The 142,261-nt window shown below is 45.1% G+C and overlaps 4 protein-coding genes across 6 annotated transcripts; all 4 read left to right on the top strand.

The window, feature by feature from the left end:
* Positions 1-1,803: 1,803 nt before the first annotated feature.
* On the top strand, positions 1,804-31,974 carry SPSB1 (splA/ryanodine receptor domain and SOCS box containing 1). The gene is made up of 3 exons (XM_068415195.1): positions 1,804-2,016; positions 25,320-26,148; positions 29,831-31,974. Exons 2-3 carry the CDS (start codon positions 25,455-25,457, stop codon positions 29,956-29,958), a joined length of 822 nt encoding a protein of 273 aa, XP_068271296.1. The 5' UTR covers positions 1,804-2,016; positions 25,320-25,454; the 3' UTR covers positions 29,959-31,974.
* Positions 31,975-71,976: 40,002 nt separating this feature from the next.
* On the top strand, positions 71,977-89,322 carry SLC25A33 (solute carrier family 25 member 33). The gene is made up of 7 exons (XM_068414753.1): positions 71,977-72,105; positions 79,811-79,990; positions 83,579-83,656; positions 85,184-85,284; positions 86,383-86,449; positions 87,785-88,065; positions 88,744-89,322. Exons 1-7 carry the CDS (start codon positions 72,056-72,058, stop codon positions 88,944-88,946), a joined length of 960 nt encoding a protein of 319 aa, XP_068270854.1. The 5' UTR covers positions 71,977-72,055; the 3' UTR covers positions 88,947-89,322.
* A 4,026-nt stretch (positions 89,323-93,348) lies between these two features.
* TMEM201 (transmembrane protein 201) lies at positions 93,349-117,577 on the top strand. Of its 3 annotated transcripts, none has more exons than XM_068414472.1 (11): positions 93,349-93,563; positions 99,391-99,511; positions 99,843-100,037; positions 101,178-101,354; positions 101,747-102,138; positions 102,622-102,825; positions 111,344-111,561; positions 112,112-112,183; positions 113,049-113,339; positions 113,837-113,968; positions 114,417-117,577. In XM_068414472.1, the coding sequence occupies exons 1-11, from the start codon at positions 93,430-93,432 to the stop codon at positions 114,512-114,514; spliced, it is 2,034 nt and encodes a 677-aa protein (XP_068270573.1). In that variant the 5' UTR covers positions 93,349-93,429; the 3' UTR covers positions 114,515-117,577. The 3 variants fall into 3 exon arrangements, with proteins under 3 accessions (XP_068270573.1, XP_068270575.1, XP_068270574.1); XM_068414474.1 differs by having other exon boundaries at positions 93,471-93,696; XM_068414473.1 differs by having other exon boundaries at positions 93,471-93,707.
* A 2,172-nt stretch (positions 117,578-119,749) lies between these two features.
* On the top strand, positions 119,750-120,457 carry LOC137671498 (forkhead box protein L2-like). The gene has a single exon (XM_068415094.1). The coding sequence runs from the start codon at positions 119,750-119,752 to the stop codon at positions 120,455-120,457; it is 708 nt and encodes a 235-aa protein (XP_068271195.1).
* The last annotated feature ends 21,804 nt before the right edge of the window (positions 120,458-142,261 follow it).

Genomic DNA, 142,261 nt, shown 5'->3' with positions numbered 1-142,261 from the left:
TTGTGCTGTATCTACAAACTCCCTGGTGTTTCTGGTCAGCTAATGTAATAAATTTAATCTAATGTGAATGTGTTTTTTTAATGAACCACAATGGCTGGCATAGAGCAACAATTCCCCACAGACTTCAAAATACGCTTAACAAATCAGTGCCGCAGTCCTGCAAAGATACGAATGCACGTATGAACCACTTCACATGCATGCGTTGTCCCATGGAGTTCAACAGAGTTTCTTTCCCTGCATTGGCTGAAATCCTCTTTTGGGATTTTTTTGGACTGCACGGCCTGAAAGGGGTGAGGAGGAGAGGAGCATTCAGCAGGGTAGATACCCCACCTTGGCCTTTGCATTACATTCATTTTTTCTGACTTCTTCTGACAGTTCAGTGGGTTCAGCACTGGACCCTGCCCCACTGTACGTCACTGGATGTCCTGCTGTGACCACCCCACTGAAGGAATAACCTAGCAGCAGGGAGCTTATGGCCCCTGGGGAGCACACAATTTCATTTCGTCCCATGTGCAGCTGCAGGATTTTTTTCCTTGTAAGCACTTGGTATAACTAAGTTGTACATTAATGCATGGCCCACGAAACGTGACAAAAAGCCTGTCCAGCTCTCAGCAGAGTGTACCTCCTTCCGCCAGCCTCCCCAGACATCCAGCACACGTATGCACCCAGGAATCACCTTCCTCACTACTCACCTCCCCACTCCCTAAGAGGAGCACAGCCAGGAGAAAAATGGCTGAGTATCCTGTCTAATTAAAAGGTAGGTAAGGAGAACGCACCTGCACATTTATGGTTGAACCTTGTTTGAATTAAGGCCCTGTGCTGGAAATGAAGTTCAGCCAAGATGAAAGCAAAGTCCTCTGGAAGTAGGGACATAAAAATGAGGACACACAAATTAACCCTGCTCTTTTTGCACGTGTGCCTCAAGACCATTAGCGATGAGAACTGGTCAAAGCCCAATGTTAATGTCTAACCCCAAGAAACAATACGTTCAGCAGCACGCAGGGGCATTTGTTCCACACTGACTCAGATGGCAGGCTGCCACCTCCTGAATCATTCATACCACTTCCTGCAGCTCTTAGGTGGTCCTTGGAGGTATCCCCTGCAATACGGCTTGCTTAATTTATGACAATCCACTGGTTTATAGCTCCAAGCACTATTGCTATGGACGGACTCTTTTTCTCTGGGAACACTGAAAAATGAATCATCTCAAAGAGACGTCACTGCATCAAATTTGTCCAAAAAGTTGCTTTTTTAAAAAACACTGAAATGAACAGGATTGTACTTCCCCGATTTATTTTGGTAAACAAATCAGTGTTAAAAAAGCAAACACGTTCCCTGGAGCGTTTGCAAACAAACATTGCAACATTGTGTCGATGGATAAGGGCACTGAGGATGCAGTTCATTGAAAAGTGACTAGATTCTCCACAAAGAAACAGAAGCCTGAAACTCGCTGCTAGTTTTAGCCACTCTCAGAGCAAGCAGGGTGGTAAAGACTTCAACAAGCCCCATTTCCCCAGAAATACCGCCGGGTGCTGAGCGTTTATCTCCGCCTGGGCGAGACGCGGCTCTGCCCGGGCCAGACGCCGCCGGTCTTCCTCCTCCCCATGAACCACTTTCCCCGCTGCCGGCTGCGCCTCCAGGCCCCGGGGGCCGGGGCCGCTCCGCCGGGCCGGCCCCGCCGCTTCCTCCGCGCCCCCGCCCCGCCCCGCGTCCCGCCCCCTTCCCGAGCGCGGCGGGCTGCCCGCGGCGGGGCGGGCCCGGGCGGAGCGGGCCGCGCCCCGGGCCAGGCCGGGGGCGGAGCGGGGCCGCGGCCGGGCGCTATTTGGGCCATGTGACGGGCCGGGCCCCGCTTGCCGCGCCTGGCGCCGGGAGGAGCTGGGGTGCTGCGGCTCCAGCCTCCCCGCTGCGGCGGAGGAGCGGCGGGCGCTGCGCTCCGCTGCGCACCGCACCGCGGCCCGGGAGCAGCCTCTGGCGGGGCTCGGCCGCTGCCATGGTCCGGCCGGCAGCCTGGGAACGGTAGGAGCCGGCGGGGGCGGGCGCGGTGCGGGGCGGGTGCCCGCGGGCCCGGGTGGCTCCGGGGCGGTGGCGGCGACCGGCCCGTGTCCCCGCCTGGGGCTCCGCGCTGCCGCGGTCTCCGCCTCCCTCTCTCCCTGCCGCCGTTCCCGGCGGGCGCGGAGCGGGTCTCTCCTCTTCCCTGCTCCCTCGCAGCCCGTGCAAGCCGCCCGGAATCGGTGCCAACTTAAAAACCAAGGAGCGCCAGGCTGGGCTGAGGCCAAGAGTCCTGACCCGCCTGAGCAGCTCGAAGGCACTCGCAAGCCCCGGGTGGCTCGGGCACAGTCGCGTTTGCTGCGGGGCCGCACATGAGCGCGGAAGGCCCCGTGCCCGGGGAGCGCTGGTGTCCGCGGGGCACGGTGCGGGGGCTAACGGGGCACCCGCTGCTGAAGCATCAGGGCCTGAAGGACTCCCCGCGTTCGCGGGGCTGCGGCCGGGATGCCGTGAGATGGGTGGCTGCCAGAGGCCAGCTGGCGTAGCCGTGTGTGGATTTGAAAAGCAAACACTGATAATGTCAGCTCGGAGATCTTCAACTCATTAAGGAAGTCGGGTTGTTTGTTCAGTGTCTGTGGTTACAGCGGTGGTCTCTGGAGCACACCTTACAAGGCCTAATTAATATGTCTGTTTTTTTACTATATAAACCTATGCTAATGCAACGGGAGCTTATAGAATCCTATATCTGAAGTACCTAGACTGGTGGGGAAGAGACTAATCTTTTTGTAGCCTTGTGCTGAAGTATGCCAGTTGTTCTGTGTTACCCGACTGAGATGTGGGCAGTCAGTGTGGCTGATGAGTGGTGGTGGCCATGCCTGGTTAGAAACGTATGAATTGTCTGAGCCGTTGCTCAAGATAAGGAAGTTTACAAAAGGATTGTAAAAATGGGAGTTGCTGCCTTGGAGAAAGATCAGCTTTTTTTTTTTCCTGATAGCAATGAAGGATGAATTTATGAACCTTTTGTTCTAGAAAGCAATCTTTGCTTTTTCTGCCCCTCTAATGTCTGATTTCTACACCAGATTCTGCATTGCAAAGCACAGTAGTATAGGCAGCTTAGTCTCGCTGGGTGCAAGTTGACTGCTAAATTACCAGGACCAAACTATGTGGCATTTCCAGTGGCTTGCAGTAAAAGAGATCTGGCTATAGGATGGATGGGGTCAAAGTGGCTATCCCAGCCTAGGAAGAAGGATATTTCTGTGGTGAGCTGATAAGGGAACTACTGGGAATGTGATGGAGCAGTGCTACTGTTTACAAAGTGAATGGTGATGCCGAGAAGCACACAGCTGGCTTGTGGAGGATCATCTTCCCTGGCCATCTAGTGGCTACTGTGCCTGTCTCCTCCCTGCTCTGTCAGTATGCCTGGCCACTGGCCCTGTCGTGGCTCTTGGTAGTTGTGATGATGGATGCATAAAGCAGCAATTTATTCTTCTCCTGAGTTCTTACCAAGACGGATGAACTTCAGCAGTGTATTCCTCTGGGGGGCATCGTATTGTTGCAGTACATCAACAACAGGCTTTTGCAGCCTCTCCCCTCTGCTTTAGAGGTTACTGAAGTGCACTACAATGTGGTTGGAGTTTGTAAACCTCTATTAGATACTTTTGAGATGTGGGTTTGTGTTCCAGGAACTGGCTAGCCGATGTGTGCTGTATTTGTGTGGAGTCAGTTCACTGCTGCTAGATCCTGGATGTGGAAAACGTGCTCTGCTCATTGCTCTCCTGTGTCTTTTTTTCCCTGGGCCCCTACATTTCCTTTCCTCAGAAAAAGTGAAAGCAGTCTGCAAGGGCTGCTTGTCTTGTCAAGTCTGTCTTGCAAGGGCTAATTAAGGATTCAGGAAATTACTGGAATTAAAAAATCTGTAGCAGCGAGCCAGTCAGGACCCTGTGTATGCCAGGCTTTGTGAATGAGTGCTGACAGTTAATCTTCCAAGTCACAATGTAGGTTTTGAAGAATGCAAGATGTGGGAGTATGTGCTGTGGCTGTCTGAGGTTTGTGTCTCAGACAAATTTTGTGGCTGGTGTCACTGAATACACTGGAATTGGCACCTGACAGGCTAGCTCTGAGAGGCCAATGCAAGTTGTGCTTACAGTTTTGGGCTGTAGTATACAGGTAGTGACTGAGTCTGGAGTCACTGAGGGCTTGTGTTGACAAGGAGAGTGAGGATTAACTGGTGTTGGCAGGGAGTATCAATGAGATGACCTCAGCTGGGCTGTGCTTATCTTCATGTCCTGTGCAAGGAGGCTTCTACTTGTAGTAACTAGTAGAGGGATGTAGCATTATAGTAGTGGAAAAACAGCTTACTAGACCTGCATGGCTTATACTAACAAGCTCTATTTTGCTATGAGTTTCCCTAACCTTGACTCTGTGTGGCTGGCTGTGAATTTGCTGCCCTGCTCCTTTATATTTGTAGGTATGTGATGCGACTTGGCAAGTTAAGTTGCTGGTACAAGATACAAGTTAGACACTAGCTGCTTCCAGACAAAACTGTGTAATGCCTGCAGAATAAAAGTGAGTAAGTGTCTGAGAACCAAGGTTACCAAACTGCAGTCACTGGACAGCTTTGCTGGTGGCCATTGCAGAATGGGGTTGATGTCAAGGTGTTGACTCACTTCCAGTTACTACACTGCTCTGAGCAATAAAAAAAAAAACAACTTCCCTTGAGTTACTTCCATGTGAGTAACTACTGCAGCTGCCACTGTTTCAATAAATAATTGCTGGGGGTGGGGATCAGTGCAGTTGTCCTTAGCAAAGATGGGATACAGGAGATGGCCAAACACTCTACTGAGTGTGAGTGGGAGGAAACCTAGCTTAAAAGTACTAGTTTCCAAGCAAACAGTGGGGGAAAAGTACCACGTTAGTTGTGTTTCCCCAGGGACTACTAAAGCAATGTCACCTTTTTAAAAGAGGTAGGGTAGGGGGGATGTTCATTGATTCCCTTTCAACTCTGTACTGCTCTGCCCTCAGAGGTAATGCTTTGGAAGCTCCTGGGCTTGAGTAAATTGGTCTGTTGCATTGATTAGGAAATTCTCTTCCAGGTGATCACACTTTGGGTGAAGTAGTATCAAGCCTAGAAAGAATATATAATGGATCTGTCTTGGAAAGATCCAGCAGTCTTGTTGGGCCACTGAATATGATAGGAGACTGAAGGAAACTTGCTCTTGTGCATGGAAGGATGCCTTCCTGGAGGAATTAGCGAGTTGTAGAAATTAAATGAAATGTATAAATTTAGTGATGAGTGTTACTGAGATGCAGCTTTATCTTCCAGAGTTGCCCATCTAGAAACAGCATGTGTCTAAGGAGTGTTTTTATACAGTGAATGTGATTTAAATCTTCATTCTGGATGTTAATTGGGTACAGGAGCTGCTTTCTTCTGTAGCTGTACTGGCTAGTGAGATGGGTGCTTGGTGCTGTCTCATGACTGCGGGGGACAGTTCTTTTTGTCACATGTTGGCATGCTTGGGATTGGGCTTAAGGTCCAGAATTTTCCAGGCCAGCTGGTGCTTGTGGCAATCTGACAATATTGTGTGTGCCCCAGGGCGTGTGGTTTAGAGGGATGAGTGTAGGGCTGCAAGCCAGGGACAGCTGTGGGCTAATCTCTTCTATACATCTGACTTGATGTGTGGCCTTGCTTCAATCACTCACCATTTTGCTTTAGGGTTTTTAGGAAGGGAGAAAATAAAGCTATCTCTTGTCTTATCTGAACACCTTTGGCGGGGATGGATACTAGTACCAGGTTTTATTTGATGGGCTCTACCCTGTGGCTCATCAAAGTAGTTGGGACAGAAAAGACTTATGATGCAGGGATTTCTGGCAGTGGGGTGGGAAATGTTTTTTCTGTCCACAGTGTGGAAGTGCCACAGCTAGGAGGTGGGGGGCTTAGCTTGTCATCGGCTTCCTAGTGTTTCATTCATGTGGTAGAGGCTTTGCCATCCTTCCTTCTGTTTTTGTGTTGTGCTTACGCAGCATTGAACTTTGCTTCAAAGATTTTTGGATTAACATCTTTTTCTGGTCTTAATAGAGAAACAGCCACCTGCCCTTGCCTTATCTTTTTTCCTTAACCCTGGAGAGCCTTGTCCACTAACATTTTCTTGTCTTACGGCTCTGCCAGTTTTTCCTCTGCTAGAACATGGGAAGACAGACTTCAAAGTGAAGCAGTGCTGCTACTGTATAATAGTAAGGCTTTTAACCTGCAAAACTTTCCCTGGGAGGAGAAAGCTTTTTACTTAAAAAACAACAAACCAAAACAACTCCACCACCATCTGCCTGATTTCAAAGTGAGAGCAACAACTTTTGACTTGAGAGCTTTGGGGCAGAAGGTGGTAATGTCTGAATGGAGTTACCAAACATGGGCTTTTTCGTATAGCCTGGGAGGGGAATTTGATGAAGCTTGTAAGTTGGAGCAGCTGTGTAGATGTTAGTTTCAAACTGCTTTCTTTGGATAGCTGGTATGTTATCAAGTCAGGAATCTGTCCTGAGGAGATCCCAGATGGGGCCTTGACACCATAAATGTACAAAGGCACTCGGTTGCACAAAAACTGCAGAAACAACTTAGTTCTAAAGAACGTGAGCCACAGATGGTAAACAGCCAAGAAAAGCAAGCAAGGGGTAAGGCCAAGCTGTTCTCTACATGAGAAGGCTACATTGGTATCAGATGTTTAGAAATTCTTAGTTAAAACTTTTGAGAACTTCACTGTGGATAACTTCTCGTTTTAATGGCTTTTGGAAGTTAAACTCTACATTAGAGATGTGAAAAATGCCTGGATTCCAACTACAGCGTGTGGAGGCTTGAAGGAAGTACCAGAGTTTGCCAAGGTGCAGTTCTTACCTGGATCCCCTAATTCATTGTCATGTGATGCGTCAGGATCCCTGGGTCTGTAGTGGTGTAGCCTAGTGAGCTGTGCTGTAGGGAAGGAAGCATTGCTTCTCAGTGAGAAGAATGACCCTTGAAATGCTTCCAAACAGTAGTCTTTGGTCCATACTATGGAGGAATTGGGACACTGGGTGTGTGGAATGGACGGGGTTGGTGCTGTGTTGTCAGCAGTTCTACATGGGGCCTATCTCTAATAGACATGCCATTTGAAGGCTAAACTGATCATGTTATTGAACGTGGACAATGAGGGAGGGATTGCTTTGTTCCATACTAAGCCCAGGGCACTAGTACATCTGGGACTTGAAGTTCCAAGTGGTGCCTATGTAAAGAAATAACTAAAACTGTGGACCAGCTGGTAAGGGGTAATCTGAACTGTGAGAATTGGCATTTATGTCCTAGTGCCTATGAACTGTTGAACAGCTGCAGAAGAAACCTATTGACACTTGCTGAAAAGAGGTTTGGGGCCTCTGTGAATCCAGAAAGTACCTGGCTTGACTCCTGTGGGCAGGAAATGTTGCTTGGACTTTCTGTTCTGGGGTTACATGATAGGCATGAGCTGCTGCAGGCTCCGTTGTGTTGTTACCTACAGCTTGCTGTCATGGTTCTGCACTACTGGCTTGAACACTTGGCTTCCTTGCCTGATGTCCCACACAGTTTCACTATTAATGTTCTGGGGTTTTCCATATGGCATGAAGTGCAGTTCCAGCTGGAACAACACAGAGCTGGGAGTGGGAGTGAATCAATCTAATGAACGCGTTTCATTTTTTTTGCGTTGCTTTCCTCCCTGTTATCTCACAGCTTTTTTAGAGTGCTGTGTGTTCCTCTTGCAACAAGGATCAGACAGGCAGTTATAAGTGGTTTCAGCCTCAGACTTGACTCTGGTATTGATTCAGGCACATGCATCTCTTGGATCTTGCTAGCATAGCTTAGTTTGCAGCCTAAGAGGAAAAGGGCAGAAGGGCTGCACACATGGCACTGCTTCCAGCAGGATATTGCTGTAAGGTTAGGTATGTGGCACACGGTCTTGCCAATGTACAGCTGCTGTGTAGAAGCTAAAAAGGGACAGCTAATCTGCTGTGAAGTGGCTGTGAGCTTGGGTACTGGTGGAAATCCAGGGAGTGAAGGCAGATAAGCATGGCAATATGCTACTGATATTCCAAGTTGTGGGTTTGACTTGTATGTTGGGATGGGGAGAAGAAGAAAGAGCAAAGTGTGTATCTTATGTTTATTAATATGGGTCCATTTCAGTGGCTGAGGTTCATCCTGGAATTTGGATACTGCAGTTTGCTCTTGCTGTCTGCCTTAGTTAATTGAGTTTGATATGATCTACTCAAGCTGCTAAACAGTTTAACTTTCTTAACTCAGTGTTTGTAAGAAGCAGCTTTTGAAGGAACCGAGAGCTTTCCTGGAGGGTTCACTCTACATGTTCCGCAGCTGCATCTTTCCTGTTTTGTTGAGATACTGGTGTTCCTTGTGTGCTTCTGATCATCTCAGTATGATGCAGGCCAAGCAGCTGTTAGGTGTTGCTTTCCAGTGAGATTGTTGAAGGGGCAGATCATATGTGCCCACACAGGCCCAAACCTGCACTTTTGGCATGAATAATATTAAAACCTGAGGCTTTATCTGAGTAATCAGATAAAGCCTGGTGTGTGGACACTGAACTGGATTTGCAAGAGGCACAGCTTTGTGTGTCAACACTCTAGGTGGGAGGGGACACCTGACTGGAGAGCCTGGAAGGAGCAATAACGCACATCTGCAGGCAGGCTGTGATTGTGCAACTGCCCTCCTGCTTGCTCCATAGCCAGAGGAGTGCACTGTTTTACTAGGGGAAACTTGCCAAGTATGCAGTGTCACTCCAGGATGGCAGATATGTCCAGATGTTTGCCTACAAGGAACTCCAGTGAATCTGCTGCTTCACTGAGCTTATTAGTTTTGGAAGAGGAGAATCTTTGCTGCTAGGTGTGCTTGCCTACATACTTGGTGGTATTTTTCTATAAGGACTTTCTGCTGTACACTTTTTCTCCAAAAAGCAATTTGGCTGTGACTCATGAAGTGCCTTCAATCTTTGTCCCTTGATGTAGGGTTGTGGTTGTAAGTGTATGCTGGCATTCCCTTCCCAGGCAGATCCCTCTAGGTAGAACAGCTCAGCTTGCTGCTGTGGGCACAACCATGTGGCAGCACATTAACAGTGGGGGTAAATATAATTTCCCTTGACTTCACACTGCTGACAGGACACGTGCAGTGTCTCTTGACTAAGCTTAGTAGGTAGAAGCAGGTTTGAGCTTTAGGCCAGATGGGAGGCATGGCTTTTGGTATGCATCTAGGAACGTACAAGAGCAAGGTAAGATATATGGCGTATCCTCAGCTGGACTGTGTTTTTATGGGATAAGTGTAGCAACACTTTTCTGTGAAGATGGAGGATGCCTGTTGTTGGTTTTGCTATTTCTGGTAAGAAGAATTGAATGGCTCTTAGAGCTTTAAGTGGGAAGAGATTTCTTCATGCAGATGAGGCAGTGGGCACTGGGGAGCAGTGTGCCGTAGACTATATATTAAGACTGATGACACATCCCCCTGTGTATTTTGAGATGGGAAAATGGTTTTCAAGCTTACGGTCATAAGGTGAAGAGAAAGGGTGGGGTGTTATAACTAGTAGTTGTTTGGAGGCATGTGCTCCGTCTTATCTTATTTGGATTAGGCTGTTTTCAAACCTTCCAAAAATGCCAGTCAATCCCCAGTCTAGACTGTTCTCGAAAGAACACTTTGCCTCATGGGAATATCCATTTCAAGGTGCAAAACACTACAGCAGAAGGCTCATCAGTGATTTTACTGTTGAGATGGCTTTTGTGCTAAAGCAGTTCTCTATATACTCTTAAATCTTCTTTTGGCATGTCTAAGACCCCCACAAAACAAGTTTGTCATGGAAATCGTGTCTGACCCAGGGCTGTGGTGCTGAATAGGTGAAGTCCTGTCCTTGGGCCTGAGTGGACAAAGCAGGTGGCCCAGCAGGTGGCAGGCTGGCAGCAGTGACAGCGATGGCTTTGCCAGCTGCTGAATGTCACCCTCTTTGCTTGCATGTCTGATAGAAAAGCTGGGCAGTCCAATTAACACATGCCTAGGTGCATTTATCCAGGGTGAATATCTCTGTAGCCAGCTTTTTCAAGTCCTCGTATGGTATCACCAAAGCACTGGGATTATCTGTAGGAGATGAGTGTGTAGGGTAACTTCAGCTTATACTTTCGTTGAGTATTAGAAGGAGTAGTGTAATGAATTGACTGTTGAAATAAAACTGCAAGGTAAGTTGTTTTTTTTTCTGGTGTGAGGTTTTTAAGCGAGGAAAATACTATTGGATGTGGTTTGATATTCCAGACAGTTTACATCTATTTCATGTTTGGGAGGTTGCGGTGCACTGAATGGTGGGTGGCAGTGGTCTTCTCATTACTTTCAAATTGATGCTTGTGTGCAGCAAATCTTGGCAAAGCCATCCAGCCTCCTCAAAAGGAGCAGTAAGGACTTCAGCAGCAGCTGAAAAACAGTTGAACATACTTTGGTTGAGACTGACCAGCCTTAGAAAAGACAAATTAGATACTGAAGGGAGCAGCTACCGTAACTGTGCTTATTTCTCTACAATTGTTATTCACCAAACTCTGAAAAAGCAAGGCAGCTTATCTTTTCTGCATGTTCTCAAGTATATTAGTGCATCTTTCATAAGAAACAGATATTTTGACTGTTTCTAAAAGGTTTCTTCCTCTCTCTATTTCTTAAGTTCTACTAATGTGTTTCAAACTTGGTTTCCTAATTGGAAACTTTCCGTTGATGTCATGGGAGCTTTCTGTGGCCCACATCAAATAGCTTGGTTCACCAGGAATTAAGTGACTGTACAAATGTTTAGATTAAACACTTATTTAGAAGGCATGTTGACTTATGAGGACCCGTGATGACTGTGGTACATTGGGAGGATAGGTTGACTGTACAGCTTTTTTCTTGCCTTTGAACTGTAAAAGTACTGGCAGCTGTTTAATGCCTAGATAAGACAACTCAGGTTTGCTTACATCTAATGAACTTGTCCCATCACTGACTATTGCGCTGTTCCTTGTCTCTTGCATTGGAGAGGTTTTTGAATGGGTAACCTTAATGGAAAGGACTCAGATGGCAATGGCTGGAATAGTCACAGCAGAAAGCTGTTGGCTTAATTACAGGTACTGGGATTTTGCTGTTTTAGAGAGGAAACCCACAGTTTAGTCTGCTGAGAAGCCCTAGGGAGGGAAGGAAGAGACACTGAACATGTGTGTTCTTCAAACTCTGCTTGATCAGGCTTCTGTCGTGGTGTCAGGGCATTTGGAAAGTGGAAACGGAAGGAATAAAAACTATCTTAGTATCCCCTCTTGTCAGTCTGGACGATTAAGCTAAAGTGGCCCAGAATAAAATTTTCTGTGCTTTCAGATGCTATCTGAAAAGGTGACTCTTAAAGCTGTTTACCATCAAAAAGCCTGTACAAATCTCTCTTGAGCAATATATCCCCTCTGCATGGTTCCAAGCATGACTATCTCCTAACCACTTGTTCTGCTTGCATGTCCTGAAGCAACTGACGTGAACTGTTACTTCATACTAGTTTTTCTCCCAATGGAGTGGTACTACCACTATGTAAATTAGCAGTGTTAGACCTTATCATACAGATTTGTTGTGTTGCTCAGACTAAATGATTGAGGTGCAGCTTAATGTTGACACACAGGAGGTGATGAGGAAGACACTTAAAGTATCACTTCATTTACAGAGCTTAGGCCAGTGAAACTGTTGCTTCGCAATGCATTTCTGAGTGTGTCCCAGCAAGACTAAGGGACAAATTCAACTCCTTGCCACTTGAACCAGCAGCTCTCAACACTAACCAGTAATGAAGCAACTGTGAACAGTGCTGTAGGTGCATGTCTTGGTCGTGCTTTTTGGTAAAAACATTTGTTCTGTATTACCACAACTGTTATTTCCAGGAAAAAGTTGCTCTTGGATATCTGGCCACCTTACAGTGCAGATGTCCTGAAGGCAGCATGTGTATTCCTGCAGCCACAGTTTGTATAATGTGCTTTAATCCATTACAGTTTGGCGCACTCTGCACTTTCAAATCTGATTTGTATAGTTGTGCTTGTATGGGGATAAAATGTCAAGCAGGCTAGAAAAGTTTTCTAAAATTCTTCTATGTTATGTGAAGCCTTTTGCTGGATGATGTCAGAACCCAGCTGAAGCTTTTGGTCACCCTGCCTATCTCAAACAACCGTAGCAATTTCCAAGGACCCTTTCAGGTAATGGTGAAAGCAAAACATTGCATCATGCTGAGTCTCTGCCCAGCTGTAGGCTTCATTGAGATGTACCACGTCTCTCTTCCTAATTATGGTATGTCCCAGGTCAATTACATTTAAACACAGAGTCCAACCATGTCATTAAAGGTTTTTGGCTAATGACAAGTCAGAAAACTAGTGAGGCATCATCCCAGAATGCTCTGCTTTGGGGAGTTGCTGTGTATGTTCCAGTAAAGCTGGCAGTGTGAGTTGTCTCTTGTGTAATCCGTCTGCCAGGAATATCCTCTTAGTTCAGCACTTTATTGAGAGCTGCTGTGAGATGGCTTGTTGCTTGTGTGTATTCCTGGATGTGGAGGCCTTACCTCGCTAACCATACTGATGGAGTGGTTTGAATGTTGATAAATGTCTCAGCACTAGTCTGTTGCATGTTTATCTGGCTCTTTGGGATTTTGCTCATTTAACCAATGTTTGAGTTACACAGCTTCTGGGAGCTGCTTCAGAAATGAAGTGAATACATCTTTCTAGAGGCTGGCAATGGGTTGGGTCAGGTCTAGCAGATGGCGGGGCGGGGGTGGTGAAAGCATGAGGAAAGGGCAGAAAACAGTCCTTCTCCACCCAAAACCTCAGGATGGCAGATCAAGGTGACCCTCAGTAAAGCTAATGAGTCTGCATAGTAAAGATATTTAGAGGGACTTGTCTCAGAGGTACTGGGGTGGGGGGCAGACAAGAGCAAGGTGCTTGTATTCTTCTTCGTGGTTAGATGGTGTGAGTGGCATTGGAGAACATAAATTTTCTGTTTGGTTTGTTTCCAGTGGAAGCCCACTGTACACCACAGCATGGCTACTTTTCCTAATATTTTCAGTGCTGTAAAAGCTACAATCTCTTACCCTCATGTGTGAAGTAAATCCACTTAGAGCACAGTTGACCTACCTTTGATACACTTCTGTGACAAACTTCAGTGCCTCTGTTACAGGACTGGACTTGAGTATGTCTAAACTTGTGTTATATAACAAACCCACGATGATCCTGACTTGCCTTTCTGCAAAGAACAGACCATACTAGGCAGGCAAGAAATGCCAAGGCTTTTTTCTTTTCCCTACTGGCTGGATTGCAAGCCATTTATGCCCAGACATTCTGGAGGTGTTCTGCTCTGCTTCCTTTTTGCTAAGGGAGATCCCTAGGAAACTGCTTTCTCTCTAGAGTATTGGAGGGGAAGAGGCATTTGGAAGCTGAAGGGGGGATATCATGGACTTGAGCAAGCCAAGGTGCTCGATTACACGGGGAGAGCACATTTGGATTTGTCTGGACTCTTCACCTCAGCTGGCTGTTGCAGCAATTGGAGAAGAGAGATTGCGTCTTCCAGCTATGTTGTTGGATTCGGAAAGGGTTTTTCCACAGCTTTTGTTATGTTTTAAGGGTGGTTGTTGTTCCCAGATCAAACTTGAATAGAAAACATAAGGTTACTGCCAGCTTTCTGTTACAGACACCTTTTATCTTGCATTCATCTGTTCCAAGCAGATGCTGCTTTCATTTCTTCTACTTTTTTTGCTACAAGACTAAAATTAACAACCCTTTGATGCAGGGGAAGAAACTGTATTTCAAAGCAAAGTACCTAGTTAATTTTGATAATAAAACTGTTGTTTTTATCTTGAAGATAATTGTGTGTTCCTTTGAAACAAATCTGAGGGTTGGAAGCACCTGAACCCTGCTTGCTCTAAGCTAACATGCAGATCCCTCCTTGCCTGGGAACATCAGTGGCTGTTCTTTTTGGGTGGGAGGTATAGATGAGGCTGAGCTGCTCAAGGTGAGGCTGTATGTGGGGAAGAGGGTGGCAGACATTGATGTTGATGCACAGTGTTCCTGCGGATTGTTCTTCCTTTCAGCTGATTATAAGCTGCAGCGCGTGTCTAATGCTATCACAAGAGTGCCAACCACATAGCTCAAGGTGGAGCATGGAAGGGGGAAGGAGCTGAGGAGAACACAAGTCTTCAGATGCTTCATTCTGGTAGTGAAGCAATCTGTATCCTCTAGCCAGACAGTGTTTTTCCCAGTTCACCCTGCCCTCCCTAGCCTTCCTGCCTTCAAAGACTTGTACCAAGCATGAGGTTTGTGTGAACATCCAGCTTCTGGCTTTCATCTTTTCCACTTAAAAAGATGAGCCCTGTTCCTGCAAGGTGCATTGCTTCATAAAGAGTGATGTGGCTAAGCTGCATGCACTGGGAGGATTGTTTCCAAGGGGGATGCTGAAGCATGCTTGTCCTCACATCCTCTTGGCTGTGGTGGGATTGCTGTGACAGTAGAGGTCAACACAGTGACTAAATGCAGACTGTAAAAGGGAAGATGAAAGGGATGAACTTGGAAGTGGAGCATGATTGTTGAATGTGAGGAAAAGGATGCCAACTGAGTTGCTGAGGATGCAAATGTAAATAAATTGTAGAACTGGAGAAAGAAAAGCTAATTTTTGCTTCCTTAAATGTCAGGGACAAAGCAGTGCTTTGTGAGGAGGATCTGAATACTGTCTGGCTGGGTATTAAGTGTGCAGGGCCTTGGAATTTCCTCCTCAGTAGCAGGGAGGTTGTGGGCCATCCTCTTTGGTCCTCTTGTGCCCCAATTCTCTCCCTGGGATGCAATGAGAAGTGTGCAACGCTTTCATTGACCTTGTCCTCATACGAAAAGTGTTTTTCTCCTACCCTACATGGTAGGTTGGTAGTGGTATTGCTGCCCATCTAAATGGGGGAAATGCAGATCCAAAGAAGTGATGTGCTGAAGCTTCCCAAGCTGAGTGGCAATGAAGCAGGGCTGGAACATAACTTCAGTTCTGCACCCCAGGGCTCTGATTTTGCTCTGAGTGAATGTGCTGCTCTGCCCTCTTTCGCAGAGAACAGTATTCTGTTTGTGGTGCTGTAAGAATCTAACGCTCTGCTTGGAGGGAGCAGAGAGACACTGTTGTAATGGACCAAGTATTATTTGTTTTTAGTACATGGCCCAGATTGCAACTATGCTTTTTCCGTAGTGCTGATGAGTGGTACTAGACACTTGCACAACTTCCCTTCTGGCATAGATGTATTTGATGTAGATACATGTACTGAAGCTTCAGACAATAAACCTATTTGAGGGCAACAGGCTGAGTAATCTGGTGTTTGGCAGCTGCTCTGTTGTGGGGATTTTTGCTTTACTGTTAGCAGTGCTTGTGACATCTTTAAATGAAAAGAGGAAGGTGGAGGCAGTAGCTGAGCAACCTTAATATTAAAATAGCTCAAACTGCAAATGGTTTTCCTGAGAGAAGGAATCCTGCTGGATTCTATATGTCTCCTGACAGAGTATACTGTATTGCTTTTAGGAGCAGGGATTGAAATCCTCACAACCTGCTGTGTACCTTACACTTTCAAGCCATCTGAGAACATGCTGCTTTTCAGGTCTGTAATACCCAGATCTGTGTGACTCTAATACAGCAAGGGCTCAGTTCCTGTTCTCCTGCAGGTATTAGTACTTGGTGTGTACTAGGTGACTTCATTCAACCCTTGATGGGCGCTCTTTGTTTCTGGAGGTGTTGCACATTGCCATATTCTGCCCACTGAAAGCAACACAGCAGCTACCCTGGAAAAAACTAGGACTTAAAAACTAGCACTTCCAGCAAGTGGGATACCATAGTTTTACTCTGAAGCCCGACCATGTTGCTCCCCTCATTCTTTCAAACACATAGCAAATGAGAAAGGCTTGCTAAAGATCCTTCTAGGCAAAGGATCGCTCAAATAGGAGGCTGACCTCCCATGAACTGGGAGAGGATCGCACAAGATGCAGCTGTATGAGTGTCTCTGCTCTGCCCTGCTGTTACCTAGGAAGGAGAGAGCAGGGGAGTTTTGGTAGGTGACTGCTGAGAACTTGTAACAGGGCTTTCTTTTAATGCAGCTGCTGCTAGCATTAAACCACAGGGATTCACTGTTAACTGTTTCAAGGGGAAAGCAGCGCTTTGTTACCAAAACCTTTGTCCCGATGGCTTGTTTTGTTGGCCAATCTTGCAGTCATAGCAAAAAACCGCTTTTGATATAGGAATGGAAACTCTGGACAGAGGTAGAAACATCAAGCTTTATTCTTTATACCCACTGCTCACCTCCCCATCTACTGATTATCAGACAAAACTAATGAATAAAGATACTTAAATGGACGTGAGGGATGGACAGTGGGCTGTGTAGGCTGCAAATTAGTAAGTGGGGAAATAGCTAAACGCAGAGAGTTCTTGTGCAAGAGGGTGGCTTATTATGGATTATGTGGGCTTCTTTAATGTAAATAGCTCTGAACATAAACATCTACTATTTAAAGTTTATGGTGGCTTAATTGTGGAGGAAATGCCTTTTTAAATACAGCCTATCTTGGGATGTTATGGCTCCAGTGCTGGAGGGAAGGAGGGAGAAACATTAGGCAGGCATGGCAACTTGGCCAGGTGCTGGCTTCATTTGTCAAACACCAATGCTGAACAGTTTACTGTTCCACCTGTTGAATGGCTTCTGGAGGGTAATGGCTGTCAAAATAATTGCTGCTTGCTTCTGCTCCTCTTGTGAGCTGGGACAAATGTCTGTAGTACAGGGCAGTGAAACAGCTTGGGGAACAATATCATCCTGGATTGGTTCCTCAATTCAGTCATCAGTGTGATTGCACTGATGCTTCCGTTGGTACAGCAGCGTGAGGGAGTGGGATGGGAAGGGCTGGAGGAAGAGAAAACAGTGACTAATAGACTGTTGGACTGTGGATTTCATTGCACTGGAACAAGACCTGATCTGATGATCATCCTCTGGTCCAGCCGATAACTACAGTGAAAGGGTACACTGTCCTGCTTCCGCTGCTTCTCCCCGCTTCCAGATCAGTTTTCAACAAAAGCTGCTGAGCAGCTGACCAACCTAGTCACTGTGTTTGAAATACTTTTGAATGGGAAGATAAAGCAGACCAGTGTTGTGGTTTAACTTTGTCAGGGCAGGTACCTCTTCAGTCCTTTGCAAAACAATCTGTTTTGTGGCACCAAGCATGATTCAGGTGCCGAATTCTACCTGGAACCCAAGTTCATCAAGTCAGCCTTCTAAGTTTGTAACACTGCCTGTAAATACTTGCTAGAATAGAGTTTAAAGTTGCTTCTGGAAAATAGCACTTTACCAGTTGGCTACAAACAAATATCCTAGACCAGCAGGAAGTTAGAGAGGAGCAAAGGGGAGAGGTGTAAGGAAGGTCAGGGCTGCAGCTGCACATGTGGGACATGGGAAGGGACTCTGGCTAAATTTCTCAGTGCTTAGCTAAGATGTAGAGCTGTCAGTTCAATGTGGGATGGTAAACTCAGGGCTTCATCCTGCCTTATGGGGGAAGAGCTTAGTTGCTGGCTTTCTGGCCTCTTCAGTCAGCCCCTACTCACTGTGCATACTTTACCATGGCTTCTCAGGCCCCATGGTCAACTTACAACCCTTCTTATGCCATATAATGCTGCTTACTCTGCAGCACAGGCACTTGTATGCCTGTGTGGCAGTGGTCTGCAATGTTAGGGGTAGGTGTAAATTTCTGTTGTACAACTAGCACGCTGGGAAACCAGAGCAAATCACTTAAATCCTTTTAACATCTGTATGTTACACTAGCAATAAATGAACTATTTCTAGCCAGAGTCTCATTGTCCTGACTTGAACACAGTTTTTGCTCTGTAAAGGCCACAGACCATGAGTACAGGTGGAAAGGAAATGGACACACCAGACAAGGAGACAAGGAGAAACTGTGCTGTTGGTAATGCAGAGGTCTGAAGCCAGCAGTAGTAATTGTTTAATTTCAAATGCTGCTGTTGTCAGAATACCAAGAACAAAGCATCTTCAAGGTTGTTTTGGAAAATGTACAAAAGAATTGCTTTAGAGTACTGGTCTAAGTAGACTGACCATAGGAAGATGGACTAACAGTGCCTCATGCCAAGAACATAATGGCTTGTAGTGAGTCTTCTAAAAAGCTGATTTCAGCTGCTTTATGGGTGCAGATTTCTAGCACTCAGGCTGGCCTCCTCTGCTTCTCAAGGGAGGCAAGGAAGCAGAGGTCTTGATGAGATACTTTACTACAATTTGTCCTTTAAGTAAGGAAAGTCTCCAGCCCAACATCTGTTACGAAATATGTTCTGCAATACACTACAGAGTATGCTCAGGCATGTGGGATGGATGAGAGGTCAGGGATTGTTCTGGTGGACAGAGCCATTATGTCAGCATGGCATGCTGATCTTGGTGCTGTGCCTGTGAGTACCTGTTAGTCATGAGTGGGAGAGGCTGTGGAAGAATATATGTTCCACTGTGGCTCTGAAGGCTTATTAGGGAAGAGATTCTGTCACTAAGTACAGGGTTCAAGTGAAAAGGAGGACTTAACTCCAAATATTTGACCACTTTAAGACTTGATGCACACCAAAGATGGCATTGCCAGAGCAGGCAAATGGCTGGACTCTGCCTCTGAGAAGCTATTTTAAAGAACCTGGTCTTTAACATGCAGTTGGCATTCATAAGGTACCTGGGAGCTACCTTATACAGAGCTGTAGAGTCTAATGACCTTTCTGAAACATCCGCTAAACTTCCTCTGTGAGGAAAGCCAGACTGAGTTCACTTTTTTTTTCATTTAAAGAAATGTCTTAATTTCTCTGCAACTAAAATTGCTGTTTGTAACTAGCCTTTAGTAGGAGGGAAGGTCTCTGGCAGGAACTTGTGGAACTCCTTTTGTCTGAGGTGCTTCCATCATTACAAATACTTTGCAAAGTAACCTCTCTTCTGTGGCTTAGTAGTATTTTCTGCTAGATTATGCAGTACTGCAGTTAACAGAAACGGGCTGGGTAAGTGGACAGTGGGAACTTGCTTAAGTTGGTTTCTAATAAGCGGCCTAGTTGAGGATGGGTGGTGGTTGTTACTTCAGGTTTTAGTTTACTCAGATGTGCTGCTCTGAGTAACTTCAGTGCTTTGCTTTGGAGAACCAGACACTCCACACATGGTGTAAGAGGGCATGCTGCCTTTATCCCACTGCCTTTCAACATTGCAAAAAGCTAAAAACTTCTGCAGAAACTGAACCATCCCAAGGAGAGGAATGTTGGAGTGCTGCGTTCATACAGACAAGCTGATTCTTAGTGGTTACAAGTCTTAGCAGCATTGTATGATGACATGCTCTTGGCTTCCTTGGACAGAAGCCTTTTCCTGGTATGTGTCAGGGTGGGCATGCTTATGCTGGCGCTGCCTCGTGCACAGAAGAGCGGAGCTCTTGGTGTCTGCTTGGTAGATGAATGAGGCTGTTTGCTTAGCAAGGGGGCTTGTGAACTTTATAGTCTATGTAAATGAAGCATTGCAAAATACTAAGTGTCTTGTCCTCCCCATCCCTGGCATCTCTTGAGCTTATTTACTTGTCAGAGTCCTCTTACTCTGCTGGAGGATTTTCCTTTTTGCTGTTTGCTGGGACACGTGCCGTCTTAATTCTGTCTTGCCCCACACCTTATGATCTCAGAGTGACTGCAGTTTCACTTTCTGTGGAGGCCACAAAGCCCTGCCAACAGCTAAACCTGCTGAGCCAAACAACTTCTGCTCTTCAGTAGGTGGGGCTGAGGAAATTGCCCCTGTGGCAACCTTCTCTGTGTAGAGCAAGATAGTGAGGCTGACAGAGCTGCCAAAACGATGCTATGCAATGAGGGTTGCCTGCCCAGCCCTGACCTAAGCAAAATTGCAACACTCCGAAACCAGCTCTAACCATGTTGTTAGTGCAGTTGCTCCTGTCATCTGTTCTGTAGCTGCTTAGTCTCTGCTAACACAGCACTGGAAAACTTCAACAGCACAGGTGAGCTTACTTTTTCCCCAAGGTTTGATCAATATTTAGTGGGGTGGGAAGGGTGCTAAACCCAGAATGCTGGTGAAGTGATTGCATCAGTGCTGGATGAGGTGTCACAGCCTTCCTGTGGCCAGTTTCTGCAGTAGGCAGAAATACACAGTGCATTTTTTGATGCTAAGAATTAATGCAGGGAAAATTGAGTGTCCTGGTTCTTTGGAGCTAAAGTTTGAATGTTATTTGAGGCATGAGAGTTCTTCTCTCTCCACCCCATATAGGATGTTTTGTAGCACTGCTGATCCATCTTGGCTTTTAGCTTGGTTTTACAGAAGGTTTATGTGATCAAGGGATCTGTTCTCAGCACCACCAAGGGAAGAAGGGGAAAACCTCTGGTGTTGAAGCAGCTTCTAGAGATGATGTTAAAGAAGGGCTAGCACTGTGAAAGGTTTTTGTGGGGAATTTCTGACATACTAGTTGTGCACATATCTGAAGTATGTGAAAGGTGACCCCAGGGAAGCTGCTGCCATCAGGTTAGTCAGCAAACTAGGAGTAGTGTAGCTCCTTTGTCTATTGGCTTGTGGGATGAACATTCAACCCAAGAAAATGGACCAAGTTTACTTAATGTTTTTCTAGTAAAATAATGGAAACCTGAGCAAAACTACAGTGGGTTTTTTTACTCTCATGTATTAGTACTGTCTGGGATCCTTTAGTTCAGCTTTCTAAAGCTGTAAACAAGTAAATGACTATGTGCAGAATATATATTCTTCCCTTCTCCTGAGGTGTTTTCCAGGTTGGAAGTCTTTAGGGTAGGGCTCTGATTCTCTGTCTGTAGAGCACCCAGAGTATGCTAGGTGTTTAAAGGTCTGGCCTCTTACCTGTAGAAGTACACTCAGTAAATATTAGGGGGAGTGGGAAATAGAGCCACAGTAAACTGACTTGAAGAAATAGACTTAAAGTCAGACTGGATCAGGAATCAAGGAATTTCAGAGCCTTCATGTAATCTTGTAAATTGATGTTCCAGACAGGTATCCTATAGGTGTTGAGCTGCAGAGCAAGGGGGGGCCTATGAGGACCCATGGGTTTTCTGAACTAAAGTTATTGAATTTTTTGTAATGGTCTGAAATGTTTCTGATCCTTCTTTCTGGTAAAGTTTGTAACTGAAGGAGAATGGTTTGCCAGTATTCAACCTCAAGAGAACAGATGTTTTCAGTGGCTGAGTGCTTCACAGGTGCTTAAACAACTGCAGGCATCTTCCAGTAAGTTGTTGGGTTTTTTGCTTCCCCGTGTTTTGGGGAGGGTGTTTCTAGAACTCTTTATGCTCTGGGTTTTTCAGTTGTGAACCACTGATGCTATACTACACCTCTGGCAGCACTTTGGCAGCTCAGGAGTTGAGTTGGTTCATGGAACCAGCAGTGACAGTGACTTCTGAATGGTTAGCACTAGTACTTAGCCTTGTGTGCAAGGCAAGCCTTTGAGGGCTCTTGCCACTGTGCAAATTGCTTCCAAATGGCACTGAAAATCTGCACAGCAGCCTGTTAAAATTCTTACGTCACCTTGAGATGTAGCTACCTGAAATAACCTCCCACTGTGTGACAAAACTTGCATGGGAACAGCCTTTTGCCTTCATAAAACAATGAGGGCATCTTGGGTGAGTATTCTTTGGCTTGAGTTCACTGTATTGATAGCTTGGATTGCATTTCTAGTGTGTGTTCAGATGAGGTGAATGGGTTTGAATTGCCAGCATAGGTAGGAATAAGGTGAGTTGTCTGGGAGAGATAAGGAGCTTTGTTTTAAATGTGGATGACTTTTTTTTTTAATCTAGCTGTGTGAATTGTTTAGGGGGCACAGTTTACCCTCACATTTGCAAGCTGTTCCTCTAGATTTTGGGGGACACGAGGGAAGTACTTGAAATCAAGATTTAGTTAGCTGATTAATGCTGGGGGACAAAATATTCTGCTGTTGATAGTTGAGACTGCTACCTGCATGTCATCTGCTTGGCTGGGTTCTTGGCTGTATTTTTTGAGGTTCACCGCCAGATGAAGTGGGTAAATGTGGCCATGGGCACAGAATATGGCTCTACTCTGTTGTACATGGCATTTTGGTGAACTAAATCAAGATGACTGCCTGAGCTGGAGAGGTCTGTCTGTGGTAGGCAGTTATTTTGCGTGGTTCATGTCAATGCCTAAACAGAAGTTGTTGAGCACCAACTCTGCTCTGCCATATACATTCTTTCCTTTGCAGAACTGTGTTCTCCCCATTCTGCAGCGGAGACTTTGACACCTTCCACTGAAATGTCTTTGCTGTCTCCTGCCTTGATCAATTTGCAGCAAGCAGTTGTTTAGAAACCTGGCATTTCTTTCTAGTATGGCAAATTGCCTGCTTGCTCTGAACAGCTAAACTGAGGGGAGATGTAATTCTCACTGAGAACAGCAGTGAACATTTCTTTCTAAGGCACCCTTATAATTTTGTTCCAAAGCTTTTAAACCTAGAAGGTTAACAATAAAATTGAAAATAGCATGGGAGCAGAACAGAGCGTCATGGAGATAAGCTTATGTTTATAAAGCAGAGCAAAATTGCAGCAAGCCTGCGCTGTTGATATGATAGATAAAAGCCCTTTCAGTGCTTATGTTGGTACTTAAATGTGTAACAGCTCAAAGGTTTTGAAGTAGCTAATTCCCTACCATATATTTTCATTTACGGCTGGCTGTGTCTCACATCAAGCTGCCCAGGGCATGAATCCATTAATTTAAGAGAGTAATCTTTTCTGTATCTGTCCTGCTGAGGGAAAGTGCATGTATTGTCTTGTGCATGAAGAGGCTTTTCCTTTTAATAAATGAGAGCATATTTGTGCTTCCTGACTGTAGGGTAAGGTGCCACGCTGCAGTTCTAGACTAGGCTAGTGCCAGGAACAGGGGAGCCAGCTCTGAGAAGGAATTGTTGCCTTGCTCTAATAAGGAGCCGTGTTGCACTTAAATCTTGGCATATGGTGCTCGGTATCTGACCTGCTCTCACTCTAATCGACCCCTTTTTCCAATCTTTTTACTGTCTTTCCTCCTTGCTCTTCTTTATTATGGCCATTGTCCTTCACCTAGTGTTAGTCTGCCTGGGAAAAGGGTCATAACTAATGCAAGTGATGAGTGGTGCTTGTGTTCAGGAAAGGCTGCTTTCTCTTTGGAGTAGTCAGTGAGATGGTATCCTGTCCCATCTTCAGATGTGCTTCAGAAGTCCCTGTTGTCTTTCACTGTGGTGATTCCCCTTCTGGTGCAGCAGCTTTGAGAGAAATATGATGAAGCTGATGTTGGCAAAAGGCAAAAAGTCATCCTGAACGAGGCATTGTTTTGCTAATGAAGAGCACAGGATTGTATTCTCTTTACTTCTCTCAAGCATTTTGTGCTTCAAAGCAGCCTGCACCAATACTCCTACAGTCTGGCAGTCTGCTTTGTTTTGGTTCTTGCTTCCTCTGCAGTGTTCTCACATGTTCTGTACAGCTCTCAGGAAATCTCTGCCTCTCCTTCTGCCAATGTTTTGTTCCTTTATCCTAATCAAAGTTCCAACAGCTGAATTTGCCTGTAGACTTCCAAGTGTGCTTTAGCCAGTGCCTTGTTGACAGCCTTTGTCCATGTGCCATTCCTTTGTTGCCATTCCTTTGTCTCTGGAAGGTAGTTAAAGCCGTGTACTTGAACTTGTACACCAGCAGCTCAGCTCACGTCTGTATCTGCTTGTTCTTGGGATCCCTTGGTTTGAGATATTGCTGTTCCTTAGGCTTACAGAGCAAGGGAGCCCGTGCCCTTAGAGGCTGGGAGTGCCTGTGTGTCATGGAAATACTTGGGCCCAAGCACCCGAGCTGTGGGGCAGAACAACTAAAAATGTGTTGGGGAGGGGTGATGCAGTGGCATCCAGTGACTGGGATCCTTCAACTGGTTTTGCTGTTACTAGCTCATTTTCAGCTGTTGACCAGCTGGCTTACATAATTTGGGATTTGTTTTGATGTTGTAGATGGTACTTATTTAACTTGCAGGATGTCTCAATTATCTTAGCAGCTGATAAGGTGACTGGACCTTATTTAAATGGCAGAAGTTTAACAAGCCATCTTCTGTCTGTCAGTGCCATACATCTGAGGACCCTGAATAGTTTGAAATAGCTATATTGCTGCCTAGTAATGTGCAGTGGGATGTGACTTTTAAAGAACCTCAGGCATTTTCCTCTCCATACTTGGAAAAAAAGGAGGGAAGGAAAGGAAAAGTAGTCTTGTCTCTTTTTACTTAAGAACTACGAGGTTTGTTCCAATGGCATACCCTGGACTAGTAGTAAAAACCTGTTGGGAAGCTGGTGAGTTGATCCCTAACCCAGAGCATACATGAGCCTTCCCTGTCACCTTCTAGCTGAAGCCTTGCTGCTTGTGTCCAGTAACCTTATTTTTAAACCAGATCTGATTCATGCTTTATCTTTCTATGCCAGATGAGGTCCTTGGTTGTGAGTAAGTGTTGTGACTGTAGCTGGCAGGAGCCCTGCATGATTGCCTCACTTCAGGAAATGTTAAAATAACACTTTTTTTTTTTCTTAGAAAGCTAGTTCACTCCCCTCCCACTTCTAATGCTCCTAATAGCTGCCCCTAGTTTGGCAGCTGGCTTATAGAGGGTTGTTTGTGTTGCTGAGTGAGAGCAGAGACACTTCAGTGGATGCAGTGCTGGAGGAGAGGTACGCAAAGTGAGCTAGTATCTATAGCCAAGCTGGCTTAAACTTCAGAGGTTGCTCTGAAATTTGGAAGGAAAACTGCTAAACTGTGAGAAGAATCTTGCTCCTCCCACCTGGACTCTGTGTCTGAAGCTGGGGATTCTTTTCTGTTGGAGAAGAGAAGCTGCCCCAACTGAAGCTGCTCACTTGAGACAAACCATACAGCAGGTTTATCTGCTCTCCTGACTACAGTAATTCAGTGGAGCCAACAGTACCAATAGCTGCTGGAATGAGTGTCCCCTGAGGCTGGACCCAGCAGGTTTTGTCTGCTATTTTGGACTTGCAGTCAGGCCTCCAAGGTACTTAACAAAGCTTTAGTGGGGTTGAAGAGAATTATCTCCTCAAACCAGTATCAATGGCTGCTAGCTGCTTTGCCAGCTGGTCTGTGGAAGCTTTGTAACTCTCCAGATGGAGACGCTTTTGTTTTTATTGCCTGGCTCCTCCTTTGTTTCGTCACTGCTGGTGGAAAGGAAGAACAAGTTGTCATGATAAACAGATTAAAACTGTGATCTGTAAATGTTGCATACAGGGCTGTATGTGCTAATGTTTAACTCGTCTCTTGTTTTTCTTTCCATCCATAGGCAATACTGACTGGTGCACATCTTGACAAGGTCTCCTAGCAACCTTTTCTGTAGGGCTGAATGGCAGCAGGAGTGGCGGGGTAAATCGATGAGCTTGCCTTGGAAGCCTCTAAATAGGCAAAATTGGAACACACAATGGGTCAGAAGGTCACAGGTGGGATAAAGACTGTGGATATGCGGGACCCTGTATACAGGCCATTGAAACAGGAACTCCAAGGACTCGACTATAGCAAACCCACACGTCTGGACTTGCTGCTGGACATGCCTCCGGTATCGTATGAAGTCCAGCTACTGCATTCATGGAACAATGATGATCGCTCGCTGAATGTGTTTGTGAAAGAGGATGACAAACTCATATTTCACCGGCATCCGGTGGCTCAGAGTACAGATGCCATCAGAGGCAAAGTGGGATATACACGAGGACTGCATGTGTGGCAGATCACGTGGGCAATGAGGCAGCGAGGCACGCATGCTGTGGTAGGGGTGGCAACAGCGGATGCCCCTTTGCATTCAGTAGGGTACACGACGCTTGTGGGAAATAACCATGAATCTTGGGGGTGGGACCTTGGGCGCAACAGGCTGTACCACGATGGCAAGAACCAGCCAAGTAAAACCTATCCTGCCTTCTTAGAACCAGATGAAACTTTCATTGTGCCGGACTCCTTCCTGGTGGTTCTGGACATGGATGATGGGACACTGAGCTTCATTGTAGATGGGCAATACATGGGTGTTGCATTTCGGGGACTCAAAGGGAAAAAGCTATATCCAGTGGTAAGCGCAGTGTGGGGACACTGTGAAATACGGATGCGCTACTTGAATGGACTTGACCGTGAGTATAACTCCCTGTATTTGTTCTAGCAGCGCAGATTTGTGTGGTACTTAACTGCAGGCTTACTAGACCATGCTGGGGAAGGTTTTAATTTTGCTAGAGAGGTGAGGATTTCCCATCAGCAGTAGGGTTGCTGGATACAGCTCTGAATCCTTAATGGCTAATGCAAAAAGCTTGTCTGGCTGTACATGTGTGCTGTTACCAAGGCACTGCAGGGAGCAAGCAAGGGGTGGGGAGGTAGTATGGTGGGAGAAGGTGATGCGAGTTGTCTATCCACAGATGACAAACCTTTCTGTATTGCTACTAAAGTATCAGCAGGAATGTCCTTCTGACAGTCACGTTATTGGCAATGTAATCCTGGTGTCTCTTTACTGGAAACAGTCTCTGAGGGACAGTCACCCTCCTTGAATGTCTAGTGAAGGGACTTCTGAAATCCGTTGCAGGCAAGAGTGGGAAGAAGTCCTTATCTAAGGAAATGGGAATGTCTCATCTTTCAAAGAAGTAGCTCACTTCTCTGCTTCTTTCAGGGCAGGGTGTGCTCGTTTCTAGCATAGGGCTGGAGATTGTAGCCAGCCCAACTTGCATGCCAGGCCTTTTACTAATAGGGACATCAATCTCTAGCTAAGCTTGGTAATAAATTTGGCTGTCCAAATGTGCTAAAGTCTGTTATCTCTCATAGTCACAAGTTCCCATTGGGCCAGACTGTGACTCAGTCCTCTGGGTAGGGTGGAGGAGAGAGGTGAAGGAAGTGGATTAAAATCTGGATTTATGTTGTTAGTGAAATAAATTTGGCAGTATTGATATGAAAAGAATAGTGTTTCCCCTGCATTCCAGAACAGTGTCTGCCCAAAGGCTGTAGCATACTGGGCTCTTATTTGTGCTTAGAATGTGTTCTAATGCTGGGCCAGCAATGGCAAACCCCTGGCATTGGTGATATGAGGTATAACAAAGCTGACACTGGGCACCAGAAAAACTGAGCTGTCGGGATAACCAGGAAAGCCTTGCAAAGGGAATAGGAGCAAAATCCACAAGTTCTTTGAGAAATATGCTGCAACTCAGCAGGACCAAATAGAGAGCTCTTGGCAGAGCACCTTCTCACCAAAAGAAAGAAACCTAGCTCACTCTGCCACAACAGCTTACAGAATGGCAGCAGCTCCAGTAACCAGGTTTTTCTGAAGAGTCAAAGCCAAAATCTGCAGCTCTGCTCAAAGCCAGCAAGTCTGTGGAGTTGTTGGCACAGAACAGCACTTAGCAAGGAAACGGCCACCTCCAGTATTGGATTTGGTTGTAATGTGCTCTCAGCATAGGAGTGAATTGTGGGCATAAGGCCAGGAATGACGGGACGCTATTTTGGCACAGAGAGAAAGAAGGTGTCTGGCTCTAACCACTTCTGAGCATTCAATAGAAACACTGTCCAGTGACTGTAGTTCTTGTGAATGGAAGGAGGTCAGATATGTGTGTGCTTTCTCTTTTGGTCTCAAGATCTACTCTCAGACTGGGTTACCAGTATAAAGTACATGAGGACAAAGTTCTTGTTCTTAATCTCTGTGGGAAGAAGATGCTCTCCTTGAAGGTCATTAAACTGGAATGTATTTGTTATGTTAATGTCTATAGGCTTTGAAGGTCAGGGCCCCTTGTCCTCTGGGATGCTGGCTAGACAATGCCTCTGTCCCAGCTATCTCCATACAGAGCAGGAGGAGTGGGGACAGACTTTGAATACCCCAGTGGTTTAAGAATAAGCTATGTTGGGAAGTGCATAAGGAGTGCTGCCAGTAACAGGCTTCTCTGTTCTTCATGTCACAGCCAGAGCTGAGACATGCAGTCCAGCTGTAGAGACCTGTCCCTGCAGCAGAGGCAGCACGGATCCTGGGGTAGATCATGAGCAGGCAAGACCAGCAGTACCTTGGGCTGAATGCAGCCCCGTTTTCACTTGTGGCACAGAACATGTATGACAAATGGTGGGGCTTGGAAAGCAACAGCACTGCCCTGACAGATCTGTTTGCTTTCCACTCAGCTATCAGTGCAAAAGAGGTGTGCATATAGAGGTATGATTCCTCAGGAATAATTAATACTTGAAGCACTTGGAGAACTGCTAGAAAAAACATTCCACTGCAGCTTCCCCTGGAGCAGGTAATAGCTTGTGATCCATAGCAGGGAAGGAGAGGGGGGGAAGTAGGGCATTAGTTCAGCTCTGGCTGCTAACTAGAGGAGGAGGCAGACCAATTCAGGCGTGCATTTCCTGACTTTGTTACCAAGTCTCTCAGTTAACAAACTCTCCTTCTGACAGACTTTTTGCCAAAAATTACATAAATTAATTACATTAGCTTTCTCCACTTTTCATTGGAAGTGTTTTCTACATGGAGCAGTATGACTGTTTACTTTTTCCAAAGTAGAATCAGGAGTGGCCTGATCAGAGGCTACTGACAACACTCTTCTTTTGAGCTTTGCAGTGTTAGCTGTTATCTTTGAACCTGGAAGGAAGGGACTTGTATCCACCTTATTGATGGAATTAATTCTGGTAAAAAATGCAGTGACATGCCCATGCTCAGAAAAACCAAGCTTTTCCTGTCTCTCAGCTGTTCAAAACAGCTGTATGAACAGTCAGATTAATTTGGCTTGTAGTAGTGGAAGCTAGAGCTGTTGGCATCTATCAAGGTTCCTGAAAACTGCAGCTTCTCAGCCAAACTTTTCCATTCCTGTGGATGTTTTTAGGTGTCTGTGTTCAGCCCAAGACGTGTGTAAAGGAAGCTTTCTAATGATGCACACGGAGTCCTCAGGCTGTTAGAAGGCTGTCCAGTTATCTGCTAAATTTAGGATGTCTTTGTGTTTGCCCTCTCTTGGTGGAGGAGAGACCCCTTAGGCTTGAGCAGCAAATTGTGTAAAGGTGAGCTTTGACAGACGTAGCAACAGGAGCTGTGAGAAACTAATCTGTATCTTCCTCCCTGCTGCTGTGATGTGTGAACTCTGGCTTTGACCTCAGTCCCCTGTATGTTGTGAATGACTCTTCAGCATCAAAGTGCCCCATATGCTATTCCTGAAAAATGAGTATTATCTTGTTCAGTGTTTATAGGTACGGGATGCAAAAATGATAGCCAAAGGCCTGTACCTTTCCCAGCCTTATGATATAGGAGGGAATCATCTAATGGAAAAATATCACAATACAAGTAGTGACATGAAGCTTTGGATGTCTTTGTTTTTCATGGGAAGTATGTAGTACAAATGAAGGGACTGACAGCTGTTACATCCTACTATATGAGAAACAAATCATGATACTTTCTGGGTACACATACCACATGATGCTATCACACTGTTTGCTGAAGTCTTTTACTTCAGTGAATGTTTTACAAAGGTTTTTGGCTACTGCAATAAGATGCATAGGCTAGAAGATGTGTTCTGACTTGAATGAATGGTATTGCAGAGGGGGAACTTCCATTAGGGGATTCTGGTTTTTTTGTTCACATACCTGTATGGTTTAAATAACCTCTACAGAAACATCATGCTCTGCCTGTGTATTTGATGAGCTGAAGTTGCTGATACGTGAATGCTGAATGGCTTTGGTCCTGAAAACATGCCAGGCATTTGTTTTTCTTGCTCAGTCTTTTCTGGGGGATTTTTAGAACTAGCAAAATGAATGTGTAACTTGTGGGTTGGGATGTTAATGTCTTGGGTCTTTTGTTTCCAGCTGAACCACTGCCTTTGATGGACTTGTGTCGGCGAGCTGTGAGGCTTGCTCTGGGCAAGGAAAGACTGAATGAGATCCCTACACTGCCACTGCCAGCCTCTCTCAAGAGTTACCTGCTCTACCAATGACCTTCGTGTTCAAGGATAGAGAGTTGGAACCAAGGCAAAATACCTGGAGCTGACCCACTGGGCAATGGGTTCTCCACCCTCATGTCATCGCTACTGTTGGAACTCCTTGGTCACAATATTCCTGCCACTGCTTAAGTCTCCATGTGCCCTTACTGGCAAGCTCTCAAGTAATCCTTGTTCCACAACTGAGTGTTTTGTTCTTTGGAAGTCACTTCCCCAGCACACTTACAAAAAGAACATTTACAGAAGCTCTGTGCTTCCCTGCTTCTCCTGAGAAAAGGCTGTACTGCATGCTTTGGGTTGTAGAGCCTGGGAGTGAATGATTTTTCTGTACCAGCTAGAGGGAAGAACATAATTTGGGGGAAGGGAAGGCATTAGGAGTAGAAATGTTAAGACCAGGTCCTAAGAATGGAAAGGCATGGGATGGCCAGCACAGTTGGGAAGAGTCTGGAATACCAAGAAGAATTAATTGCTGAGTTTTTAAAAACAAAACAAAAAAAAACCACCCCACCCCCAAACCCTGAAACACCAAAACCAAGAACCTTTCCACCAGAACACTTCTTAATTTGGAGAAGGTGGTTATGTTGCTGATGTCTGTATCTCTGCCAGGACTTCTCACCATGTTCTAATGTTATTTCATAGGCAGTGAATCCTGCTTTCTTGTTTATCACCATTGCTTTCTCGGTTCTACTGCTCCATTCTCTGTTCTGCCTCTTAGTGGGTTTGACTCAGCTGATTGAGCAGTCATACCATGTCTTCACCTGCCCTCTTCCTGACTTAAACCTGCAGGTTTTAGTCCAGGATCAGGGGTTCCTTGCTGATGTGGGGACAGGGAGGGGACAAACTTCTCCTGCAATAGGGTGAGACAAGCTGAGCTGAGATTTGTTACACAGCTATAGGTCCTGCCATCTTAGGTCTACTTTCTGTATAGCCTGTTTCATGTTAAGGCTTTAGAGAAACATATTAATGTGTTTCTCTAATGGCTCTGCCATGGAATTCTCTTCTTAAATCAGCTGCTTAAAGTCATCCAAATGAGGCTTTGTTCTGTCATAGACCATTGGCATAATCTCCACTTAACTATGCAGCAGGAATAGCACACTCTGTTTCTTCCTTGGGGGTGGGAAGTTGTCCCAGCGAAGGTGGTAGCAGTGTGTCTGCAGAAGTACCATCAGCAGATGAGAAATCCAGGTGGCGATTGCTGCGGAATATAACTTGTGAGACTTTAACAGAGGCCAGTGGGGTGATCTTCAGGCACAGCAAGAAGAAACTGAACCTCTCCAGAGCTGGGGGTGGGGGGCAGGAGAGAACTGCAATAAACAGGACAAGCAATTCAGGCAAAATCAGCACATCCCAAATAAATTCTCACCTCAGTAGCCAAGTAAAGAGGATGATACTCCTTTACTAGCAGGAGCTGCTCTCTTGACCTCTCCACAGGTTACTATGCTGCCTTTCTGGGGTTATTTTGCACATTTCTTTGTCTTGAAAAATGTTTGTGTGGTTGGTTTTTTGCTCTTGAGTTATCCCTTCAGTTCTGTGTAGGTACAAATGAGTTTAGTTGTTGAAAATGTTAATATATATATTTGTGGTGTATGTATAAGAACATGTTTTAAACAGCTGCTGTAGGGTACCTTTTTTTAAAATAAACTACTTGCATAGTATTTTTTTAAAGCACAGAATTGGTGCCAAGACTGGGTGGGGTGTGATGTGCCCCTTTTTTAATCTAATATTATATGATTTTTTTAACGTAGGGGTTTGTATTAGTTTCTGTCACAGGGTGCGACGCAAGAAAATTCAGTGTGTATGGAGCCCTACTAGGTTGCCTTCAACTTGAACCAGTGTCTTCCAGAACTCCAGGGAAGCAGCTGTGTTCTCCCTACTTCTAATGTTCGTTGTGCTCCCTTGTTTCCATCTCTTCTCACTTCACCAGTACGTTGCTTTGTACAGTTTTAAATTCTGACTTTCTATTTTATGACTGTAGATAATACTCAATAACCTAATAAACTTTATTAAATATTACTTGATGTTGGGTTTTATTTGCATGAAATTATCAGAATTCTTTATATCTAGCTTCTACATGAATGGTGAGTTTACTCCCAAGAAGCAACAGGTGTTGTGGCCTTGTCTGTCCTTGGAAGAATACAAATTTAAAGTGGCATCTAAGAGGTGTGTACAGGTGGAGGGCAAGCTGCAGCTATTGGTACGGGGTAGAAGGGTGGGGTAACCTGAGATTTTGTAGAGCTGCCCTTAGTGCCTAAAAATGGTTACTCCAGATAGAGTTGAATAAAATCTGTGATGAGCCAGCAGCCTTAGTTTCCTAATTTAACTTGGTTTACAACTGACTTATTACATCATACTCCTTTTTCTTCAAATAGATTCAAGCAGATTCAATAGACAGGGCTCTGGTTATCTTGCCAAACTTGATGCATTGTGATGGTTTGCAAATTTCACTCCTAGATTACAGTAGACAACTTTTCTTTTTCTTCCAGAAAAGCAGCTCATATGAAAACAAGTCACTGATCTACTACTTTATGTTGATACCTGACTGTCCTTTTTCTTAGGAAGGGAGATGGTGGATAGAAGAAAGCAAAATAAAATGGTGAGGGCTAAAGGGATCCCTAGCCAGTAGAACAACACAGTTAATTACAGAAGGTGCTGTGGCAGGTTGAGCTGAGTGTTGGGAGAGTCATTCCTGGTGTGCTTGAAAAATGGCTGATTTCAATGTCTCTGGGTTAACTTCTTCAGGTCATGAACTTGATTTAGGTCAAATAACTCTCAGTCATTCCCTACCCATTGCTATAAGTTGCTGTGTTTTCATGTATTTTGAGATCTGTTTGCACAAGAGGCTTCGTTCCTGGCCTGTGAGGAGATACGGATTATATTTTTTGTGGAGTATAAACTGTTTGTTGCTTGCTGGTTGTGCCTTCAGTCTCTTCCACTTCCAACCTGGGCAATACAGAAATGCACTTGAATTGTATCAGCCGCTAGGTTAAGCCTCTCCAAACTTACTGTCAGTGAGATGACTTGATACTCTTGTCAATTATGACAAAGGCTTTAATTCTCCTTCCTGTCCACACACTTTTCTGTCTTCCCTGCAGCTACCAACTTTTGTGTGAAAACCACATGATATAATCAGTTCACACAAACACACTACAATATGTGAGGCTCAACTGAAGCTCAGAGGTATGCTTATGAACTGCCTTATAAGGGTGCTGGCTGAGGAGAGCTTAAAAGGAGGAAAAAAAAAAAAAAAGGCAAGTGGTTTCTTGTCTTTGTCTCCAGTCAGGGTAAGTTTTTTTTTTTTGTATTTTGGATATCTTAATTGTCTTTGTTTTTCCCACATGTAAAAGCCAACTGTTTGTAGATCCTAAGCCTAAATATCCAGCATATTCAATAATTGTAACTTTTGTTTTGTGGAAGGTAGTGAAGGACTTCAGTGAAATACTTAATTTTCTGCCTGCACGTGACCAAGGCTGGTGTCCCCTTACCTTTCATGGAGGGCTGCCTCTGCTTTGCTGGAAGTGTGGCTGGAGGGGTTCTGGGAGAGCAGAAGGCTGGGGAGGGTGCATAAGGTGGGGCAGTTGCAGAAGACTGAGAAATTAGTTCATGCTCGGCTCCAGACACCCAAACAGGCTTGTGTTCCAGCTGCATGGAATATTTGAAACAAATGACCTGCTCAGGGCTGGGAGTCTGTGTGTTTATGTACAGTGCCATGGCAACAGCAGAGGAAGTCATGAGATGGGGATTGGCCCTGGTGGAATCAACAAATGATATCACAGAGTAGCAAGTCCTAATGAATCAGTGGCTCTCTGCTTCCCCTGCCATTGCCAGTCATCAAGCACTGGCATGTGGCAGGCAGACCTACTCCTTCCTGAGTAGCATTGAAAACTGCAAGTCCTACTTGTATCAGGGCCTTCTTAAAAACCAACCCTGTTACCCTGGCCAGCATCTCATCTTCCTGCTGTTGCTCACTAATCACATTTATGCACATGGGGCTGTTCCTACATTTTATAGGAGGCTTCTGGCCTTGATATGCCTGCTGTTGCCTTGCTGGTTATACAGAAGTGCTGTGGCAATTCTGCAGAGAATCTTGGCATCGTGATGCTCTAGACAAGTAGTGGAGTAGCTTTTGTTGCTTCCTGGAAGTTGAGGCTTTGGTGAAAGTTAATTTGGGTCTAGAAAAGTGTGGAAGATGGGAAGTATTCAGTGGAGGAGTTTAGTAGCTGGTAAGGAAGTATGTCATACTACTTTAGCAGTCTTGTCATAATTCCTTTCAAAAGGAAAGCAGGTCTTGGGTGCAGGTTACACTCGTTCCTGCGCAGCATATCTGCACCAGCGATCATCCCTCCTGTGGGTCTTGGCCAAAGCTATGACAATGTCAAGACAGAAAAACTTGGAGGTGGGGGGACAGTTGCCAATTGTCTCCTGTATCTGCAGAACTGAGATTGATTTCTCTGACCTCAAGCAACTTCCCTGTTGGAGCCTAGACATCAATACGTACATGTCAAGTCCTTAGGCAGTACCAGCACAAGGGAATTTGCCTTTTCCCTGTGCCTGGGATGTGCAAACGTAAAAGGATATGCATCATACTTTTAAGAACTTATTTTGGCAGTTACACCTCTTCTCCTCCATGAGGTAAGACCTAGCATGCTCCCCCTCTTCTCTCCCATATGCTTCCTATGCAGAGCTAATGCTGTTGATCTTATGCCAAAGACAAAGTTGCATTTGACTGGAGAAGGAAATACATAGCGATTTATTTAGTAAAGTTTATTCAAATTAAAAACCTAACCCAAAGCACAACCTTTCTTGGCATACAAAACAGTGCTGAAGGGAACAAAACTTGTTCAATGCTTGCACAAAACATTGGAGCACTGATCCTGTCCTTGCACATGTTTTGATTCGAAACTATTGCAGGCTTGTCTGCCCTTCAGACAGAAAACTATTTGAAGCAGCTGCCAGATGTTTTGTCTGACTTGTGTTTTACAATTTGCTTACTGCTTAGCAATGCTCTTCATATTGGGTGTTCAAGCTGCCCCTCTGCATTCTGTTCCTGTGGCACCTCTGTGCTGGTTTCCCACCCCTTTGCCCGAGTCACATACGCACGTAGCACAGGGGAGATACAAGTCTGAGTATGTTACTCAAAGGCTCAGTATCGCACGTCTGCCGCCCAATCTGCTGGCCTCATCTGGGACCTTTTCTGGGACTAGCACAGACCAGCCACATTCCTCTGCTCACATGTTGCCACAGTATATAAAAGTTAAGGTGATTTACAGTCTCTTATAAAAGCACTTACAGCCTGAATTTAGGCCTTGCTAAACAACCTTACACTGAACACCCACAGTTCATGGCTTGGGCAGCCTCTTTGACTAGCTCTAACTTAGCTGAGTTGTAAATCTTTTTTTTTCACCTCTGTAAGTAAGATGGGCAATAAATTCTCAAATACAATGAAGCAGAGCAAAGACCTTTTGTGTTTTTTCAGAACTATGACAAATTAGACTCAATCAAAAGGTATACGTGCTGAACAGGGACACCTCAAGATTTCCTTTGTTTGCCCAGCTCCAGCAGCATCCCAGCCAGTTATACTATTTGTGTAAAATTGCTCAGGTGGGAGCAGTCCGATTTGCCTACAGGTTTAGAAGCACACATCCTTGACTTTCTGTGCTTCTGCACCACTCACGCTCCTACAAAACCACATCTATACAAGTGCAGCATCTTAAGGCAAGGTCCTTGTTAAATGGATTTAACCTGCAGTTTTTGACTTTGCTCAGACTTGCATCTTTTAATAATCAGAGGGCTTGGGTCCACACTTCTTAGGCACCTAGCACTGGATTTTCCTCTAACATCGTGTATGACTGTTTTGCAGTCAACAGCTTGTGGTGCAGAGAAGCTTTGATGTGCAATGGTATTGTGGGGGATGTAGGCCAAGAAATAGCTGCTACTTCTGGATAACCTTCTAGATAGCACCTTGTTTGTCCTCAGGGGTTCCATAAATGCCTGTTCCTACCAGAGTCTGTCATTGTTCGCTCTCATAACCTCTTGTTAAGACATTAACTATTATTTAGGAGGGCCTAGCAAAATTTTACTGTCTGAAACCTGCATAAGCAAACATGCTGTCCAACTTCTAAAGGGTACATGGGCAGGCAAGAAACACCTGCCTAAACTGGCATCTGGCCAGGACACAGGTGTTGATCTTTTTTTTTTTTCTTTAACTTTTATGAAAAAATACTGAGGGTTTCCCACAACTGAGGGTCTGAACTCTTTGTTCCCTAACTTTTCCCAAAGCAGGTACGCTGGGAGTACAGAACTTTCTCTCAGGCTGCGCAAGTGGTATGTTGATCTGAAAGGTAAAGTGCTACCTACTGAATCAGTAACTTAATTTCCTGCAACAGGCTGGATGTTTCCTTTGGAAGAGGACCACCTAATATTGATAGGGTCTGTTCCTACTTAATTTGAGGTCCAACAGAGACTTGAGGAGTAACAGCTGTTACTCCTAAATATGATCTGTATTTTTCAAACTGTCTAGACACCTGGGTGGGTTGCACACATTACCAGCAAAGCTAGTTAATCATGTCAAACTTTTTCTTTATAGAAAGGCCTGGTTTTGGTTTGGTTTGTTTAATGAGCTATATGGAAGCCCAGGGGAAGACAGTGAATCAAGCAGACAGGTGGGGCAATTTGATCACTAAGGGTGACATTTTGACATTTTTTCATTCTGTCCTGATATAGACAGTGCACAGATTTCAAGATTTCAGAAGTTATTGGCTGTGGCGTTTGATAAGAACACTGACACAGTAAACCCTTAAAATGGTAAGTTGTAGTAATGTATCATGTGTGGTCTCTGAAATGCTGTTAAATGAAAACTGACTGAAACTGTGCTGCACAATAAGAAATTACAGCAATGAAAATTAGGTTTACAGAATGCTAGAAATGAAGTATTTTAATTGATTTTGTAAAGGAAAACCTAGAAGAATGAGCACTCAGAGTCCTTGTGATGCATCCTGCTTGGATAAATACAGATGTTTTTGATTAATGTTCTCACAGATGCCAACTATCTAGTCCAAAGTGAAGTACTGTGTGATAAGATCGTCATTCTTAGAAAGGAAAGAAGGTAATTCTTCATATGCAATCTGACATTTTTATTTGTGTTTAAAAAAAAGTCAAAATTGCAAATAAATGTGGAGTTTAAAAGGGGGACAGACATTTCTGGACAGGAACCCTCTCTGAGAAGCTGCATCCTGGAGTTCAGACGCTCTTGAGGTGGGCTTGCTGATCCACAGGCAAGCAATGCCTTGGAGGATGCCTGATATTTAGAGTAAGAGACTTGTGCCACACATGCTTTAGGTCTGCATTTGCTTCTGTTTATGTTTGTGTTTGCTATCTGTGTTTCAAAGTTCATAATCAAGACTAACCATGACCTTCACTAGAATAAACTTGTTTTTCTCTTCAAGGTTGCCTGGCACTAGCACTACTCTCAAGTATATTTCAGTAAGCACAAGGCATGCATGTTTCTACAAACAGCAAATGCAAACGAAATACTATTCTGGTCATACAGGTGGGATACCTGCAACCTAAACAAGCATGAGAATCCCAAGACAAACTATGATGCATTTCCGAGAAGTTTAACTGGGAGTCTAGGAGAATTGGGCGCCAGCATTAAATACTATCTCCCCAGATGGGTGTTAAACAGTGTTTTTCAAGAAGGGATGAACACTAAAAGAGCAGATCCAACTTAAGAAGAAGCCAAGGTGCAAAAAGCTTGTTGGTCAGGAAAGGCCTTTGACATGTTAATCTCTTACCAGATGCATATGGCAAAGGTTCAGAATCATTCTTGGGAAAACAAAGAGGAGGAAAAGATTTAGCCTAGGGACTAGTTCAGTGTTCTGATCATGGACTCAGCAGTTTAGCTGTTTGATAAAGGTTGATAGGTACAAGCTGGTGATGGAAGCTGAACCTGCAACCTTGCTGCATCTCCAAAATGGCAGGCCTGGGTACTTGATGAACAGTTAGAGTGGTTTTCTTTGGTTGTTTTCCCAGTGATCAGCTGCTCCAAATGGTTCTAGAAATAGTGTGAGAGAAGCAGCATGCTGCGGACTGCTCTCAGTTTCTGAAGTCTCTCAGATATCTTTCTTGCCAAATTCTCCTGGAGGGAGATTGTGTAATCAAACCGGGTTGCATGTAAAAACACACTTGTGTACATCCAGGCGTGCAGGGTATTGCCAAAGTGGACAGACTGTCCTACTTGTGCCTGCCAGAAAAGTTGTGTTTTGTCCAGCGGAAAAGAAAACATCCTTTTCTCTTTGTGCTTTGGAATTTGTCTTTTCAGAGTCTGAACTCATTAGCAGTGTCTCTGTACTATGACAAGTTTGGCCATCTTGGGTCAGGACCATGGTCCAGTAAATTGAGTCTTGCAACAGTAGCCAAAACTCAGCTATTCTCCAGGGAAAGTGGCCTTCTTGCTAATGTGGCAGGTGCTTCAAAGATTGCAGAGAGCATGCAAGAAGGGAGCAGATTGTTATTTTGTAATATAGAGACTTTTGTGCTAGTTGTTCTTTGCACTATAAAAGTATCTGCCTCTAAATGAAGTAGACAAAGAGGGAATAGTTTCATAACTAACATGTTTAATAGCTGAATTTTAGAACACAGGCAACAGAGGTGATTTGCACAAGGCTTTTGTTTCCCTCTTTACTACCTGCATTGGACTAGAATGGCAGATTTCCTTGGAGTGTATTTTAAAATGAGACTACCAACAGTAATCGGTAGTTTCATTCAATATGGCCTATGCTCTGCATTCATGTTTGAGGGCTGCCAGAATGGGTGCATGAGAAAAACCCACATTAGACACTAGTAAAGTAAAACAGAAGGTCTTAGCACTCTTAACTTGAGGATCACAGAACCCAGGGTTGCTTCTCCCCTCTTAGACCTCTGAGTAAAACTACTTTCAAACTGCTGAGAACTTCTGCCCATCATCCTTAGCCCAACTCTTGCCCCTGCCAGCACTGCACAAAGGCAGTCCCTGGCCAGCCTGATGTTGCTGTGTTCTCCTGCAGCTGCTGCCTTACCGAGTGAACTGTCCCTCTCTGGTTTGAGCACTGTAGCACTTCACTAGCCAAGCAGTTATGTGTTAGGTCTAATGCTTCATTTAATCCGAACTTTCTGCTTCAACAAGGAGCCACTGGCTCCTTCTAAAAGGGGAAGGTCTCATACTTAGTGTAGCTTGTCTTTAAAGTTTGGCAGCTGCTGTGTAAAATTATAGGGTGACTCCATCAAACTCTTTTTATATGCTGCCCTGGGTGGTGGTGCACTGCTCATTCAAGGGGAGGGAGCAGATGGAGCCCAGAAGTTTGTTTTGCTCTTTTTCTGCTTAGCTCCATGTCTGGAAACCTCCAAAATCTGTCAACTGGCAGTGAAAAATGAGTGCAGGGTGAAGGCCAAACAGGTGGTCTGCAACACAGCCATTCCAAGTGCAGCGGGCACTGAGCACTGCCTGGCAGAGCCTCTGTGGCAGCAGAAGGGCAGACTGAGGGCTCCTGTTATCTACCTCTCTGCTTTTATTTTTTTGCTGCAGGCAGAAGCAAAAAAATTGTCAGATGTCAGTGTCCACACAACATTTTGCTGCATCTGTGACATTCGGAGCCTCTCTACGTGAAAATGTAGCAGCTCCCAGTTCCAAGGATTTTCTTGGAAGGGTAAGAAAGAACTGCTGCTCTCCAGTCCCACTTTGCAATTGGGTGACCAGTTTGTTTGGAAACTCCCGTGTTGGGGGGGTGGATGGGGATGTTTAAAGCAGCCAAACAAAGGTGGGAGGAGAGGAAGCAAAAGGAGACGCTCTCCTGAAGCCAAATTGTTTTGGAGGGGTGGCTGGGAGGGGGAAGTTGTGTTGTTTTGTTTTCTGAGAAAACATCTCTACCGCCAAGACAAAGAAAGATGTCTGCTCTAGAGCTTGTTACCTTTGGTCTCCTTGGGCCCTGTGTCAGTTCCCAGATTATTTTAATAAACTGTTTAATCTAGGGCTTTTATATCCCCTGTAAATAAATGGTATTTCAGATTCCAGGACAGCTTCAGATAATAATACCAGCTGTCTAGACAAAGAGTGGCCCATGGACATGATCATAAATAAAAATAGTCTTGGGGCTTTGGTTTTTTTCTTTTTTCTTCCTTCTCTTATCAAACTAGCTCGCAGACAGAGACTGGCAGGAGAGACTGGCCGTGTGAAGGCAGGCACAGCACAGTTCTCACCTCCTTTGCCATCTCTTGGAGGGGATTGGAGCTGGCTGGGGCCATGCCAGGGGATGCTTGGTGTCTCAGAAATGTAAATAGTTTGCAGATAAGGAACCAGGGGATGGAGCTCACAATTACATAGCACATCTAGGTTTCACAGAGGAGCACTGGAAATGTTTTTATGCCTCCTATGGCTTTCACTATACAGATCTTCAGCTGGCTTTTCCTGCAGCAAGGGGAAAGTTTCTTGCTGCTTCTGCTCGTCGTTACAGCTGTGCAGAGCCACTGTGCAGCATTCTCCAGAACCTGCCACCCCCAAGCGCTGGGAGCATGCAAGGGAGAACAGTGTGCTAAGACCTGCATTTATTAACTGTAGGAACCAACAGCCTTTATAAAATGTGGACATGTAGCTCAGATCACCAAGTGCTGCATTTCTCCCTTTTTGTCATCCTTTTCTACGCACCTGGCTTGTAACTTGCTTGTACCTTGCTCCCTCTATTCATCCTACTGAGCAGTGTTAATTGCCAGCAGCTTCTTTCATTGGGGTTTTTCAAAGCAGACAGATAGCCAACGGGATCCACGCAGTTACCACCACAGCCAAGCCACAACCAGCCCATGAAACAAATAGCCTAACTGCACCTATCCCTGGGGAGCAGGACAATATCTTTAATTACCTGGAGAAGCGTCTTTTCAGATTTTCACAGCAGAAAGCATTATACACTCTGTCAGGGCCCCAGAGCTGCACTTCTTTCCAGGGACCTGCTTAGATCTTCCCAAAAGGCCTCTTAGAGAAGGAATAGTCAAGCAGAAACCATTTTAAAGGAACATTTATCATTGTCCTTACACCCAGTGATGACTCATATGGCCTTTGCTAAACTGTGTAGAAGGAATGGAATTTATTGCTTGACTCTGGAAGACAGGGCTAGGAGCCAGAGTGGCATCCGCTTGGAAACTGCCGTGCTCCAAAGCAGACAAGATACTTGTGCGTAGAACACATTCTCTTCTGATCTGAAATAGTAGTTGTACTTGATAAAAAACAGATGAGCAAGGCTACAGTTACGGGCCAGCACACTCACATCAATAAGGGACGAATGGCACACAAGCAGTGCCTAGATATCAGAAAAACAAGGACGTGCCTTACAATTTTAATGACAATTGTAATTAGAAATGGGCTTATGCTAAATCCTGTTGGTGTCAGTGGTAAAGCTTGTTGATCTCAGTGTTTGCCTGCCTTTGGCCTCAGCTCAGGAACATGCTAAGTTCAGGTTTTAGCACCTGCTCCAATTTAAACACTCATATAGGTGACCTCTGTAAAGAACACTTGAGTTAACTTTGTCTGTTGTTACCACCAGTTCAAAGCTAGTGTCTCTGAAGGGAGATTATTGCAGAAAAAAAGGAAAATCACAAAGCTTAAAAAGCGCTTGGTGGGTTGCTTTTCTCTTGACAAATAAAGGGGCAGTTATGTACTACAGAGCAAAAAACGGTTAAAATTTTCATGTTCCCTTTTAAATATTGTAAGAATCATGCTCATACAATTGTGTTGAACATGGATATTATTTCAAAAGAAGTAAAATGATAGTTTGATGGTTCCTGACCAAAAATAAATTCAGAACTCTCCTTTTGTGGGAAATGTCAACATTTCAACATTTTTCCAATACTGTCATTTTTAAGAAATCCCCAAATTCCTGCTCCCAACCAGCCTTTCTGGCCAGCAGTATTAGACACAATGCCAAAACCCAGCAGAAAGAGTGTCTTTTAATAGTGTACGCACACCATGTTTATAAAACCTGCACTTTGTTTTTAGTTGACTCTCTGAGAGGACGTACAACTTCCTCAGCATTTCATTTCCATAGGTTCTCCGAAGGCTTGGGGTATTCCAAGCTGGCTGTGAGCCAAAGCAACCATAAATCACCCATGACAAGAAGCTCCCTTCTCCTCTCTGTTGCTTCCCCATGACAGCATTTTGGGGAGCATAATATTTTCATTTTATACACACCACTGGCCTCTGTAGGGTCCTTTCTTTGGCACTATGATCTCAAGGAATTTTTAAAACAACCATTCTATGCAAAAGGCTTATATACTCCACGCGTACCCATGGAGCCTGCTCTGGCACCACGCAGGGAAGCAGTGCTGTGAGGCAAAGGCAGTGATGGACATGACAGAGAACTCTGTTTTAGCATCATTTTGCTGGGCTATGGTCTTTATTAGGATGCAAAATCCAGGACTAGAGCTTTGTTCTGAACTGAAATGTCCAGGGATAAGCCCTGGAATATATGCAAGAAGAACCAGAAGGGACCTTTTTCACTGGAGTTGCTGGAGTTGGGGCAAGGAAAAGATTTGGACTTCTTTTCTCACATACAGAGAAAGGCCTGGAAGGCCTGGGTGTTTTTTTCTTTCTTCTAGGAAATTGTCTGTCCCTTTTAGCCTTTCCAGAAGGTGACAGCAGGTAGTGGAAAAAGTATGGTGGTCAGAAAGACAGCAGCATTTCTATGGGCTGGTATGGTTTCTAACCCTGGTATGTATTACCACAGGGCAGTGTCTGGCTGGTGAACCCACAGAGCAGATATATATAGACCAGGAAAAAACACAGAAGTAATGAAATGTAAGTGTCCTACCATGGGATGTGGCGCTTCTGCCAAAAAGAGAGTGTGTCTCAGGGCTGCCTGGTGCACAGTTCTCCCACGGAGTTCTCCAGTTCAGTCCAGGGCGTGCTTCCTACTCTAGTCATTGGATCAGATCTGCTGATCTTCCTCTAGGCAAGACTGTCCAGGAAGCTGGTGCCATTACAGTTGTCTCATGAATTTCCCTGTTTTGCTAGCAGCCAGGGCAGAGGAATGGTGATGGGGCAGATGGATTTTCCAGGTAACACCTGGTGAAAGAGGGACGACAGAGTCTCACTCAGAACAATGGGTTTGTTTTGAGCTGCTTGCCAGGAACTGACCTCTTTCCCCTCTCAACTTCTGAGCATGTGATCCTTGGGGTCCTTGTTTTCTTTCTGCTCTCCCTCCCTGAGATAACCTTTTCCTCTCACTCAGCGCAGTGACGCATACAGTGCCCATCAGGTCTCCTTGACATCAACGCCTCTAGGCTAGGTCCTTGCTTATGTCTCTGTGGGTGTTGGAAGACTGTGAGGGTGGACTCTAGTTGCAGAGGCCAGGTAATAGTAACTCCTCTCCTAAACAAGCTGCCTCCTCTTGCAGACAGCCCAAGGCTTTTGGCAAATACAGTGGCTATTTGAGGGAGGAGGTGTTTAATTCCCTTCTGCCCATCACCTGAGCATTTTGTGAGGGGCAGGCACACTTAGGTGGTCAGTTATTGTTGTGGCTGCAAGGAGAGGAGGTGCAGCACTTGCTTGAGTTCTGATGAAGGAAAATGCAAGTGCAAGCCTGGTGGGGAGGATACAGCTGCATCCTCTGGAGTGTACAGGCTGTAGCGGATATGGCCCTCCCTGTCAGGCATCTGTTGCTGTTCTACTGGCTGCTTTCTCCGGAAGCCATAGCCATGATACACTCACTAGGAATGAACGTTGCTCACAGCCTCTGTAATCAAAATATAATCTGAACCCACAGTTACAGCACATCCTCTACTCAGAGCCCCTCTGCTGAAATCCTAGCCGAAGCAATAAAGTGTGGGTAGATGGGGGGGAAGCAAGCCAAGGACAGGCCTCAGGCTCTGCTCTTCACTCTGGCCTGGCAAGTTCTGAGAAGGGTCCTGATACTGTGTTCATCCTTGTGGCATCCACCGCAAGCCTGCCTCTAGCCACACAGTGTTGATGTGCCATTCTAGGTCCCACAGAGTGACGGCTGGCCTTTCGTTGCTGTGAGATTTCACCACATTGTGCTGGTATTGTACAGGCCTCACTGTGCTGCTGCTAGGCCTGATTGGATTAAGGCTGTAATAGCATTCCATTTCCTCAGTCCCACCAGCATGGAAGCCACTGCCACATCAGTGTGACGTTGTTCCACCCTGCGGATGGGCCGAAGGGACTGTGCCCAGGATCACCCCGCAGCTGTTTCTCTCCTAGACAGAACACTCTCCACAGCGTGGACGGACGCTCGCTGTCACAGCATGTCACTGGCCGTGTTGGCAGGATGCTGCCAAGGGTTGTAAGTGTCATTTCTTAGTCGGCACAGCCTGATCCTGGGACCTGGCACGGGGGGGAAGCTACACTAGGCCGTGCTGAAGCAGTCCCAGAGCAGTCCTGCAGTTGTTAATAATGTGGCACTCGCCTCCCCATGTTTTCCGTGCCTTGAGCAGGCTGCCAGCTCCTTCTCGGCAGGCTCTTCTCATCTCTGCCTGCCTCTCTGAAGCAGAGGGACATTTCCCTGCTCTGCGAGCTGCCCGCCTGGGCAGCCGCCTCTCCCTGCCACGGCCTTCCACCGCTGCAGGCCTGTGCTGGAACTGCTCCCACTGCCCCTGCCCCTGAGGGCCGGGCAGAGCCGGGGCCTGGCCTGCACACGAGCCAGCCAGGGTACCCGCTTGGCAGGGTGAGGGGGTGCAAAGAGGGTGAGCAAATCCCCACATTCCCCTGCCTGTCCACAGCAAGGGAGAAATAAGAGCAAAAATGAAGTGTGGGCTTTTAGCCATGAGGCTGAAGAGCTGCTGGAGCAGCTTCCCAAGGGCCCCCTCAGAAAGGAACAGTAAATGCAGCCTGGTAGATCCTCTGAGAGAAATGCTCTGGCTCCACAGCAGAAGAGGCCTGCGGCCTGCGTCATGTGAGGGCAGGCGAGACATGCCCGTGGTCTCTGCTGGTCGTAATGCCTGGATGCAGGCCCTGTGAATCACCAGCCTCCTCCCAAGCACTCCTCCCTGCTCTCACGCTTTGCAGCTGACAGGCCGCTGCTTGGAGTAGCTGCCCATGGCCTCCCTGCCCTGGGGGACTGGCCAGCCATGGGGAGCGGCACGGAGAGCAGAGGACAGCCGCAACCCAGGCCGCACCGTTCAGCATGTGCCTGCCAAACCTTGGTTTTCTCAGCCAGTCACAGAATTGCCATGATATTTTGTATGCATGATGGCCTGCAGTCATCAGAGGCCCTGGGCAGAGTTAGCTGGAGGATGTGTCGATAAAGCTGCATAGTAAATTTGGAGTATCAGGGATTGTGCATTCACACACAAAGGAAATTCACGGCAGTAAAGTTCCTTAGGTAAGTTGTGAGGGTCTTTGTTATGGAGAGGGACAACACTAGCCCAAGCACCTGTGGCACAGCATGCTTTATCCTCATTTACAACTAAAAAAGAATATAAAGATATAAAAAGAATTAAAATAAAAGAGAAAATTCATCACACTGTCTGTAACAGCAGAGATTGGCTTCTCATTCTCTGCACAGAAAAACAACCCTGCAAATGCCAACAGCAGCTGGGTCTCCTTGTGCTTCTCAGGAGCTGTCAGCAATTCTCACCATGGAGGCAGGAGAATGGGGTACACCTGCTTCTGGGCACCACTGATAGGAAGTGACTTTAACCTTCAAATGTGCGTAGTAGCTGAGACCTGCCAGCAAAGCTTCTGCGTGGAAATTCTCTTGGGAAGACGTCAGGAAGGTACTTTTCAAATTTTATGGTAACTGTAATCAGAAAAAAGGGGACAAAGAAGGGGAAGGGGCTTTTCATTTTCTCTATTTAACCTTTTGTTGTTTCAAAACTTGGCTTGGTTCTAATTAGGTGATGCAAATTCTTCAGATGAACTCTGGGTCTGAGGGGGAATATAAGGTTTTATAGAGCCCGGCATGAGGTTGTGTGTTTTGTACCTTGTCTCCTAGCAGCAAAAACCACATGGATGTGAGAGGCTGTTTTATGATCCGCTGGGGCTGTTGTTGGACGGGCTACAGTGAGCAGAGTTATTCCAACCATGCTGAATTGCTGTTCCCTCCCTCTTTCTTTCTCTCTATTTTTTTTCTCCTTCCCTTCTCTTTTTTTCCTTCTCTCTTTTCCTTTTTCCTTTCTTTTTTTCTCCTCACCAGGCAAGTGTGAGAGGGGATGGATGCTTTCATCCTTCTTGTGCCAGAACTCTCTCACTGGACTTGGCATCAGCATGCTTCTCTTCTCCCTTGCAAACCCCTTTCCCTTGCTGGCTAGGATTTCACCAGGCATTTCTAAAGAGGCAGTGAACTATATTGGTTACTCTTTCAACAGCTCATCTCTTTAGTGTTTTCAAAAAAAAAAAAAACCACCAACCCAAAAACCAACAATTTTGTGCTCATGCTGTGCAGCAACTTCCGTCAGAGGATTTCTAAACAGCTTGGCAAACATTAATGAGCTCAGCCTCACAATGCTCCTGTGTAGGAGAGAAGGGCTGTCATCTCTATTGCACAGATGGGGAAACTGAGGTCTGGGGAAGCTAAAAGATTTGCCTGGGCACACACAGTGTTTCAATTCCACCCTGACCTGGGCTGGGTCTGAATCTTCTGAGCACTTGTTTCTATTCTGCTAAGGGCTAGCACCAAGCTTTTATTCATAATAGGGATGTTATTCATAATGTGCACATCCAGGCAGAGGTGAGGAGGACTTGACTGATAATGGTGATGGCTGATTGTAATGACAGCTATGTCTCATCATCAGTAAACTCGAGGCCAAACTGCAACATATCAGTCTCTGCCTAAATACGTGTGGTCCAGAGATGCCCATTTCAGTCCTGGATACAAGGGATAGGAAGGTGAGGAGGCCTGTCTGTAGGCTGAGCTGTTGCCTTAGCGCCGTAGATGGTTTTGGGCCAGGCAAAACATTTTAATGTATACATGTCCTGAATGTTAGGGTGTCAGCTCTGCCCCAGGCAGGTGGCAGTGTAAAGTGACGATACTGCTTGCATCCAGTGGCTCTGTGGATTGCTTACCCTTTGGTTCTTAGTGGCATGGAATTAGCCAGGATTTATTTGCCACTGCCGGAGGAAATGTCTGTGATGAATTTTTTTCCCTGCACAGCCAGTTTGCTATGTGTGAGACAAGTCAGGTCACAAGTCAGCCACAGTAGGAAGTTTGCAAAAGACACAGACCCCAAAGAATTTGCCTGCTTTGTTTGTGACCGTAAGGATACATGATTCAACTTGTTAGAGTACTATGACCCAAGGCACTATCTATCTAGGGAGATTTTGAATGCAATGCTGCTCTCATTCACTGGTATGAAGCTGTCGGTTCCTTCCTGGTGATTACAGAAGTATAACCAGCTCCTTTTTGGCATGAATAAATCACCAAGGAAGTGAGCTGAATGATGGGGAGAATCAGTGGAGTTCAACCCCCTACGTTTACTCCTTGCTCCTTTCTGCCAGGTTAAGATCACTGGATGTACATATGATTCCTGCACATAGCTGGTGGCCAAATGCCACCCAGGCTAAGCATCAGAGGCAGAAAAATCAGCTTTGCTTAAAAAGAGAAGGACAAGCATGGAAAATCCCCCTAATTATTGTGAATTGCAGCCAAAACCACTTGAAAGAGAATAGTTCATGCTGGTTAAGCAGACTTCATAGGTTGAAAATGTTGTGTTTAATTAGCAAATCACTTTCTTAAGGTCACACAGACAAACTGGTATAAGATACAACCTTCTAAGAGCAGAGGTGGCACTGGAAATGTCAGAGGGGCACGAGGGTTTCATCTGTAGGAAATCATTTAGCTCTGGGTTACTTATTTCTTATCCACTGGTCTGCTTTAAAGCACTAGTAGAAATTAGTGTGATGGATGACACTGACTTTAGTAATCTCTTATGCTCACCTATCCCCAGGTGTAAGAGAGGGCATAAGGTGTGATGCATGAGCAAATTATGCTTTGGACTGGAGCACACATTGTACATAAGTAATGAGTGTGGCCATGTGCACCAGACAGAATGGCACCCAAGTGTCCAAGCCCGCTGTCCCAAGCCAAAGGGCTGCCAGAAGTCTGTGCTTTACCAGATGAAGATATTTCTGAAGGGAACAAAGTTTGCCCCATTGAAGTGGTCAAATCCAACTGCATAGTACGTCTGTCTGCTGACATCAATGGATTGATACCACAGATGGAATTGATCCAGTCCCTCAGACTGGTTCAGCTCAGCGTTTCTGAAGTAATTTATACCAGCGGCTGGATTCACTTTTCTTGCTGCTCTGCTCCCTTGGTTTTGTTCTTCCTCGCCTCTCTTTCCTGCTTTATACTCTTCCTCCCTGTGCAGGTCCCCTGCTCTGCACTCCTTCTCTGCCCCCCTCCTTTTTCCACCGCATGTGGAGAGGATGACATCCTCCTGCAGCCACCTCGAAGGCCTCTGTCTCTGCTACAAGCAGAACAGCTTCCTGACAAAGAGGGGGCCAGACAGTGCAGTGGTTCATTCCTCCTGCTCTGGCTCTGCTTCAGAGAGCCGAGGCAGACAGCCTTGTGCGAGTGGTGCTGCCCACATGGCTTTGTGGAGAAGCAAGGAACGAGCTGTAACTAATCAGGATTACACCGCAATTAAATAAAAGACAGAGAGAGTGTGCCCTGCGTAAGGAAGGGAAAGAATGGCCATGAGGTCCCCAAGGCCCTAATCTGCACGGAGAAATAGTGCTATGATATTCTGCAGTGCTTTTTACCCCCAGGCATTGCACATATTTTTACTAAGACTGTTATTGTTGCCCTCTGTATATCTCAAGCAGAAAAAAATACAGTTTTCTACATGCAGGATAAGAATTAATATGGTTTATCAGGGCCTTGTCAATATTTTAGATAAATTGTGTGTGTCCTGCTTCTAGTTCCACTTCACTGCAGACTTGTCCAGCCTCTCAAAAGTTGTGCTGGATTACTTGCTGTGCTCTGATCTCAGGAGAGCTGTGAGCAGTTGTTAGCAATGTGTATACATGCTGTCCCATCTTATACACTCCACCTATTCAGCAGTGGCCAAAATATGCCACGCAGCTGGTCTGCTTTGCTTTCTGTGCTCTGCCTGCTTACAATTTCTTTTCTGTAGTAGAGACAACTGTATTTATTTTTTGTGTTTGATTCATAGGCAGCCAGTTACAGAGAAGCAATGTGAAGAAACGTGATCCAATATAATGGTGTTTACTAAACATACGCTAACATTTTATTCCTGACTCTGTACATCCTGCTAGTTTCTGGAGTGCTCCCTAGCACAGGATATAGCGCCAACAGAAAGCTTCCCAACTGTTTAAAGAAGTACCTCCTCATTGCTCTACGCTACAACAAAGCATATGCACTTGTATTTTCCTTCACTGAAACATAGTTCTTTCATTCACCTGTATTACAAAAGGGAGTGAGAATATTTGTATATAGTAAAACAAGATGGAAAAGAGATTGCTGTTCAGGGTGTGGGGATTGATTTCAGGTTCTCTCCTGCCAGAAAGATTTCATTTGGGGGGAGAGGGGAATATCACTTCTGTGTGAAAGCCACTGGCCGCCCACAAAGGCAGAGCCCAAAAGGCACCTTTATTTCTGTTAGACAATGTCTTTAAATCTTCCCAGTTCCTCCGAGTGAAGAGCCAAAGGGAGCAACGTGAGGCTTGCTATTACCATCTTTCTGCGCTATTGTTCTCTAGCAAAGAGTGCAGTGCTGGCCAGATGGTAGAGCTGCCAGACACATACTATCCACAGCTATTACACAGTGTTGGCATCCACAGTGGGTACTAGTAAATAGGACTGGTGTCTGTTCCTGGCACTTCCTGGGTTGCGTGGGAGGGTTTTCCGTAACTTACCATCAGGGAAGAATGTGCTCGTTAATCGGTACAAATGGAGATAGAGATGTGTACTGCCTTTTTCTGATTTCATGGTGTCCTGCAAGTCTGGCACGTAAATATTCTCTGTGCTCTACATTATCTGGACTGTTAGGCTCTGATTTTACCTCCTACCACAAGACCCAGATAGATTCTTTAAACCCATTGAGCATCTACGTAGTCATTTTACAAATCCCATAATCAGTGTTCTCTCTTTGCTTGCTGGTTAGAAATGTTTTATCCTGATTCCACCAGGTATATTGTCACCTGGTACAGACTCATCATCTGCCACTGTCCAAACTGGACTTAGACTTATAAATTGTATGGCAAGAACAAGAGTTGTGCAGATCCTATACACTTTGCTGGTCTAACTTAGCCTATGCTTCCTTAGTAGGATTAGGAAGAGCAGTAGATAGTGCTTAAAAAGCGTAACTTTTCTGCTGCGCCCCTTATTGCTTCCCCTTTACTTGTTGGAAACAGACTGGATTTGATTCTTCTCCTTGCTTTACTTAAACAGTGGCTTTTGAAGGACTCCATCCAAAAGATTGTTTCCAGTCTAAACGCCCACTGATGTCAAGGAAGAGCTTCTGTAACTTCACAAGCAGAAAATGGTTGATTGAATTAACTGTAATTTTAGTAGATATTTCTGTCAGTATTTGCCTGCTGAAAATGGTTAATTTTGATTACAAGGTCAATCTTTGCTCTTGCATAAAGCATAGAATGATGCTATCACAGCAAGAGTTGTAAAGATATAAACCATTTTCTGCTGTATTTCTTTTAAAACTAGTCCAAAGTACACTTTTTTTTTTTAAAAAATAATTTCATGCTTGCGTATCTTACATTTTGAGGGAGGAACACCTTTCTGAATCTTGGCAACATGAGCCCAGCAGAAACAAAACCTCCCATTTTGAGATAAACCTTGGGTTTTGCAAGGCCATCGGCTGTCGGATGGTGCTGCAGATGATCAGCCACAGAGCTGGGGGGAGTTTCCAGTAAACAGTTTCCGTCTCTCACATACAAGCGCTAGACAGACTAACCACAACCACAGGCTATGGCGACTGTGGCGGCAGCAGACAGGAAGCAAGGAACATCTGGCCTTTGACTTCCTTTAAAGAGATTTGGGGTTAGGTTGTTCTCTTTTTTTTATTCCGGCCTCTCTGTTGGCTTTCACTGCTGCTCAGTAGGACCAGGAGGCAGACAGGATTTGAAACCACACACCTTGAGGTGCCGGAGGAGACAGACACTAGGGTCAGCCCAGCCTCTGTTGTGCCTTCATGAGGTTGTCATTGAAAAAGGGAGGGCTGACTCCTGATGTGACCTTGTTAGGGTCATCTTTACATAGCCTTTCTCCTTCTCCCCAGCTAAAGGAGTTCATTTCTGTGTAGTTTCCATCTTGCCCTGTTCCCCAGATTGAACACACCCTCACTGGAGGACACAAAAACAGCTCTGTTCACAAGATGCTTCTTTGGCAATTAGCAATTTGCCTGGGCAGGATGTCACCTAGCCAAATAAGTCTCTTTGTCTGCATTTTTTTTTTTTCTTCCTGGCTGATGAAGCTGTTTGTTTGCTTATTAGTATATAATTTCTTGCCTTTTATTCTAAGGAGAAGTGTTTGAAGTACAGAATCCTTTAGAAAGAATGAAGCCTAATAAACACATTAGGAACAGGGATCATGTGGAGGCTGAATTAGGCTAGCTCATTAGCAGCGTTTAACACTTACTTAGCAGTGTTTGGGAATAGGCCCCCAAGGATGTCTGTATCTGTTACAGAAGTAGGGAAACTGAGGCATGGATCAATGAATTGACTCATTGAATTGCAGTCAAAAGGCCAGTGTAGAGTTAGGAATTGAGCCAAAGTCTCTTGAATTCCAGCCCAGAGCTCCCTTTGCAGGGACACAGTGCTTCTGGGTTTGGGTGTTGCCTAGTTTTTATGTTACTCTGTCTGCACAGGAAGCAGTTCACTGAAGGCAAGAATAAACGTGAATAGTGCTCAGAGTTTGATCCCCTCGTTTTCTTTTTAAAAGACAGTCTCCCAAAATAAATGTTCCCTTGAGTCAGCTCAAGTTCTGGTAGGCAGAGTTTCCACAGAGTGAAGACCTTTACCATTAGAAGTGTACAAATGGGTGAGTCAAAATTTTAAAAAACTTAGTCCATATAACTTGCTATTTTAGGAACTCGTGTCATTGAGTTTTCTGCTCAGTAACTTCTGAGAATAGCTAGTACAGATACTTCAGGGGAAAACAGAGCCCTGTCCTCCCTTTCACCTGCCCCTGGGTGTCTATAAAAGACAACTGTGTAATGCTAATTTCCCTGTAATCTCAGCCATGTCTTTGGGACCAACATTGCCACCCTTTACAGCCTTTTCTCTGCTACGTAGAAATGGCCTAATCTCAATTTTGGCTCCCCAGCAGAGGTTCCCATAGGCTGTGACAAAGGACTGCTTGACATTTATGCAGCACTGCCTTTTCCTCAGTGGATTTACTGATGCCTCTGGCATTTCTTTTCCCCAAACTTGAGGAGTTGTCCTGAGCAGCTCAGTGTTGCAACTTGCCATCCCTTATTCACTTCTCTCTACTCTGACTCACTAGTATGACCTGACTGTAGCTTCTTTACTGAGCACAGTGCTTAAATTACATTAATTATTGTCACAAGGGCAGCATTGGTTAGGCACCTCCCTATTCTATGTCAGAATGCACTTTCCAAACCATGGTGTCAGGACAGGAGAGGATCCTGATGAACGATGTCATTGTTAAAGTGAGTGCCTGCATGTCTCTCTCCCTGCCACACTAAAGAAAGGAAAGGGAATGGGAACTGGAGAGGAAACAAACTTGGAGAGAGAGGAGTTAATACCCTGTGGTGCAGACACCTCTAGGAAGGGAGGAGAGAGTGAGACAGACAAGGGTGGGAAATGCAGTTTCCTGATGGAAGAACTTTGGCTGACACATTTGTTGTGAGTAACGCAGACTTGGTGACCCCTGCCTGATAGCTATTTATAACTTCTCAACAATGATTCCCTTATCACGAGGCCATGGTCAGTGTCTGCGCACCAAGCAGGGGGAGAAACCAAGTCAGAAGTAGTGTTTTTGCAACAAGTGAATTGCCAAGAGCTCTCTCCTCCTCTGTGAGTGAGGCCATGGTCGAGCAGGACACATCTACTCAAAATCGGAGAAAGGACCCTTGTGCTACCCCCATACTACGTAGATCAAAGGAATTGCATACAAGCTGTCATGGCTCTTCACTAAAGCGCACAGATCCATGACACTGCCCCTTTTGGGAGGCACTCCCTAATTAGGCTGGGAGCAGCACATGAGGTGAAAACATAGCCAGCCAGTGTCTCATTGGGACATTACTGTTCTGTTGTGTGTCATGATCAGGTGTGGTTTGAAGCTTACAAGTGTTGGCTAAATAGATAGATTGCCCATAGTGTAGAAAAGTGTTCTTGCTTTACAGTGTAATTTACTGTCTGTTTCTCTATGGCATCTGATAACTTTTAGCACTGGAAATGAGAAATGTACAAAGCTTGGACGTAAAATTCCTAGAAAAATTTTAGGAGACAAAAGGTGGTTGTGTAAAGCAGAACTGGCTCTTTCTTGTGTGTGTGTATGAATATCTCAGGAATCTTTAACAATAGAAAGTGTGTTGGATCTAGTTTGTTTGTATCATTTCCTTCCTTCCCAATCCTAAGAATTCCCTAGCAATCTTTTCATGCTGCTAAAGTTATGCTGCGTTACATATCAGTCTTACATACTGTAAAGACAATGTTCCTCCTTGTTCCTGAGCTACATCTTACACCTGAGTTTCTCCTCCAACTGTGAGGAGTAAGGACAAGGATGCAGGCTGTGATCCAGTGGTGAGAAGAAGATAGCATCAGTTAGGCTCAAGTATTAAAGAAACTGGAGAGTACTGCTCACTTCTGCCAAACTTAGGTAGGGAAGGAGTGAGGGGAAGTGTTTCTTCTCTTCAAAATTAGCACAAACTTCTGTTCAAATAGGAATAGCACTTGGCCTAATCATAAGGGTAAAGATGGGGAACAACAGGTTAAAACTACAGCAAGGGATTGAGGGAAAGAACCCAGTCAAGTTTGCCAGCCCAGAGTGGGTAAGAGATGGCTGCAAATCCACCAGACTTTCTCACTCCCAGGACCAGGCGAGTGCATGTGAGCCTGTTCACTCCCTGTCCTTGAGTGTCTACTGCTCTAGGAGGGGAAGGTGTTTTTATTATTCAGCCGAATAGCTCTGCTTGTGTGGCAACAGAATGACTCAAAAATGCCTTGGAAGCTGTGGTGAGGGTAATGACATCACTGGGCAAGTGCGTCACTACAGCAATCTCAGTAAGCTCTTTAAAAGATAAATCTTAATAACAAGACAGGGAATACAATGATACAGATCTCCACCAGTAAGCCTGGGGAAGTGTGAAGGCGTTGGGAAGGGATGAAGGGAAAGCGTGCATGGGCATAACTAGGTTCTGGCTCCGAGGCTCTTAGGCAAGCCTGGGCCACCGCTTTAGGCATATGGGGCCGGTCACCTGAGCTGAGGGATTAGTGCCAGTGAGGGATGGTGCTGGAGGGAGGAGACTGCTTATTACTCTCCAGGTAGGGGTGGACCACTACAGTACATGGTGCAAGGACTTAATACAGCCCAGAGAGAGCTGGTTGTGTGATTGATATTCCTGGATGGGAATAAGGGAAAGCTAAGCACAGCTGCAGAGACAGCTGAATGGAGACTGTACAGCTTAGCACAGAGCTCTGTGAAATCTGGCTGCACTTGGCATCATGGTCTTACTGCAGCTGCTAGGACTGTCTCCCATCCATCTCCCCATACAAAGGGGCTGGGTACTTTTGTCAGCCCTGTCATCTTTAAAGCCTTGAAGCCAATTGCTGTCCTGCTGCTAAGGGGGTGTGAAGGAGCACTGGGGATAAACCTACTCAGTCCTTGTAGATTCAAGTTTTGATTAGTGCCTCATCTGCTCACCAGGAAGGAGTGTTGGGGATTGGGAGCAGCGAACACAAGCCATGACCTTTCCCTGTGCAGGCTTCCTCAGCTTGTCCTGGGTGCCTGCCATGTCTCCTCATTCCCACATATTCATGCCTGGGTTTTGCGGGTTCTTATGCCTGCAAAGGAAAGGGCTGTGGAGGAGGAAGCCAGATATTAGTGGTTTAGGCCACCCCATGCAGCCCTCTCCTCAGAAATAAAAGGAGACCTACAGTGAGAGAAACAAGGCCCAGATGCCCTGCAGCCGTCTGTACAGGGCAGCCGCCCTTACCCAGTGTGGGAACGCTGATACTGCACCACAACTGCACATCAAAATGGGAGCCTTTGTTTTGCCCGTTCTTTCTCTACACAATTGCTGCTAGACTACTAGCTCTTTTAAGATGCCATTCCCACTTCCCTTCCTGGTCAGAATGGGAAGAAGTCTTTGAAATCTGCTTTTGTGTCCAGGAGCTTCTTGGAGCCTCTCTCTTGCTCTGATGTCTTTTATGCCTCCCACTTCATCCAAGCCCATGGAGATGTGAATTGTGTTCATGTACCTGTGGCTTGCATTCATTAGAGAGCACAGATGCTCTCAGCTCTACCGGTTTATGAAATTGCCCAGTTTACTAGTCAGAGAAAATGCATTTGACATGTTGTCAGACTTCCCAGGCCCCCTTTCTGTCTGGTATTGACGGCAAAGTAGAAGCAACATAGAAGCAAGTGTCCATTACTTGGGGTTTCCAGGGAAAGCTTGGGACAACGGATACCCAAGTCATGGAGAAAGGGAAAGATCAGAGCCAACTGTCTGGCTGGAAATTTTGTGTAATGGACACCTGGAGGGAGGCTGCTGCAGCTTTGCCATCATATCCTTTATGCCACTGTTCTGCCTCCCCACTTTGAGTGCTCTCAGTCATTGCGCTGTGAGAGGAGTCAAAGCTACAGGCTGGTTTATAGAGAAATCACCTTTCTAGCAAGACTGCCTGTTCCCCCAGACACAGAGCCTCTCTAGGTAAAGGACATTCACGTAGCTTTCCAGCTGTCCTCACTGCTGTGAGAAGAGAAAACCATGAAAGAGAAAACCGTAGTATGAATTTTTCCCTGGTTCTAATCCATGTAGCCATACCGCCTTGTATTTCTGTGTGCCACTGAGCTCCACCCTGTCAGTGAAAAATCGAGTGGACACAGATCACTGCAGGCTGACATGTTGGTTTCCTTGGCAGATGAGGGAATTATGCTCAGTCATCCAGCAGGTTACTGTGGGTGTGATGGGCAGGGGTGAGGGTGAGATTCTAACATGGACATTTTGAGGGTGATGGTTCGAAAACCAGGTGTTCTGAACAAAATACCTGGGCTTGGTTTGGTCCTCTTGAAAATAGAAGCAAAATGGTGGGTTTGCTATTTTAGCTAACTGACATTTAGAGATGTTTCAATGAGAGAATGAGTCTTGCTTGTTGAAATCTTTCTCCCTATCTGCTCCCTACTTTGTTATTTTCTCTTTGCAACTTGAGAGACCTGGATTCAACCCCTTCCTTCTTCCCAGATGTTATGTATGACCTTAGGCAAACACCCCTGCTCTCTACACACCTGGGAACAATGCACTGGCTGACCTCACAGAAGCACTACAAATATAATATACTCATGGTACTTGAACATTCAACTGCTACGGTATTGCAGGCCGTTCAGTGTCTTAGATAGCTTTACGCTATTTTTGCAATGAAGGAAACTAACACAGGGCAGGAGTGGAGTGCAGGGAGAGAACCTAGGAGTGAATCAAAACAAAAACCTGGGAAAAGAGGTCAATCTATTTCCATAATTCGAACTGAGATAGGATCAACACCTGCCTCCTCTCCCACTCCTCTCTATCCACTGGCTGTTTTTACAAACTCTCCTGGCACCATGCTATGTCAGCACCTTCCACTGAGGGTAGATACTGGTCTGGGTGAGCAGCACAAAGTCTCCTTTCCAAAGAAGCTTGAAAACTTTCCCTTTCAAGCAGTCATCGGCAAATCATCTATGAGCAAATCTGTTGGGGATATAGGAAAAACTTTCAACCTGCTATTTAACATGTCTGGTGCAGGCAAAAACTCACTGTGAGCTCAGCTGAACAAAGAGCAGCTGAAGTCCAGAGCCAGCAGAGAATGGAGAAAGCAGCAACTGCATTTTGGAGGTTGCAGATACAGGGACACTGGAAGGAGCAAATGGAATTCCAGAGATTTTTCACGTGCAAGTGGATATTTCCTTTGAGAGTCTCTAGACTAAATAATACTCCTTGTGTCTAAATGGACAATATATCCTGCTGACCTGGCAGCATCCTCTCAGTCCAGCACAAATCAAATCATGCCCTACAGCTGCTTGAGGATAGAAAAGGAGGAGGGGAGGAGGAAGAGGAAGCATGAGACAGGCTGATCTTTATCATTTCTCCCTGCCTCTCTCTTTCACACACATTTCTTTTTCCTATTTTTCATACCTGTAAAGTCTCAACACTTTGGTTAATGTTAGGCTGGAAGTCAAAAAATGGTCTGTGCTACGCAGATAGTTGGCTCAGATAAAGTAGACTACACTTTGTTGCCTTCACATGTAAAAGTGCAGATGGGTTGTAGCTTGTGGTGCAGCGTAGGGCATTCAGAAGATGTTTGGACCATGTGCTCAGTAGTAGCCCGAGAAGGGCGCAAGCATTTTTTCAATAGAAGGGAGAGTCTTTGGTTCTTTGCAGCTGGGAGGGTGCAATGAGCAAGCTGCCAGGAAGGATGCTGATGTAGTTCTTCCCCAGTCTGTGCAGAATGAACTAGGTGACCTCTCAAAGGCTTGTTCTGGGATGAGATGATTCAGCATCCCAATGCTGACACTTCCCCCTCACTCTTGCATTTATGGCTGTCAGATGAAGGATTTGGCCCACTGAGATGGGCAGTGGTTCACTGCCCTGCTCAATTCTTTCTCTGTTGAAATCCAGTTCAAGTGCCTGGGCCAACATAATTTCTCACAGGTAGTTGGGCATGAGAGAGAGGAGAGGCCATTCTGACAAATCATAGCACTGATTACTGATAATGAGGCCTCCCCACCAGAAAGCTTCCAAGATCTGCAAGTGCCTCTGGACTGTGTTGTCTGACCCTCTCCCTCCAAAGACTAGATGCTGCAGAAACCAGTCTCTGCTGATATCTCCCTTCACTTTACAGAAAAGGCAGCAGATACTTGAAAGCAGAGAGCCCCAAGATCCACACCAGTGTGAAATGGGACTTAGCGTGGGGAAATGGCATGTTCTGATTCTTGCAGTATGGGAGAATCTTGTTTTGCTGAAACTCTTTCCATTGCACATAATGAAAGATGGTATCTTTGCTTTGAACCCTTGCAAAGTCAACATACAAAACTACAGCTCTAAGTGGGAGGTGTTTGCCCCACAGTTTATCTGAGTGTCGTACAGCACAGAACTGGGGGCCCATGTTCATGGCTAGAGAGAAACCGAGTAAGGCTACTCTCACGGATTAGGAAAACAGGCTCCTTAAAAACTTGCTAGGGAGAAGGGACATTTGCCTAGTGAAAGCACTGGAGGATTTGATTCTTTGACCTTTCTCTGACTTCTAGGATGAGCTAACATTTGGGCAGTATACTTTCTGCTTGGATAATCCATCTCTACGTAGGAGTGACAGTGACATCTCTGTGTTCAGGGCAGAGGTTTGTAGGACAGATGTTTGCCCAGTGCGTGGGATACTCAGGAGAAAGTACTATGTTTGTGCAAGCTATTATTAAAGCCAATTATGTCTGTAAAAGTTTCTTTCCAGGTGGAAGGTTGAGGTGTTTCATGACATGCAAGTCACACAAAGGACACGGATGGGTATTTATTGCCACACGAGTCCAACCTTACTCTTCCCCTTCTGCTCCCCCACCATTACCTGCAGAACCAGTTCTCCCCACCCAGAGACAGTAACCTAAAACCCTCTGTAGCAAGGAGAGGGAAGAGCAGTCATGTCCAGCTCTTGATGTGACACTCCTTTCCCTGAAGGGCTGAAGGAAGATTTGACATGGAGACTTCCTTCACCCTGTTATCATTGACTGATCCTGTCACTTTGCCTGGCTGTCTCAGCTAGCCTGTCTTACAGGGTGTCCATGTTCTAAGAGGCTTGGGACATTAATAGCCACCAGACATGACTTAGCCACACTACAATAACATACCAGAGAGCTGCTGCCTGGTGAGATGTATAAGCACTTAAAAACACTATCTGGTTCCTGTATCAAGGCCAAGATGGAATCAAAATAATCTTGTGAGCTTACTCTAAGGGTGCAGTTTCCACAAGGAAGCCAGAGAGCTGGCTTAAAGCTCAGACTCCTGGGCAAATAATAACACATTGTGCTTCCATCCTGTTTCAGCCCAAGAGCTCTTAGAGGTCCATAGATATTAACCCTCCTTTAGATCAATTTTATCCATAAACAGGCTAAGGTTCTGGAACAAATCATTCTGTAACTCTTCTGTTTCCTCAACCAGATCTTTAGCTGACATTGTCGGCTCAGGACAATGTCACCCAAACCTTGCTTGATAGTGGACTGCATCTATGTCATATAAAATTGAATTAATTGCAAGGAGCTGCTGAGATTGTATATCCAGGAATGCCTTACTCCCTCAGAGCCTGAACAGCCTGCAGGCTCATTGTACTCATGTTCTCTTGTACACAAGATGCAGTACAGATGCTGACTTCTGTTACTGCCATGAATTAGTCAGTTCTTAGACTTGTGAGAGAGTTGCTACCACTCAATCCACTGGACGGTGTCAAACTGTCAGCAGAGTTTTATTGTGAATATTACCAGATGAATATGGACATTTTTGCTCTTGAGATTGAATGGAGATTTGTCCACATCTTGGGCAATGGCTGAGCCATTCAGCTACTCCTCACTCTTTTCATCTCTTGTGGCAACAGGTAAAATCAAATTTATTCTTGAAGAAAAACCTACTGCAGTTCAAAATTACCAGTGAGATGTGGTCAGTTTGGTGTCTTGCTGGAGATCAGGTATGGGATTAGACAGTGATCTTAGCTCCTGTTGTGTCCCATTCTCCGAACACCCACTCCTGCTGACAGGGCAGCTTCTTTCTGTCTCCAGTAAGCTGTGACCTTAGCCCTTGGGGCTGTGGTACCCTACATTCAGCACCCTGATGTATAAATAACTTTGCACCTCATCGTTTTTGAATGTTATTTATACCCCACTGCCTGCCACATCATGTGCCAAGGTTATAAATACACTACTGCGTCTAGACTGTATCTAAACTTGGCATTGGGTACCCAAGTTCATGAGAGGAGCAGTTTCATCTGTTAGCACAAAGGAGGTGCCCCAATGCGTTTGATCAGGGGTCCAGAGACTTGGCAAGAGCCTTCTCTCCTCCTGCCATGCCAGAGTAGCACTGGCCCCACTTTCTGAAGGGGACTTGGAAACTCTCTTCCTCTCCTGCTCCAAAGCTACTGGGCACCCAGCCCAAAGGAAATACCTGACCTTATCCTTTCCTGATGTGCTTCAATGCACCATTGAGTGCAAGAGGCCCAAAACATCACAGACTCACCTTCACTAGCCTGGACAGATCCAAGCTGAGGCTGGGCTTGGGCTGGGAAGGCAGACTGACATACTGGGGAGGGGGGGTTGCTGGAAAGGAAGAACAAACAAGTGTTAGCTGCCTGTTAAATCCACCCTGATACAGCTGCAGCAGGACCCTCTGCTAGTAAATACAGAGTCACAAGCAAAGCTGATGTATTTCCCCATGGAACATGTGAGTGACAATATGTATTTTGACTAAGGACAGTGAACCACTGAAGGCCGGATTGTATCTAGGTAAGGGAGGCTACATGAACTCCTTCTCAATTCTGGGTTTTGTCTGGGGGCTAAGAGCTAGAGTGCAACACTGCCACAGAGATAACAAAAAAAAAAAATCCCTCTGCAGATTTACGGGCACAGAGGAACTGAAATTGCTAAATGGCTATAGTTTCCCTGTTTGACGTGACCCCCACTCCAGCAAATGACCTGCAGCACCGGGGGCACAGCACTTGCCTCCTACATGTTATTGCTTGTAACCCAACTTGCTATTTGTTTCCTTGTGCATTAGGCCAGAAATACATGCAAGGCACCAGCACTGTAGGTCCCATTCTCTTTGTCAGCACCCTCATTTCGAGCCTGATATACCAAGCAACATGCAGATGTGTTTATTTTGTTTCCTGATAGCAGGTTGAACCTCAACACTGCAAGAACTGTGTTTTGACTTGGGAGATGAGCACGTTGATACGAAGGCTGTAGCAGGGACACCAGGCTTGATAGTATCAGTTTTATTCAGTGAGTCAGTTGCCTGCATTAGCAGTATAGGATCGCTGAGTGCCTGCCACAACCTTCATTCCAGCTCCTTAACCCCTTGCATGGACTGAAAGGCTGTGTGTGTTGAGTTCACGTATCTCAGTTCAGGCTGTGGCTCAGGAGGACAGGGTATGTACTGCAGGATTATATCCTTGGCTGTAAGTATTCCTCACGTGTGTCAGAGCACACATATCTTTCAGAGGATATGTCGTGGGGCCTGCCTTCGCAGGTAGGGGAGAGGTACCAATGGGAGTGGTGTGAGCTGGCCTGCATTTGCCTCATGGGTTTGTATGTGTTCGGAGAAACCGAAGGATGTGAGGGGTGTGGGGGGATCCTGTGGATTTTGTGTCAGGCGCTGTGTGCTGGATGAGGTGCCTGCCCAGGAATCTGGCTGGGGATGTTTCTCCTCCAAGTTCTCCAATATTCTGGGATGTCCCGGGGAGGCTGCAGAGCTCATTTCCTCAGTGCCTGGCACCAAGTCTGCTTCCCAGCTCTCCAGCAGCCATGCGAAGCTGCAGGGAGGCCATGAGGTGAGGCATGTTTGAGCTGTTACCTGGGCAACAGCTAAACACTGACTTCAGATAATAATTGTAAAAGAACTTAGCGTCAGGGCAATGAGGTGGGGCGAGAGAGGGGCTGCCACTGCCTGTGGTCCCAGGGAGCCCCATAAAATCCTCAGTGAAAAGCTACTTGTGCAAGCCAAATTGGCTGAAGCTCAACCTCTGCTCAGAGCTCTTGACAAACTATACCCAGGCAGAGGCACTGTGGTGTCCTGGTCCTTTCAGGTGGCCTCCTGCACCATCGTATCCAGCCACCTGCTACTGCCTGCCACCTCTCTGTTGTCTGTGGCTTTAACAAGACTCTGGATGGCTCCATGAAACACATCCAAGGGGAAAGATTTACACACAGACTGTTTCCCAAGGATCCTCAAGGCAACACAGCCTCTTGGCACACTCCTTACAGTCTCTGAACAGCAACCTGGGTCCCAAGAGCTTTGCTAGACTTTAGTCAATAATGGGTTACTTTTTGGGTTCATCCTTGAAACTAACAGCAAAAGAAATAGGAAGCACTAGAGCAGGCTGCAACTCTGCCAGTGTTGGTCCGGTTCTGTGGCTGGGTATATGGGTATGTGTGCTAGTAGCTAGGGACAGAGTATGACCTTGTTCTGCATGGAAGTAGCCTGGGTACTAAGAGCATGGCTCAGACATGACTTGCATCTTGCTTTGCTGTGACAAAAGTTTGGCATGAATGGGAAGCAGAAAGCTGTCCCTGGATTTTTAGATGCCTCAGAAATGGGAGGGAGGAAGGAAAGAGCAGCAGTCTGTGGAGAAAGTGGCACACTTTCTTCCTTATCTTCTGTGCCTGTGCTCCTGGATAAGAGGGACTGAGACTTTCTGCAGCTCTACTCTCCCTGCCCAGGTGGTAATCTGTGGTTGGTTCTTGCATAGTTCATCAGCTGCACAAGACGCATCAGCTGCTGCTGGGATGGTGGTTGCAGTTTGCCCTGCCTGTCTGGATTGTGTTACCGAAGGGCGTTACACACAAGCTGAACAACAAAACTGAGGCAGAGATCCTCCTGTTTGTCTGGTTGCACAGCACCCAGCACGCTGAGGATCCAGGTCCATGACTAGGTCTTTAGGCACAATAGCAATATCAAGACGAATTAAGGTTTTTTTGCCCAGTGTGTATAGCGTGACATAAACTTTTACCTAAGCACTCAACCATTCTGCATCATGTACATGTTACAGTGCAAGACTTAGTATTTGTTTGCTGCTCCTACAATTACTGGAAAATGCCTTGACCAGGGTGGGTTGTATAATACACAGTTATTGAAAATTACTAGCAGTGTTCTGTCTCTATGGTATAGCTGGCCCTGGTGCAGTGGGGACTTGCTTCCAGACAGATGGAGCATTAGGTAGTCATGGGAGGGATGGGATTGTATTTGACAAGCAGCATGAGGTCACTTTTTCAGTCCCCTTCGGGTGGGATATATCAACAGGCTGCCATTTGCCTTGAATGCAGTGACTAATTTATTTTTTTAAATCTGCTTATGCTGCTTCTCATTCCCTCTTAACTCATTCTCATCCTTTGCCTTTCCTCATTGTTTCAGTCAGAGATGACAAAGAAGTGTGAACTTCATCAAATGATGACATATGCCATGGAGTTGCAGATTAGCAATGGGCATGTTTCTTACAGTAGCCAACGTACCATAAGATCACACACTGGCACACCCTGCAGTCAGCCAACTCCTTGCCAACTTGCCAACTCCCACAGGCATCTCTACCCATCCATAAAATGGGAATAGTTCTCCTTTTACCTGCCTTATCCCCTTAAGCTGTGAACCATGCAGGTCTTGACAATGGGATTAAAACTGCAGTGGAATCCTGAGGATCAGATAAAAAGGTACCACAACTGCAGTGGCATTTAGGGCCCATCCAACATTTCCTTTATGGATTGGCTTGGCCAGCACGTTAGAAAACAGAGCATGGGCTGAAGGACCACTTCTGGAGGTGACTGGCATGAATTCCAAGAAGAGCCTAGAGAACTCCCCAGTTTGCCAGCAGATCCATGTGCTGAATCCATTTATGGCAAGGTCTAAAGTTACCAAATGTGTAAGTGGTTTTGAGGGGAAGCACCAGCAGGTTACTTGCTAGGCCAGCAAAAGCTGGGTGTTAGGATGGCAGCTTACACAGTGTAGTGGATAGATGGTTTGGTTTGGATACCAGTGCCAAAGCCAGAATGAGGCCCAGCAGCACTGGGAGAAGTGGAAAATACAAAAGCCACTGTACAGTGAGCTATTAAAGTACATTGCCTCCACCCACATGCAACCTTGGTCTGAACTGTATTTGTCTGAGTGGTTCTCGTATACACACAGAGTCACTACCAGGTTAGCTACATGCCAAACTGCCATGGTAACAAAACCCAACTCTCCTCCCAGAAGGGCTGGAACTGAAGTCTGACACAGTCCAGGACTGACAGTGTATGTCACCAGCTGGTTGGAGAAAATGGGTATCAGCTGGTGTAAGTCCCCACCCAGTGAGGGAGAGGACACTGGGAATAAACCTGCTCCAAATCTTTGCCTCTGAACAAGATGTTCTTGGCGTCTGCCTGGAGCTTGTCCTACCAGATCTTGTTAAAAAATAAAGGCAACTACATTTCTGTGCAAGTCAGGCAGGCGTTTTCACTCCCTCTCTGTTTGTTTGGCTCCTGGAATTACACCAGGTCATTCCTTCTGGTGAGGAGTGCTTGAGGGTGGAGGTGGGAGGAGTGAAACCTGGCTGATCCTGGAAGTTAGTTGCTGTCTGTGATTTCTCTTGCTAGCAAAGGAAGCCTCCATGCTAGCTTCCGTGCTAGCAATGACAGACAGCATTGCAACTCCGGAGAGCTTCGGAGGACACTGGGCCTCTAACTCTATGGAGAGTGTGGATCTAACAATTTCTTGAGCTGCAGTTTCTGTCCAATGGCAAAACTCTCATAGCTGTAGATGCTGAAATTGAAGCATTAGCATTCATGTTTATCCAGCTCTACTCAAAGTAATTAATAGCATTTATACAGCACTTGGGATGTTTAGGTTATGTTCAGGCATTAGAGACTTACTATTCAGAAAAGCTACTTAAGTGAGCCAGTGAACTCCAGGACAGAAATAAATTCTCTGCCGTCTTCAGAAAACCTTAGTGGCTGCTGCATCATCCAGGGGGATGAATTTCTGAAGAGCTCCGGGTTCTCTGACTGTAGGGTTGGTAAGTGGAAGACACTTCCTAAACCCTTCTGGGTTGCTGTAGGCAGCTGTCTGTGGTGACCTTCTGTGCCATGACTGGAGGGACAGATCAGTGTGCCTGGGGGCCTTGCTGGTGGCCTAGTTCCAGTTACCTGTGGGTTTATGCTGGTGGCTGAGAAGTCACAGCAATTCTGCCCAAGTGAGAGCCTTTCCCCTGCACTGGGAGAAGACAGCTGAGGATGCTGGTAGAGGGGCAGAGATGTCAGAGGGGGAGGAATTAGAGCTATGCGAATGGTAGACAGATGCTGAATTCCTCCATGTTTTGATTACTTACCAGAAGAGAATGCCATGCTGTAGGCACAGGGACAAGGTGTGAGTAGGAAGTGTGTAGGGAAGGGGGGAGCCTCTCCCACCAAGAATGTGTGCTTTGTACCCTACACTTCTCTGTTTTTCAGCTAGGCAGCAAAATGAAAAACATGTGAGGGGTGGAGCAGGAGGGCAGGGATTTATGGGATGTTTTATGGGAGATGATATAAAACACTTTTATTTCAAGTTCTCTGTTGTGTTAATTTCTTCTCTTCTTCTCTTGCTCTTTCCTTAACCACATGCAGGAGAGAGGCAGGGCAGGCTAGATCCAGGCCCTCTGCAGTCGCAGCATAAATCTACCTACAGAATGCCTGTGGTCAATGGCTAGCCCACCCCTTCTATTACCATGCCATTTATTCTGGTTTATGGGAAATGAAACATGGAGCCAGGTGATGTCTTTGTGCTGCGGGCACTTCAGTGTGTGCTGGTTCACCAGCTCTTCCAACAGCTGTGCTGAAATACGGAGTTATAATAACAGTGTGCACCGTTTTCTTTATAAATAACCATCCTTCTGCAAAAGCACACAGGTTGGGAAGAGAGTGGGAAGCTGCAGGGCATTCATGAAACCATTTCTTATTAAGTAAAAACAGCCTAGCCCCACAATAAAATTACAGAGACAAAAAGACAAAGACACACTAAAAGAGCAATAAAATAGACATGGTTGCAATTAAAACACACAACACACACATGCGGAAAGGAGGATAAGAGTTTATTTGTACATACACAGTGGGGAGACCTGGCTGTGTCCTCAGTGAGGTGGGGGAATCTGCCTCCACCAAATTCCATAAAGGAGTTGAGCTACAGCTTCTGGATTCAGTCTTCAGCTCCACCAAAGTTGAAATGCATTTGATTTTGGTATCAGTCCATTGCTTGCCCATGTAGCTTTATGGAAGCAGCTTAAGGCTTCAGAGCTTGAGAACAGAATGGATTAGCACACTGGAACCCTAATGGTTTAATATGAGTCCAGTTCTAGCAATTTAATTTGAGTAGGGAGGGAAAGAGATGTTGCATCGAAGATGCAGGGTATGGTTAGTGACTCTCACGCTTCGTTGTGCTGGAACTGGAATGTTGCTCTCGGACTGGCGTGTTGCCCTGGGAGGGTGGGAAGCACCAAGCTGGAGCCTGTACCTTTTAAGTTCCCCACCCAGCCCACTCCCCATTCATAAGATGTTCAATCCCTGAGCTCACTCCTGAATGGGGTCCAGGTAGCTCCTCATGCTTCAGCTGCTCCTCCTGGAGCCCTGAATCACAGACTCTCCTATTACGTGCATGCTCCTACACCCCTGGACTTTGGATACTCTTTTAGACATACACTTCTCCCAAGGCTCCTCCAAAATACGAGCAAGGACCTCAGCCATTCTTAGGGCAGCTGAGTGCTATCAGTATCTTCATCCCCACCAGAAAGATTTCTTTGATGGTGCTCCTGGCAGGGATGCACTTTGGAAAAGAGAACAAAGCTTCGCCTATGTATCAGCCTCCTGACAGACACTGACTTAGTGCAGGCTTCTAGATTCCTTTCACCAGGTTCTTTGGCTGCTCTAAGTTCCGACCTTCAGTATTTTCAGGAAAGAAACATAATTCCTCATGCTCTTGTTTGACTGTGTTGCTGGTTTTAATTTGAATGCCAGAAAATAGCTGAGTTGCAGGCATCTATCTGTGTAGGACTATTTTACCCATATTTCAGCTAGCTGAGGATTTGAGACAGAACTGTTACAGAAATGCCAGACCTAGCTCCAGCTGCACTCAGTGGAAAAAGAGTAACTGACTTCAGTGGGAGCTGGATTGGGACCTAAAACAGTGAGTGCAGTGGTGCTGCAATGTCTTTCATGTCAAAGTTGCTGGGTAAAATCCAGAGTACGCTGGTAATGGTTGGGAAGCTGCCAGCTGTTAATGATGTGGAACAAGTTGGTGAGTCCTTGCTCCAATTTGTAGGAAGCCACCAGACAAAACAAGTACCAAGAATAGCCAGCTCAACCCTTTCCTGGTTGGGTTCATGCTGTACTGGCAAGGGAGTAACTTAGGAACTTCCCCTGATGTGGCTCCTGTGGTGTCTGATCTATGGAGGCCACAATGCTTCTGTGCACATTTATCCTCATGAAATTCCCTAGAAATACTCAACATGCTATAAAAACAGTGTCTGGAACATAGTGCTTTCCCAGATCTGGCCCACTCTCCTGGTGCTTTGATACACTCACAGCATAACCACAAAACCTGTCTTCCTCTCGGATTTCCCTGCCTGTAGCTGTATCTCCTGGACTGAATACCTACACTCTGCAGTGCTCTTTCTTTCAGCTGCTATAGGTGAAGTGCACTGTGTAATGGAAGAGCAGACACATCGTAGTGTGTGGTACCCCAAGAGCTCAAATTCAATGGATGGCTGAAGCAAGAAAGAGACTGACTTTCTAACAATATCCCACTGGGCATGTGAAGCAGTGTGGGAGGTTGGACAGTCAATATTTTTCCCAATTTCAGATCAATACTGGAAAATGATGATGGGGAAGGAGAGGCAGCCCACTGCACAGACCATCTGTACAGCTCTTGAAGCAAGCAGATACAAGTAAACATACCTCTTTGTTCCACCTGGCTGAGGAAATGGAAGTAAAGGTGATGACAGCCAGGAGCAGGTAATACTTCTGCCATTGCTCAAACAAGCGAGGTGCTCAAACAGTGCCAATGCCTTTGTTTGCCAGGGCTTCAGAAAAAGTCATCGATGCCTGAGCTTTTTAGAACTGATCTCCCCTTTGAGATGTGTTTCGTGAAACGGAACAGGAGCTACAAGACAGAGTATCTACAAATTGTCCGGGGGGGTGATAGGCATACATAGGCAAAACTGGAGGTGCAGTCAGAGAACACGCGCAGGATCTGTTAAAGATCAAACCTCACATGCCTAATTCCTCACTGCACCAAGGTGGCTGTGCTTCTAACATTGCTCTTACAGTGCTCTCTGCTGGGGAATGAGAGGTAGAGGCATGGCTGCAAGTATCCTTTCACCTAGAACCATCACAGGCTAATAACAATGTGCAAATTTAGCTTATGCATTGCTCCAGTGAATGTATACAGTGTCCTCTGGCCCACCCATACCAACTAGGCTGAACTGTGCTCCAGGAGTAAGTTTCTAGCCAGTGCAGAAGCAGGTGGCATAAATGTCTGGAGCCAGTAACCTGTTGCTGCCCTGTTGGCGTGACAGTGATCCCCAGGCAAACAGGCTTCTTGTGCAGCTTGGAGCATATTCAGGCTGCCCAGTCAAGCCACCCAGCTGGAATCACGTGTAACAGACTCCTTAATGAGCTTGGCAAGATAATTAGATTCGTGTCTTTTACTGCTTCTACTATCCTGCTGGCCATGGTAAATAGGGTAAACAGTAAATTTCACTAGGATAATTTATCACCTACTAAAATGTAAAACCATAAGCTGTTGATCCCCTCGCTAGGCCAGCTAGCAAAGGCCCTGCGAACCTCGGATTTGGTGATGGAAGAGCACTCTTGTCACCTTAATGTATGTCATTTTCAGAAGCTAATAATGGTGGCCTGGTGAAAAAACCAAACACCTTTCTGTGCTCCTAGGTGGCAGCAGAGGGCTCTGTGGATCAGAGTGCCTTTAGTGTTCAGAAGTGCCTTTAGTGTAGATGAGCAGTCAGGTGAAAAAGTACAGTTTTAATCAAAATAGTGATTCCAACCAGTATGGTGTTATGTTACAGTAGAGTCCTCCCCTTTAATTAGTATTCTTTAGAGGCAATGCTGTCCATAAATAGCCTGTAGCTACTTTACTGACATTATATAAACTCTCAATATCTTGTAACTTGTTCCTAAACATTCTTAGTGGGGATAAATTGGGATATGTGGTCTCATGCCCTACAGCAAACAGAGAACTAAGCAGAATAGTGCTCATAGGTAGACAGTCTTGGTAACTGCCTAAGAAACCTGCATTAGCTGCTGCAATGTATTAAATTTAACTGAAATCTACGACCATTTAAATTGCTGTGCTCAGCTGTAGATGCAATGACTGAGGAGTCAACTCTGTCAGTTCTGCTGCCCACAGTCAGACGTCTCCTAAACTGCTTCCACATGAATTATGAGAGCTCAAGTACCAGACTTCAATGGCTGCTGCATGTGTCTGGCAGTTTCAAGGGGCATAAAGTGAGTGAAGATGCTTCTGTAAGAGTTGAGTATTTAAAGAAGTCGTTGTAGGCCTGGTAAATCTCTCACGGCGCAGACAGGGAGGTGATGGGCTGCAGTCTGCCCTTATGACTATTTTCCATTGCTGCCCATCTTTGCTTTTGTATGGGGCCATAGGATGCAAAGCGTACATTACACCAAAGTTACAAACAGTATAAAGTTTGCTGACCTTCATGTGTCCTACCTCAGCCACATGGAAATAGAGAAACTGGAAATCGGACCCTACAGCTTTAACGTTGAGAATTGTAATGTGACCTCCCTCCTGCACACATAACCCTGCCATGCCAGTCAGTGAACCGACTCCAAATGGCTGTGTTCAAAAACAACACAGCTCTGGACACATCCTTCCCCAGGTCTCAGATCACAGGCAGTCCTGCTAGAAACCCTTGTCCAGAGGGTTTTCTTGGAAGCTGTTTGATGAGTGGCTGTCTTGAGCCTACGCCTCCCGCACACCCCCCCCCCGGCCCGGCATGGGCTGCCACCCAAGACAAGGGCCCTGGCACTTCCCTCCTGCCTGGCAGCTGCTCTTGCTGCTGCCCGGCCCTTTGCCTTGCAGAAAAGCCCACTGCCCACTTACCAACTGACAGCTGCAAGAGATTCTTCATGTGCACAGCATACGGGCAGGGAAAGAGCAAAGGAACAACAACAGAATAAAACAAATCGAGGGAAAGGACACCCATCCCATGTGCACATTCTGAAGGACCCTATATGCTCCAGTTACTGAAACTGATTTTTCCCTCCTCCTTTATGCCCAGAAGGCACAGCTCCTTCTCTCCTCAACCCCTCTTGCCATAGCAGCTTCCCATCTTTTTTCATACAACTTGCACAACTCTGGCCTGTCAGATCCTGTCAGGATCAGCTTCCCCCATGTCTTTGGCCCCCTAAAATAGCTGATCAGTACATTCCCTACTTGAACATCTCGCCTCCCATGGCACAGTCACCCTTCCTGTGTAACAGGGCCCTGTGTGTGTGAATACAAAAGGCTAGTAGTCCCACCTTTGTGCATTTGTAGTTTATATATGTGTGTAAATGACAATATTTGGCCCAGCTTTCGCTGTGTATCTATGTGTGCTTATGTGAATCCTTACCTGTTCACAGTGTGCATGTGTACCACTGCTGTGTTGAGCTGGAAGTCTTAGCAAAGGGGTCCTTACAGCCAGTTCTGGTTGTGTTGATGTTATCAGGTACCACAGATGTGTTTTCTCAATGCTTATACCCACGTGGAAGTTTTTGTCATTGTGATAAGGTCAGTGGTTTTTTTTGGCAGGTGAGAGGCACTATAAATGAGGTGGGCCTCCAAAGATCACATGGTGGCTGAATCAATACCTCGAGCAAACAAAAGAGATATGTTAATAGTGTCATCTACATTCTGATAAGCCTGCAATGGTTACCAGCTCTCTTCTGAGTCATCTCCTCTCCAGATTGTTTTTATTCTTACATTCATTTGCATGATCCGTTGCGATTATGCTTTAGAGAAAACTTCATTTATCTCACTGTTTGACAGGCCCAGTATCCTTGATGTATTTACAACTAGCAAATCCATGTTGCTGCCTGGATCTCTGGTATATATTCTACGTCATTACAAAGAATAACTTTATAAAATCTCGATGATCACTTGGGGTCCTCAGGATCCCAGTATGAATGGGGACCAGGTGGCCAGAGGTGTAACTTTGCCTCAGATCCTATTTGCACTTAATGCTGTATTCATTCCTTAGTTTAGCAGACTCTGTAGACAAGGGATCCCATCGCCCTTGTCCACTAGACTGATTCTGCTTCAGTAAATCATTACTCTTCAGCCACCACACAAGATCACTTAGAGGCACCCGTTCTTTATAGCATCTTAGAGTTCATCACCACCACCTCAAAAAAGAAACAGAAAGGTCTAGAAGGGGCTATTCTTTGGAGCCTGAGGATCCAGGACAGGCACACCCAAACAGTGCTGACCCCCGTGCGGACCCAGGTGTTGCTTCATCTCTTTGTTTTAACCCTGAAGCCATTTTTTTCCTCTGAGTAGGCTGAAGTCTAAATGCTGGGAACGTGCACACCCCAATTTCAAACTCCAGCGCCTAAGCAGTGGTAGGACTGGGAAGTCTGGTTTGTGCCATAAGGCAGGAGTGAAGTTCATGTCTGGACCTGAATTTAAGCCAGGAGGCTGTTAGCTCAAGCCTGTTGTCAAGGGCAACAGAAAACTCGTGTGTATGGAAAACATGCAGACCTGGGGTGTTTTTGTAGATTTCAATGTTTATGTTTTCCTCAGGATTTTAACTTTAATGTTAAAAGCCAGATATTGGTAAATGTCCTGGCTGTGACATTAACCCGCAGCATATAAACTGATGGCATCTATCCTACACATGAGTGTAAATCACTGCGCTGGGCCGAAGTTCTTCCTCTGACTTTAGGGAAGCGTGAATTTTAAAAGCCTCATGTCGTGTGTCCCTTAAACACAAACACCGCTAACGATCACCCGCGGAACCGCTCCCGCCGGCTCCGCCGCGCCCACGCGGGGGCACCGCGCGCCCCGCCCCGCCCCGCACGCGCGGCCCTCTGACGCACCACGCGCCGCCCGCCGGCGTCACGTGGGCGCCGCCCGCCGCCGTCACGTGGCCGCCGCGGCCCGGCCTCCGGCTGCAGCAGCCGTTGGCGGAGCCGCGGCCTGAGCCGGCGGCGGCAACACCATGGCGGGCGCCCCGCAGGAGAACACGCTGCTGCACCTCTTCGCCGGAGGGTGAGTGCGGCCGCCGCGGCGGAGGGCAGGGCTGGGCGCCGGGTTGATGGCCGCGGTGGAGGCCCCTCGGTGAGCGGCGGGCTGGCTGCGGCGCGACCGGCGGCCTCCCCGCGGCGTGCCGGCTGGCAGCGGGGAGAGGGGCTGTGGGCGCCGAGCGCAGCCCGCCTCTTCCCCCGCCTCCCTCGCCGACCTGCGTGCCCGCTGTTGTGTGGAGGAGGCAGCCTTCACCTCGCTGCGGTGTGAAGGAGGCGAGGCGAGGCGGGCCTGTCCAGAATTAGGACATGCGTCCTTAGCAAGCCAAGCAGGAAGGGGCAGAAAGGATCGTGGTGCGACTTGAGGCTGGGCAGTTAGTTGGGCTGCTGTGACATTTAGCTATATATAATGTCAAAATCTTACATAGCTGTGGCATCCAGCTCTGTTAAATGAAACAGTTTAAGTCACTGGTATGTGGCTCCCGCTGAAGCAAGCAGGAACTGAGGGATGTCATCCAAAAAGCATTGTCCAGACAGCAGGCTTCGTGCTTTTTGATGGACCAAAGCTTGATCTTGTAAAGGAATGTATTTGCACAACACTTTAATAACCTGTGTATAGGTGACAGGTAATAGTGGAGGCTGTGTAACTGCCCGATCCATATGATTGTACTGAAAAGCAAGTACTCCAAAAAGGGAAAAGGGATGGGGGGAAAGAGAGTTAGAGAAGGTCCTGCTACTTCAGAGTAAGTGACCTGGCCCTTTAAGTTCTTGTCAGGGGTTGTAAACTACTTGTTTTTGTTGTGTTAAAAGCTTAAAGTAACAACCCAACCCACAAACCACCAACCAAAAGCCCTCCCAAAAAGCCTTGTTAATTAGCTTATTACAGTAGTTTTGATAGTAGTCCAGCAAGATCATTTTATGGTGTAAATTAAAAATAAATTTTAAAAAATCATCTCTTAGATGGGAAGTGCTGTTGTGTGCACCTCTGTCCTTATCAGAAATCTTTTGTTTTAATCTTTTTTTAATGGCTTAAGCTATCTTAGTAGTAGAATAGTCTGTAGTGCTTGTCAGCTGACAGTAGTTAGGAAACCAATGTGAAATCTGTTGTTAGTTTAAATCTGTTTAATTGTAGACCATTGTTTCTTCTGTTGCTAAACAGGAGACTTCAGTCTTCTCTGACACATCCCTGAAGTAGTAAATTCATTTAATACAATACTCAACGCAACAAAGCTTAAGTTTTTCAGAGACACCGCCCTTCTTCTGCTGATGTGGATACTATGTGTTGTTTTAAGTCCTCTCCTTCCCCCTGCTTCTGCCACTTGCATTAGAGTAGTACCTGGAGCCTGTCACAGAAACTGGCCCTGAATGATCACATGCGACTTGTTTGGATAGTAACAATGCCTGTCCAGGACTGTAGGTGTCCTCGCGTAACTCATCAGACTATAAATATATAGGAATTTTAAACTCATCAGTGTTTTAATCTAGTACTGGGTGATCAACATCTTCCTTACTCATTTAATGTACCCTCTGCCTTCTCGAAGGATCCTAGTAAACAACCATTCTGTGCAGCATGCCTAGGAAGTCACCAGGTCCGATCTGTTTTTGAGAGAGCATGGGGGCAAAGAATGGAAGCACAGCAGGGAATATCCCCCTGAGCACTCTGGTATAGTAAGATTGATCTCTTTCTAAAGCAGCGATGAAAATACAGCAGGGAGGGAAGAGATGGTTCTTCTAGGGTATACAGGCATTTAAATGTTCATTGCTGGACCTGATTCTTGTTCTGCCTATCTTGTTATTTACAGGGATGCGGAAAAGTGTACCATCATTTATCTTGCTGTGATGTTACAGAAGGGAAAATGAGACAGCAAATTTAGTCTTCTCATGCACCAGCCAATGCTGAAGTGTTTGGTCAACCACACACTCACCCACCATCCAAACAGTTTATTTCAGAGCGGTTCCCTGTTCGAGGCCCTGAACTTCCATACCCTGTGTGTACATATCTACTCCTGCTGTTATCTCTGCTTTTCAAGTGAGAAATACAGACTTCTTACGGCTCACTGGGTAGAACAAGAAATTGAACATCAGTTCCGAACTGTTGCCCAAGCTATTATTTCTCTGCATGTAAGAAACGTAGTAGGAGCTATGTGATGTGTTTGGAGGGGTGCTGGACCAGCCAGCTGGTAGGCACGCGAGAAACCCAAATGGTATTAGATATGAGACTCTGTGCTATGTCTGCCTTACGCGTTTTGTTTTTTAGTAGTAGTGGTAAAGGATGCCTGCTCCATAAAATCTCATTAAAGGAGCTCAGCTGTGATAATATTTTGCTACATCTATTACATCCTCAAAGGAATTTTAGAAAGAATTGTTAGTGTGCTAGTGCTTGAGTAATAGTCTCTGAGGTCCTTCCTCAGTCCTTCAAATACTTTTACCTTGGTACTTTCTTTTAGAGAACTCTATTATAATAAAAGGGTTGTGTTGTGACACAGACCTGTTTGCAGAACCAGGACCTTGGATAAAATTACCTCTCCAGCAGAAGGTGGTGTTGGAAGTTCATAATACTTTATAAGTTGTGTAAGGTGCTAACCTTTGTTCAATTGTAAAGTATTTGTGCAGACCATTCACTTGAAATAATCTTGATAGAGACATTGTTGGTATTACGATACCTTCCTGTGAAGGTGAGGGTGGGGTGTGGTGTTAAATTAAGAAGATGTAATACAATATCCTTATGTGTGCACAAAAATGGCAGGCCAGCCTCAGATAATCTTCACGGCTAGAGTAGAAGCGTTAGTACTTGAGAGGCTAGGAGTGATGAAATGCACTTGAATGTTAGAAAGTGTTCTCCAATTGTTGAAAGAGATGGCTTCCTATTAGCTGGCTTCTTATAGGCAGACAGATTGGCTTTCCTTTTGTTTCTGTTAGTTCCTTTTAAGGCTTACAATAGTAACAGCAAACCAAAAGGTCTTGGCATTTTGATGGGAAGATGACTCTGAGGGCAGGGAAGATTTAGGAAGCAGCAAAGAGAATGATGCCTAAGTTGCACAACAGATGTAAGCATGTTTACGAGTCTGGGTTCCAGCTTCCCTGCTGAAGTCAGTGCAGTTGTTGCTTATTTTAGTTTGGGAAAAACTGTGGACTAGGCTGCAGCAGAGGTTACTCCATGTTGTCTTGCTAGCTGGAGTAATACTGTTTGCTACAGGGATTTCCTAAGAAGTGGTATTTAGAGGCTGCAGTGCTCTTCATAGAACTGGCAAAGGGCAAAAACTGGGAACAAACTTTTTATCTTGATTTCATATAGGTACTGTGTGATGTGCCACACATTTAGTAGTTGCCAGACTATTTGTGCCAATACTTCTCTTGCAAGTGTTTCACTTGACTCCTGTCTGTCAAAATTCACTGTTAAATGTTGAGAGTAGTTGCTGTCCTTTGGGGAGGAAGAGGGAATTTCAAATGCTCACACAGCAAAATGTGTCAGGGTGAGTTATAAGTTATGATTCCTCTAACCAAGCAGCTCATCATCTTTGCTCATGATCTTAGTAAAGTCAGTGGTACTCTACTGAAAGATCGTTAAAGGTTTGGATGCTTTTTTGATTTGTTTTTGTTTTGCAGAACTTCCTTTGACATTCAGCATCGTGGTGTTATTCATATTAAGAATATTGCTCAGTGATTAAATCTAGGACAGATGAAGTAAGCCTTACTCTTAATCAAGATTCTTGGCATCTATGTCAATTGTGCTAGTGGGTGCTGAGAGTTTATTTCAAATGCAAGTCATGGGTATATTGGCAGTGGACTTTGTAAAGATAGAAAGCTGGCAGCAGGAGAAAAATTGGAATTGGATTTTGAGATTTACATCCCTGGCATGTTTTTTAAACAGTGTTTTCTTTTTATGGAAGTAAATCATTTTTCTGCAGCTCTTAATGTATAGTACATTATGTATTTCCATAAACACAAAGCGTGTTTCATATTCTCAGACCAACAGTTGCCTTAGTTCCTTTGGACACGACAAAGCAGAGGACTGTATCTTACTGCTCTAATGGCCATATATGCCTGGGCCATCATGTAACTAGAGGAGTCATTCAAAGCCTGAAGTACAAATACTGTTTTTCTGGCAGTAAGTGACAGGCCAAAGCTGGTGAATTGTTGGGTGTCTCACACTGAAGAGATTTTGTGTCTGTGGTCCATGCAGAGCATAGCTGGGAACCTCTTGTTATATGCTTGCCGTGTGACCTGTTGAAGATACCATAGTTTGTTCTTCCTGGGGAGGTTTCTATTTTGTGACTGAGGACAGATTTAGACATTGTTGTGGGATTTTTGCAAGAGGCTAGTGCACTAAACACTGCTTAACACCTCTGGAACTGTAGTTGTGCACTAATGCATGAAAAAAAACCCTGACTCAAACCAGTGTGAAGACTTGGAGGTTTTGCCTTGATTGCAGCATAAGATTTTCCCAAATGAAATTTATCTGGCTGTATATCCATAGTCTGAATCTTTCAGGGTTTATGTAGCTGAGGAAGGCTGGTTGTTTTTCCTTTCTTCCCAGACGCAGGCATTTGGAACACTCTAGGAATAAAAAGTGTTTCTTTTATGCACAGTGTGTTATTTTTCAGCCATCTTTCCAGGGAATAGAGCAACACCAGGGTATGATGCAGAAAATTCCCATGTGGAGGAAAATCAGCTCATCTGAAAAAGCTGCCCAACACATCAAAGTCCTTGTTTGAACTATCTGCTGTGTATTTATATTTGGGACATAAATGTATGCACCCTGTTGACATTCTGATAATTGCTCTGTTAGATAATGCTTTTTTCTTAAATGTCGCACTGACGACATGAACTCTGGGCTGTTAAAACTGATGATGCAGATATTAACTCATTGTGTTGAATATCAGAGGGTTACGTGTGCATTACCATAAGTACTTAAATATTAAAGGCTGCATAAATTAGCTGGATTATCAGACTAAAAGGATGAAAGGCAAGGAGTGGGCTAGGAAGGCAAGAAGACAGCTGATGCAGGAGGGAATATGCCAGAGAGGCTAAAAAATTGTATGGCAAGATGTCACTCTAGACTGAGCAGCTGGTAGTTCAGAAGCAGCAAATGGATTTTCACTGTTCTGAATTTATGAATTGTTACTGTGAAAGTATTGTTTTAATGTTCATAGATGTGAAATAAATGAGGACTGAAGACGGAGTACACAGAGGTGGAGTGTTGGTAGATGAATTAATTGGAAATTAAGGCAATCAAATTCTCTTCATCGAGTTCCCACAGACTTACAATTTCTCTCGAGTATGTTGTTTAGTCAGGTGTTAATTATACATACTTGTGTCTGTATTGGACATACATAGTAGGAAGGGTGGCAGTGGGGATCTGCAAGAGGGATCCTCAAAACACTTCCTACTCCAAGTTGTAAGTGTGAGCTGTGCGAATGGGAAAGGTTTTGCTGGAGAAGCCTTTCCTGACCTCTCTTTCCCCCAGGGTCTAATTTCAGAGAAATCTGAGCAATGTGCTGTGCATCTGACAAAACAGAGAGGGATAACGCAAAGCGATGTCCTCCAGAGTAGTATTGACACAAGAGGAAGCTTGTGTCCAAGCCCCAGTTCAGTACACAAAGTAATCGGAGGCCTGATAAGGTCTTGGTGAACACTGTCATTTTTGAGCCAAATGACACAATTTCAGCTGCTACGTACCTAGTTTCACGAACAACTTCGTGACTTTATTCAACAGTCAAAGCATAAGTGGTTTAAAAGGGATGAAGGCAAAGCTCTCTCTCATAGTATCTGTCACTTTAGATGTATGGATTGTCCCTAGTTTAGGTTTTTCCCCTTTCAGCAGGGAAGAGGAAGAAGCAAGAACTTAAAGGAGAAACTCGTTAAAGCATGCTGTGATTTAACAATCATGTTGCCAGTCTCAGTGAAAACACAGTTTCTTCTGTTGGATGTGCTTGTATCTGAAAAGCAGAGTGTTTGGGATCACATACCTGGACAGAACCTTGCGAAACATGAAAACTGTTGTTAGGAAGTTGTATTCCCCGGCCATGTGGTCTGAGGTGTCTTTTTGAACCTTATAAAGAACCTTTTTGAGGTTGTACAGCCAGGGTGGCCAGGCTGTTAGTGCAAGTGCAGGAGCTTCAGGGTTTTGGCAAAGAATGGTTACTGTCTGATGTAAGACATACTGTTTCCACAAGCAAAATAAGCCGTACTGGATAAAGCATTTATAAACCAGTATGTATCTACAGCTTGGATTTTTCTGCCATTCTTTAATTACCATTTTCCTTGTGTTAAAAAAAAAAAAAGATTCTCCTAGTAAAATAGTTCACATATAGATGGGGCCTTAGAAAATATGCACTAGTATCTTTATTAATGTCCTTTAATGGATCTCTGTTCCCAAATTAGTGCGTAGAAACTTCTTATGACTCTATCAAGCAATGCTTTTTTTATGTGCAAGACAAAGGATAGGATTTTTTTTTTATTTAATCTCCCTTTCATGGAAAACTACTTAAATTACAATTTCATATTAACATCAAAGAGAGTTAAGTTGTTGACTTGTGGTGTTTTCTAAGGAAAATCGCCAATGCAGGTTTTTGAAGGGATCACATGCTTTGACACTTGTGTAAACAAAGAAAATATGTCCCAGTCAGTATGTTCAGTTGTAGTAAATGCCTTGGAAAAAAACTGAAATCTTTAGTTTAGTCTTCCTAAATCCCCATGTGTTTGATTAATAAAATTTAGATACAGTGCCTTTTAGCCAGCCTCAACATCATGTTTAATTGTGAGGTTTGACAGAAGGGACATTCAATTACCAAAGAGGAACAGCAGCAGAGAGAGAAATGGTTTGATCAGTCACTTTCCAGATCACTGATTAAAATGAAAATTAGGACTCGTACACCTTATATTCTTGGCCCAGCCTGAGGCTCAGTCTGACTACATTAAGATGAGTATATGCCTATTATAGGATAATTTATTTCTTTTTATATATTTATTTATGTGTGTGTGTCTATATTTATATGTGTATATACACACACATGTATTATTTGTGGGTGTAGAGTATTTTATTTTTGTCCTTCCGTTATCAGAGCATGGGAATTCTGTCCTGTTATTCTGTTTTCCCACCCTCCCTCTCATCCTTGCAGCTTCCTTCCCTCCATCCCCAAAAAAGTAGTTGATATCCATTTTTTTTAAGAGGGCATAACTTTGTGTAGTTTTGATATTTGCTACTTCTGTAGTCAGCTGTTCTAATCATAAGTACTGAAATGGTGAAGAATGATGTTGCTGTGTTTCCAGTCTACAGTGTCCTAATCCCCAGTGGCTTGTTCTCATTTGCCAGCTTCCTGCTTCCCATAAGAAAAATCCATCCAAGGGTATGTCTGCTTTAGGACAACAACCTCTGAAACATGGATGCCTCTGAAGTTTTTACAGGCAGAATTCCAAGTCCTGGCAGAACACGGGACCAGCAGATGGTCAGTCAGGGATTTTTTGTTAGTGCTGGGTATCATCTTTGTGTTTACCAATCTCATCACTGCACATGATCATTACAACAGTTTCTCAACCTTCTCTCCCCTCCCCCAGGGCTTGGGAAGTCTCCCTTGCCTAATGCCCAACCTGCCCTGCTTCCTAATAATTTCTCCACGATGCGGAGCAACTGGAGACAATCTTCAGATTTTATTTATACGCCATGCTGTGATTTGACACATCTGTGTAGCTATGTTTTCCTGATTGTCTTCTGTTTAAATTGTGTTTTACAGATGCGGAGGAACAGTTGGTGCCATCTTTACGTGTCCCTTAGAGGTAATAAAGACTAGGCTCCAATCTTCAAAGCTAGCCTTCCGGGCTGTCTACTACCCACAAGTCCAACTGGGGACCATCAGTGGTGAAGGAATGGTCAGGCCAACATCTGTATCACCTGGGCTCTTTAATGTTCTCAAGTGAGTACTGCTCCTCCTGTCATTCAGTGTTGCTTGACACCAGTGATCTGAGTTTCAATTCCTCTGTGCAAACACAGAATGCAGATTTTGCTCCAGACTTGCACTGGAAGGATTCGTGTCAGTTGGGCTTCTGCCTTCAGCAGTCGAAAGATAAATTATCCTTTTAAAAACACATACATATTCAGGACTCCTGAATGTTCCTTTAAACTTCCCCAGAAATTTGTTTCCACTGCTTAGAAACTTTCCAAAGTGAATTGATTTGAATAAGTGTCTGGAGGTGTTATTTTTAAATTGTCTCCTCACATTTAAGCTTTTTGGTAGTTATGACTTCCTAGAGATCAATACACAGGACATACTGTAAACTCTTGATGTGCCTTAGCTTGTGGGAACTATCACAGAAAATATTCTGGAGGAAAGGGCTTTTTCTCTTTTTCAACACTGAGAAGTGTCATCTTTGTCTCTTATTGGGAATAATCATGTTTACTGTCTCCTTTGAGCATTGGAACAGGTAATACTAGCTGGAGCCAATTCTTGGCAAATGATTGAAGGACTGAATAAGCCATATACACTGTCTTTGTCTTTTTCCTGGAGCCATTCCCAGTCTGCTTTGAGTAGCTGGTAGAGATACTTGTTGCTCTTGCTGCCCATGCTGTTTACCTGTTTGGTGGAGGGAAGTTTTAATTCCTCTCTTGAAGCGCTGTCTCTTTGGAGTGTCACACAAAAGTGAGAGCCTGTAGCCTTTCTTTCACCTTAATGGACCAGCATTGTAACAAGGTTTCTGATTTGCTGCACTTAGTGATGCCTGTTGGCCCCAATCTGTATTTGAAGCTGGTCCTGCTTTGAGCATGAGCGTGCACCAGATGACCTCCAGAATTCACGTTCCCATATATTTTAAGTTATGCGTGTCTGCCCTGGTGCGGGTGATCTGTAACAGAAACTCCTGTAGAGTGGAGGAAGGACACTTTTTGCAAAAGCAGTCTCGCTAAAATATAATGTCTAATTGGGCTCTTGGAAGCTTTTCTCTTTTCCTCAGCTACAGCTGACTTAATGAGCTCTCCTCTGTTTGCTATTAGATGTTGCCTTTGCCAATTATTATTGTGCATCAATCCTATCTACACCTGTATTACAATCTCTGTTACAAGCCTTCTGTGTGGTTCAGACTGCAGCAGTTGGTGCTCCAACTGTTCCCTTTTCAGATGTGTATTCATAAAGAAGAGGAAATGTGAAATCACCTAGCTTACAGCTGCTGAGTAGTTTTACCTGTAACTCTGAAGTCCAGATCTCTACTACTGTATTTTGTATCAAAGCACCATAAACTTATGGCTCAGACCTCATGCAAATGGATTGAGTTTATTTGGACCACTGGGCACCCCAGGGTGATGCAGAGAGGTCCTATTTAGATCAGGTAGCAGAAATGCCAAAGAAAATAATGACTAGGAAAGCCAGTTGAATGGTTTTATGTAAGGCCAACAGGCTTGGCAGATTGCCTGGGGAGAAGCTGCACAGTTATATAACAGTACAGTGCTAATTCAAATTCTCTGCAGAACTAGCTGGCTAGAGTCGTTCTGGGACTTGAGTTTCTGTATTGTAAACAGTGCTTCTTTCCCCTGCCAAACATTTCTTTGTCTATTCAGAGGTGAGTCTAGAGCAATTCGTGACTGAAAATGTAAGGTAGTGCCTGTTGCCTTTGATTTCCATCTGCTTTCCCTTGCTATCTTTTCACCTTGCAGCACTGGACTTTAGGCAGCTGTAACTAAAGGAAGTGAAAACTTCAAGGCACAAGGTTCTTGATTCATACTCTTAGCCAATCTTTTTCTGGGGTTGTCTTTTTCTTTTAGGGAGAGAGGAAATGGTTTAAAATTAGGTCAAACTTTTAATATATTCATTAATCTCGTTAAATTTGGTGACTATGATCTTGATTTAATTTCACTTCAGGAACTGGTCAGCTGCATGTATCACCAAGTTTTCGACCTGCTTACTTCAGAGGACTGAGAAGTGAGAGCAAAATATTTACGCTGTCATTTCCTTGCAGACAGCATCTATGAAGAACAGATAATGCTGTTGATTATGACCTTTCTGATAAAATATAAATGTATGAAGAAAGAAGTGAAGTTAGGTCTCTTGCTTTTAGTCTTCCATCCCTTTCTCAATCCTGGTCATGCACGCATTGCCAGACTGGACATGACTAGGGCCTTCTGGTTTGGGAAAATTGTGTGGCTAAAGCAGCAGCCATTAGAGCCCTACATGTAAAATTGCTCTGTAAGAGTTAAAGGTGTTAAGCATGAAAGCCCCTTAACTGCTGTAAATAGAAAGAAAGTAGGTGCTCAGGAGGGCAGGTTAAGCTTGCTGCTGAATAGAAAGCACTCCAGAAGGACAGGCTGTTTTTGTCTAATCCATTTAAGATTCTGATGAGTCACCCCAGCTGGAATCTGCAGTCGTGACTGTTAAGTGACAAAGAACAAGTAGTTGGTGGATCTGTCTCCTTAGAGACACTCAGCCCTGGAGTTTACACAGAAAGTTCAACTCTGCTGCAGAAAAAGTGTTTCAGAAGCTCCTGTATCTTCTGTCTAATGAGCTTGGTTTTGGAATCTGTGGGGAACATTCTCAGCAGTGCAAATGACCTAGAAGGCAAATTCTGAAAAATTGGCAGTTCCACCAGGTGCATGTGAACTACCCATGGAGCCCGGTGTTATCTGGATTTTCTTGCATGGTTTTCACATGGTGAGTTCAGTTAAGAGGGCTGCTGTCTAGCAATTGTGCACTGAAATCCCAGTGATTACTGGACTGTACCTGGAGTTCAGTGGTAAATACTTGGCTGTTTACTGGTGTTTGGCTGTTGTTTTAGCCCTTGCAAATATGTCTGCTGTTAGCAGTGCAAGGAATTTGTAAGGTAAGTCTGTTTTAATGAAGCACTTCAGCAAGGTATTGTACAGAACTTGGCAGCTGCTGGGGAAGCCATCCAAACAGTTCATCTTCTTCAGAGAGGTCCTAGCCCAGCATGCCTTCTAAGGTGTGAGAGAAGGTGGGTGGAAATGGCTTTGGAAAGCTGGGCTGTAGCAATTGTAGAACTGAGGGAAAGCATCATTTAGTGATCTTCCTGCTTTAGACCTGATCATGAAGTTCAGTCCTGACCGTGATTCACAGCAGTACCTCCATAGTTGGAGTTCACTTGGGAAAGATGATGTGAACTCTTTTGAATGCCCTCAAAACCAGATATCCCTGAACTACCTGGGGAGACATAGCTTGTAGTACGGTTGCTACATTCAACTTGCACTCTGGGGAAAGAACATATCACCAGGTAATTGTGAACAGGAAAAGGATTTCTTTTTTTCATGTCTCTATACAAGAAGCAAACTCCTGAATTGCTTAGATACAGAGAATGCCAAAAACACTCTTTGTTCATCAGAGTCAGCTTGTGAAAAAATTCACAAGAAATGAATTCTATGATTCTGTAGCTTAAAAGCTGACAGTTTCACAATTAGTACTCATTGCTTTTGTACAGTTCCTTAGACTGACTGACAGAACAAGAAGAATAACTTTTAACCCAAATACTATCTTTTTTTTTCCCCTGTTTGCTTTTATTTTAAGGTCAATTCTGGAAAAAGAAGGACCAAGGTCACTTTTCCGAGGGCTGGGTCCAAACTTGGTTGGAGTTGCACCATCAAGGTAAATAGTTAAACTATTGTTAAAAGACACATTTAAGGTACCAACCCAAATGTTGCAGTGCATTTGTGATTCAAAAGAATAGGTCATAAAGTTATCCCATTTGTAAGCTGAGATTTGTGCATGTGTACTGCACAGTATACATACCAAGAAATACTTCTAAAAATCTGCCTTACACTTGTATAACACTGGAGGGTACAGATTAAATAAGGTACTTAAATTCCAAGTCCTTGCCAGAGCCACTTATCATGTGCTTGAGAAAACAAGAGAAAGTAGTGCAGAAAAATCTGTAGGATTAATATTTGCATTTTTCTAATATGATCTACTACTTCCCTGTGAATACATAAAAGTGCTTGCCAAACACTGAGTAGGAGCTAGATGCCAGGGGAGAGGAGTACCTATCTGTTCTTTGATTGCCTAAATTCTTCTGAAATTAAAAACTACAGCTGAGGGGGAAAGACTTGCATTGCTGCCACGTAACCCCAAAGGTGTGTGTGTATGTCCCCCCCTTTTTTTTTTTAACAGCAACAACAAAAGTAGCTACAAAGTTTGTTTGCATTTGGAAGTCTTACAGGCACCTAAATGGTTTCCACATGTACCTCTGACGTGCCTCTGAAGATCTTTGTGCCTAGCAAATGTTAAAACTTGTTAGCAATCGGGAAATTGGCAGATGTTCTCTGCCTGAAATTGAACCCGTTAAAAAGGAACATGCGGAGTGGTGTGCTCCCTCTCTGGCCTCTTGCCTAGTAGGTAGGATGTTGCCCCCGGAAGTGGGGAATCCTGTTTCTGTACAGGTAATCTTTGCAGCAGGGATCTGAATCCAAGACGGCCTGCTTTTTCATGCAACTCACTCATGATGTCTTCTGTGTTCCTTCATATTCTTCCATAAGATTAAAATAAGGTACTTTATGGAAGTTCTCAAATCATAGCCATCAATATCCACCTTCTAGCAGCTCACTTCAAGGACCTGTGCTCTGAACATACTTGGTTCAGACAGCTTCTTACTCATCGTATTGACTGTTGCAGATCAGCTGAGCTTCCTCTATTCCTATGCATTATGCAGGGATTTGAGGTGTGTAAAACTTTCATTTCAGTCCAGGGTTAAGTGTTTAAAGCGTGAAGTGCTGCTAAGGCAGTTACAGTGCTGAACAAATTTCTGGAAAACATAGGCTCCAGGTAGGACAGTGACATTCCAAGTTTACAAAGTGTGTTTAATGCCAGACCTGGTGTAGGCATCCCATCCAACTTGCTTTGTCTTCAAGACCATATTGCCTCTTGTCTCAGACTTAGTGTGAAAGTAAAATATTTCTGCCCTGTGGGTGTCAAGTCAGGTAGTGGCACTGTAGTATAAGGAGAAAAAAAAAACCCAACACTGTGTCCTTGTAGATGGAAGTAGTCATGTGGAGGGCTCTGGAGAGAAAGTCTTGTTTTTTAGGGGGCAGAGGGCAGAATAGTAATGGGTCTGATTTGACATTGTCTGTATTACATTGCTTTTCTTCCCTTTTTTTTTTTCTTTTTTTTTTCCAACAGAGCTGTCTATTTTGCATGCTACTCCAAAGCCAAAGAGCGATTTAATGGCATTTTTGTGCCCAACAGCAACATCGTGCACATCTGTTCTGCGGGTTCTGCAGGTTTGTATTTGTAATTCATCTTCCATGTGGTCTGCAGCAATACCCCAGTGTCCAGCCCCTCGCCAATAGCAGACAATACATTTATTGGTATCTGTGTGGCTCTGAGATGCACCTCAGTTCTTTAAAGTATTTATTCCAAGCTGTTGTTTGCTACAAGACTTCTTCTATCTCTCTCAATAGTTAGGAAATTAATTAATAGATAGGAAATTAATTAAGGTGGGGACTGGACTTCCAGTCTGTCTGTACAGGACCTAGGCTAACACACCAGGCTTGGCTGACAGCTCTGGATAGTCGTGGTATATGAATGAGTACTGAGGCCAGCATGTGGTGCATTCTGAAAATGGACACTTAGTTTGAGGTTGTATATGCCAGAAAACAGGAGTTTGCTCGCTCCTAACTTACCTTGTCTGCAGAGGAACTGCTTTCCTGTTCAACACTGAAATATTTCTAGTTTGGGATGAACTTTTTTCCAACTGCAATGCTATGGTAATGTCTCTGAAAGTAAGAAAAAATATATTAGTAGACACCAGCTAACTTCTGATACTATTTTAGGATGTTGTATTTTTCCCACCAGCATGGGAAAAATAGTTTCTTCTTGTAGGAAAAATACTGCAGAAGAGCTCCATTAGTTCAAGCATCAGTCAGCAGAGTGATCATTAAAAGTAATCTTTCCCAAGGTAACCCCTTAATAAGGCTGGATTCTGTTAATGAGGTGGCTCAACGGCACCACCTAGAGCCTTGGGGAAAACAAACCACGCGTGTGTTCCCCACAGGCTTCCTTTTATCTATTATTCTAAAACCCAGTAAGGTAGGTATCTTGTCTACAGCAGTCTTTAGGAACATGAAGTACGTATTCAAATAGGTGCAAAAAGGAAGAATCCTTTAAGAAATTCCTAGGCCATTGGTCGACGCCTCCTGAAGTTTAACGTGAGATGGTTCTCTGGCAAGAAGGAGATTGTAAGCTACGTACCTGCGTGTCTTTTGAAACCTCTAGCTAGAGCTGGTAGCTAGAGCTGTCTTACTGCACAGTGTATAAAGCCATGGCAATACACCGACCTGGATTTAGCTATACTTTTGGTTTTCTTTTCTCTTTTTCAGCCTTTATCACAAATTCCCTGATGAATCCTATATGGATGGTGAAAACCAGAATGCAACTGGAACGGAAGTAAGTAACTGATTGAGGGAGATTAGATGCCACTGAGCAGCTAAGGGAGCCTCTGGAAAACTGACCTTTCACGTTTCTACTCATGGCTGTTTGTACTTTGATAGATCTTGCACGGTTGTTTCCCTGACAAGATCTTAATTCCACCTTTCAAACCACCATGCTTCTGCCTGGTCAGACTAAAGGTTAAGGTTCTGTGTGTCCTACTTCAGTTTGATGCACAGTTACTATTGAGAAGGATGTGGAAGGTGCCTTGAGTGCTAGGTTAGGTTCAGTTTCTGATTTCACTGTAAATCTTAAGTAAAGTTGGGCATAGCATTAATTTTCTCTCAGATTCCTGCTTACAGAATCTTCTGTACTTCAGGGGCTGATGTTGAGGATATCAAGGACTGAAATGTTTTGATACAGCAATAATAGAGGCTATGGAAAGGGCAGAAGAGTTCATGAGGGAGGCTCAGCATGAGGTTGCAGTCTGTGTCCCATTTGGCAACATCACTTTTACTGATCCTAGTTCATACAGTTGTGTGTGTTACTGCAACAAGTCGAGGTTACTGAGACGCAGCTAGGCAGCTGTAAACAGAGGGGGTGATGGTTTTAAATTGTAGTGAAGCCACATTAGTTGAGTTTCATAAAACATTCTAGAGGCAGTATTGCAGTGGTTTAATGTTCTTTTGCTTCCTTTAGCTTTGTATTACTGTTAACCATACCTCCTGAAGACAGAGAGGGAATTTGACAGTAATATCTTTCAGTTGAGCGATTCACAATCACTGGTGGATATCGAAGCAATAAGGGACTCTGCTAATAATGTGACTGCTTAGAATGGAAATTCCTTCCTGCAAGGACAGATAAGGTCAGATAAGAAGGATCCTTTAAGGCATCACAATTTAGGAATAATTTAGAAGACTTAATTCCAGCACTTCACAGGGTGGCAGCTTTCAACTGAGTGCTGCCTCTTAAAATGAAGGATCATTTCTCATGTAGCAGACCTCTGTCTCTTGGCCTGCTGAAGATCGACTTTAAATAGAATCACTAGTTTAACACAAAGCAGTGTCTCTTCAGTGCTTATTGACTTTTAAAGCAGTGGTATGAACTGTGACAGACTGGATAGAACTTAAGCTGAAAGAATTATTGCGAGCATCTATTAGTGAATGAGCAAAGTCAAATGTGCACTCTTGGTACAAGAGTCCTGCTCTATGCAGCTTTCCTAGAAGATGTTTGGAGTAAAACTTGACAGAGAACCATTTCTGTAGTTATAAAAACTATTGAAAGCCATAAGGTTTTTTTAATATTAATTCTTTTTCTGGGCTCATTATATGCTCTGTTCTGTTTGTTTTTTAGAGTCAGGGGTTCAAAACCAATGAATGCTTTGCAGTGTGCTAGATATGTTTACCAGACAGAAGGTGTCCGCGGCTTTTATAGAGGCCTGACTGCCTCTTATGCTGGGATTTCTGAGACCATTATCTGCTTTGCTATTTATGAAAATTTAAAAAAGCACTTAAAGGAAGTCCAACTGCCCCCTTCTCCTAATGGGACCGAAAGGAACTCGACAAACTTCTTTGGACTGATGTTTGCTGCTGCTGTTTCCAAGGGCTGTGCCTCTTGTATTGCTTATCCACATGGTATGTTAACTTTTCAATTCATGACTGTAGTAGAACAGCTGTTGCCTGTAATTCAAGATGAATGATGGGGTTTAGGGCTGTAAAATTCTTAGTTGTTTGAATGTCCAAATTCATGTTACTGTGGCGTGTTCACATGCATTGGCATTTTCAGTACTGGTCCCACCATTCCTAGTTAGCCACATAGTTGGTGATTGGGACTTCCTAGTTTAAAAATAAATCAAAAAATGCCAAAAAGAAATTGAATGCCTAATGCTTCTGTTCTCACTAGTAGCCTCATCTAGCTGAGTACCCACAGCCTGTGGGATTCTGTGAACAAGTGGTGGGAAACACTTGTGGGCTGAGCAGTGTTATTCTTTTTGGATAGATGTGAATGTTATCATGGTTGTATAGAAAGAGCAATATTGACTGTGTGAGCATCAGTGAAGCGTTTAGTTCTGTAGCAGCTTGAATGAGCAAATAATGCATTTATTCCACATGAAAGTGAACTCGTCTTTAACTTTGCTTCTTGCCTCAAGGGCAATGTGTACAGGATTCCATGGCTGAAAGTACTGGCAGGCAATTGGTACGGGAAGGTTGTAAGGTCCCTGGGTTTTGCATGCTCTTTCCTGGTAATGGCATGTTTCTCAACGGGAAGGTTTAAGTCTTGTTAACTTTGGGCTCTGTTTTGCTTTTCTGTAGAGGTCATACGGACACGGCTGCGAGAAGAAGGCACTAAATACAAGACTTTCATTCAGACGGCACGTCTGGTAGCACGTGAAGAAGGCTACCTCGCCTTCTATAGAGGACTCTTTGCGCAACTCATCCGGCAGATACCAAACACAGCCATTGTGTTGTCCACCTATGAGTTGATCGTGTATCTGTTAGAAGACCATGCAAAGTAGCAGAGCCAAGACTCCTGTTACGGACTGTAGGCCAATTTCTTCGTTGAACAAATAGTCTTTAAGAGGCCCATGCAGGTGGCAGCGCTGGTGAAAAAACTACAGGTCTGTGACCACCTGCTGGATATTTCCTTTTGGATTCGTGCTTTCTGAAAGGTCTCAAGTCATTAACGTTAATAGTTAATTATAACTTTTTTTAACTTAATGATAATTAAACTGCTACTAAATTAAATTACACTATTTAATTTAAGTTTATGTTTGTCCTTTTCCTTAAGCACAGCCATATGTGGTCAAGGAATGTACCTCATACTATGAAGTGATCTCTTGGACTGATGTTCATTAAAACCGTATTAAAACAGGAGAAGAACTGGTTTGGAAATTTGAAACTCTGTCTTCTTACTGCTGGAGTCATGTCAATTTTTAGCACTGTAATAGCCTAATGACCATGTAACTTTGAGAGTTCTTCTGGTTTATTCAAGGTGCATTGTTCATTGCTGTGTGAACATCCTGGAGTGTTCAAGTGGGACAATCTTGTAATACGTTTCTCTGTTTTGATGGTATGAAATACGCACACCAGAACGATGCTGATGGGAATGAGATACGATGTTATCTCAGGGACACGTCACTGGAATTAACACCAAAAAAATCCACAGCCTATGTGAAGTTTCTTTATGTCATTACTTGATTTCTTACTGAAGGAAATAAGGATTTGCCAACTTAGTGCAGCCTGTTGAACAGTTCTCACATTTCATATAGATACAATATCTGCCTTGCTCTTCAAAGACACGATATCAAAGGGGTATTCTTCAACAGTACTCATGATACAGTTCTTACCTTTCGGTTATAAATAAAATATCCCGCATACTTGAGATTAGTCCTTTCATAAATATTGGAGTATGCTTTTAGTTTTAGTAGTCTCTTTACCACTTGTACTGCAGCAGTACCTTGCAATTAAAGTATTGTATATGAATACTTACAGATAGTGCAGGATAAAATACTTTAGAACTCAAATAGGTAGATTTGTGTTCTGCTTTGGCCATATTATGCTCTCCTATTCATTAGTGTCATTTACTTTGGCAGCTGAGACAAACTCTACAGCATTTGAGCCCAGCTTCAGTCTTCCCTGCTGTTGAACTGAACAATGAGCTTCTCATGATATGAGCAGGTGTTGAATTCTTGAGCATGTGTTTACGGACATCTTTGACTTCAAGGACCACACACAGCAGAGGTGGCGTTTGGACTTGGAAGGATCATGCAAAGCATTAAGAAACAGCCTAGTAGTGAGTAGGGCTGTCTTTTACAAGATCAAGTTTTCAGGCTAGTATTTTGTTGCAGAAATATAATGGGTTGATAACTGGATTCAAACCTTCATGTTTGTTCTCATTAGAACCTAGCTGATGACTGATACTTGAGGTCATATTTGACATCAATGTGATGGAGGAGCATAGTGCAAAGAGGGTAGAATGTGTGTATACCTCATGATGAGGCAAAACTGCAAAAATAACTTATTTCTATTATGTTTTACTGAAAAGAACGTATCACATTAGCCCCAAACTAAAATAGGAAACAGTTGAGTAACTAAAAACTGGCATGGCTTTTTTTTATGGAGACGATGAGCAGCAAAAGCTTCAGTCTCTTTATAGGAGCCAAAACTGTCATACAGTGCTGTTTCTATTTTTGAGAACTAGGACACTTGTGCTGCTACTTTGAAATGTTTTCTGAGATTTGCTTTCTTAAATTAGCATTCTCTGTACTTACAGTATACTAGCTCCCTTTTAAAATGTTAGTTAAATGTGTAGACTGCTAATATCTTTTGAGAATGAGGAGAGGGGACTCAAACCTTTTTGAGGCATTTGGGACTTGTAAGAGAGAAAGCAGGAGAAAGTGAACAAGTTCTTGTTCTGCCTAAATCTGATGGAAAATCAGGAATTCTGCTGGATTTTTGTTTAAGCTTTGCTACCAACCCTGGCAGAATTAGTCTTAATTTGACAGGGGTTAATAAGCTATATTGGGAGCTAACAGAATTTCTGAATACTTTTTCCTTCCCCTCTCTACTAGAATTTTTTGAATTCACTAACCCTTGATTCCTTAACCCTGTAAAGAGTTAACATTTTTAGGTGATGCTCTGTGAGCAGTCCCATTGATGTCACTGAGTATGGAATAAGCCTATTACCAGAGGGAAGAATTTGAAGTAGTGTTTTCCAAAGGGATATCTGAATTTAAAAACAACCAACCTTTCTCTGCTTGTGAAGGGAAAACTAAAAGCATTTTTCACTGTTCGTTCCACTTCTTCAACTTCCACAGGAAGTCAATTTCATGGAAGGTAGGTAAATTTGTTACTGGTTAAAATTTCCTGGGCAGTTTCCCTCCAGGTTTAGGCTTCATTACTAGACCCTTTGTAGCTTAATTATCAGTAAGGTGATGAAACTATGGTCGTATCTGAAGTGACCACAAAGTTTCCATTAACTTTACCAGGACCAAGTCTGTTCCCCTTCATAAATTAACTGTTAAACTGAAATTACAAACACCTTGTTGCTACAATACTATGAGCTACTCATGTTGGTTAATTTAGCTTTGGAAGCATTTCTTAGGCATTTGAAGATATCTCAAATCCTTATACTGTAAGACTTACTGCCTCCCTTTAGGTATCCATGGTTGCCTTGATATCCCTCAGAATTATCTGCATTTACTGATGGTTGTGATACATGCTTGTGTTGTGATTGTGCCCCTTACCATGATTTATAGTTGTTTTGCACAAGTTCCTCATTAGCTCCTTGAAGGCGGAAACTTCTGGTAAACAATGCATCTATGGTTGGACTGATATGACAGATACAGTTGATAGGAAGGGAGGGACTTCTGTAGAAAAAATAGACAAGCTCTCAAGTACAGAAGTCCTAGAGGACTTGCAGAGGGCTTCATGTGCCAAATTACTGGGTTGTTCTTCCTCCTTTCCCTATCATTTGGTCTCATAAAACAATCCCTAAATAATTGAGCTAAACAATGGAAGGGAGATGGAAAAATTAGGTCCCCCTCTCGTTTATCAAGAGAAAATAGTCACTGTTGTTCCATAGAATTAATTTCCATGGTTAAATCTGTGGAGATAGAAATGGAACAGTTAAGACCCCAACCACAGTTAAGACCCCAACCACAGTTAAGACAAGCTTAAAAAGTACAGCTTGCTTCCAGTACCATTATTTGTCTATGAGGAGCTTTTCCATTTGTGGCTTTTTAAAAACATGATGTTGACACAACCTGGCTCTCTTGAATTTTAAGCAGTTGTCTGTTGTGCTGACAGGTTTTTTTTTTTTTAACCAGGAAAACAGCTACGCAATTTGAGGCAGGGTCAGTCTCATTTTGGAGAGGTCTTACCTCTCACCTTCATGTAAAAGCAGGGCATGACTGTCAGACCAACTGCTTCCAGTTCTGCAAGAACAGTAAATCCCACCCATGCGTGCTGAGAGGGGCAGAGCATAAATGGGTGTTACTTTGCTTTCTAGGGGAGAGCTGAACAAGTCTGACCTGGGAACTACTCCCATCAGAGACCTGAGGGCTTTCTGATTATCAGTCTATCCAGACAGAGGGGAAGCGTAGAGCAGCAGTCTTTGACTTCTGGCTAGCAGGTAACGAACTGCCCGCAGAGCCCTGTACTTTAATTCCTGCTCCACTTGCCATACTATCCCTTGGCTGAAGGGAGATGTTATTTGCAGCACGTAGTTTACTGGGTAAAGTTGATCAGGGACCACAAAATGGTGATAAGCTCTAAAATCAGTGGGGAGGGTACAGCAGTGTAAGTGGAGGGATCTTCCATTTTCCCCAGACAACTAGGAGGTTTGGTAGGAAAGTACATCCTGATAGAGAACCTGTTCTCTTGGAACTGTCTCTTCTTCCTCTGCCTGTTTTGTTTCAGTAATTCTCCGAACAGCTATCCTTTTTCCTCAAAAAATGTATGTTAAATTTAATTGCCAGTTCTCTGCCTTGTTGTAGACCCTGTTGTTTCCAGTTTCATTTGTGCAAGTGGCCCTAGAGGGGGGGAATCCTCCTTAGGTGGAGGTGCAGTCCTTGAAAGCCTTTCCCCAGGCTTGGGCCTGCAGCAGAGCAAGTCCCCGGCTGCTGCAGCCGCCCTCCACCGGCGCTTCTCGGCCTCTCGCTCCGGCAGGGCCGGCACGTACAAGGGCTGGAGGTGCTTTTGTAACACAGCGAGTCCCGCGTCTAAATTTAGGAAAAGAAGAAAAAAGGCGGGTTGAGCTCGGCGCCGGGCCAGGCACGACGGGCCCGCTCCCCGGAAGGGCAGGGAGCCCGCCGGGCCGCCCCCGCGGCCACGATCTCGGCCTTTGCGGCGCTGACTCACGGCTCCGCCGCACGACTCCGGCCTTTCACGCGGCGCTTCCCCGCGCCGTGACTCACGTCACCCGCCCCCGCCGCGGCGGAGGGGCGGAGCGGCGGCGGCTCCGCGTACAAAGCAAACGCCGTCGATGAGGTCACGGAGATGGCTGCGGCCCTTGCGTGGGGGAGCGGCATGGAGGGAGACGGGGCGCTGCTGGCCCGCAGCCCCACCGGCGGGCTGGGCGTCACCGTCTGCGCCGCCGCCGTCGGGCTGCTGCTCTGCCGCATCGCGCGGAGGTAGGGGCCGGGCAGGGCCTGGCGGCGTGGCGGAGGAGGAGGAAGAGAACGGGCGGCTGGGTGCGGGCCGCGGCGGCGGGAGGGCTCCGCGCGGGGCTGAGGGATCGGCCTGAGCGGGCTGTGGAGAGAGCAGGTAGGGCTGAGGTAAGCGAGGGTTCCCACCGCGGGGTCGGTGTGGCTCGGTCCCTGTGGTGGTCTTATCCATGAGGCGTGTGTTGAGGAAAAGATCCCCCCAAATTGTCAGCGGCAACAAAAACTTATAGGTAAATGCCTGGGTACGTTTTTCCGTATCCCCTGGAATCGCTTCGGCTCTTTGCGTTGCCCGCACTGAGCATCAAGGGCTCGCCTGCCGTGGGAGCTGTGCTTAGGCAATCTAAAACGTTTCCCTTCCTCCAGTACGTACTCTAGGGGCTGGCATTACTACTGGCGGTATTACAAAGGTTGCTGGAGGCTCGGGGTTTCCCTCTCTTGTTTTCTGACGTGTTTGAGGCAGGGAAGGAGAATCCCAGACTGGTTGGGGTTGGAAGGCACCTCTGGAGATCACCCAGTCCAACCCCTGCCAAAGCAGGGTCACCCAGAGCACGATGCACAGGGTCGTGTCCAGGCAGGTTTGAATATCTCCAGAGAAGGAGATTCCCCACCTTCCCTGGGCAGCCTGTGCCAGTGCTCTGGCACCCTCAAAGTAAAGAAGATTTTCCTCATTTTCAGATGGAAGAATGTTTTGCTGCTTATGTTGGTTGATTTGGAGGTGAAATCGTGATGGCAGTGGGAGAGTGCTGTTAGTGCAGTGCTAAAACTTGGGAAGATTACATACACAGAAGTCGAAGTTATTAGTTAGTGACCAAAATTCTTTGGTCATTTGTATCTTAATTGCACAAAACGTTTCTGACCTTAGAACAAATTTACACAGATCAGTTGAGAACAGGGTTTGAAAAGCATCAGGATACAGATTTCATAAAAGGAGTAAAGCTTAATTTGACAGATTTTAATTTAGCATAGCTTGAAATGAATGTAGGAATATATAGAATAAGAGGCACTTGAGACTGTGTAACAGAACAGACTTGAGCAGTCTGCTCATCTGTGGAGTTCTTCGGTCCCAAGGGCTCGTTGTTTTAAGGTTCAGTTCTGGTTTATGCTTTAAAACAGAAACGTATTTCTGCATCCACAATGAAATACTTCAGGTTTGCTCTAAAGTAATTGCTGTTTCTATAACCATATAAATGGTGTGTGGAATATTAGCCCGTATACAAGACTGGGCATTTCTGTGGCATGTTTAGGGGAGCTAAAAAATACTAGTGGCCTAAAGGAATCCCCAGTGAAGCAGGCAGCATTTCTTTGACTCAGTTGAGGCTAGTATGTCTTTTGAGGGAAGAGATTGGATTTGTTTTGCTCAAGTTCATCAAAAGGTCTCTGGAATGGAAAGCATTTCTTCCCAAGTCCTTGAAAACTGCTGGTGAGCTGTAAGGGTTTTCAGGAGGTGACCTTGATAATTCTTTGGGGCTACATATTTGTGTTTCTCAATACTATTCTGATATTACCTAATTTCTTACTTTGCCTTAGTTGGATGAATCTTCCAAAGTCATCAAGGAGGCCAGTTTTATAAGGGACTGATCCAAACACAGACGTGATACTGCCTTTGCCTTTGATGTTAATGTTATGATACAGCCCTGCTTTGCTCCATTTTCAGCATGAGTGCACTTACATAGAAAGGGAAATAACTGTCAATATGTGGAGTTACACTACTGTAACTGTGCCAGCATCTAGGACTGTGCTTTTTGTATCAGGGAGAAAAAAACATTTGATGTCCAGGTACGCACAGGAACTCCTTAAATCTTACGAGTTTGAGCCAGATAGGAAAACTCTGATATTTTGTGGTCTTTCTTTGAGATCACAGCTTGGCTACTTGTTTATTACATATTGTTGGAAGTCAGGTTGCTAAGTTCAGACCAGCAGTTGTAGCCACATTTCCTTCATCTTCTGTGCCCCTCCTGATTGTTAGCTACTGACTTGCTGTTCCATACCAATATAGAGGACCCCACAAAGATCTATTTCTTGGGACTCTCTGTGTCAGTGATGGCAGAGGCTGCTCCTTCTGCAAGTCAGGTCAAGGTAAGCCGTCACGCACTCTGAAAGAGGCCGGTGGGAACTCAGGAACTGCTGTGCAGCTGGTTCATTTAGTTGAGAAGCCTGTCACAGATACTGAGATGGCAAAAAGAGGCACCTTTTCTGGAGAATCCTGTCCTGATGGCCGGTGTTCTCTAGAGTATTAAAAGTTGCTGCCTCCTGAAAGCTGCTGTTTCATAGAAGACAGCCTTTGAGGGGGACAGCACAGGAGGTGGTTATGACTGTGGGTCTGTGTCCCTGCCTAGGTCCACTGGGCACCTTTTCCCTGTTAGGAGGAAGCTAAGTCTGTCTCTTGGGAAAGGATAGGCTGCATTATAACCTATGACTCTGTACTAGAAATCTGGTCTTGTGGCTAAATCTTCAACCCTGTCTACAACTGCTAATTCTGAGCAAATGCATCTATGATATAGTTTGCCTGCTGGAATCTAGACTGCTGTGATGTGTCTTTCTCACATAGGAAAATGGGGTTTAGCATTGGGTCTGCTCTGGCAGGGGATGGACATGGGCACAACTTGGAATTATGACAGCTCGCTGAGCTGCCACGAGGAGCACCCCAAACTGTGAGCTAAACAGGGTATCAGTATCAGACAGAAAGCTTGTTAGCAAAATAAAGGAGTCTGCTAGCCTCCCACAAAGGAACATTTTGTCATATTGTCTGAGCAGTATCAGACATTTAGGTGTTGATCTCATCACTGAGCTTACTGCAGGTATGTCCCCCCAGTGTTGTCTTAAGCAAAGATCTTCTACCTGCAAAACAATTTGTCCAAACCTGGGATTTTTTCCTAGCTTGTTTGGGTGTGCAGGCTACATAAGGAGTTAGCACAGCAAGTCAGCTGTTAACGGAATCTCTATGCAGTAATTAATTCAATCACTTCTTGTTGTTCAGGTTTTATTTTGCAGGGTGGTTTTTTGTCCAGTGAAGCTAGTTCAAGTTAATACAGTGTTAGATTATAAACTCCTTAGGGATGATTTGCCTAGTGTTTTGTAAGGGATTTAGCACATGGTAAATGCCAAGTTTTACATTGTCTGTCTCTTCGTAACAGAATGTCTGACTTCAGAAGCAATGTGTGCTCTAGCTTATGTTCAGCTGCTGCCTGAATTCAGTCAATGTATATATAGTTCCAAAGTCATTAAATCCATATTTGAGTCTTTCCAAATGCAGTACTTGTTTTTTGTTTTTAAATTCCTGCCCAATTACTAGAAAATTAGCACCCTACCTACATATTCTTGCTTGAAATGACCTTTTTTTTTCTTCTTTTTGCATCCAGCAGGTTGGGAACTTCTGATTTTTTTTGCACCTATTTCTATGGCAACAGATTATACATTCACAAAAGGAAGGATTATTGCTTTTTATCCTGAATAATCCAGGATTTAGCAATTTCTTTTGCATACATTGTGAGAATGAAGGGCTGCTATTTAACCCTTGGTAGTGCTTCCTTAGCCTCAAGGGGGAGAAATGGAATCCTGTTTGGAAAAGATGGAAAAGTCTCGAGTATACTAAGGATTTGGTCTCTGATATTAGCAAGTTCTCAGATAGCATTTGGCATTGGTTCTTTTTTTGCTTTATAGCATGCGTGCTCTACTAATTTTTTGGCATGTGCTTTCCACTTCTGTGTTATCCTTGAAATTAATGCTTCTTCCTACTCTGTCATGTCATGGAAGGTAGAGATTGAAGTGCAGTGTCTTATTTCTGTGGGTGCCAGAGGATGGTGCCACAGCAGCATGGAGGTGGGATTGTAGCACTTTCTACAGTACCTGGGACCTGTGCAGTAACTGACATCAGAGGACGGAGTTGAGATTGTGCTTGCTGTCAAAGTCTGTGCTCAAGGTTTGGTAGGATTTGTATTTTGGGAGTTAACATGCTGAAGCCTGTGCGTTATATTTTCCTGGCTTTTACACCTATGATAGTGAGATAAAACTAGCACCAACAGGTGCTGCTGTCCATCCTTCATATGGCTGTTTTGACATGTGGTTTACTTGTCTTTTGGACAGTTGTAGCTCATGGATAACTTGCACTAGCGACCTAGATTTCTGTCTGTGTTAAAACTTTTTTCTTTTTTTGCATGTCACTTCCAATGGTGGTATTTTTAACTTGTATCACTTACTGTTTTGAGGCCCCTCAGCGATGAAGAAAGATGAGCAGTGAATATTCATTTTAAGAGGGGTGTGGGTGTATGCATCTATTTTGAGATGAGAATCTGGCACCCTAGTAGCTCCAGCCATTTTCTTTTAGCATCTGGCAGGGAATCCTCTGTGCACTCGGGCTTTTTCAGCTTCTTTCTGGTGCTTCATTTCAAGCTTATCCTCATCATTTATACTTAAAACAGGAGGCCCAAGCATCACTTGAGAGTTTGATATTTTATAAACCAAATTTCAAGACCTGGTCTATGGAAATGAGAGTGGGGAAGAATCTTAATTGTAGGCATACAGCTACAAAGGTGAAGGCAGCTTAACTAAGGGGAGAACCACCTGCCCGTTCGGTTGCAGGATGCCAGACATCATTTCTGCAGCATTCAGAAGATGTTTTGCTGCAGAATGTTGGAGTAGCAGAGAATGTTTCCTAGAGCAGGAAGAAAAGAAGTTGCTCTCAACTGGTGAGCACTTTGGCTACTGTTACTTGCTTTCCAGGCCCTCCGTGAGCCTCCCTGCTCAGTTGCTGTCACTGCTGCCTTAGAAGCTGTGCAGCGGGAGGCAAGCTGATTACTTGGTGGAGTAAGGCAGCAAAGAGGTCTGGTGGCAGCTGGGTCCATCTGTCTGCATAGCTGCCATAGTGACTCCCTGCCTGGGCTTTGCTTACAGCTGCCCTCCCTTGGAGGTGGGACTGGGACAGGTTCTGATAGACCCAGACAGCTGAGCTGTGTTGCCTTGACCGGCCAGGAAGCTTCCTCTTGGGTATTGCACTGAGTTTCAAGACAAATGCAGACCTTCCTTAGCAGGCAGGCTCAAGGGCCAGGCCACTGAAGTTCTTTGCTCAAACATCTGTCACAACCTGTTGCAGTGGGGCTGTGTCACAGCTGTTTCCCTTGTAGTCACTGTTTTAACAGGATTGTTTTAAAAAACAAGAGGCTCATGGATCAAGGTCATTAGTCTTTGTCTCTTCAGTTCCAGTGCATTAAAACTGGGGAAGACGTTGATTCCTCAGTTCCTTCTTATGTATCCTAAAGCTGTGAAGAAACAGCTATTTACAGTGCCTGAAACATGGGATAATTTGATATGTCCTTGTCCTTGAAAAATTTTGTAACAAGCAGGGCAGACAAAACTGTAGCCATGAGCCTGTTTCCCAGGTTTCTGAGAACCATCATATGCAGTTCTTGTGGATCATAACTTCTGTTCCCCAGAATCCTGTGTATTAAGCAGCAACTCTACTGCACCCTTCACGTATATTAACGCTGCTGATTATGGAGAGGACTTGCACCCCAAATATGCCTCTGAAAAACAGAGAAGTGGGTTATTCACAAGGTTGTTATTAAAGTTCTGGCATGTCCATGATATTAGCGCAAAGAGATATGAGCATCAGGCAGAAATTTATTTCTACTTTGGAATAAAGATGGACTAAAACTCTGAGTCATACCATTAAACATACTGAATGGGAAGATTGACTGTTATTCCAGCCTCTCTCACATTTCTCTGTTTGAAAGCCATTGCTTTCCTCTGCATCAGCTGAATTCAGTGTTGATGCCTGCCACATTTCCTTTCTTAACAGGAGGAAGCCCACACACGTGACAGTGAACTGCTGGTTCTGCAATCAGGACACGGTGGTGCCATACGGGAATCGCAACTGCTGGGATTGCCCCAACTGTGAGCAGTACAACGGCTTCCAAGAGGTACGGTGACAAATTGCTTGAAGCGTGGCTGGGAAGGTGCATGCCCCGTGGAACAGTGCTTGTGGGAAAACCCTGCTCCTCATTTAAGATGATACTGGCCCAGTGCAGATGAATATCCAGCAGTTTGACAGCTGGCAGCTCTGTGCTGAGAGCCTGTGAACCAGCAGCTGATCACTTGATCAAATTTGAGAAAGAATCCATAGGTGAATGCATGGAGTGCAATGCTCCTGGCAGAGCTTAGGGAATCTTGTTACCAACCAGAGGATACCTGGCTTTGATTTTATGATCTCATACTTACTTTCCCTCCTGCCCACTTTTTGCTTCTTGTCAGAATGGAGACTACAACAAGCCCATCCCTGCTCAGTACATGGAACACCTTAACCATGTTGTGTCGGGTGCTACGACTTTCTGTGATCCTGCCAAACCTCAACAGTGGGTGAACAGCCAAATTCTGCTTTGCAAGAAATGCAACAGCCATCAAACCATGAAGATCAAACAGCTGGCTTCGTTCTCACCAAGGAAGGAGGTAAGTGTTTGTTAGGCACTGGCATCACAGGAAAATGTTTGTCCAAGGCATTCCCATGGATGTATCTGCTATTCCTGCTCTGTTTAATTCCTGCTCTGATTAATTTGCTCTGTAATAATTTATTTTGTCTGGCTTTGCAAATGGTACTATGCTGCAGCCTAGTAAGCAGGAGAGATGGGAATTTTTCAGTGTGCTATGGAATGATGCTCCAGAGGTCTTCAGAAATGCTATGTGGCACTCCAGCACAGGGAAGGTTACTGATTAGTGTTGCAAATTTACCTACTCCTACTCTGAAGCCAGAATGTAATGACCTGTTCTAGATGGACACTGGAAGTTGAAGCTTGAGCTCACAACTAAACATGCACGTTGCTGAGATCAGCTTATAACTCCAGTACTTACCATTGACCCAGCTGAGTTTACAGGATCTGGTAGGCACAACAGCCCACTAGTCACCTTGAAGCCTTAACAGATTTTGTTTTTCCTGAGACCTTGTCTGTGCTGCTCTACTTTTACTAGTGGAGTGGGAGGGGAATCCTGTGCAGCCACATCATCTCCCTGGTTAGGCATTTGTGCCTAGGAGGGCAAAAGGATTTTACAGTTACAGCAGTAGGGTTTCCTGCTGAGCAACTTCTTGGCCTTCCCATTACTTAATATGCATCGAGGATAGGATAGTGGGCTTTCTCCTTCACGGTTTTATGGCTCCCCAGAGTTTCATGCAGAGAGTTTAGTGCTGCACGCCTTACCTTTCAACCACGATCAAACCTTGGGGTTATAAGACTGCGCTATAGTAGGATGCATTCATCCTCTGGGTTGCCTTATCTGGTCTGCTTTGTGTTGAGTTCATAAGGTTTCAACAAAGACAACAAAACTGGGCTACAGAAATTCAGCATCCTGAATTTGGGCCACAGCAGCCTTCTCCAAGGGCTGTTTTGTCTCTTCTGGGATATGGAGGCTGGGTCAGCTCCATGCAAAGTTGGTCATATGGCTGGTCTCTAGCTTGGACACTGTTCAGGCCTGGTTTCAGGGGGCTGTTCCTCTGGAGACTGGAAGCGTGCCTTGCTTGCATGTCAGTAGCAAGCATGATAAGTGGTGAGGGACCTGCAGTTCTCACCTACTTTTCCTCTCCTGTTCTTTCACCAGGGCAAATATGATGAGGAGATTGAGGTGTATAAGCACCATCTGGAGCAGACCTACAAGCTGTGCCGTCCATGCCAGGCTGCTGTGGAGTATTACATAAAACATCAGAATCGGCAGCTCCGGGCGCTGCTGCTCAGCCACAATTTCAAACGCCGTGAGACAGACAAGACCTATGCTCAGGTACATGGTGGGAGAGATGAGGGAATTTAGGTGGAAGTGCAGAGAACTCGGTACCTCTGCACCTGGGTTTGCTGCTGGGAAAGGCAGTGGCCTTGGGGCTCTCTAACTCTGGGAGCTTGGGTACATGGCAGAGGGGGGGGAAGGGAGTAAGAACAATGGGAAGTGAATTATGACCTTCTTGCCTTACTGCCCTGCCTGACCTTGGCTTCTACTCATAGCACTGCTGTTGCTCTTTGCTAGTCTACAACATCCCACGTGGTGTCAGCCCAGTGCAGAGACTTATAAGGACTTGGGCAAAACTGTCCAGTAAACCATACAGTCTGGAAGTGTTTCATAAAACCTTACTACAGTTCATTCACCTTCTGACAAGGTATTTCTCACTTCCTCTGCAGAATTTATGTTCATCCTCCTCTTCTGCTTCCATAACCACACCAGCTCACGTGGTATTTCTGCGGTTCTTGGCCTTCCTCAGCTGTGCATTACTGGTTCTGATGGCCTTGTATGGACCAGGTGACCCCTTCTTACTCAGTGCAGGAGTCCCTCCTCCTGTCTCCTCTGGTCCAGCATCCATTCAGAGCACGACTGACACAAGCTCACATGCAGACTTGGAAAATGGCACTTCCATGATGGTGACCCGCTGGCAGGAGCTGCTCCGCCTGCTCCCAGAAGAGATGGTGGAGAAACTGAGTGCTTCATGGGCTTACACAAAGAATCACCAGATGGCAGTCGCTGTCCTTGGGCTGTTCACCTGCCTGTTGGCCATGTTCTTAGCTGGGCGGATCAGGTGGGTGTGCTCTTTTCTTCTGTTTCACTTAAAGGAAAACTGAATTATCTTGGAGGTCTTTTGCCCTGTCTTGACTCAGTGAGCCAGGGGGTAAACATTTGCCAGAATGGCATACGTAGTACTGGGTGGCACCGTTCTTGTTATTCTTTGGGTTGCCAGCCGGCTGGATGGAGACAGCAGAGCTTGCTTTGGATCTGTGCCTTGGTTCATTCAATTTAAGCTTGAATTACTGTGAGTGAAAAGCTCCCTGTGCAGCTCCGTAATCTGGTAGAAAATGGAACTGGTTTATTCAGGTACTTAACCACAGCAGTGGGAGGGGCTGCAGATGATACAACCGTAATGAGAGATAGTACATAACGTGCTCAGTTTGTGTACCCTCCCCACCTTTTCCCCACCTTCCCTCTCCTTGCTCAGGACCAAGGGGGTTCTTGGGTGTTTAAACTCTTACCTTTTGTCTTGTTTGGTTTCTTTTTGGAATTGCAGGCTCCGGAGAATTGATGCGTTTGCTTCAGTCTTGTGGTTCATAGTGATGAGTCTGCACTTAGCTGTGAGGTACCTGAAGACGGAAACACCCAACTGGCTTGACACAGCCAAATTTGTCACCACATCCTTGTGCTGCTTGGTGGGCTTCACCACAGCAGTGGCCACGCGGAAGTCAACGGGCCATGGGAGATACCGGCCCCGAAGGTCAGAGCCAGAGCAGTGACGCTGGGGGAAGGAGGAAAAAAAGCCTTGTGAACTCTTTGCGACTGGTGCTTCTCTCTCCTCTTTTTATTTCCCCTTCCTCTGTTCCTTTTTTTTTTAAAATTAGATAAGCAGTGAAGATCTTTTCTTCCTTTATATATATATTTTTTTCTTTTTTTTCCCATCCTTGCTTCCTACTGTGCTAGCTGCTTGGAGCACTTCCACTGCTGGTGCTAGCCATGGAAGCTACTCCTGCTGCCTCCATTCTCCCTTCCTCCTGAATCCTACGTCAGCAGTGCAAATATCCAACTTCCCCAAAGCTAATTCTTCCAGCAGCTGCTTCACAAACTGCTCCATAAATGCAGCCGCCTCCTCCCCATTCTGCTCCTCCAGCCAAAGAGATTCTGGCTTCTCCTCTCCTTCTGGTTCTTCTCACTGCCTGTCCATCCTTAGTCACAGAGGAATCCTCTGCCTTGATCCTCCATGGGGCCCAGGCCACCTTCAGTTTTCTAATGGTGCTGGTCATTTTAATTTTGAACTGATGGGAACTTGCCTCTGGATTCCAAGTCCTCCTAACGTGTGCTGTAGTAACACTGCATGGTGTACAGGCATGCGAGGAGGGGACACATGTAGTCCATCACCTGGTGGTTCTTGCCTTCCACTGTGTAGCATCACTTAACTGCATGCTCTCTTGCTCTGCCATTCTCCTAGGACTCCCAGTTTAAATGGGGAGGTGTCCTTAAGTGCTTTTGACTGGAACTTTAATAATTTATTTAAAAGGGTGCTTTAAAAGGTTACGTAGCTCAGGGTGTCTTGACTGAACATCTGAAAGTATTCAGCTGTTTTAGGCTAAATTTTTAAATCTACCGATTGCTGTTGCTCTCTGTGCTGGTTTTCTTTGGGTTTTTTACCCGTCCTCCTCTCCCTGAGGAGCATCTGTGTAAAAGCACAACTGGATAAAAATGCATATGTTCCTCCACTCCTGTAGCCTTAGAAAGAGAAGAAAGATGGGACTAACAACCACATTCTATGGGACATGATCAGCTTTCATTGTACATCACTACTTAGTCAATGTTCTTCATATAGTTGAGAACACAGATGAGGAGGATGTGCTGTAGGAAGGGGTGGGAGCCTCTGCTGTGGGACTGTGTGGCAATAGAGATGGATTTTTCTTGTTACTTGAAGGGGTTCTTTTTTGAAGTCTGGCATTGGTGCTAATGCTGCTGCAGAAAGGGGTCTGGAAATTGTGACTGTTGCCTGGCAGTCCTCTGCTGAAAGCTGTGATGACTGCGTGTTACTGTATGGGGAGGAAGGAGCTTTCAGCTGCTTGGGTTTTTGTAGGATTAACTTCTTGGGGCCTCTTAGGATAAGCAGTCTGATTATCCCGCACTGTTTTTTGCAAGGCACTCCACTGAGTTTCTCATTCGGGTTTGGGTCTTTCAAGAGGAAATAGCATTGTTACAGAAGATCTGCTATTTTCTTCTGTTCAGAATAGCGCAATGGAACTTGCCACATTAATAGTCTGATACAAGTTAATTGGGTGTCTTGATCTTCCTATGTATAAACTCTAAAATAATCAGAATGGAGCTCTCACTGTGAAGTATCTGCATCTCTTGAAAAATTCAGACACTACTGGATGCTGCAAATGCTGGTGAAATTATAGGAGCTTTCTTAAAGGAAACAAAAGATATTTCATAGCTTTTCATAGTTATTGTTCTTCAAACCAGTATTTGTTGTGAAAGCTGAAAGGTGGCACTAACAAAAGCTCTGTAGAGTTTTGTTAACAATAAGCCAACTTGAGCGTGTCATGGGAAGGTACATGGGCAGACCACATGCCTGTAACTTAACAGCTGGCCTGGGAAGGGGACACACAAACCTGCTTCCCATATGTACTCTCCTTTGGAACTTTTTTTCTGGTGCCTTCAGATAACTGCAATATCCACCTCCAAGCAAACAGAACACCCTTCTCCATTCTGGTGCTTGTGACTGATGCTGCTGCTCTGAGGGTTGTTTACTTACTTGTCCACAAAAGGAATCCAGCGTCTGCAAAGTCTGGTTCCACTCTTCCATGTTCCCATCATTTATCAGTCCTGACCCAAAAGGTTTGTCTTCCAGCTCACAGTCCCAGATTGTTTCTTGTTGTCTTTTTCCCTGTGCAGTACTGTGATGGGCTGGGGAGGATGCACACTAGATATCAGGAACAGGCAGTTGGCAGAACTGTGGGAAGGAGTGGGGTTTACACTGTGAAGCCTGAATAATACCATTAAGAAATATTGTAGCTCTGTTTGCACAGCAAGTGCAAATCTCCACTGAAAGCATTTAAAATCTTTTAATCTGGGAGATATGTTAACTGCAGTTGACATGCAAGCGAGAAATCCATTTGTCTTCACTTTATGCAGATTAATACAAATGAAATCTATTTACAAGTTGCAGTAATTTTTTATGTCAGAACATCAGAAACCTACTTTGTTTTATGGCCAAGCTGTACAACTGAAGCCCTGGTCTCTGTGGTGCTTTGTCCACAATTTATAATTGAAGAACTTTTGGACTCATAATTGGAGAAATTTCAAAGGCGGAACAAAATAACAAAACATAGTGAAGTGTGGTTCAATTTTAATGCCAAAGAAGCTTTTGTCTTTGCTCAGGTGTCAGCTTATTTTCCCACTTCTTGGTGCCTCAGCATGTCTGTGCTGCTGCTTCTAAAATTGGCAAAAAACCTCAGAACCTCAAAACCAAACCTGCAGCAAGTGAAATTTTGGTCTTCTGGAGTCTCTGATGCTGACAGTCTCCTCTCTCTCTGCTTTTCTCACATGCTTTGTCTCACATGCTCTTGCTGATGGTAGAGGATGATTGATCTTTTGGAGGAGAGGGAAGAAAGGAGGAGAAAGGTGTTTTTTCCAGAGGTGTTCTGATTTATAAACTGCGAGCGTTTGATCTGTACCAATTGTGTCTCCTTAGACAATTAGGCCTGAAGAAGATCAGTTATAAGTTAGCAGTATTTTACTGTCGACTGTTTCTGGAAAAAAAACAATAGTTAAACCACCACAGCCTTTACTGAGACTGTTCCAGCAACACCTGATTTCAATGCCAAATAGACTCTTCTAAACACTGTGCCATGCTGCAGGCTCTGTAGGGAAGGTGCTTTGCCAACTTTGCATTTTTCACTTGAGGTTCAGTTAGGAAATAGCTCAGCAGTTAGATGTGCCATCTAGCTCTGATTGCTTCTCCCCCAGTGAGTCCGGCAGAAGGAAATGTGTGCTTGCAGCTCAGGTGTTTTGGTGCAAGTCCAACATCTGAGCACAGTGCCACCATCCTCATGAAGCTGAGGTGCTATTTTGTATGATGCATGGGTATACGTTTCGTTCTGCTGAGGGGGCTAATAGCTGACAAAGGGCTGGTAACTTACCAACACAGCTGACACACAAATCATCCAGAACCACTGGATCAGTGCTTTGAGCTTCTTGTTTTCACTTAGCTGGACTCTTACTTCAGGCCACAGAGCAACATGTGGTAACTTGTGGTTGCCAAATGCAGCTTTGTTGCCTGAGGATTCTCCCAGCTATGCAGGCCAGAGCATGCAAACATCTTAACTCAACAATATTAGAGGATTTTAGCCCAAAAGCCTCTAATTTCAGGTGCTGCTTTTTAACACTAGCCATGTGCTGGTGTCTGGACCAGAGGATGGTACTATAGAATGGAGCTGAGGTGGTGAGGGATTGTTAGCGGGTTTGTGTGTCACTTGAGATCAAATCTGCTCCAGCCCAAAGTGGCTGACTCTGGTCTTTACTCTTACAGTGGCCGTGGCTGATCTGCCAACTCAAAATCATCTTGTACCCTGCCCAGCAGAGCTGGATATATAAAGGGGCTGGTGTGGGTTCATGAAGTGCCTTTCCTTGGACAACATTTGTGACAACGCTGTGCTGCTCTGCTTCAGCAGAACTGACACAGCTGCAGCTTGGGACAGCAGTGCCTGTATGTCTGCCAGGCCGCTGCTTTTGTCCTTCATTTGCCACCAGAGAGTGTGGCAGGGCCTAAGAGGATACTTGGGCTGCACTCTGAGCAACTCTGCAGACTATAGGGGAGTTGAGGGAGAACCCAGAGCTAGCAACCAGGGAAGCATCTCTGCTGCTGCTACTTCTGGTCTTCCTGAAGCCCTTGCTGACATCAGTGCATGCAAACTGATGCCTTTGTGGCCCTTTATGATTCTAAATACACTGTATTTGTATCTCATTCTTTCCTTTCTCTTAACTCCTCCATTCCTACATCCGTGCTTTGCATGCACTAGTGAACTGAGCTCGGGTGTGCCAAAGGGTGAGGACAAGAGGGGAATATACAAATGGTGTAGTGGTGTTTTATTTTGGCTTTATGGATATTTTTCAAGTACGCTGAAATTATGTGAAGCTAATAATCATGCTTAGATAGTATAGAAAGTATATATTGATGTATTGTGGACAAATTATTTATACTCTTATAAAAATTAATATAATTAATTGCTCCAGACTGACTCCACTCATGAAAGCAGGGAGCTGTGGTATATGGCTTTGCTTCAGTTTTTGAAGAGATGCTGTTGAAATTGTGTGCTGTCACATACAACCTGCCTGTTCATTCCAGGTGTGCCGACACCTGCAAGTACACTTGGGGCCTCTGAGCTGTAGCAGATGCTGTCCTATGAAAGGGGCAGTACTCAGTCCTGAAGCGTACCTTGAGTCATCCCCTGTAAAGCCTTATTTGGGACCAAAGCTGTCAAGTACACAGGCAGGGAAGGGATCCTCTGAGCATTTTTGTCATGCCAGCAAGTCTGGATTTTTGTAGCCGTGGGATGTGTATACACCCCTACCTTTGCGCTACCAGCTAGGCGGGAAGGCAAAGTTGATGCCAAACATCTGTCTCTACTCCAGAAGGTATTAGTGCAAGACCTGGCAGCTGGAGCATTTTCAGCTCTAGTTCAACCCTCCTTTTTCATCCAAAAGAGGGCAACACATAGGAGAAAAGAATTCTTAGTCTTGGCAGCTGAAGTTTCTAGCTCTCTAAGTCACATATCAAAATCTTAATGTGTCTGAGACCTGTGCCGTTTTTAACATTATTCTCCCCTCTCCCTGTGCCTGTTTTTTATTCACCATATTGCTCTTTACTCCTGATTCTGTCAACTTGACCAGAGGCACGGGGTATGGCACTGACTGATGCGATGCAGCAAACCAGACAAGTGACTGCATGGCAGCCCACAGAAGCTTGCTTGTCTCGCAGCCAGCAGTGAGGCAATAGTGAGCTACTTCTGCAGTCTTGGGCAGCAGCACCCATGCTGCCCGCAGAAAATGGTGCAGTTATACATGATGAACTCATAGCTAAATTATGATGGGACCTTAAGTCCAGAGGAAACATTTTACCCTGTGACTGACACATGGTTCCCTGGCTGCCTCCAGGTAGATGAACCTGGGCACCTACAGCAAGCTGCCTGTGACTGCATGTTACCTTCTTATTTCATGTACTGAATTATCTGATAGTAGGAGTGGGTCCATCTACAGCCCTGTAGTCTGACCTGACCCATGCTCTCCCGTGTCTCTCTCTATCCCAGGGGTGATTCAACATCTCTGGTTAAAATGTGAATTAAAAAGGCACACACATGTGGTGTTGTCTTTGGATAAGAGGGAGGTGTTGGAACAGAGGAGGGGAGGCTCTGCTGGCAGGAGGTGTTTCTTCAGGACAGTGTACGGTCCCATACCATGTAATACTCTTTTTTTAACCTTCTGTTTATTTATTTTTAAAGTATCTTGTGTAGCAGAGTTGTGCCCAACTGTCTAGTAACGCTGTGATCGTTGTAAACACTAATTAAGATGCCCCATTTTTGATGTTCATAATACCAACTTCTGAAATAAACGGCTTCCGGGCCTTGACTATTTCCACAAACTGACTCCAGAGCCTTTTTTTTTTCCCCCCCTTCTTCCTTTTTTTTCACTGTTACCAGGCCCACTGTTATCACAAATGGCTTGGAGCAATGTGGTAGTCCGAGAGCAAAGACACAGCTGCACTGCTCCATTCCAGGGCTCTGATGTGGCTGCTTCCTGCCTTGTGATCCTCTTGATCTCCTCACCTTTTTTCATCTGCTTCTGAAAGAAGTGTTAGTTCAGCTGACCATTCTCAGGCATGAAGTGCATTCCCATGACAGCACCCCTGCTTTTTAGCAGCATCTAGCCCTCTTGACTTGACAGTGGCAAACGCTAAAGAGAAAAGCGCATAGAAAAAGAACAGGATTTTGCACATGTTGCAGGAATTTACTTCGTTCAGAGCAGACCAATATTTAAGCCATTCTTTCATCAGCATTCAGTCTGAAGGCATTAATATGCTATACTTAAAATTCTTCAGCTCTTCTTTGCTAACCAGAAAAATTCCTTTTCTGGATGGTGCAAGACAAATGATTCATCAGCTGCCCAGAGGATCTGACTGCACTAACTTGGTGAGGTTGAGAAGTGGGACTGTTTAGCAGCAGAGCCCATGGAAGTCCGATCCAAACAAGTTACAATCCCAGGAAAGAGATTGTGGTTATTAGTGATAAATGATTGTAATATCTTCCAGCCCATTAAGTGAAAAACTGCCAAAAAACAATAAGCCAGATAAACTGTTCTCCAGTGCAGCAGGGAGCTGTGTAAAGTTGGATCCTTTAGCCCAAAGATACAAAAGGTACAAAGTTAGGAAAAAATAGCTACGTTGTTCACAGGCGATGCTCTGATTTGGCCCTTCACAGATGGCACAGTGAGTGGTAGGTATCACTCTTTCTGATATGATTCATATCATAGTCCTGAGCCACACTTTTAATTTCCTTTCCCATTCATTTTCTCTTACAAAGCTGAGATGGACACGTACATCTGCTACTTACATCTGTGTGTGTGGTGGGGCAACTGTGTATATGTATGTGCACTAAAGGACTCTTCATGTTTGCGAAGCACGACACCCTTCCCAGGTCCTCTGGAACCTGAAGAGGTTGGGCAGGTTCTGCTGCAAGACTGACGAGTTCCTTGCTGCTGTTAAAGGCATGTCCTGCTTGCAAGCACCAGGAAGCTGGTTGGCTCAGATGTTGTTCAGCCTGATTAAGCTGGTCGGGATTGTTGATGTCTGCCTCATACTAGCAGATAAGTAGTTTTATAAGATATTTTAAATTGTAATCCTAACTCTAGACTGCTTATTCTGGACATGCTAGCACTGCATAATATTGCTGCATCACCTCTTTAATCTCCAAGAGAGAACGGCACATGCATAAATCACCTCACAGTGCAAGACTGAGATACGAAGTTGTCTCATATAGTTATTTTACCAGTGAAATAGAAATCAGTTTCTGTCTGTAGTACTTAAAAATCAAGCTAACTGGTACAGGTACCCTTAGTATGCTTTGTATGTTATCTCTCATCTTGTGTTCTCAAGTTGGACATGCTGTTCTACAGCTCCCCTCTTTCACTTGGAAAAAACTCATTGAAAACCCATTGGAAAAAAAATTTCAATCTTTAAGGTCCCTTCCAACCGAAACCATGCTATGATTCTATGAAAACAACTCCCAGACCTAGAAATACAGTTGCCATTATTACTGACAATTTAATTTTTTTCCAGGCACTACAATAGAGATTTTTTAATGCACTAGAAGCAAGACACTTCCTGGAGTGTACGTTACAGGAGCACAGTTCCCTCTGAATGGCTATGCTAGTACATATATGCTAGTACATGTGGCTATACACAAATTTGTGGCTAATTATGATATGTAGAGAAAGGAAAATGTAATGGTTTTAGGCCTCAATTTAGGATTGGAAAACCCAGGTTTGTGTCTATCAGGATTTTGATGTGACCCTTGACAAGTCACTTAGCTTCTTTTTGCTTCTCTTTCCCATCTGTAAAGTGAGGGTAGTGACTCTTCCCTACCTCACAGAAGTATAATAAAGGCAAATGTATTAAAGAGGTTTGAATGTTAGTTTTAAAACAGAGCTCTTGTGCCTAGATCTTTATCTAGGTACCCTTAAAGATACTTGTCTTTATACTGGCATCAGAGGTAAGGTGTTGATTGTGGTTTCTAAAGACAAAGAGACTAGTAGATAACTACTTATTTCCCACAGTCATGACATTTCTAAGCATGTTGTTTGCATGTGCACATAACAAATATAAGATGTTGGTCCTGTATGTATCTGGACTTTGTAAAGCATTCGGGTGCTCTCTGGGTAATTTTCTCATCCAGGGAGAGAACTAAGGTACTATGCCTATTTGCACCTGAGTTCCTAAACTGTGCCACCATTTTTTCCACCCTGTACTGTGGGACAGGTCCATGCACAATAATTTAAGTAAGGTTGAGCAGTTCTTCCTTCCCCAGTTTCAAAGGTGTAGGAGCATTCCCATAAACTCTTAAGCATTCTGCATCTTGCACTTCTGCACTGAAACATCAGTACAAACCTGATAACAAAGCAAATGTCCATGCAAGAAGTAAAACTGAGAGGGAGTTAGTGGAATGTACTCCTTGCTAAATGTCTGTCATGTGTGTCATTTGCAGGTACCTTTCTGGGGATTCGATTACTGTCTTTCCCAGTGGCACTGGGACTGGCTTCCCTTCTTCTGCTGCGTCCCTCTTTGTCCCAACACCACCCAGTATTCTCCAGCTGACAAACCAACAGCTCTTCAGATCCCCACGCAGAACTTCTTCTTCCTCTCTTCCTGGTCGTCTCAACAGAGCACTCTCGCTGGGTACCATCCCCTCCTTGGCCAGAGCGGGTAAGTGTGCATGAAACTTTCTGGCCCAATGGAAATGGCAATGGAGTGGTACAGTGTTTCAGAAGGAAATGGGCTGTGAGGTGTCCACGTGTTATAGTCCTGCTTAGGGATTGCTGCTCCTGTGGCACAAAGGAGTATCCAGCATTGATAATTTGGGTTTTGGCATTAAGAAAGTACGCAGTATGCCATGGCCATCTTGGTGAAGCAAAAAAGTCTCACTGAGTGCTTGCCTGCTGTGGGTTTACTGAAATCCAGAGGCTTCTCCAGGCTTTTGTGGCAGTATGGTGCAAGCTGCAAGGCTATGTGTGGGAGAGAGACAGGAGCAGTTAGACATGGTAATGGAGAAGAGCAGCTTTTGGACGTGATTGAGATAACTGATCTGGCAAGAGCGATTGCCCCCTTCCTTCTGGCTGCTCTGTGTAGTTTGCTTTTTTTTGCTAGAGCTGAAGGGAGCAGAGCTGAGACAAGGCGATGCAGTTAACATTTCTGAGGGATAGACCTCCAGTAGCTGAGCTAGCCAGGTTGAAACTGTTTTATTTTTACTTTTTAGATTCTGGCTACTTGTTCAGTGGAAGTCGACCCGCCTCGCAGTCATCTCAGTCCAAGGAATCTCCTACATCAGGTAATGCACTAGGCCATGCAGCGCAACTGTCTTTGCAGGATTTGCAGTGAGTGGGTTGAAACACATGATCCAAGTTTAATTCTTTCCTCCTTGCTCACATCCTAGTGAAAATGTCAGTTTCGCTGTTAGAAATTCTGCAGAGAGAGTTCCAGCTAAGAGTGGGATTGCATTAAAATAAGGGGCTCTATGTGTTGGATGTCCTTCTCCCTGGGAGAGCACAGTAAAATCAGTGAGACAAAGCAAGGATCCCTTCCCTGCTTTATAGCTGAGTTGAAATTGCTTTGACAGGAGACTATACTGTTCCTAGGGCAGCTCTTTTGTTTCACCTTCCTTCCCCAGCCCAAGGAACTGCTAATTTGGCTACTCAGTCTGCTCTGCCTTTTTGCTCCTGTGTCCTTCAGTGACCTGTCTGTTGCCCTCCTGACCCCAAATGGGTCCTTTGGCTGTTTGTGCTGCTTAAGTGTTTGCTGCTGGAAATGCAGTCACAGCCTGGGCTAATGCCATTGTGCAAACCTTGCATCCTAACAGCCTTTAAAGGACATGCCAGAACGGTTAATTTACCTGCAAAACAGCATGTGTAATGCAGGCTCTCCTGAATGGACACAACTGAGCAGAGAGAAAGCTCACCTGGCTCCTGATAAACCCATCTCTAGTCTAAGTTATTCTTGAGTGTACCAAAGTGCACGTGGAATTTCTCTGTGTTTTGCAGTGTGGGAACTGGAATGAATAAAGAATTTTAGTACAAGATATGTTGGACATTTGCAACTCCCGTTCCCTTTTCTCGTAAAATTGTTAAAGAAAACTGTGCCTATTGTATTGGGATTGTAATCTCATTATTTTCTCTTTGGGGATGTTTTCATTTCAGAGCACTTCCCCCTGCTGTCCAGCAGCTGTGCTCCCTCCCGCATCCCCTCTCCTGCACCATCCGTGGCTGGCTCTGTGACTTCCAGCTCAGGTTCCTTGCGGTACCGCCGGCCGCTCATCAGCCCTGCCCGCCTGAACCTGAAAGGACAGAAACTGCTGCTCTTCCCATCTCAGAATGAGGCTCTGCTCACCCCAACGAGCTCAGAGGAGCACACCCACTCAGACAGCAACATCTTTGCCACCGAGTTGTCCTCCTTTCCAAAGAAGAACCTCAGTGAGCGGGGAATGCACGGTATGCTGGCAGCGTACTGCGCTCCTGGAAGTGCCTTTGTAGGAAGGAGCTGGCTTGCAAGCAAAGCTGTACATCATCTAGGCCACACAATAGATGGGAAACCTTCAGGAAAAACGCATGTGGTGATTACTCTTAGGCTACCAAAGCTCTGTTAAGAATCCACTGGCCTGGAGAGCCTCTTGTCTGCCAAAACATGTCCTTTTCTCACTTAGTGGTGCCCCAAGGACACTACTGCCACTGCCTTCCCCCTGTTTGGATAACTCCTTTAATCACAAATGTGATGATGCTGATATGGGCAGTGTATGAGACAAACATGAAGGTGACTTCTGCTGCACAGCAGTGAAATTTGCCTCGTGATTCCAGCTCCTGTCCTCAGTCCTTTCATGATTTTACCAGGCAACCATTCATTACTCATGTCTAGCTTTAGTCTGGTAACTTCTGCTACTTTTGGCTTCCACTGGTGCCTTCTGAATTTTCATATCTTTTTCTCCTTGCAGATATGAGATCTGCTATGGAAGCAGGGAGTATTTGCAGTGACAATTCCCTCAAAAAGGAGGATCGCTCATCACACTCATCTACCTGTGTGGTAGACACAACTACCAAAGGTGAAGATTTGGCAGGCTGGAGAGGTAGGTACAAGTTGTGTGAGTGCTTCACGTATGCGTGAGCATTTCTATGAGGGTAACCAAGATCTTTCCTGTGCTGTAGTAGTGATCTGATCTTGAGGTCAAATAAATAAGTAGTCGCAAAATGGATCTTCTGCCTGCTTTTTTAAGACCTTAATAAGGCTATTCCTGTTCTTTGGACTGTCTGAAGAGTAGTGACAGAGTGCTGAACTGAGACAGAAGGAAAGGCGTGGGGATGCAGGTGTTGAGAAAGGCGATGAGATGAAAATAGAACCAAAGAGAGCAGTGGAATCTTTCCTGACTGGAAAAGTGCTTCAGCAATTTCTGTTTATGGTGAAAATGCTGGGCAAAGAGCGAGAAAGAGCACAACATATGTTCACTGTTATTTATCTCATCAATTCTTTAGTATCTACTCTTCCTTTTTTTCTTTGTGTTGTCCTCTTCTGCTAAGGTCGTTTTGGTAACTCCTGTCTCCGAGGTCTTCTAGCTGTGAGTCTGATTCTCAACGCTATCTTCACATCAGCCTATGTCTACCGGAGCCTGCACTGATTTGTGCCAACACTCCCTTTCTTTCTGGTTCCACCTGCGTCTGAGGAGACAAGAATTCAACTATGGCTTCATGTCTAATGGCTGTGCCACTGGTGCATGCTGGTTTTTTTAAAAAAAAACTACTGTATACTCAACTGTCATGACGAGGAACCCAGGAAGCTCCAGTTCAAAGCAAGAGGCCAGTCAAATGGCCCATGCGCTTTCTTTCAAAGGAACTGATCCGAGACACAAACCTGAAAATGCGTAAGCTACGTTTTATAGGAACTTATCCCCAGCTCTTCTTTCTGACACATTAACCTCGTGCTGATGGTGCTGGTAAAATGAGGAGAATTAAAACAAATGAGCTGGAGAAGAGGGATGACTTAATGCTGGGCTTTGGCTGCTCTAACAGCATTCCTAGCCTCTTTGCCCAGTGGTTCCTCTTCTCTCTTCCCTTTAGTATTCTCCTCTAAATTAGCAGTGAAGTTTCTTTAGTTGCCTTAAGTTTGCCTAAGCACATGGGTGACCTTGGCTGCTCTGTCGTATTTTTGCATCTTGTATATCTACGTGCTTCCACCTGGGTTGTGTCCTGAGGCCACTTCCACCAGTAGTGTTCTGGTCGTGCTGGTTCTCACAAACTGCTGTCTGTCCATACCTCCAACCAGCACTGTTGCTGTAGGTATGCACAGACCCCGCACAGACATCCTTTTGTGGTTTGCATTAGAAGGAGGAAGCCTGTGCTTTGCTTTACCCAGGAGGCGTTAATTCTGTTACAATTAATTCTGTAATAAGAAAGGATCCCTTTGTTATTTGCACCGTAGTAAAAGGGCTTCAGCTCACAACTCTGACTGCTGGTGTTTTCATTGAAGCAGCGAGTGGCATAGCTTGTTCTTGCTGTAAATCGCACAAATCTGTTCTATTAGAAGATGTGTGAGGAGCTGTCTGGTTGTATACATTTACCCAGAAACCTGACGCCTCAATCTGATATTGGGATTTGCTAAGTGTACAAGGCCCAGACCCAGGATAGAGACCCCCAGCAGAAAGATGTGCTGCAGGTTGATGATTAATTCTTTTGTAACTTGCATGAATTGCTACTTGTAGCCAAACCTGGCCCATACCCATGCTGTTAAGAGATTTTTGTCCCTTTTATAGACTTCTGCAGGCTCACTTGAGCATGTGTATAGGCAAGATGCTAGCAGACCAACTGACAAGCTTCTATTTAGACCTCTGCTGTTTTTGATGATGTCCTGGTGCAGTGTGTGACATCCCATTCGTGGATCCTTGTCCTAACTTCCAGCATACCCAAGGGCCTCCTATGCAGAGACAAGCCTGCCAGAGAATACTGTGTGTTTCCTTGTCTTTATTATGCCAACAGATGTGCACTGTGACTTCATGTATGCAAACTTTCCACTTTCACCTCCCAGTCTGCGCTGAGTTTTACCATCGCGCTCACCTGGAGTCCAAGTTGGTCTCTGTCTCTACCGGATTGCAATACAAATTCTCTCCTCCTTTCCAGCGACCAAGGAGCTGCAGCTTCTCAACACACCTCTTCTTACCCGTATTCCAGAACAAGAACCCTTTAACTTGTCACTGCACTTCTGAATCTGCTCACTGAAACTGTTCTTGGAAGGGTGTTTGGTGACCTTGTCCAAAGCAATATAAAGACTTTGGGTTTTATTGCTGAAGAGGGAAGAAAACCAACTTTTTCGTTCTGGTGCTAGAACACTCTCCAGTGGTGCTTTCACAGCTGTGAAGCCTTCGCTCGAATCGTACACACGAGTATGCGTGTGCATGTGTGCGCGTGTGCATGCAGATGTATAAAAACATTTGGAGGGTTTCTCCATTTCAAAAGATCTGAGCCCGTGTTTGTCTTTATATTGTTGGCCTTAATCTAGCTCTTAGATACTGTGTCTATCTTGCTGCTGTTTTCTATATGAAGCTGGTTTGGAGGAAACAAAAGATTATCTGGTCCCCCTGTACAAATCTTTGTGACTGATGATGTTGATCTTCATACAGTGTTGTTCAGGGGTGAGATTTTATTTTTCTAATATTTTTCCTACTGTAAAAACTGTTGGAGTGTATGGAATGGAAAAGAGCTTTACAAAACAGTCCGCTAAAGATGTGAGCGTGACTTAATAATACCAACAATTAATGATCAGGTGTGAAATAAATGAGCTCCATTTTCCTGCCTTCCCTTGAAACTGCCCAGGTACTTTTTCTTTGGCTATGGGCTTGTCAGGCATGTTCTGAGACCTTGCAGAGACTTTTGATGATTTTGCTGTTCCGAATTAGGAAGAATTTGGATTCTGGAGTCTGGTTCCGCAGTCTGGGTAGTTTGGCAGATGTGACAAGTATTATGCACATATCTACTTGAGGGGATAGAGAGAATGTTGCTGATTTCTGAAGGTCATCATATCTTTTTACATAAAATCTTAGACATGAAATTGGTCACTGTAGCAATGTGTAAAAAACCTCATTGCTGGCATATGTAGGGCAAATTCACTGAATTTTAGGCTGTCTGCTCACACAACAAATTTGGCCTGTGAATGTTTTATTCCCACTCCCACTTCTTGGGTTATGGGAACATCTATAAAACAGTGCTAAACTGACTGGGTTCCATAACACAGGGCAGCTGGAATCAAAGGCTTGTGTTGCCTGTGGATGCTGCTATATTTTTTCCTTCCAAGCACCATTCCTGGAAATAACTATGGTCTTAACCTCTCTCGCAGACATTTGTTAGAAGGCTAGAAAGGGCCAATTTGGCCAATACTCTTCTTTTCAATATATGTTGCATCCAGAAATTACCATCACTGTGTCCTGTGGTAGGAATAAGGGACAATACTTTTGGATGGAGTGGGTATCTAGAGAGGATGAGGAGGACAATTTTGAGTCCTAAACCTTTATTTTCTGTGAAAGATATACTGTATGTCATGTGTGTATGCTTGTTTGGGGAGCTCTAATACTGTACAGTTTAGCTAAATGCGCTCCAAGGGAGGAGGAGCTGTTCCTCAGAGGTTTTTAGTTCATGCTTTGTGTTTAAAGAGGAATATTTTTCTTTAAAAAATAAAAACTGCTAAGTTTTCACCTTAGTGTGATTCTGTTTCTTGGGGAGCTGAATATGTTTTGGGGAAAAGGAGACGGTATTTGTGCTTGTATGTGTGTCTGGTCAGATTAACTTTGATGTCTTCACTCTTTTAAAGCTAGCAAGAACTAAGAGAAAGCACAAAGCTTTGTGAGCTTCCCCAAAGCAAGGAGAAGCTCACGACCATGATTTGGAGATGCAAGTGGAAGGGGAAGTACGTTGTTATGCTTTGAAGGCTTTCCATCAATTAAAAGGTAAGTCATCTCCTGCTATTAACTGATGCTCTGAACTTCTCTCAGATGCAGCTGCACCCCCAGAGGGACCTGGCTGTCTTGGACTCCTGTAGGATAGGGACTGGCACTTACATACCTGTTTCCTTAGAGCCCTGACCTCAGCTGATGGCTGTAGGGTCGCATGGTAACACCAGCATTATTTCATTTTGTTTGGATTTTCAGTACTTTGGAAGGCGGGGAAGGAGGGCTGTAAGGGAGGTACTGAATGCGGGTGCTTTGGTCCTGATCCAGTCATCTTCCAGACGTCTGTCAGCAAGAAAGCCAAGAGGATGATTTAGATGGGTAAGGATTGGGCACGTGTAAGGGATGTTCAGTGAGGCCCCAGAATTTGTCCCAAGATACACACAGTCACGGAGTATTGGAGTGGCCCAGTTATCTGCACACCTTACGATTTGTGTTCATGTGGCATGTAAGGGATTTTTTCCTCTGTGAGATGAGGGCTGAGAATCTCTCCAAGATTTTGCTTTTATGTGTTATTTTATAGTCTTTACGTTTTTATTTTGTACTGTATATTAAGAGACTGGTGGCGTAAGCTTTTACACGTAAGCTTGCTAAGCACAGTCTTCAAAGGCTGTAGTTTTCCTCCATTTATACTTTTATGACTCATGTTTTACTTTATTAAAATGTGCTGCTAATTTATTTTAAGACCTGGCAATGTATTCTGTCTTGTCTTTAAATACCTGGAGAAGCTCTGTGTATTGCTATGCAGAAGGGAATGCACTTGGACGCTCTTCCTTTCTCCCCCTCTTCTTTCAGTGGTAGAAACCTGTTTGGTTCTGCAATCTGTTTTTATTTTCAACAGTGGGGTTCTGTTTACTTTCTTTTCTGTTACACAGGGTTAGCATAAAAATAACTAAACTGTGGTCATACAGGTGAGTCTTCCTGTGCGCCATCAAAGAGCTTCCTTCCTTCTGCTGTTGGCAGATTTGTTATAACCAGCAGGGATGTTTCATTCTTAATAATTTAAATATTTCCATCTAGCCCAGGGAAGGTTTTCTGTTCAAAGACCTGTACAGTATTTTTAAAATATGAGACATGACAGCATTGTTTGACCCACCAAACTGAGAACAACAGCCTGATAGTCATCGATGTTTTCCTTCTGTTTCTTTGCTCTGTACAACTTTTGGAAAAGAGGAGCTGATTCCTTCCAGACTAGTGAGTCATGATTTTTTTTTTTTAATTAAGGGTTGTTGGTGGTTTTGTTTGAGGTTTTTAAACTAAATAAGGGTTATCAAAGAAACACTTCTCAAAGGAGGATGTGTTTTATAATTAAATTGCTGGCAAAGGTGTAGGTATCCATCATCCCACTGGTAATTCTTTGCACACGGATGTATTTTGAAGCGTTTGGTGAATTGTAGTGCTTTCAGGAATGCGACACTGATAACACGCATCTCGCTGCGGTGCCGAGCCCTGCGCCGCTGCCGTTCCCGCGGCACCTGCGGGGAGCCGCTTCCCCTCGCGGCCATGATGCCGGTACCGGCTGGGACAGCGGGGCGGGTGTGCGGTGCCGGATGCGTTCGCACCTCTCAGTGCCAGGTGTGCGGCTGAGCACCTCACCGCACCGGAACGGTAAGATTCGATATATTCCACTGCTTTTACTGCAGGTACTTCCCCTTGCCCTGAGCTCCGCTCCCGGTCGTGCCAGGAGCCGGCGGGCCGCTCCCCTCCCCGCAATCCCCTCCCGCCGCCGCCGCCGTGGGGCCCGGCGGGTGTCCCGGGGCCGCCTTTGACCCGCTCCTCGCTATTTGGGTTTGCGAAGCCAAAGCGACGTCCTGACCCGCCCGCGACCCCAAACAGCCCGGGGAGGGGGAACGGGGGGGGTGGACAGAGGGTTTAGAGGGGCAGCGGCGGGGCCGGGAGCGCAGCGGGGAGCGCGGGGCCATGGGGGAAGCGGAGCCCGGAGAGCGGCGGGCGGCGGCGGCGGGCAGCCCGGTCGCGGCGGAGGGGCTGCAGAAGCCGCCCTACTCCTACGTGGCGTTGATCGCCATGGCCATCCGGGCCAGCCCCGAGCAGCGGCTGCCCCTCAGCGGCATCTACGCCTACATCGCGGGGCGCTTCCCCTACTACCGCGGCGGCGCCAAGGGCTGGCAGAACAGCGTCCGCCACAACCTCAGCCTCAACCCCTGCTTCCGCCGCCTGCCCCGCCGCCCCGGGCCCGCCGCCTCCCGCCGCGGCGGCGACTGGGCGCTGGACCCCGCCTTCCAGGACATGTTCCCGGGGGGCGACTACCGCCGCCGCCGCCGCCCGCGCCGCCCCCCGCCGCCGCCGCCGCCCGCCGCCGCCGCCGCGCCGCCCCCCGCCGCCGCCGCCGTTCCTTGGCCGCTGCCGCTGCCTCCGCCGCCGCTTCCCGGCGGCCCCGCCGGCTGCCCGCACGGTCACTGCGCGGCGCTGGCGCTGCCGCTGCCCCGGGGCTGCCGCTGCCCCGAGGTGCCCGGCTGGGGCCCGCCCGCCTTCCTGGGGTCGCCGCCGGGGCTGCCCGCCTGGCCGCTCGCCGGTGGTGCCGGGGCGAGGGCGGCTCTGCGCCCGGCCGAGCTGGACCTCGGGGTAACCTGCGACCTGGGGGCGAAGCTGTCCTCCTCCTTTAAATGAGTCCCCGGCGTGGGATGCGCTGCCGGGGCACGGGCGATGTGCTGCTCGGCAGAGCTTGAGTCGGCTTCGTGCTGCGGGTTTCGGGGTGCTCTTGCAGCTCGACTGAATTTCGGAGAAAGTGACTTAAAAACGCTCAGCTCTTGGAAATGCCTGAAGGAAGATTGGTCTGAGAAGTTCCCGTTGCAGGGACTAAGATGTGCCACCTTGTTTGTCTCCTCTGTGCTGTGAGGAGTGTGAGTTGTGCTTCTGTTCTGCTTTATCAGTCTGGATTTGGGGACTGGGGGGGGGGGGGGGGGGGGGGGGTATGATTTTGTTGTTTGAACCTTCAGGCAAGCCTGAAAGGGAACTGCAGAACTTGGGCGAGCTAATCAGTTATCTTGTGTCTTCTTGAATCTGAAAGTACATGAAGAGTACTGTAGATGCTAGTCCTTGCAAAAGTGCAACTTGGTTTATGCAGGGAAATTGGTTTTTCAAGTGTCCTTAAACTCGTTTTGGAACTTGTCTTTCAAGGTTTATGAAAAAGCAATATATGTATTTTCCTTTTGGGGGAAAACAACCAAAACAACAGAACACAAAACACAAAGATTTTTGGAGTAATACTGGGACTCTTGTGGTTTTGTATTTAAAGTGAACCTATATGGGATTTTTCATACAGTAAAAATATTTTATATTGTTGCTTGTTATATATGTTTATATATGTTCATTGTTAACATGTTTCTTAGAAATGATGCTATGATTACTATGTAAGGGTCTTTTCCCCTTTTCATTCCAGAGGGAGTAGTTTCTATGCTTTTCCTTCAAAATAAGGGTTCAGAGACAAAATATGCTTCTAATAAGGACTGTGATTTAAGGGAGAGAAGAGTTCAAATACTGTTATGGGAACAGCAGCACTTGTTCTATGTTGTATTTTATTACTTGTTTAATAAATAGTACTTCCTAAGAGTTGTGGCTTCAGAAAGTATATAAACTTTTTGATGCTTTCTTGATAATCCTTGAGAGAGAAGGTGCAACTTAAATCCAGTTTCATAGTTGTTATTTTATACTTTCTTATAATTATAAAGTGATTCTGGATGTCTTTTTTAAATTCTAGCAATACAATATAAACAATGCTGGAAATACTGTTATTTAGCTGGGGCAACAGCTTTATAGTTGTTCTTACAGGATGCCAACGTATTAAAGATACTTCAGTTTTATGATTTTTCAGGTTGCTTTTTGTTTTCTTTTGGTCTCATTTTTCATGTAGCTACTAATAATCTTGCACACTAAACCACTTGCTATATTTTGAAGAACTGTATTTGAACTTTGGTTATAAAATCAGTTCAGTGCCCAAAGTGGAATGCAAGTACCTAAGAATTGTTGCATTTTAAAGCTGGTGGGAAGTCTGTATGTAATTGAAACAAATTTTTCTAGGGTTTTTGTTTTAAATAATGTATAGTTCCATTCTGTTTTTGGTAAAGTTTTTAAGTCCCTGCTATGGTTTAGAGCATATGTGAACAATACAGGTATGTGAAACTGCAGCTGCTGAATTTTGGGTATTAAAAGTTTGACTCTGCACTCCCACTGTGCACAGAATTATGAAAACAGGCAGAGTTTCTGAAAGTCTGACTTTATGTGTCCTCACAGGTGTCTAGGCCTCAGTCCAGGTCATCTTCATTGTGCTAATTGTGCACTCCTGTGCAAATGCAGTAAAGGCTGCAATTTATGCCCAGTGCAGGCCGCAAAGCTGGGGGTTTTTGAGAAGGCTTCTCTGTTTTGTTTTTTTTTTAATGTGGAATACCCTCTCTTGGAGAGGGGCAACAGCTGCTCCAGTTTCTCAGGGGCCAGTTAATAATTTTTCTCAGGTAACTTCATGTTACCCAAAGGTCGAGGGTGGGAGGGTGCAGGGTCCTCCCCTTGGCCTGCCCGGGCACCTGGGATCATGTGCAGCTGCAGCTCGTCTGGACTAATGAGAACCAGAAGCTTCTTTGCAGGCACTGCTGGGCTCAGGTAGTTGTGGTGGGGCTGAGAGGCTCTCCCTGCTCGGGGGGCCCACACTTGCCTGCGCCCATGGGTCCCCACTAGCTCTTGATTTCTGCAAGGTGTGTGTACCTCTGTGGAAACCAAGCCCAAACCAGGGAGTGCTTTTGGAGCAAAGCTGCCTGCGACCCCAGCAGTTGCCTGGCAGGGGATGGAGTGGGGTAAGTGATGGCAATTTCTGTCTTCCATCGCGGCCTGTTTTATGACTCGGTGCCCTCACGCTGGGTTGCGTGAGGGGAGCTCTCTGCCTTCCCTGTTGTGGTATTGTCTTGTGTGTAGTCCTGCCAAATACATAGATAAGGCTACTTTTATGTGCTCTGAAGTAAAAATCACTCCTGCCCTCATTGTTCCCCTTGAAAATAAGAGATTATAAGGAGTGGATAAAGTGAATTTTATAGGCCGAACAAGAGTCCAGGCGGTTTTCTGGCAGGCCTTGCGCCCAGGGCTCATGAGGCACTCGACAGCACTGGCTTTGCGTGGGGGGTGTTTTTTTGGTGTTCAGTAGCTGAATATCCTGGTGTTTCTCAAATCAAACACACAAGTCATGCATATCTGTTGTGTAAGTGCTGCTTTTTGTGTCAGAACCGTGCATTTTGAACAAGTTTTCTGCTGCCCTTCTGTAGTGTTGTTTCTGTTAACGTTGGTAGAGGAAGATATGGTAATTTCTTACTGTGCTAACACATGCGTTAGCTTTAAAGGCACAAAATGTAAATGAGTGATTACTTACTCTTCAAGAAAATGGACTAGAATAAAATAAGGGCAAAAAAATCTGTTGGCCAAAATACAATGGGGTTTTAAACCCTTCTGGGGATAAAGAGGCCTGTTGTGCTGTCTGCAGCTTTGGTGGAGCTGCATTTGATCGGGACAGTTGTTGGACCTGTGGTGGCTTGCACATATTGGAAGTAAATAACGATTTAAATTCAGACCACATTGCAGACAAGGAAAAAAAATATTGTGGGAATGTCTATTCTGTGATAGCGTGCCCCAGTGCTCGCTGGTGTACTGTCACTGGCTGTTAAAACCAACAGTGCACCCCGCAGTTGTGGCGTGAGGGAGCATGCGGGTTGATATCATTTATTTTGTTAGAGGCATAAAATAATGGAAAGAAATAAAGATAGTTTAGTCTGTAAATGAAAGAAAATTTAGCTGTTTTAATATCACAGTCATTATTCAGAGGGAGATACTTGTTGCCAGTTTCTACTTAGTGTGTGTTGTGGTAGCAGCTACAGGCTTCAGTCCTGGCCCAGGGCCCAGCTGAGATCAGCAGAACAAAAAGATGGTTTATATTTACAACCATTTACAGCAACTTACAACTAAGCAAGCACTTCACTGCAGGCGTTGTCCAGCTCATGTAATCCTGCAAGTAGAAAGAAATAGGCATGTCATACTCAAAAGTGGACTTTATTGTTGGTTTTTTGTGGCCTTTTTTTGGTTGTTGTTATTTCCTGTTTTAATTTTCAGATGACTCTGTGACTCTAGTGTCTGAGGCATCCATTCTGACACAAGAGATGATGAGCACAGTGGAAATTACTAGCTACATCTGTTCCAAGGTTTTCAAAACTAACTAGTGAATTTGGGTCCTGGACACATGATACTCTCAAGATTTTTGAATATCAAGCATTTGAAAGTGTTTCAGTTTGGACTTCTACAGTTATGCTCTCTCCAGTGGGTTTATGCGTCATGTTGGCCCCCTCGTTACTTTTAGCAGCCAGTTTAAATTGGTAAAAGTGATTTATTTCCCAGCATTTATTAGTTCCACAGCTTTTCCATTTGTGATTGCCACTAGGCGGTGCGTTTGTGCCGGCGTACCAATGGTAGGAGCGTTATTGATGAGGCTGAGATGGGTCTGCAGAGAAAAGACCTCTGCATTGCCATCCCCTCTGGAAAACGAAACAATAAACACACGTTGGAGCAATGTCAAAGGGAGGTTCTAAAAGTCTGCAAGTGGAGATGGGAATAGGAATTCAACTGCCCTTTTCTCCTGCTCGCCCCCTCCCAGCAGCATCCCCCATCATGCTGGGCTTTGATTAATTTTTCTCAAGGTGATGGGGTCTATGGGCAGGTCCAGACAGATGTGGGTGGAATTTATTGTATTCCTTGTAAGGATAGTAGGGATGCACATGGCTGAACTATCTGTGGTCCAAGTATTTGGATTGCAGACTTCATTGTAAGGGGTCTTGTTCTTCCCCCTCTCATGCTCCTTATTGCACCTGCTTTGTCCCTTTTTTTGAGCAGGTTTGGATACTGAGCCACAATCCCAGTAGCACATAGTTAGGTCTCTTACACGGGTATCTTGATGTGAATGCCACAGAAGAGTTAATAATCTCTTCTAGCTGGCTGCCTTCTCCAGAGGCTCCTTCAATTGTCAGCAGAGATGATCTCTTCCAAAGAATGATTCAGAGCATTTAGATGAAGGCCTTGCTCTGAATCACTGCTTGTAGGAGCATCTCTCTTCATCAGTTATTTAAAAAGACAAAACAGAAAAGCTAAGAGCCTAGGAGGAATAGCTGGCTGGCACTGCCAACAAAGGGAGGTGCTGGGAATCCCCCTCAGCCTCATGCAGACACTCTCACACACGCCCCCAACTCCCCGTATTGCTTCCTTGGCTGGAACAGAGAACTGCAGTGTTGGCTGCATTTAAACCAGGGGGATTGTTCGTGGTTTGCATGGGTTTTTTGGCAGCTCAGGAGTACTGCGGCCTCTCCTGTGTTTCGCATCCCTCTAACAGCAGAGGGTCTGACTGGTAAGCCTCTTTCTCTTGGGTTTGTGACTGCATTTAGAAAACTTGACCTCTGCTTATTTTTCTTCAAGTTATAGCCTCGGTCAACATTCTTATAGGTTTTATAAATAAACCACAGCACAGCGTATCCCTTTGTAAGCAATACAGAGGCTTTGAAAATGACTAAGGAAATATTGCATTCCCCTTTCCCACCACTAGATATCAGACTGTTTAATTCTTTTCCATTGTGTGGCCTCACATCTGTCTTCACTCCTTCCCCTTTTGGTTTTAGCAATTTAAAAAATGGTTTTATGTGTTATTAACGGTAGCAAAGAAGGACCAGCAGAGTCTAGTGAGACGTGTTTCCCTTCACGCTGCTGGATTTCCCCGCCCTCAGTGGCTCTTTGGCCATGCGACTCCGTAACCGGTTTCCCGTCAAGAGCAAGTGCAGCGTTTCTCACCAAGAACGTGGCCTGTGGTAAGGGGGTGGGAAGGGAAGAGGGGGTGGGGTGCGTGTTGGGGGAGCTGCTGCAGTTTCGTGCCTCAGTCTGTATTCTCTCTCTGCGTGGCTTCCTGTTTTTTCACACCACTGCTCTTTGAAACAACAAGCTGCAAGCAGCAAGGAGGACAGGGGTGGCGGTTAGTCGGCTGGAAGAAGGCTCTGGCGACTCTTGCAAAAGGTCTGGCTGCAGGCTTTGGAAAAGGCACTACATGCTTATGTATTTCTCTGGGTGTGATCCTGTTGTTGTGTACCACAGAAGTGGCTCTCCGAGGAGGTGGTGCTGTGGTATGCACGTGCTCCTCAGAAATGCAGTGCTCGGTGCTGCGCGATGGCAGCAGACCTTCTGTTAATTTTCCTCTTTGGCAGTTGTCTTCCTCAGCTGCTCTTGAATGGACAAAACTAGAATTTGTCCTATACTTGTGATCATCAGTCAGATGTAGTCAGTGTTGGAATAACGCTGAAAGATGAACCACCAGTGCCAATTCCTGCAGAATTTGGGGGTTTATGCTTTAAAAAAACCCATGCAGTCAAGGTTTGCTTAGTGTGTGACATGGGCAACCATCTAGTTTGAAGTGGAACAGGTACGAGTTGCCCTACCTTTCCATGGCCTTGGGTAGCTGGCAGCTGGTGCCAAGGCTGGATGACAGCAAACTGCTCAGAGAAGTGATTCCCAAACTGTGAGCCAGACAGCAATCACTAACGGTTTGCAAAGAACTGAAAATTCTTGAGAGCCGTGACTTCTGTCAGCAGCATTCATGGAAAACAAGTTGCATTAGGAACTTTGCTGTCAGTGTAATTCCTGTATTTAATGCTGTGCTTTCCCTTCTATGTTTTGAGAAGGGGAAATGGTCTGTTTGATCATCAGTAAAAGGCAACATGTGAAGAAAGCTATTTCTAGGACATCATCTGGATGAGGGAGCTGCACCGTGAGGTGTCCTGCTTGAGTCAAACCTATAGCAGAGTCCTCTCCCAAACAGGGCTTGTTTGAAAACATTTTTCCCAGTGTCCCACAGACTTAACATGAGTGAGTCTCTACTCACTCTAGTTAAATCTGTAATTCATCTTTGTGTTGAGGGAGCTGCTCTACCATATGGGACCTGTATCATGTTCACTTTAGTATCTCATCCGTGTTCTTGTTCAATGCTGCAAGCTTTGGAGAGAGGCACAAGGAGTCCTGTGCTCTAGTCAGTATGATTGTTGCAGAACGAAAGGTTATTTTTGATCTGAAATCACTGTGGTGCTGCCTTGTCTGCCCGTGAGTCAAAAGATAAATTCTCTAGAAGCGAAAATTTTTGAGGAATGGAACTGGATGGCTGCAGTTAACTTTGGTTCAAGGCGTGACACAAAAGGGTGTTTCTAAGATGCTATTTTTATGGCTGACATCAGACCCTTGGTTTGCTAACATGTTGCTAAGTGACTTCAAAAGCTGCTCCTCTGGATAACAGTTGCAGAGTCCAGGGAAAGGTAAATAGAGGATTAGGTTGCAAAGTCTTGTTCTGGCAACAGTTCCTCTCTGCAGGAGACGAATGGGCAGCCAACTGAGTGCAGCTGCTTGTGGAGTTCCTTGCTTGCCAGACAGTGCTGTAGGAAGGAGATGAAAAATGGGAAAGATTGCATCAATTATTGAGCCTTGTAAAAATAATTAGCAAGACAACAGCAGGCAAATGGTCAGGGAGGAGGAGAAAAACAGCTGCCAAAGCATGGAGAGATAGGACTTCACTGGAGATAAAAAAGGAAGGGGAATTGGGTAAGGCATCCCTTTAATCAGTGGCTGGGGAGAGAGATGAAAAATTAATGTATGAGCTTTGCATGCACATTAGAGCAGAGCAAGGAGGGAGGGACACCTCATTTAAGTTGCCCACTCTCGGCTTCCACCAAAGGCTCTGGCAGATTAAATGCCATTTTCATGGCTTTTTAACAGATGCTACCAGTGGTACCAGATATGACCAATGATCTAAGGAGAGGCAACAACAGCTTGTGCAAATGTTTGTTGAGAAGGATTGCTTGGCTTTTCCATATATGAATTGGTACCAGGGCTGTAAAGGACCTGTCCAGAATGTTGTTGGTCCAGGTTCCCAAATGACAGGAACAGGCTTCCATTAGGATTCCATTTTCTCCTTTTTACAGTTCCCTCCAGAGCTGCCAGCAAGCGTATGAACTTTTTTTGCAGTGTAATGCTGTGGGTTCTGATTTGTGGGCAGAGCTGTCTACTGTGATACAAGGATGTAGTTAATAAGATTTAACAGTGAGTCTCTACTGTGTGCTGAATGTAGCTTTGTCAGTGGTGATTTCATGGTGGTGCCCGTTCATGTCTTCCAGGTTAATTCCTAGGGTCGTTATCCTTCTGGATTTATTTCCCACTTGTTGTGGGAAACACAACAGGCACCTGTCTAGCATTTAGCAGATGCTCTCTCCTCCTGGAGAGCTGCGTCTGACTGCTCTCTCACCTGGCTCTGTGCAGTCTCTCACAGAGATCTTTTCCTATGTTACCTAAGGAGATTTTTTTTTTTGTAAGCCTATGTCATGCATGCAGATAGCATAAAAGCTACAACTGTCTTGTGCATTAAAGGAAGCAACCTGACATTTGGCAGTTTAGTCTTTCCACCAGAACATCGTTCTTCACTTAAGGCAACCAGCTAAAAAGGGGGAAAATCACTGCAGGGAGAAGCCCTGTAACAGGCAGATGACTTCTGAGCACTTGCAATCTGGAGAACTGCTGATGTGCTGCTTTCCTTCAGGGAGAGTCAACTACACGATGTAGTAGAGGGTGATTCAGTCACCCGTGATAAGATCTAACAGATATCTTAATTGAAGTAAATAAACAAGTATCAGCATAAACTTAATGGCTGTCTTTACTAGAGCTCAGTTGTCTCTCTGTAATGGAAAGTTTCAGGGAAACTTTGGGGGAATTTGCACACATGCAATCAGAGCTGCTGACTCCTCATTGAGAGCAGAGAAAAACATTGTTTTCAGAATCAGTTATGCTGCTTTTTTTTTTGATGGCCTCTTCCTCTATTTTTTGCGACATAAGAGAAGCAGTGTGAGTGGTTTTAATTTTCTGCTATAAGACTGATCCAAAGGGAGTAAGTGGGGAGTACTGCAGGACAACTCACGCTCAGTGTCTCCTGATGCTGCCAGCATGGAGGGAGACACTTTCCCCTGGGCCCAGATGATGGGAGCACTGTTTGCTGGGCTCATTCAGTCTTTGGGCAGAACTGTCAGAACACGTTTACCCCTGCCAGCTTGTAGCTACAAGGTCTCCAAAGTGCAGCCAAGGTAGCAGGCACAACCATCTGTTGATTAGCTGGAAACACTGGCCATCAAGAAGGTGATAAATAATCCATGTTTTGTTGTCTCAGGGCTGGGCATTTTGCTATCTCTGAAGTGTGTGAAGGGGAAGATTTTGCTCTGTGAGCTCTCTTTCCTGTGCAAGTTTGTCAGGTGTCCTCATCTTTTGTTTTGTTTTGCAACATAGCAGGATTTCACAGGCTATTTTTTGTCACTTGTAAATTGAGTAAACTTTCAGCTGCCTTCCCTCCTTTGGTCAGCTGGATCCCACAAAAGAGATTCAGGAAGAGGAGTAGGGAAAAATGCTGTGATGCTCTGGATTGAGCAATTCCCAGTGCCAAGTAATCTGTTATCACCAAACGTGCTGGTGGTGTCCATGAACAGAGATAAGGGAAGACAAAGGTTCAGTAAAGCCAGGAGCCATGGGGAACAAGAGCTCAGCCATTCTGGTAAGCGAGATCCGATGTGTGTACTTGTGCATCTCTTGTCAAAATATATTTAAAATCTCTGGGCTTCTGCTGGTTCTGATTCAGCAGTGAAAAAAAGATCAGGTGTGGGTTTTGAGGGGTTGGTCGGTTTGTTTTTTGTCATTTGCTAATTTAAGGGAGCTACTCCAATCTTAGTTTGCTATGTGGCTGTTTATGTGACCACAGGGAAAAGACTGTCTGGTGTTTCAGGAACAGAAAGCAGTGCTAGCACACACAGGGAGTGCATGGGAACAAGCAGCAGCAATCATCAAAGCATTGAAGGAAGAGAAGAATGGTAAATAAATAATGTGCTCGGAGGAATAGTCAGGGTTTGACCTGCTAGTACTGAGTGGTCTGTAAGTGGGTGCTGTGGCTCAGGTTATAATGGCATGACATTAAAAGCCCATATGGCATCATCAGGAGCTCTGTGTTTTGAGAGGGCATTCGTCTGGCTCCAGGGTGGGAGCTAGTAAAAGAGAGAAGTGTGATGGGCTAGGAAATGGTGTGGAAAGAGAAATGCTTCTGTAAAAGGAGAAGTCTGAGGAGGAGGAAGGAATCATTTTTAGTGTCAAAGGGCTTGTGAATTTCTTTTGGTTTTACCATGGAAGGAATCACGTGTAGTAGCTGGGTGTATTTTTGTTGGGGGTGTTTGAGGGTAGGGAGGAAATGTTTTTAAAAGCCCCTTTTCTTTGCAGACTTTTCTTTAGAGAGTTGGGTGAGCGTCTTGGCTTCCCAGAGCGTCCCAAAGGAACCTGTCAGATGAGCAGGTGGGTGCTGTCTGGTCGCCACAGAAGCAGGCAGGAAACGCTGCCGTTAGTGTTCATTGGGGTGCCACATGTCTGCAGGAGGCTCGTTAACCTGCTGGGCATCTGACTGATGAGCCACACATCTAGCAAGTAGATAACCACAGCGAGGCATTGCCAGTCATGGTTTACTTTCACCCCCCAATTCTCTACCCTGCAGAGCCCCAAACAGTTGCTGATACAGTTTGCAGTTTTGGAAGCCATGTCCATCTGCGCTGCAGTGACGATGCTGGGGCTGCCCAGCTTGCAGAGCGTGGCAGGCTTCACGCTGCAGGCAATTCAGTGCCCATAAGCTCTCTGGACAGTGTTGAAGCCAGTGCATCCTAGCAAAACATTTACCTCAAGACCCAGCATCTCTGACCTCTCGGAGCAAAGCAAGCAAAGTTCCCTGGGGCTCCCCATCAGTAGGGAGCTGCTCTTTGGCTGAGAATATATCAGGTTGAAATGGGATGGTAAAGAGAGACTCTTCACTGACACTAACGTAAATGGAATAGTTCCCTTTTCTGGTGCCTTGTTTCTTGTTGCTAATTCTTTCAAAACTTTTCTTTCTAGAAGTAGGATTTTATGGTCAGGTCATTGGAAACAAGCTACATCCCCTCTTGTGGTGCTCTAGCAAATGGCTGTTATCGATCTGTGGTTTCCATGTTGGTATCTCCAGTGGGAACTCCAGATCATTTCATTCTCCAAGTCACACACAGCAGCGTGGCTTGGCAGTGTGCTCTGGCAATATTACCGTGCTGTACATAACAGCACATACCTATGAAGCTGGTGCTTATGGAAAGAGGCTGCACAGATTTCATTAAATATTTCCATTAATTTTCCAAGCCTAATTCTGAAAGCATTGCCTTGCCAAATTGTGCATGAACTCCGTGGCACAGTCCATTTCTTTTTGACAGTGCTGGGCACCCAGTTTCTTCCTGTAGGCATCCAGGCATGATGTTTCTGGCTGCCTGGGAGCTCTGCTAACTATGTGTGTCTGTTACTGTCCTCTCCTTACCCCTGTCATTTTATCCAGGAGACTTTGGTCTGTGTCTTTCTAGCCATGGCCTTTAGAAGAAGAGCAAATTAAAAATCTGGCTCCTGTCTGTAGCTAATTTGCACTCAAACACTAAACAGAAAGTGGGTAGGAGGAAGGAAATGGGAGGTTGAGTTTTTTCCTGTTGCAGGTAACAAGGAAATAAAATAGGAAATTCAATGCAAAGTTGTCACCTTGCTGAGCAATACAATTCCTACCCTTGGTTTACTGGATGCCAGCCTGGCACTGAGCAGCTCTTTCCGACCAAACTGTGTGCTGGGGACCAATCCCAAGGACTGGCTGAAGTTATCCCTCGGGCTGTGATTTACTGCTGATCTCTGCACTGGGGTGGATGGTTTTGGGCTGGTGGAAAACTTTCCTGAAGGCTCTTCCCCATCACAGTCCCCTGTCTCTCTGGTTTTAGGTGACTGATTTTAAAGACTCTGATAGTTTGTGGTACTCTCTGGTTTTCCCTTTTCTGTGGGAATAGCAGAAAAGCCAGCAATGAAGACAGGGGAAAAAAACAGGCTAATCTCTTAAGTGATCCAGTACTAAACGTTGCTGTTCCCACTGTCCTGAAAGGGAAACTAAGGCAGGGAGTTTGTAGCATGGCCAGTGTCATGGAAAGGGGCAGGGTGAGACCTGCAAAAATCCTTTGAGGCAGCAAATGTAGCTGCTTAAGTGCGTCCTGCTGATGTGAGGGGAGACCCGACCTCACTCAGATCCTGGCTGCTGCCACATTTTAAATGATGACACTGTAATAATAAACAATGAAGCTTTTAATTTTATTTTGAGAGGCACACTCACCCTTGTAGCATATAGTGTAAGTGCTTAATGTATTTAATATTTGTCTGGTATAGTTTCCCAGTCCTAGTTCTGTTTAGGCTGGCTGGAATGTTTGCTTCTGTGCAATACATCTTCTCTTCTTTGTAAGTATTTTTAAAGACTTAATGAAAACAAACATTATCTATTTCTGGACCAAAATTTGAGGACAAAAATTTTGCACTTTCCTGCTACCGAAAAAAGTTTGTTTTTCCTTCAACGCTGTTCCCAGGGTAAGAGCTGAAGTTTTACCTCCAGCTACATAAATAACTCTTCATCAGTGTATCTCAGGTGGAAATTCCCCTGTTCACAAATAGAAATTTTACTCTGGTAATAGTAAAAATAATAATTTTCTTTCAGCCAAAGCCATCTCTCATTTTAGGAAAAAAAAAAAACAAAACAACAAAAACTTCCCTTCCCATTCCTTTTCTCCTTGTTGTCATTGGTGACTCATGCAATGGCCTTTGCTACTTATTTCTGACTCTTAAGTGATTTTTCAGGTGGCTGCTAAAAAATTCTTAAAGCATTTGTCACTGGCATCTGCCTCCTTTTGTAACATGATACATATATTCTGTTTTTTATGCAGAGAGTGTATTTGTTTGGCTTCTGAATGTTACTTACTTTGGAATACACACTTTAAACATCAAATAAAACTAAACAAATGAAACCCACCCAAATATAACAAACTCATGAGTTTGTGCAAAATATTTGGTGTGGGCAGGCACCTGCGTCTGTCTGTGTTCAGTGTGCAGACAGCCACCCACACAAAAGTTTGCAAGATCCGGTCTTACTGGAAACAATAAGGACCCCCAAAATTCCCAAACTGGATGAAGGACTTTTTTTTTAATTATTATTATATTTTTTTTTAGTGCTCTGACTTTATCACTGAGGTCTAGTTTTATATTTTTTGAGAACTCAACACTCACGTGAACTTGAAGTGTACTTCTGAATGTGGGAAGACTGGGTGCTGCTTTTCTTCTGTTAGCAAAGAAAAGGATCCAGAATCCCCTAACAGTAATTTCAAGATTAAATAGCGTGGTTTAGTTAAGCAGGCAGTTACAACTCATAATGGAAATTTGTGGGTTTATAGATCACTCACTTTCTGGAAAAAGAGGTACTCCCAAGAAATGGTGTTGCAAAAAAGTGAGAGGAAAGTTGTTTGTCCCTCCTGAAGAACTGATAGTCAGAAAAGGGATGTAGCTTCTGTCCATTGGTGTTTGACATTCTTTGGTAGTGTATCAAACAAACATCTTCAACAGAAGTGAGTTTTTGAGAGGCATTCCTTGTGGGGGGGGGAAAATGCTGTGTGTATGTATGCAATTATATTTGGAAGTGATAAAGGAGTAAACAATATTTTGCGTTGAGGCATTGATGCTTTGAACTTGGGTAGCACCATCAGTTAAAGACCTCAAATGACTTGTACAAACAACAAAGCTTCACAAAATGCCTTGTGAAACATGGAAGTAATGTTATGTGTATTCTGCACGCAGAGAAACAGGTGAAACAACTGATTAAAAGGCATGGCATCAGTGCCAGTATGAGGAGCAGAACATGAGTACCTTACTCCAGGTGCTGTCCTTGAAAGCATTAAGTCTTGGGTTTTCGGAGCAGTGCGTGTAATTTTGGTGGGGATTTTTGTTGGGTTTGTGTTTTTTCCCCAAACCATTTTGTCTTACGTGTTTGCAGTCAGTAACTCAAACTGTATCCCTGACATAGCTGTAGCCTCACATATCTTGCAGAACTGGGTCAGTAGTGTCTCCTCCTATCTAACATTTGACTAATACCTTACACTCCGTTCTCTGGGATGTTGTGCTCCTTGCAACACCAACAATTAAGAGAACTTGCTTTTTCCTTAACATAGTCCTTTGGCACGGGCACGGGTTGTAACTTTGAAATTCTGATGAAGAAACAACCAAGGAGGTATCAAACGGAGCTTCCTGGTTCATTTTGATAACCTCCTAAGGAGAACTGCCTCCAGGGATTTTCCTCCTTTAGAAGTCCTGTGGTGTTGCTGATGATCAAGATGGGAATCTCAGCTGCTTGCTGCAGCTAACTCAGGTCAGTTCTTGTTGCTTATTTTTCTTCTGCGAACTTTTATGGGGACATGGTGGAGGAATGCATTGTTCTCAGGTCTGCAATGTCCTTCATTTAAATGCGTAGTCACACAGATAAAACAGTATTTTTGTCTGGACAAGGGCACCAAAGGACGCCATTCTGGCCTTCAGCAAGAGAGCTGACTATCTGTGTCATCATTTTCCCTTCTCTCTGACGTTCAGGGGTCCCAGGCTTGACACTATTTCAGAGACTCTTTGAACAAACAGGCTGCTCAGGTCCTTGAATCCCACCCCCTAATAATTCCCCATCAGCTCTATACAGCTCACGGAAAGATTTTGCTTAGTGGGTTTTTTTGTTTGAATGAATGTCCATCAAATGAAGAGAAAAATGTGCTGAGGCTTTGTCATGGTTTTCTTCTCTGAAATATCTCCTGTGACAGTATCAACAAGCGAACTGTGGCCTTGTTCTTGAAAGAAAAACAATTCATGTTGTAACCACTGTGCACTCAGCTGTCCCAAAGCCCAAGCTATGAAATAACTGCCGCATTTTTCTTTAGAGAAATATCCTCCTCCTGGGAAGGGTACTTGAGCGTAGATGAAGAACAGGACAAAAACCAGCATCTGTTTTGGGGTTGGTTAAGGATGTGTGCTTCAGGGTGTGACAAGTTATCAGGGCAAGGAGGTGGAGAGACTCTGCGATCCTTGCACTGCTTGCTGCTGCAAATCCATGTTCCCTGGCTGTGCTGCTCTGCCCAGGGCAATTGTCTTTGTGCCCTCACGGCCTCCTTCCTTCCCTTCCTCAGCCCTGGCAGGCACCAACATTATCATAGGAACTGTGGGATCGTCTTCCTTGCAGCTCTTTCCTGGGTGGTTGTTGTTCATCACCTCTTTATGTTTCCACCAGGCGTGGGTCCCAAGGCACTTGCTGTCCTTTGCCCAGTCACCTCCCAACCTACAAGAATTATTCTGGACCTAATTGTTTTTTTAAGTCACCATTTCCTCCACTTTTCTTATTATTATTATTTCTTCTCCTCCCTGAATAGATGTTCTACAAGTAAATTTACATTATCCTAATAAAACAAGTCCTTTACCGAGGACACCAGAGATCTAATCTGATTTTTCCACCATCCCCCTGTGTAACTTTTGACCAAGTCATTTCTGTGTCTTGATTTTCTTGCACGTCAAGAACAAAGGAGGAAAAGCATGGGCACGCGGGGTTTACAGTATGTACTGTGTAAGTTTTTTAAGCAGTACAAATGAAAGTGTATGTATCCTGAATATATTAATAACATTTAGTATTTATTATTAGTAGTGCTATATTCCTATCAAACAGGAATTTATGTCAAATTGGGTTGGTGCTGTCACACTCCCAGTGCTAGATCAGAGCTTGGTTTCCCTGGGATGAGTGTTTGCTTTGATAACGCTCCTGGCTAGTGGCACAGTTATCACTAATGTCGTGCCACGCTGCTGACTGCTGTATGAATAATCATGTGGGGCTTCACATTAAAATTGTAGCTTTATATCTGAATTTCCCCAACAAAGTTTAGGACATTTTGGATCTGCAGTTGGTTTAGATTAGTCAACGCTTTCCTTAGAGCTCGAGCATTGATTTTCGAAGTGACAAATGTCTAGTCTTCCCTTCATCCTTTATGTTGTGTTCCACTTGAATAAAGATAAACATCTGTAAAATGCAGCAGTATTAAGCTGTTTATGAAGTTCATCATAATTGGTATGGCTGTGGCAGCTCTGGCTATTTGAAGATGGAGAACTGGGAAGTTCAAAATGTGAAAATGAATGTGGACAGCAGTTGGAGGCTGTAAGGTGCAGTTGAAATACTCAGTACAGTTCACCCTAATATCCTAACTTCCCTTCAGTGTCCACAGTGCTTGCTTGCAAGAGAGCCTGGGGGCCCCAAGTAGATATTTGGGTGAATATCTATTCATTTAAAGGAATCCCAACAAAGAGCAAAGAGTCTGTAGCAGTGTAGCATTATGCTATAGCACAGAGACCCTTCGTGTAAGATGCAAAAAGAAACAGTGATCATCAGATCTTGAAGTACTGTTTGGTTTGGCCGTAGGCATTTCCCAGCGAAGGATGTATCCCGTGGCTGTACTTACACCGGCGAGCCCTGTTGCTTACCTCTGTGACGGCCGGTGTGGATCAGTGTCGTTCACTTCATGCGGCTCTGAGCCTAGTTCAGATCTTGTTGCTAAAAAAACCTCTTTTGACTTTTAAATAAGAGCAAGTTACCAGCCGTATCTGCAGACCAACTGCACAGCTGAAGCGAAAACGCGGTTTCCCGCCGGTTTGGTAGTGTTAACCACATGGAGCAAATAGCTTCAACTCTCCTAAGGCTGCTCAGGCTTCCTGTTTGCTTTGTGGTGCAATTAAATGTGGTGAGTTTGGCGTTTTTTTAATTTATTTGTTTGTTTACCCCATAACCCAGTAAGTGGAGGATAAGAGAGGCTGCTTCTAGCCTTGTCTGTAGAAGCGGTGAATACAGCTGCATCAATGTTACTATTTATTGAAATTGCCAACATCAATGTGGCTCTGGACCCAGAAGAGCAGGCATGGTCTTTATCTCTCCAGGTGCCCCACTGGCAGGTGAAAGTGTTCTTGCTGGGGCAATCCTGTAAATACCGAGGCACTGTGGTTACATTACTTGCTTGCTGTCATCCTCCTCCTCTTTCTCCCCCTGTTCCTTCTTCCTCCAAAAGCTGACCAGCTGTCTCATCTAGGCTATGAACGTTGGCTACATTTCTCATGCAGCAAATTGGTGTAGGGAAGGGATTTGGAAGGGAGGTGGTTAGGAGCTGTACAGTCAGTGTTCCCAACCATGCCCATCGATGCCAAGATGGCAAGCGGACACGTGAGAATGGTGTACCTGGAGCAGCGAAGAGAAGAAACAACCTGGAAAAAAAGATGTAAGGGTAAATGGCAAGAGGTGGGCTATGAAAGACTGATAATTGAGACTAAGGGCTCAAAAAAGTCTTTATGGAAGAAAAGGGACATAAAAAGAAGGTATTCATGTGAGTAGTCATTGTAACTGAGGTACAGCCAAAAGATGAAAAGAAAATCACACTTTAGATTTGGCTTTGGTGAATATATAATAGGCAGCAGCCCTTAATCCTAGCTAAGCACTGCAGGATTTTTATCCCGGTCTGTAAGGAGTCTCTCCTGTGAGCTCTGGGCACTTCTTATCCTGCAAAGACTTGTACCGTGAGCCAGCAGTTGTGTGATGGACAATGTCTGAAAACTCATCATCCCTTCCCTGCTGTCCCTTTGTCTTTCTGCTGTCTACAGTTTTATGTTAACCCTGGGTAGTCCGCAGTGCACGTCCTTTATAATGCAGTCTGAGAGAATACAAAACTCGCCTTTCAGAGATTCATGAACAACTCCGGATAAATTTATCCCAGATTGGCATGGTGTGGAGATGGTCTCTTTGAACAGGCATGCTCAGCACACACCTAATATTGGATGCATTTGAAATAATGCCACGTGGATGCCACTAGCCCTTCGCACCAGTGTTTTCTTCAAGCCCATGAGCACTGTTTTGTTTTCAATAATACAGAGGAAAACCAACTAATTGACCTGTCCCTTCTGTTCTTCCTCGAGGTCTCGGATCTTTAATCTAGCAGGTTACAACTATTTTTCTGACTTTCAGCTCCTTTTTCCCTTCCTTACGGTTTCTGTTGTCCAATTTCTCACAGGCTCTGTAGGCAAATGTCTTATAAGTGTTCAGTACAGTCCTATATGTGAAACTTGGAGATGATGAATAGAAAAGCTGTTGAAAAGGAAAAAAAAATAGCAGAACAGAAACCAGAATTCCTGTAAACAGGCTGTTAAAAATATCTTCAACACATGTTAGGGCCGATGATTTAAAATAGACAGTTTCTGAGCTTTAAAAGGTCACATTAAGACGTGATAGTAGATTCAAACAGAGTTGGAGAATGAATGTTTCAACAGTCACATTTTGTACTGATGGTAAGATATCTGTGTTGCCAACTACTAATGTTCAGGGAAAAAAATGAGTCAGATTTTAAGAATAATGAGCTTTTCTTGGATTATAACATGGAAAGAAAAAGAATTTATACCTTAATCACATGCCTCCAGCAGTAGAAGCTTTAGGAAAAAGGGTGATTCTGGGAGTCATAAAGTTGCAGGACCAGTCGGGGCGACGCGCTAACACTAACCGTGTTCTGTACCGAGATGGTTTGTTTCCACGTGTGGGAGTGAAATAATCTAAAGCACGAATCCAGGTTCACAATCTCTTATTATTCATGACCCAAAGAGCGGTGGGCACTTCTCAAGTGCAAGGGGAGACGTGTGAAGAGAGATTTTTTTTTTCCAAATGAGCACATGGTCTTTGAGTATCTAATTGCTGCTGAAAATTTAATGAGACAGAGGAGAGTGATTGTCTTTGAACACTGGAAACATTTCTTATCCCCTCTGTTGCTGCTTTGAAGCCACTAATTTCCCGTGACACTCAGTGGCCGACCCTTGAGGCACCTGGGGGCTCTGGTGGGACAGGCCCTTGCACAATGGTTTGGTGCCTGGGTGGGTTTCCCCTGCAGCCAATGGACCTCTACAACAGGTTGAGGGAGAAAAAAAAAAAAGGGCAGCTAGCCTGTATGTGCTGGGGATGCAGCATCTAAAGCCGTGCTTGGTTCCTCTCTTCCCCCATGACTAGCGGGTGCTAGTGAAACATCAGGCCTGTTACAAGTTACTACTACCCTGCTCCTACCTTGGGCCCCGTGGGCACCTTGACTGCCTTGGGGGCATTTCTTCTCATCCCCCAAATCACTTGACTCCTTTGGGATTTGGGGTCTTCCCCATCCTTACTGCACAAAACTTTTCCAGATGGAGAAAATGGGGTGACTGAGGGTGTCAGAGGAGCCCTTTCCGGGGAAGGAGTGAATCCTAAACCATTTTAGATCTGTGTGAGTAGTTTTACACATACCATTTCTCCTGAGGATGTTGCAGTGCCTGCTGTGCCTCTCCGTGCGCGCCAGGCTGCACAAACCAGCGCTGCGCGGGTTACTGGTGTGCAGCGCGCAGCTGGAGCGACCCGTGTGTGACAAAGGGGGGCTGCTGGGCCGCGCTGGGCTACCGGAGCACACCGCGCCGTCCCCGCTGCGGGGTTACAGGTGCGTGACACGCGGCTGGGCCGTTCCTGGGGCCCGGCGCGGAGCGGCTGGCGCAGGATCCGCCGTGCGCGGTGTGCAGCTGCCGCGGGATCGGGTGCGGGGCTGCTTGCCCAGCGTAGGGTCACTGGTGCACAGGGCTCCCCATGGGCCACCCGCGCTTGCCGGTGCGTAGCCGCCGCGGGTCGCGGGCAAGCGCTGCGCGGCGCTTCGCGGGCGGTGCCTGCGCGGGGCGGGGCCGGGCCGGGGCCGGCAGCGCGGGAGCCCGGCGGCGGCGGGGAGCCGCGCAGGTGAGCGCCGGGCCTGGGCCGGGGGGAGGTGGAGGAGCGGGGTCGGGGCTCTGCGCACCCCGCGGGCCCGGGCGCGGTCCCCGCGGCTGGTGGGCGCGGGTCCTCCGCGTCCCGCTTCTGCGCGTGTCTCTGCCATTTGCAGCAACGCCTGATCGCTCCTCGGGCTGCTCGAACAAACTGTGTTCTCCTTAAGAAAAATCGCTTCTGCTTTATGAAAATGGGGCATTTTAGGACTTGGTAATATGCGATTTGAGGTTTTAGCTGCTTTGGGGGTCAGCCCTTGAAGCCGCATCCCCTCCGCAGGAATAGATGTGCTGGCAGCGGGGCTCCGCTGGGTTTCCAAGGCGGGCGGATGGCAGTGGGCTGGCTGTTTTGGGCAGGAACTGGATGGTGTGTGGCTACTCATGTGACTTGCTGACCGGCTCCATGGGGTGGTGGAGGGGTCCTGTGCTGCTAGGATTGCTGCCCGGACCTTACCTGGAAGGCTTGGCGCTTGGCACCTTGTTGCTGCGATTAAGGGTCACCCAGAGATTTGTGCATGCGTGGCAATATCTGGCCATCCGTACCTTCTTGGAGGTTGGAGTTGTGCTGCTCTAGTTGCTAACGGCGATGTGTGTTTCTGCTGTGGGTTAGCTGTGGATTGTGTGTTTTGGCAGGGCATGAGGAAGTCTTTTAAGAGCTCTCTGAAGAGAGTCTTGTAACACCTAAGCACAGTGTGCTGTGTATGCTTGAGATGGGAACCTGAAAGCAAAGAAAGTTGGATGTAGTGGTGGAGGGTCATTAGAAATGCATGGCTTATCTTTTGTTTTCATCAGCAAGATGCGCTTGGGTTTCTGGTATTGTCCACTCACAGGAGCAGTTGAAAAAGACTAATTTCAGCAACCCCTTCAGCTAGAAGCTTTCATTTATCACAGCTTCCTCCAGCTCTCAGGCTATGCCCGTGTTAGCAGTAATAGCAAGAGTGCAAAGATCCCAAACCACTTTGCCAGCATTTAAGAATTGCTACATCCTTCATGAGGTATACTGTGCGTATGAGAGCTGAACCACGGAGGAGTTAGTTGTTTGAAGTCACGCATCAAACAATTGTCAGGGTTGGCAATGGAACTTTGTAAGTTGTCAGTTTTCAGGCTCTTACTTTAACCACTAAATACACTGTTTCCCACTAGATGCTTCCTCAGACAGTACTGGAAGTGTAGTTGATTGACTGAGAACTTGCCTAAAAGGCTGCTTGAAAGTTTCCACCAGAGCAAGGTTCTTGAGTCCTCCCATCAGATGCTTTTCTTAGTCCCTGGTGCTACTTGGCCTCTCTCTAGTGATCCTGTTTTACTTCCAGAATTGAGGTATGGCTTTACATTTCTGTTTCTCTTAAGTTGCTTCACCTGAGCTCCTCTTTCCCTCCCTCTGGCTGTTACTTGTGGTTGGATCTAAGGTCCTGCTGAGCTTCGCTGATGGTGTATCACTGATGCTTATTCTGTAGTTGCTCTGGAGCTGGGAGCCCCACAGAACTGCAGCCTGTTTTTATCACCACGTATACATTCTGCTTTCCTATCTCTTTGCTTGCTGACAACCCCTTTCATCATCAGCCCTGCACACAAACAAGGTTAGCTCCAGTTCAGATTACATTAGTGTAGTTCTGCTTCCCATTACTTTTCTCTGTGAGCCTGTTTTATGGGGGCGTGCATGTGTAAGGCGGGCGTTGAGCAATAGAAATGCTTAAAGTAAAGGAGCCTTTATTTCATAAAGGGAAGGGCACAAGCCAAGGGATTCTTTGGATCCTGTGGTTGTTCAAAGCCTGATCCTTGTAGCCTCCACATAGCTAGAAGACTTCCTTGGAAGGTAGAAAAATCTATAGTTCTCTGCTGACATTCTGGTGCACAGAAGATGCTGGTTTTGGTATGTAAATGCTGGTTTATATCAGCCCCTCTGGTAGAGAAGGGGATGCTCTGTGGTGTTTGAGAGGCCTGACAAGTTAGGTGTGTGCAATTTCATCCCTTGTCCAGTTGTCCTGGACAGACTATATTGTATGTCTACATCAGTCTAATGGTTTGTGTCAGCAAAGCAGGGAGTAAAGGTGACTAATCAGGGGCTTAAAAATCTCTAATAAAAGGCATTATCAAACCACTGTAACTATGTGTCTACTACATAGAGTTGGATGAACAACGAACTACTGTTGAAAGAATGAATGAACCGGTGCAGGGAATTGTGTGGCAGGATGTAAGAGATCAGTGTACAAACCAGAAGCTAATAGTATGCAAAAACCTTTATTTGATTTTTATATTTGGAAGAGCTAGAAGTCTTATTACGGTAAAACAAATAAAGGAGATTAGAGTATTCTGAACTAGGGTTTGAAGAAGTGGACCCTGAAGATACAAAAGCATTGATTTTAGGGGTTGTTCAGTACTTGAATGCTTCTCCACACCTTTTCGAGGGGTCCTAGTTTTTTCCTACCTAGTTCATGGGCCAAGTCTTACACTTGTATATATGTGTTGAAGGAGGAACCAGAGACAATTAGAGCTCTGCTACAACTCACGTCTATGCTGAAGGTGCAACACTGTCCCAGGAACTGAAAGAGAGCAGTGACAGCCTAACAGCACAGTTGGGACACTGATCCGTATTTTACAGGAAGCTTAATGGAAGTTGTAAAGGAAACACTTTTGTTGACACAAGAGCAAAATCTGTCCCGT

This window comes from Nyctibius grandis, chromosome 17, assembly GCF_013368605.1.
Source record: "Nyctibius grandis isolate bNycGra1 chromosome 17, bNycGra1.pri, whole genome shotgun sequence".
Lineage (NCBI taxonomy): Eukaryota > Metazoa > Chordata > Aves > Nyctibiiformes > Nyctibiidae > Nyctibius > Nyctibius grandis.
Note: the sequence above shows the minus strand (reverse complement) of the source record. Positions and strands in the feature narration are given on the sequence as shown.

Bases quoted from the DNA above. Each gene is read 5' to 3' on its own strand.
- SPSB1 (XM_068415195.1), top strand. From the start codon at position 25,455: ATGGGTCAGAAGGTCACAGGTGGGATAAAGACTGTGGATATGCGGGAC. The intron at 26,149-29,830 runs GTGAGTATAACT...TTTTGTTTCCAG, and splicing joins CTACTTGAATGGACTTGACC to CTGAACCACTGCCTTTGATG.
- SLC25A33 (XM_068414753.1), top strand. From the start codon at position 72,056: ATGGCGGGCGCCCCGCAGGAGAACACGCTGCTGCACCTCTTCGCCGGA. The intron at 85,285-86,382 runs GTTTGTATTTGT...TCTCTTTTTCAG, and splicing joins CTGTTCTGCGGGTTCTGCAG to CCTTTATCACAAATTCCCTG. The intron at 88,066-88,743 runs GTATGTTAACTT...GCTTTTCTGTAG, and splicing joins TTGTATTGCTTATCCACATG to AGGTCATACGGACACGGCTG.
- TMEM201 (XM_068414472.1), top strand. From the start codon at position 93,430: ATGGCTGCGGCCCTTGCGTGGGGGAGCGGCATGGAGGGAGACGGGGCG. The intron at 93,564-99,390 runs GTAGGGGCCGGG...CTTTCTTAACAG, and splicing joins CTCTGCCGCATCGCGCGGAG to GAGGAAGCCCACACACGTGA. The intron at 102,826-111,343 runs GTCAGAGCCAGA...TGTCATTTGCAG, and splicing joins GGGAGATACCGGCCCCGAAG to GTACCTTTCTGGGGATTCGA.
- LOC137671498 (XM_068415094.1), top strand. From the start codon at position 119,750: ATGGGGGAAGCGGAGCCCGGAGAGCGGCGGGCGGCGGCGGCGGGCAGC.